Genomic DNA, 143,304 nt, shown 5'->3' on the forward strand with positions numbered 1-143,304 from the left:
CAATGCGATTAAACTGTCCTCACAGACCAAGATCAGGACTCTGCTGTTAAAGTTCTGGATGAATTTTGGTTTTTGCACTAGATATAAATTCACAGCAACTCCTCACCTACAGAGGTTAATCTCTCTATCTCTTCTCCACTCTGGCCTTAAGACATCACAGCTAGCATGCTCTCCTATCCTTAGATGGCTGGCTCCCCTTGCTCTATGCTTAATTAAATAGTGAACAACTTCATCAAAACATCTAGTATATTGGTCAGAACTCAAGTACACAGTGAATATTAATATATTTCCCTTGAAACAATGTCTTCTTTTGATATTAAAAAAAGGTTTCTGTGCTAATTATGGGTTTTAAATGTTTATCCAGATTTTGTGTCAACTTTGAAAAAGAAATTTCATAGACTGGAGGCATTAGAGAAGTTGGAAGGAAACTTAGAAAGCCAGGGCAAGGGCCCATGAGCCAAGTTCAGCCTGTAGATATGTTTTATTTGGCCCCTGTGAATATTTTAAAACTATTTAGATTAGTTGCCAACATTGAAAAATCAGGCAGTTTCACATAAAAATATGGATTTCTGGCTTTTCTTGAAAAAGTGGATAAACCTGGCCATGTCAGGCCCACACTGCAGCATGGCACATATGGGGGCAAGCATGCTCCCGGGTGTCAAGGTCCTCCCTGCCTGACCTGTCTGACCCCAGGAGGCCTTTGAGTCTGTGACTCCTGAGCTAATTCAATTCCCTCCTGAGGTTTGGAGACAGGCTTGGAGATTACTGCTCAAAACTAGTCATCAGCTGATTACTTATCAATTCCTCAATTTGTTTTGACTCAAATGCCAAGAGTATTATTCATAAACAGATAAAATTAGGGAAGAGCTAATTCTTCTAAATGTTCAAAGGATTTTCTTGCTTGAATGGCATCTCTACTGGTGTGTTTAGGCTTTTGAAATATAATTAACTGAGAGAGGAGCTAAAAGGAGCCACAGCTAAACAAAGATCGGACACATCTTAAAACAATAAAATGTGCTTGGAATCATTCTTTTTTAAACCTGTGTCCCACTTTAACTCTGACCTCCTCTTTACAATTTTCTTTCATTTCTCTCCTCTTCTTCTGAACTCGTAAGCTTTACTTATAGACCCGGGTAACAAGTAAGTTAGTACTTAAGCATTCATTCATTTAATAAATATTTATTTGAGCACTTGTGAGATGCCAGGGGCTGGTCTAGGCACTTGGGATGGCACAGAGGACAGAGACAAAAGTCCCTTGTGCAGTTTACAATATATTGGTCATGGCTTATATTTCTTGGGAGTCTTCTACAGCAGACTGCACAGTGTTAGGCACTTAGTGGTACATGAATAAATACTAATCAATTCATTAGCCAATTGATGATTGAGTCAAGGACCCTGGACAGTCTTCTAGGAGCTGGCTGTCAGTAGGAGAGCCTGGTATGGCAGGGCTTAGGTATGCCCTATTTGCAAGAGATAATGTCCCTGGGATAAAACAAGGGGAATAAAGCAAGCATGAGGAGTTCTTCAGTCTTTACCTCTCACATAGGTCATGAGAACTCTGTAATACCTCTATGGAGAAGTGAGCAAACCTGCAACTCAGCCCCTCAAATGTGCAAGGAGACGTTGTAACTGAATGTCATCAGTGTCCATCCTCTTGGGTATAAAAGATAGAAACAGGTCTCTTCCGAGAGGAGAAGCAGTGACCAGGTGGGGCGGGGCTCTAGTGTTTGGCTGTGGACAAGCCTCTTATTGTCTGGCCGTTGGAGGACCGTGGGTAGCAGTTGGTGTGTGTATTGGTGAGGGGGAGGTTGGCCTCTGGAATCTGCTTGGACTATTGAAATAGTTCAGAAATTAAGACAGAAAACTCCCAGTAGAGATCAGAGAAACCAGAGCTGGTCATATCTGATGATTACTAAATCGTATCTTAGTAAAAACTAAAGGGGTTCCACTGAGAACTCCTGGCTGTGGTCTCAAGAGTTCTGAACCTTCCATTCCTTCTATTAGTAAAACTGACAGGGAGAAGGGAATCTTGCCGATCTATGATCCAAAATTCCCCCAAAACAATTATGTAAGTCAATGGTAAATCATGATCCAATATCTCTTTTAAAAATTATATGCAACGGTGAGGAACACATACATGAAAAGAAGTCAATCTGTGCAAGCGTAGTGGAGTCAGAGTGCCTGAGGTTGAATACTGGACACCCCTCTTGACTATGCAACCCTTGGTAAGTTGCTTAACTTCTCTGAACCTTCAGTTTCCTCATCTATTAAATAGGATAATATAGTACCTCCTTTGTAGGGTTGCTAGGTTGACATATAAGCCTCAACTGGCCGACCTACCTTTGGGTCTCATATTTTTATGGAGATCCTGGATTAAGTAATTAAATTTGTTTTTCTCTTCTTAAAAAAAAAGATTCAGTGAAGTTGTACATGTAAAGCTCTTTTTAAAATGTCAGGCACAGAGTGGTCAACAAACATGGACTATTTTTCTTTCTTTATTCCTGCCTTGTAGAACTAAGGCACTTTACATTTGTACTGAATTCGCAGCAACTAACAATGTGGTATGCGAGCTAAGAGACTGGGGGTTGGAGCAGATAAGAAAAAGTGATGCCTTAAAGCAATGGTAATTTCAGTCAGTCTCTTCTACTTCATGGCTGTCTTCATAGTGAGTTTTGCAGAGAAGTGCCTCTTACCCAATTCCCAAATATAGACCTAACTCCACCGAGAATGGCTCTCACTCCTAAATCATTCCAGTCTAGAAAACAAGTCAAGAATTATTTTGCCTCCATTTTTGTTCAATTTTGCCAAACCCATTAATCAATAAACAACATAAATCATCTAGCTCTTCAGAATTCAACTTCTGTTAATAGTCAGCCAACTCTAAGCTCGATTTAAACTGAGGGTGAGAGAGTGATGTGTATTCGTACTATAAGCATATATGGTAGGAGTCTGCATGTGATGACCTGGACTAAGAAAATAATTATACTGACATGATTTAATCCCAAACAGAACAAATCTCCCAAGCCTAAACTGGCTTTTCCTCACTGGGTCTCTCTGGCCTCCCTCAGCTCTAGTAATTCTAAAAAGGGAATGCTAGGCTATGATATGTGTGACCGCATTTTGAAAAAAAAAGTTTTACAGTTATCAGTGGCTTTTAGTTCTCAAGTAACAGAAAAATGGTTGACTATTACACCTAAATATTCTGAATATGTATGTGCCTTTGTTTTGAATTGCTTTTTCTCCAATTATATTGTTTGCTCTTAAACAGTGAACAACTGAAAAATTAATGGATGAAAAGTAATGTTTAATTAACTTGTTTTATCAGACACCAAGTCCACTGCTATATTTAGCAACTGAACTAATAGAAAAAGCTGCTGCAGAATTAGTCAGCACATCAGCCTGTTAAATATCAAAGAGCAGAGGAGGCCTTTTGTCTCAGCATTGAACCAGAGACTGAAAATGCATCTAATTTTAGCATTTCCAGAGGAGGATAAAAAGATGTGAAACACAATAATCAGGAAAAATGTCATGCACAGCCTAAGTATGTGTTTGTCAGAGGAGAAACGCTGGGAGAATGGCAGCATAAAGTAAGAGGTCTGCTCAGAAGCCAGAATTCATCATCACAAGTTAATTCTTTAAAATAATTTACCATTAAGCCAAGACTCCCATCTATACAAGAGATCCTAGGGACTAATACAGAATATTGATTAGGTGGCGCGTTTTTTCTGAAAGCAGTTTCATGTGGTCTACTTTAGCATTTAAGGGCTCCAGGGCATCATCAGTGCAACTGAAGGGAAGGATTAAAGGGATAAAGGAAAAGCTTACTTTTCAGGGTGAGTTTTTATTTTCTATAGAAAAGCTTCTTTTATTTTGAGGGTGTATATCCAGGTACAGGTGGAGGGAGGAGAAAGTGGGTGAGATGGACACTCCAAGAGATCCCAGCAATCCTAATATATTTTAATGTTTTTATTGTATTATGAAGGCAAAGTTCACATTCTTAATGAACAAAGTGGAAAGAAAAAGAAATGTGAGCTTTGATTACTTATGATAATTTTTAAATTATTATTATTTTTAACATCTTTATTGGAGTATAATTGCTTTACAATGTTGTGTTAGTTTCTGCTTTATAACAAAGCCCAGAGGTAAACCCACATACCTATGGTCACCTTATCTTTGATAAAGGAGGCAAGAATATACAATGGAGAAAAGACAGCCTCTTCAATAAGTGGTGCTGGGAAAACCGGACAGCTACATGTAAAAGAATGAAATTAGAACACTCCGTAACACCATACACAAAAATAAACTCAAAATGGATTAAGGACCTAAATGTAAGGCCGGACACTATAAAACTCTTAGAGGAAAACATAGGCAGAACGCTCTATGACATGAATCACAACAAGATCCTTTTTGACCCACCTCCTAGAGAAATGGAAATAAAAACAAAAATAAACACATGGGACCTAATGAAACTTAAAAGCTTTTGCACAGCAAAGGAAAATATAAGACGAAAAGACAACACTCAGTGTGATAATTTCTTAAAATTTATTTCAGTATCCCAAGACTCTGGACCAGTGCTTGGCACATAGTAGGTCTCAATAAATATTTGTTGAATAAATGAATGAACGGTTTCATGTCAAGATGGTGAAGTGAGCATATGCATAATTCTCCCCACACTATTTCAAACACATAGGAATGATCTATAAGGTCTTTAAAGATATATTTAAAAGTACATAATAATCAAATGTGAGAGGAAAATCAGCATGGATCTAAACTCCAGTGGTAAGCCACAAGCAGTCGGGGCCAGGACTTCAAGTCCATGGGAGAATGGGGCCAAACTTGCCCAGTATGTGGTACAGGACTGGAACCAGGATCCCAGTATGAAGCCAGAGTCCAGGACCATGCTTTCTCCCTGCAAGCAGTGGCTGAAAAACCTCTGCCTACCCACAGGGATTGGGCCAGGATCTCCTGCTTGTCTTAGGTGACGGCTAAGGCAGAGAATTCTAACTAACATGAGACTTACACCTGGGCTTGTGCCATGTGGGTATGGGCATTAGGACTGCTAAATCTTGCAGGGAAGAAGCCTTGAGCTGAGCTCCTAGTAACTTGAGGCAGTTGAGAAACCACCGCCACAGGGATAGGCATGCTGAAGAAAATCCCCAAAGAAGATTAGCTCCCAAACAAAACTGTTTAATTTATAAGAAGTTGGACACCATGAAAAGTAGTCAACAGACCCAATAACTGAGGAAACGGAGATAACAGAATGGTCTAAAAAGGACCATTAAGTAAGCTTGTGTAAAATATTCAAAGACTATATTGTGTTTGCATGATGTGAAATACCATTATATAGTATGCTAGCCTTTGTGTAAGAAAGAAAGAGAAATATGTATATATGTATCTGCTAGTATCGGCAAAATATATTTTGCAGGAAGGATAAACCAGAAATTAAGGAAATTGATTGCCTAAAGTAAGTGGATATGAATGGGATGCAAGGGAAGGCAATGGGACTTCTCTGAGGGTATTTTTGTATATTTTGTCTGCTAATTACATTAATATTTTAGATTTTTAAAAAATAAAATTGAATCAGTATGAGAAAAAAACTAAAATTTAATATAAACAAATAAACTAACCTAACTGTATATCACATTGAAAATATAACTACACAGTAGAATAAAAAGGAATTAGTCCAATAACTTTTAACACAGTACTCTCACTGTACACCCTCAGTAGGCTATATTATACAGATAAAAATAGCTGCAAAGCAGTCATGAACATTTTTAGTAGGTTTATTATTGGTAAAATATTGCTATAGCAATTCTGAAGCTATTTTGTATATATCATTGGATTGAGCAAATAAGTAAATATACTGTAAATGAGCAAATACATTGGGAGTCAGGATTCTCACTGTGGGTAAAGGGAAGTACAAACTACATTTTGGGGAAAAGAGAAGAAGAACCATGTGGTGTTAGACTGGCATATAGCTATTAGAATGAACTCGTGATTTTAAAATATATATCTATCTACTAAAAGGGCTTAGAAGCAATGACGTTCCAGTTGTGATGTGCACACAGCACCTTGATCTTGTACTCTAAATACCATATGCCTCGGGTTGAGTTCTCTGCAAACAGACATTGGGATGGAGTTCAAAGTACAAGATACTTACTAGGGATCAATAAATGTATAAAGATGGGGGAGGGGAGGAAGCAGTGTTGAGGAGAGAAGGAAGATTGCAAGCCTGCCAAAGCTTCAGTAAACCCAACAGGGAGCTCTGGAGCTGGTATTTTGCCCCCAAAGAGTGACCCACGTCAAGGTGAAAAGCTGGGTCTTTAGATCCTTGTCTCACTCAGTCACTGGATGTGGGCTCCTCCAGGAGGGCATGCATATAGGTGAAGTGGTTTTGCAGCTGAGGCAGACCCTGAAGGAGCTGGCAGCTGGAGGCTACCCACTGACTACAGTCCCCACAGCTGGGCAGTAAGTCCTTTCCTACAGGGTGATCTGGATGGCACATCTCCACGACAACCACACTGTTCCTCACTAAAAGGAGCTAGATCTCCTTGAAAAGGGGGCTCATTCCATGTCCAGGGCAAGGAAAGAACAAAGTGAGCCTGGAACATCGTGTTATGTGTGAAAGTGAGGAAATGCCCCAAATTTGATAGACTTTTGTAAAAAAAAAAAAAAAGACAGGAGCCAGCTAGAAGGGGCCCCCACTAGCCAAATTTGAGACAATGTGAGCATCAAAATGAATAAGGGCAGGAAAGAATTATAACACATTGAATAATAATAAATAAAGAGCCCATGAGTTCATACTGATACTGAAAAAAAGTTCCAAAAAAAGTGGGAGGAGAAGGGAAAGCTCTTATTTATAGGAGAATTCCAACTAATCAATGTAGAAGAAATGATAGAAAGTCATTTTATAACCACCACACTAACAACTGATTCAGGCAAAAATCATCACTGGGGACTTCCCTGGTGGCACAGTGATTAAGAATCCTCCTGCCAACGCAGGGGACACAGGTTTGAGCCCTGGTCCGGGAAGATCCCACATGCCACGGAGCAACTAAGCCCGGGCGCCACAACTACTGAGCCTGCGCTCTAAAGCCCGTGGGCCACAACTACTGAGTCCACGCACCTAGAGACCGTGCTCTGCAACAAGAGAAGTCACCACAATGAGAAGCCCGCACACCGCAATGAAGAGTAGCCCCCAGTCGACACAACTAGAGAAAGCCTGCGTGCAGCAGCGAAGACCCAACGCAGCCAAAAAAAAAAAAAAATCATCACTGGATGCTAAAACTATCAGGTGAAAGCATGTTGAGGACTAGGACATTCACACTGTCTCAAAATATCACTTCCCAGATCTTACTAATTACAAGGGGGAAAAGGAACCGTTACAATGCGGAAGTCTGGTGGAAACCACCTGAACCAAGTGGTCAAACCTCCCATTACAATAACGGGACAAGCCGACATGCGCCTTCCGATGTGATGCACTAAGGCACTAAGAACACATCACTTATGTTGTATCCCTGCCAAAATGTAAAAAGTCACACAAATCTAAACTGAGGTACATTCTAGAAGAAAAACTGACCTGGACTCTTCAAATTTTCAATATCATGAAAGCCAAAAAATAAAACTGGGAAATCATTCTAGATCAAAGCAGACTAAAGAGACATGACATGCAATGCTGGATTCTTGATTGGATTCTGGATTAAAAACAGCTATAAAGGATGTTATTGGAACAACTGGGGAAATTTGATTATGGGTGCAAATTCAATGATATTACATCAATGTTAAATTTCCCAAGTGTAATAATTGTACTGTGGTTATGTAGGCATATGCCCTAATTTTTAGAAAATGCATGTTGAAGTATTTAGGGGTGAAGTGTCATGTCACATGTAACCACAGCTACCAAATAGTACAGGTAGATAGATAGATAGACAGATAGATACACAGATACATAGATAGACACATAGATAGATGGATATAGACACCCACACACAGATAAAGCAAATGTGGAAAGCTATTAACAGTTGGTGAGTCTAGGTGAGGTATATATGGATTTTCATTATACTGTTCTTGCAACTTTTTGAAAGGTTTGAAATATTTCAAAATAAAGTTGAGAAAAACAAAAAATACAAACAAAATACCCACAAAATTTCCAATGATAAAAAGGGGAAATTAGCATACATAAAATTATAATAATAGATTTTGAAATCAGAACATGCAATTATAAATCAATTGAATAAAGAATAGAAAAACAATAGAACAAAACAAAAAGATGTTTCTTTGAAAATATCAACAGAATTGAAAGCCTTTAGTTAGAATGTCCAAGGGAAAAAAGTAAAGAAGACTCAAATTATTAAAATCAGAAGTGAAAGAAGTTACATTCCTACTGAATTTACAGAAATTAAAAGGATTATAAGTGAGTACTATGAACAGATATATGCCAACAAATTAACCTAGATGAAAAAGAAAAATTCCTAGAAAGACACAAACTACTGAAATTGACTTAAAAAAATAGGAAATCTGAAGAGAGCTATAATAAGTAAAGAGACTGAATTAGTAATTTTAAAATTTCACACAAAGAAAAGCCCAGGACCAAATGTCTTCACTAGTGAATTTTATCAAATATTCAAAAAAGAATTAATATCAATTCTTCACAAACTCTTCTAAAAAGTAGAAGAGGAGGAAACCCATCCTGACTCATTCTATGAGGTGAGTATTACCCTGTTACCAAAGCCAAATGAAGACATCACAAGAAAGAAACTATACACCAGTATCTCTGATGAATATAGACGCAAAAATCCTCAACAAAGTACTAGCAAAATAAAGTCAGCAACATGTAAATATATAAGAAGTATTATACACCTGACCAAGTGGGATTTATCCCAGGAATGCAAGGTTAATTTAACATCGGAAAGGCAATTAACGTAATTCAACAAATCAGTAGAATCAATAGAATTGATATAGAATATCTATATCAGCAGAATAAAGGACATGTGATCATCTCAATACACTCAGAAAAAGCATCCTCAAAATCCAACATCCCTTCATGATAAAAACACTCAACAAACTAGCAAGATAAAGGACCTTCCTCTACAAAAAACCCACCACTAACATAATATTTAATGGTGAAAACCTGAAAGCTTTGGCTCTAAGATCAGGTATAGGACAAGAATGTCCATTCTTATCACTTCTACTCTACATTGTACTGGAGGTTCTAGCCAGTGTAATCAGGCTAGAAAAATAAATAAAAGACGTCCAGATTGGAAAGAAAGAAGTAAATCTATCACTACTTACAGATAACATGATCTTGTATGTGAAAGCGTGTAAAGAGCCCACAAACAAACCTATTAGAACTAATAAATGAGTTCAAGAAAGTTGCAAGGTAGCCGATCAATACGTAAAAATCAATTGTAATTTGATATGCTAGCAATGAACAGTCCAATAGTGAACTTAAGAAAACAATTCCGTTTATAACAACATCAAAAGGATAAAATACTCAGGGATAAATTTAACCAAAAATGTATAAAACCTATATTCTGAAAACTATAAAATACTATTTAAAGTAGGCCCAAATAAATGGAAAGACATCCCATGTTGATGGATTAGAGGACTTAATTTGTGACGATGACAATACTTCCTAAATTGATCTACAAATTCAATGCAATCTCTACCAAAATCCCACCTGGCTTTTTTGCAGAGATTGACAAACATCATTAGTCATCAGGGAAATGCAAATGAAAACCACAGTGAGATACCACTTCACACATACCAGCATGGCTATGCTAAAAAAGACAGGCAATAACAAGTGTTGGTGAGAATGTGGAGAAATTGGAACCTTCATATATTACTGGTGAAATTGTAAAATGGTGCAGCCGCTTTGGAAAACAGTTTGTCAGTTCCCCAAAAGTTTAAACATAGAGTTACCATTTGACTCAGTATTTCCACTCCTAGGTCTATATCCAAGAGAATTGAAAACATATGTCCACACAAAAACTTGTACGCAAATATTCGTAGCAGTTTTATTCATAATAGCTAAAAAGTGGAAACAACTCAAATGTCCTTCAACTGATGTATGGATAAACAAAATGGAATGGACAAACGAAATATCCATGTAGTGGTCTGTTATTCAGCCCTATAAAGGCTGAACCTTGAAAACACTCTGCTAAGTGAAAGAAGCCAGACACAAAAGGCCACATGTTGTGTAATTTCATTTATATGAAACATCCAGAATAGGCAAATGCATGGAGAAAGAAAGTAGATGAGTGGTTGCCAGGAGCTGGGAGGGGAGGGATGGGAAATTGCTAGGGGAGTGACTGCTCACGGGGTTTGTTTTTGGGTCATGAAGAGGTGCTGGCATTAGATAGTGGTGATGGTTGCAACTCTGTGAATATGCTAAAAACCAATGAATTATACACTTTTAAAGGGTGAATTTTATGGTAAGTGAATTATATCTCAATTAAAAAACCAACAGGTGCTAGTTAAGGCTATAATGGCAGTCATATTGTAATATGTAAATGTATCAAGTCAAGATGTTCTACGAAAACAGCAAAACAAAACTTGGAAGTAAAATCATAAACAACAAAAACACAAGAGTTGGAGGTGGAGGTGGGAGAAGTTGTTTGGGAGAAGGATAGAGATACTCATTCCAGTAGGCTAAATGATCTAAATAGAATGTATAACTTCTAAAATGACGGTGGCAGGAAGAGAAGGAGAGGAATAAAGTCATGATGTTGAGTCAAACAGATAAACAAAAATAAGTTGCAGAATGATATATACTAATGGTACCAGTATTATACATCAAACATAAAATCGTAAAATAAAACCAACTCATAAGAGTGGTTGACTCAGGAGAGAGAAGGGAATAGAACTGAAGGCAGTGGCCAGTATTAAATATTAATCTGTACTATTTAATTATCTTATTTCCCAAAAGAGACTTAAAATATAAAGCGTTAACAGCTGTTAATTCTGAGTGGCAGAAGCATGAGTGTTTAGTCTATTACTCTTTGTACATTTTTTTTTTGTACATATTTTTTAAATGTCTGAAAGTTTAAAAAAATATATAGGGAAATGTCAAATTAGATTTTCAGCCCACTTTTATTGATTTCATGTGTAATCTTGAGCAAATCACATAACTTTTTTCTAACATGATTTTTAGACTGTAAAAAAAAGATTTACCAATTGTACTTGTAAAAATGGGCATTTCAAGGTGGAAAGGTGGGGAAGGAATCTAGTATTTGCTGAATATTTGCCGACTGTATGTCTGACATTATGCTCTGCTCTGCATGTGGTATGTAATTTAATTCCATCTTCATATTAAGCCTGTGATTTAGATAATGCCAGTCCCAAATTGCAGATGTGGAAACTGGGATGAGGAAATTAAGTCAAACTAGGTTACGAATATCACTGGGGATACGTGAAGAATTGCCAGGGGTTCATGTGCACATTGAGTTGTAAAGAAATCAACGTCTAGACTTTCAACTTCCTAACATGGATCTGCGGAGAACAGTGAATCTCCCGCGGGTGGGTTCTGCTTTCCCACCTCCTCTTTGTCAACAGCCCTTCTCACATTTTACAAAAGAAAAACAATCCTCTTCCCCCACCCCCCTCCATCGCTAATCTGATTTTGTTAGGACCTCCTGGTACCTAACAAAGGGACCAGCCAAAATAAGGGTGTTGGTGTGGAAAAACGAATGACCCTATTTACTGCTTAACGAGAACTTTTGCAACACAGGTGGATTCTAATGCTTTGTTTTCAACAAAATTGCTGAAGGATTTAATGGAGTTGTCAGTTAATAAAGCATTAAAATTAATTTTTGATGATAGATCACGATGGGATCTTGGGTCCGCAGCTCAGAAGAAATACAAAGAATTGTGTGACAATGCTGTGAGAAAAAATTTCATTTCCTTCTAACTGTTTCTGTGACCAAAGGTTCTTGGTGTTTACGTTTTTAAATAGTAAAAAAAGAATCAAAATAAAATCGATACTGAACCCTATCTCGTTGTAGCATTAAGTCATATTTATCCACAAATGCATGAACTAATTCAGAAACACCTCATCCACCTCTAAGATACATTTCCAAAACATTTTTACATTGTATATTTAAATTATTTTTCAAATTTTATAAAAGAGTTAATTTTTTTGGATCAATTGTTTATTAAGGATAACTATTCAGACAACTTTTTTAAAACACATAGAGCCTTATGGTGATAGGAAATATTAAAAATTCAATTTAATTACTCTGGCGATTGATGGGAATGTAAATTGGTACAGCCACTATGGAAGACAGTATGTACGTTTTCAAAAAATTAAAAATAGAACTACCATATGATCCAGCAATTCCATTTCTGGGTATTTATCCAAAAAAACCAGAAACACTAACTCGAAAAGATAAATGCGGGACTTCCCTGGTGGCCCAGTGGGTGAGACTCCACACTCCCAATGCAGGGGGCCCGGGTTCGATCCATGGTTGGGGAACTAGATCCCACATGCATGCTGCAACTAAGAGTTTGCATGCCGCAACGAAGATCCCGTGTGCCACAACTAAGACCCAGCACAGCCAAATAAATAAATAAATATTTTTTAAAAAGAAAAGATAAATGCACCCCAGGTTCACTGCAGCATTATTTACAATAGCCAAAATATGGAAACAACCTAACTGTCCATCAATGGATGAATGGATAAAGAAAATGTGATTTATATATACAATGGAATATTATTCAGCCATAAAAAGGAATGGAATCTTGCCATTTGCAAAACATGGATGCACCCTGAGGGCATTACACTAAGTGAAATAAGTCAGACAGAGAAAGACAAATACTGTATGATCTCTCTTACATATGGAATCTAAGAAAAAAAACACACAAAAAACAAGCTCATACATAGCACTGATTAGTGGTTGCCAGGGGCAGGGGGATCGAAAGGTAAAAATAAACAAATTAATTTTAATTCATGTTTTTATTTTTGTTGCAGAGAATTATATATAGAGAGCAATCAGAAGCCAACTTATAAGCATAAAATATGTTACATTAGGACAAAATTCTGTGGGAGAAGTGGAATGGAGATATGAGTTTAAGGAGAAAAAAAGGAATGATGTAAAATTTCCAACTGTTAAAGATATTAATCATGTATTTTTAAAATAGCTGATGGTGGGTATGAAATGGCTATTGTATTCAGATTCAATTGGACAGACTCAAAAAGTGATGTAACCATTTTATTTTAGAATGTCAGCATTTACTTTATACCCCCAAATAACTTCCCTTGTAACTATTTAAACATGGGATGAAAAACGTTTAGATATCAACTTCCAATATGTGAGCAGGTAAATAGGTTTTCAAAATTATTTTCGGGAGCATGTGAGTAAAAAATGTTTTACTTAAAATTTTTTTTCTTTGTTTTTAACCTTTTTTTTCTTTTTACTATAGTCACCAGAAGAAAGTTTGAAGACACCTGAGTTTATAATGTGCCCTGGGTCGTACCAGCAAGAGGTGGTCAAGCTCACTAGCTACACAGCAGTGATTACAGCACTTACTTCAAAGAGCTGGAAACTTTATAGGTGAGATAAGCTGTCTTGAGTATATTAAATGCAATCAGAGCAAGAGACATTTATGAAAAATGTTATGAGAAAAGGGAGAGGTTATTTTCAGCTGGGGTATCAGAGAGGAGTCTGAACAGGTTCTGGCATCAGAGAGATGGGTCTTTGTAAAATGGGTACAATTTGGACCAGGGGAGACGTGGGTGAGAGAAGGTATGAAAGATTAACTCACCCATCCATTCATCCAAGAACCATTAACTAGAAACATATCAGCCAAATATAATAAATGAGCCTTGAAAATATCCTGATTGGAATAAACAAACTGTAAAAAACGTTTGGGAGACATCTGGGAAATTCTGAATCCTGACTGGGTATTTGTTGATATAAAGGGATTTTAGTTAATTGCTTTGAGGTGTAACAATGATATTGCACTTATGTTAAAAAAAAAAAAGAAAATCTTTTAGCAACATATACTGAAGTATTTCTGGATGGAATATGATGTGTTGCATTTGCTTTAAAATAGTACAGTAGGGCTTCCCCGGTGGTGCAGTAGTTAAGAATCCACCTGCCGATGCAGGGGACATGGGTTCGAGCCCTGGTCCAGGAAGATCCCACATGCCGCGGAGCAATTAAGCCCGTAAGCCACAGCTACTGAAGCCCGCGCACCTAGAGCCCGTGCTCCACAAAAAGAGAAGCCACCGCAATGAGAAGCCCGCGCACCGCAACGAAGAGCAGCCCCCGCTCGCCGCAACTAGAGAAAGCCCGCGCGCAGCAACGAAGACCCAGCACAGCCAAAAATAATTAATTAAATTGTAAAAATTCCTTTAAAAAAATAAAATAAAATAGAGTGTGTGTGCGTGTTGGAGGAAATGGATAGGGAAATGTAAATGAAATAAATAAAATTGGTGTTGATAATTGTTGAAGATGGATGTTGGGTACATGTTAGTTCATTATACTATTTTCTCTGTTTTGTATATGTTTATATTTTATAATGAAATATTTTTTTTAATGTGAATTTTATTTTAATCTCAATTCCCTTATGCTCTTGCATCTAATTTTTTTCTTTAATTAATAGTAATCTTTTATTTATTTATTTTTATATTTATTTTTGGCTGTGTTGGGTCTTCGTTTCTGTGCGAGGGCTTTCTCTAGTTGCAGCAAGTGGGGGCCACTCTTCATCGCGGTGCGCGGGCCTCTTCACTATCGCGGCCTCTCTTGTTGCGGAGCACGGGCTCCAGACGCGCAGGCTCAGTAGTTGTGGCTCACGGGCCCAGTTGCTCCGCGGCACGTGGGATCTTCCCAGACCAGGGCTCGAACCCGTGTGCCCTGCATTGGCAGGCAGATTCTCAACCACTGCGCCACCAGGGAAGCCCTATAATGAAATGTTTTTAAAAGAAATATTAATTGAATGCCTACCATATTCCAAGTGACTAGAGGTATAAACAGGAAAGACACATTGCCTGCCCTCAAGAAGCCTATGATCTGGTGGGGGAAACAGATCCCTCAAATCAACAGGTCTGTAAATGATCACCTGCTGTACTCACAGTATAAAGCTATTGCTTTGGGAGCAACTAATTCTGACTGACTTGGTCAGGGTTTACTCCGAAGACGAGGTAAGGTTTGACTGTTTCACAAGTAGAATTTACAGGACTTGGAGACCTATTATACATGGAAGAAGGAGGAGAAGGAAATGCAAGTTTACCTTGGGCACCTGGGCGGGGGGCGGCACACCATTAGCGAAGACAGGGAATACAGAAAGGGAAATGGGTCGGGGTAGGGGTAGGCATCAGGGGTATACCTTTGAAATGTACAGATGTTCAGGAAGACGTTGAAACTGTGTTCTAGGCAGAAGTAACAAGGGTTTCCAAGGGGGATGTACAGGGTGCGTTTCAAGACCCTCCTAGACCTCAGGCTGATGGCCCATAGGGTCTGAGAGGGAAGAGGTGGGAGGTAAGGCTGGCCGCAGCGGTAATGTGCTCACTGGGAGTTAAGCTGGACTCCACCATTGCCACCATGTGTGATGATCATGAAATGGTGCAACTGTCAGTAGGCTTGAGGCCCCTTGTGGAAGAATGGGCTTGAACTCTGTGGGTTACATGGATAGAGAAGTCATGAAGATGAAATATTCAGCATCACTTTGTAAAAAGAATCATTTACCAGAAAGAAGCAGCCACTTTGGCTGACCACAGTAAAAGCGATTAACTCTCTTCTCTCATTGTTTTGCAAGTATAGTATACTGATTTGGACTGTGGGCTCTGGACCCATGCTGCGTGGTTTTAAATCCTGGCTCCAAAGTTTCTTAACCTCTTTGAGCCTCAGTTTTCTCACCTGTACAGCGTGGATAATAGTGTCTAATGCAAAGAGTAAATAAAATGAGGAACAAATAAAATGATGCATATAAACTGTCAGGTATGTAATACAGTTTCAATAACTTAGAATCATTGGTCAGAATGCACTTTTTGAAGAGAAGGCAAAGGACTCGACTACTTCATATGCCGATAAATGCTTCATATTTCCTTCCCAGGGTGCTTTAAATTCTGTCGAAATCTAAGACCCTTCTCCTCAGGCCTATTTCATTACTCAAACAGAAATGAAAAAGATCAGATCTGAGATCATACCATCTGATTTCAGTCTGTTTAATTTCTTTTTGCTTCTTGATGCTGAAAACATTACCAGAATGTGGCACACAAGTTCACAAGTTGGGCCGCCTCTTTCCTTTCATCTGTTTTGCTTATTCTGCAACACAGTCTCCCACATATTTTAAGTGGAACATTTTGTTTCCATGACCCACAAAAGTTGAGTTCAAATCCAAGGAGATGAAGTGTTCAGAGGCAGACAGGGCTGGCCTAGGGTGTAGACCAAGCGTGGGCAACGTGGGAGATCTGGGCCTTGCACCTAGTAGGAGCACATCAGGAATATCTAAAGAAGGGAGGAAGGGAGGAAAGAAGGTGGGGGGCGGAGAGGAGGGGGAAGGAAAGATGGAGAAAGGAAGTGGGGAGGAAGAAAAGGATCTTGTGAGGAATGAACCACAACTAACACTGATGAGTGCCAAAGGATGGCCAGAAGGTTCCCTGGGAGAGGGCCCTTCATAGAGCCCTCCATCTTGGACGTGTCTTGGCTGTTTGGGGGCTGGGCGCTGGGCTGGTACTCTATTCCGGGAGTTGCCTGCAGTGGAGCTAATTGTTCAGAACCTTCTTGGCATCAGGGTCGGGCAGATCGACTTCTTTTTCTAGCAAGCCTGAAGCCACAGCCTCTCCTGCCAACCAGAAAGACCAAACGTCAGTGCTTCTGAGGGCTCGTTATGAGAAAAGGGAAGGGCCACGAGCCTGGTGCCAGGGGGAGAGAAGGGAACCTTGCAAGGGCTTAGGCTCTCTCATAAGGGAGGTCAGCGCCCAGTTTGTGCACCCCTGGGGAAAATAGGAGTCATCAGACTGGATTTGCTTGGTCTATACTTACGGCTGGCCACCCTCCACCCAGCCCCCTGATCAGCATCTTTACAGTGGAGAATTCCTTTCAGCAGATGGAGGGCCCGTCCTCCTCGTGGACCCCAGCTCTCATTTCCTCTGGGCTAGGCAGGCTTCTCTCATCAGCAATCCCTCCCTACTGATTATCCCTCCACATGCTCTCATCTCTCAAATGAAAAAGAGAGAAAGGAATCTTCCCTTGTCCCTAATTGTCCCTCCCGTTCCACTCCACTTCTGTTCCCCTTTACAGTGAAATATCTCAAAACAATTGTCTATACTATGCTGTCTCTACTTCAGCTCCAATTTCCTCTCCGAACCTCTTCCATCAAATCCTTCCATTTCCCTTCACAGGCACCACCCTAATCGAAACCACCATCCGCTTTGATAGGGACAACTGGGAAAGCATCTTAACTAGTTTCCCTGTTTCCATCCTCAGTCTCCTCTGAATCTTTCTCCACATGGTAGTCAAGGTAGTCTTTTAAACACATGAAGGAATGCTCAACATCACTAATCATTAGAGAAATGCAAATCAAAACTACAATGCGATATCATCTCACACCGGTCAGAATGGCCATCATCAAAAAATCTACAAACAATAAATGCTGGAGAGGGTGTGGAGAAAAGGGAACCCTCATACACTGTTGGTGGGAATGTAAATTGATACAGCCACTATGGAGAACAGCATGGAGGTTCCTTAAAAAACTAAAAATAGAACTACCATACGACCCAGCAATCCCACTACTGGGCATATACCCTGAGAAAACCATAATTCAAAAAGAGTCATGTACCACAATGTTCATTGCAGCTCTATTTACAATAGCCAGGACATGGAAGCAACCTACATGTCCATCGACAGATGAATGGATAAAGAAGATGTGGCACATATATACAATGGAATGTTACTCAGCCATAAAAGGAAACGAAATTGAGTTATTTGTAGTGAGGTGGATGGATCTAGAGTCTGTCATACAGAGTGAAGTAAGTCAGAAAGAGAAAAACAAATACCATATGCTAACACATATATATGGAATGTAAAAAAAAAAAAAGGTCATGAAGAACCTAGGGGCAAGATGGGAATAAAGACGCAGACCGACTAGAGAATGGACTTGAGAACACGGGGAGGGGGAAGGGTAAGCTGGGACGAAGTGAGAGAGTGGCAGTGTACATATGGACATATATACACTACCAAATGTAAAATAGATAGCTAGTGGGAAGCAGCCGCATAGCACGGGAGATCAGCTCGGTGCTTTGTGACCAGCTAGAAGGGTGGGATAGGGAGGGAGACGCAAGAGGGAAGAGATATTGGGAATATATGTATATGTATAACTGATTCACTTTGTTATACAGCAGAAACTAACACACCATTGTAAAGCAATTATACTCCAATAAAAATGTTAAAAATAAATAAATAAATAAATAAAAATACAAATAGAACCTAGAATACCACTCGACAATAAAAGAGCGCAAACTATGGATACACACAACTTGAATGACTCTCAAGGGAATTAAACTGAGTGAAAAAACCAATCCCCAAAGGTTACAAACTGTATGACTCATTTACATAACATTCTTGACAGGACAACATTGTAGAAATGGAGGACAGATGAATGGTTGCCAATGGCAAGAGACTGGGGGGACTGGGGAGGGGGTTGAGGCTAAAGGAGCAACAGGATGGATTCTTGTAATGATGGAACTATTTTGTATCCTGACTGTGGTGGTGGATACATGAGTCTACGCGTGATAAAGTTGGACAGAATTAAATACACACACGAGTACAAGTAAAACCAGGGAAATAATAAGATTCGTAGATCGTACTAATGTCAATATTCTGGTTATGATCTTGTACTATAGTTTTGCATCGGGGGAAACTGGGTAAGGGGTACATAGGATTTCTCTGTATTATTTCTTACAAACGTATGTGAATCTACAATTATCCCAAAAGAAAAAAGAAATAGGAAAGAAATATAAATCAGGTCATGTCATGCCCCAGGGGTGAAGCCATTCATTCACTAGCCTCCCATTGATTTTGGAATAAAACCGTCTGACTATGGACTAGGATGCAGTCCATGATCGGGTCCGTGCCAGCCTGCCCAGGCTTATGCTACCCTCCTCAGCTCTCCTGGTGCCAATCACAACCACCACCTCTTAGTTCTAAAGCAGCAAGATTTGCCCCCTCCTGGCTTTCATATGTCTGCTCCCTCTTCTTGCAAGGCTTCTCCCTGGCTCTTCCTATGGTTGCTTCTTTCATAACTTTCAGGGCTCAGCTTAGATGCCACCTCCTCCTTTCCTAACCACACAATTTGCACCCTCTCCTTTTGCTGCACGGGCCTAATTCCAAATTTGATTATTTTCTCACTTCTTAATCGTCTGTCTCCCCACTAGATTGCAAGCTCCCAGGGCAGGGTGGAGGGTGTCCTGCTCGACCCTGCCATGTATCCTCAGCGCCTGGCACTGTGCCTGGCACACGGTGAAGGCCCAGTAAACCGAAGGTTGAGTGAATGAATGAGTAGCCACGTGCCGCTTTGCCATCAGTGCTTTTTCGAATGATGCAAAGCCCTCTGTATGGTAGCTTTGGGCTCATGATGGGGCTCCTTTCGCTCCCCCGCGGCCGATTACTAAGGGGAAGGGTCGCCGGTGGGTCCTGCGGCGTCGCCCAGAACCACGGGGCTCCTGCAGTCAGGGGCCGAATCGGGGTGCGCTCCGGACGCGGGCCGCTTTGCAGGGGGTGCGCTGGCTAGAGTAGGCCCCCGGTGAGGCCACCTTCGCCCGACTCTCTTTGTTGCTCCCACCTCCCCAGCGCCGGCCGCGGCTGCCTGCAGTGACTCGTGACTCCCCGCCGGCCTCGAGGGCTGCGGCGCGAGGGGCGGGGGTGCCCCTGGCGCCCCCAGCCCGCCCTCCCCTCGGCCTCCGGGGCGGGAGCCGGCCCTCCAGGAAAGCGCTCGCCCCTATCTCCTCGCAGCCACCTTCCCCGCGCGGCCGCGCCTTGCAGTCAGCGGGCCGCCCCCGAGGCGGGGGCACGTGGCCGCGCGGGGTGCGTGGCGCCCCCGCCCCGTCCCCGGCCGGGCCGGCTCCCGCGCGCGCGCGCCCCGCACAGCAGCCCCCGCAGGCCGAGCCCCGGCTGGCGCACGCCCCGCCCCGCCCCGGGCCAGCCGCGCCCGCCCCCGCCCCCGCGCGCGCGCACCCTCCCTCCCCGCCTCCCCCGCGTGCCCCTCCCCTCGCGCCCCTCCCGCGCCCTAGATCCAACGCCCGGCCGAGGGGGCTCAGTCCGCAGCGCCACCGCCGTCGCCGCGCCTTGGCCTCGGTGCTGGCAGCGGCCGCCGCCGAGACAGCCGCGCGGGCGAGCATCCCCAGGCAGTAAGCCCGCTTTCTCTCCGCGTGTGCGTGCCTGCGTGTGTGCCTCCCGCCCAGCGGGCCCGCGTCCCGGGAGAGAGGCTGCCTCCTGCCCCGCAGCCGCCGGTCGCGGGCTGGCCCCCGGGGCGGGTATCCGGGGCCTCGGGCCTCGGCCGCCCGGCCGGGGGCGGGGGCTGCGGGATGGCCGGCCGCGGGGTCCCCTCCTCTGCCCTCCCGCCGGTGCGTGCCTCAGCCTCCCTCGGGCTCTCGCCGCAGGGGTGGCGGGCGGAGGGGACCGGGAGCGCCTGGAGGTGGGGGAAGCGGGAGGGAGGAGGGGGCTCTCCCTGGTTTCCTCTGCGGAATGGTGGGGAGTGGAGAGAGAGGGAAGGGGGCCCCTGGGCTTTCTGCCCGAGGATGGCGGGCAGTGGGGGGTTGGGGCGAGGTGGGGGGCACCTCTCGGTTTTCTCAACGAGGATAGCCGGCCGGGTGGGGAGAGCGGGTGAAGATGAAGTGGGGGGGCTCCCCTCGGTTTTCTCCTCGAGGACGGGGAGGGAGCGAGGGGGAACCGGCCTCGGTTCGCACGACGAGGCGGGCGGGGGTGGGCGTGGGAGGGAGTGGAGGTGAGGGGCTTCCAAGGTTTGCTCGTCGGGGATGCTGCGGTGGGGAGGAGGAGGGGGAGGTTCCGCGCTGGTTCTTCTCTAAGGGGATGGCGAGGGGTTGGCGAACGGGGGTGGGGAGGGGGGGGGGTTTCAGCTCCAGCGCGAAACCTAGAGAAGCAGGAGGAAGGTTTTGTAACATGGGTTGAGCCTTAGAAGGTGGATTTTCAAAACTGCAGGGTGTGACCTTTCCGTCTCAAAAAGCGTGAAATCCCTACAAGGTGCCGTCTGTTCTAGGCTCTGGGAGAGAGGTTTCTGCTTTCGAAGTTTCTCTTTCTCTTCCATTCCTCGCGGCCTCTTCTCAGGCGTCCAGGACTAGGTGGAGGTTTGGAAATCAGCAAGGAAAGATTGTGTGTGGTTCGTGTTCGGTGCTGTATTATCTTCTGCGTTTGAGACTGTGCGGGATTCTCAGGTTTGTTTTGATTGCCCTTTACAATAAAAACCCTGTACCAGCGAGACCCCTTGGGAAAAGAAGAGAACAAGGTTTATTAAGGAGACTCCAGGTTTGGTTTTTGAATTTCCTGAAGTGCAAGAGATATGTCGTTGTAACATTTTGCTTGGCTTTCAGAAGACGTAGAAATAGAATAAACGTATGTCTTTGCTGGAAGTCCCCTATATTCATTTAAATTATTCCATTGGGATTATCTGAGCCCCCTTTGATTTGAATTTGGAATAGATCCAGTTTTCCTAATTGGAGCCATCATTTTGTAATTGCCTGTAATTCGTTCCTGGGTTATCAAATCTATGGCAAGCTTATAGAGCAGTAGGAATAATTTTTTTTCGTTATCTTGATTGACAGTTTTAATGTAAATTTTATGTTGTTCTTTGGAAATGTGAACATTTGCAGAATAGCATACATTTAAATTATGAGCCCCTTGGAATTTTGCAAAGCCTTTCCCTCCCCAGCTCATCTCCAGGAACAGAACCCTCCCCGTTCTTTACACTGAGGAAGCAAGGGCTTCTGGGATGGTAGCTTTGCCTTTGGAAACTCATGCTCATATTTGCTTAGGAAGAATACATATTGAAAAGGTTTAGGCCTTTAATGTGGTGACGCTATACGTGCTTTCCCATTTTGGTTACATAAGGTTCCAATCTAGTCTTTACCTTCAGTTTTTAAAAATGCTTATTTAACATTTTTCAGAGCAAATATAATCTTTATGCAACAGGAAATTGGTCAGATACGCCATGATTTGTGTGAACCACCTACCAGTAAGTATATAGTCTAAGACTACCATATGGATTCTGTAACCATATATGGTTTTTGAAATTCTAGGCTACCATTCCCATATTGAATTTTTGGAGAAGGAAAGCGTTTTTTTTTGTTTTTTGGGTTTTTTTAACCAAGTCTAGATTTTTGAGTGAAACTTTTAAAAAATGGTGCAAGATTTAAATTGGGAAAATTCTTCATATATGACACCAGGAAATTGAAGCTAATTTAATATGGATCAAACTAATGGACCACTTAAACATGATAATTTATTTGTGTACTGGAAATGATAAACTGGAAACGTTTTAAGTGGAAATAGAGGTTTTGGTCTCAAGGGTGGACGAGAATGCATTTTTTTTAAATAAATTTATTTATTTTATTTATTTATTTTTGGCTGTGTTGGGTCTTAATTGCTGCGCGTGGGCTTCCTCTAGTTGCGGTGAGCGGGGGCTACTCTTCGTTGCGGTGCCCGGGCTTCTCATTGCGGTGGCTTCTCTTGTTGCGGAGCATGGTCTCTAGGCGCGCAGGCTCAGTAGTTGTGGCGCACGGGCTTAGTTGCTCTGCGGCATGTGGGATCTTCCCGGACCAGGGCTCGAACCCGTGTCCCCTGCACTGGCAAGCGGATTCTTAACCACTGTGCCACCAGGGAAGCCCCGAGAATGCATTTAAACACTATTATTTGCACCATTTCTAATGTTAATGTGATACCCGTTCTATATACTGGGCAATGATCTTAAAATAATACTTTAAAAATACAATTTAAATCTGACTGTTTTTTTCTCTTATGAATAGAATGCTGGGAGTGGTGAAATCTTTTGCAGAGAGAAGCATGTGATGGTGGTGGGCCTTAAGTTTCTCTAGACAAAAGGAGTAAATGGAGTGTCTTTTACGCAGCTTTTTAAGAACCTGTTGTTTGCCCCGCGGGACTGGAGAAGGGGAAAAAAAAGATAAGGAAACCTGAAAAATTAACAAAAATATGATCAGATATCTTTCTAAATATTCTTTAAATTTTTGCTCATATCCATTTGAAAAGTAATTTGTAAGTCAAAGCTTTGCGTAAGACATTGACTCTTACCTCTAACGTTTTGAGGTTAAGAAAAAAAACTGTTCACTGAAGGATGGCAGCTAACCTCCTGAGGCTGATCCATCCCTCTTTTCCTGCTTCCCACCTCCCGGTTGCCTGCTTGCCCTCTTGTGCCAGCAACTTTGGCTTTTATAATCTTGTGGGAGTTGAACAAATGTTCGTGCTTGCTTGAACTTTGGGCCTTATCTGTTTGGCTGCTTTCCCCAACTTTTGCCTACAAAATTTTTTTGGTTAATTGAATTTTCCAGTTGTTTAGGTTTGGAGTAAAAGGGAGCAGACTGTAATTATTTTCTCTTAAAAGATCTTTTCTTTCAGCTCCTGTTGGACGAGAGCAAAGAAAGTTTCTTTCTTTTTTTTTTTTGTCAACAGAGTACTTAATTAAGCAGAATATATGACCATTTATTTATTCAACCAACATTTACTGAGTTACCGCCTCTGTTAGAGGCTCTGTGCTAGGTGCCGGGATGTACAGTGGATAAGAAATGGCTCCTGCTTTCTGGTGCAGTTATTAAAATGAAAAGTAGACAGTGAATTCGTTGTGCATAATCAAGAGTTGTCCAGAGTCTTTTGGACTTTAACGTAGCACTTTATGTACAGTAAACATGCTTCAGCCATGCAAACAGGGGAACCGGTTCTTTCCAGGGTATTAGTCACTGCATAAATTCCATCTCACCTTCCCAATGAAGACATACTTTGTCAGTTTGGGTAATAACATGGTTTATAAGTCATCTTAAGGTCAATGGCCTTTTAAAATTTTATGTAAAGTAATTAGGACATAGCAGATTCCTTGATATTAAAGTTCAGCATTTTGTATGACGGTATAGAGTAGCGAAAAGACAACCAGGCCAGCATTCCTTCCTGTGACTTAAAGCAGCTTCTGACAGCAAATTGGGCCAAAAAATTAATTTTTCTATGGTCACCTTTGAATTACAGGTACTAACGAATGATGGAGCCCAGAGGAGTAGATAAGACTAAATGGGAGGGCGAGTAAACCTTTGTCCTCCTGCTGGGTTGCCTACCGAGGTGGTGGAGAATTCCCATCTGCAGATAGTGCTAGACGAGTGGTTTTTAACTGGGGCAGTTTTGTCCCCTAGGAGACATTGAACAATGTCTGGAGACAGTTTTGGCAGTCACAGCTTGGGGTGTGTCTAGTGGGTAGAGGTCAGGCAAGGGGCTTAAACATTCTAGGATGCAAGGGGCAGTCCCCCGCAACAGAGAATCATGTGACCCAAGTTGTCAATAGTGCTAAGGTTGATGTAATTTCCTCTATGAAATGCAGTAGAACTTAACTTCAGGAGAGTAGAGAACACTAACAGTGTCTTGACGTGACTGAGTTGTTGGCTGAGCTTACTTTACTAGTCTTTAAAGTGACTAGTACCTGAACATCGACCCAAATCACGAAGACCAATAAAAGCTACCATTTATGGTATTTAGCTCTGTGCCAGGCACTTGTATACATTGTCTAGTCTCTTCATTTTTTAAATTAAGAACCAGGCTCAGAGAGGTAAAGTAATTTGCCCTCGGTTGCACAGCTGGTCGCGGTTAGGAGACATCAAAATTAAGATGGTCTTACTCCTCAGAAGTTCATGGTTTTGAGCACAACGTCGTACTGTCTCCCTTGTGGTGTGCTCTATTCAAAGTCTTAACAAAATTAAAATTACTACATGTCCTATATACCATTGAGTTTGCTGGAGAGTAATTAAAACCATGAACATTAAACTTGATCATACTTGAAGTAAGTGGCCAGGAGTAGGGGGCGAAAGGGAACTGGTTACTTGAAGGCCTACTATAGTTCTAGAAAATATGTGAGTTGAATTTACACCCATTATGTAATTTGATCCTCAAAGGAACTCTGCAAAGTGGTTATGATGCACATTTCACAGATGAGGTTAGTTAAGTAACTTGTCTAAGATTGCACAACTAATAAGCGGCAGAGTTGGGATTTGAACTTCAGTCCCGTGACTAAGCCACTGTCCCTTGCTGCTTGGTCTGGAGCTTGGGGTTGCTGAAGGCGAGTGAGGCAAGGGGCCTGCTGCAGAGAGGTGGGTGACTGGTCCTGGGTAAAAAGTCACTTCGGAGGTAATGTGTTGTAGACACAGATCACATCCAGGTGGAGAATGGAGAGGTGAACTCTTATACTCTACCTTCCTCAGCTGAGGAGAATTCAGTTGAACATGAAGTTTGTTCTAGAGATCTACCCACACTGAGCCTGCCGTTGTCATTTTGGGGAACTTTATTGTCTATCTTCCTTGAAAATTTTACTTTTTATGGTGGTAAAGCTGGAAGTTACCTAATTGTGTTTATATCCTTTCTGCAGCTTACCTTCAACCTTTTTTGGACTGTCGTATAGAACTTAACAATGATAGCATTTAGTTTTGTAGTCTTTGTACACAATTTAAACATTTGTTTTTGCTGTGGACGTTGTTTTTATAACAAGCGTCGTCAAATTCATATTTGTGTTTTCCATATGGGGGGTGTGTTTTGTTTTGACAGCTAAATATTTATTTTAACTTTTGATGTGTTGTGTTTTAGAGCATAGCAAGAGGGGAAAAAAAAAAAAAAAAACCCAGCCCAATAGCAACCATATTTTGTCTGGAAAGCTTTTTTTTTTTTTTTTTGTGGGTAGAAAAAGTACCTCATGTTTCATTTCATTTACTTTAAACTGGAAAGGAATTTTAACCATGATTCTCAAGGGCCAGGATGCTGGAAAAAATAAAGTTATTTAGATAAAACGTATGTTTTGATTTCCACGTAGGACTGTGAGCCATAGATTCTGATTATAATAATAATGTCCTGATTCTGACTACAGCAGCCAGCCACTTGGGTAATCAACCACTGCGTGCAGACACGCATTGCGATACTGTCTGATTTCGTACCCCCGCCCCATGATTTTAGAGTAGACTTGAGAGATCTGGTAAAACTTGCAAGAATGCACTAATCCTTTTGAAAATCAATTTTTTAAATGATAAGAGTGGTACTTTTTCATTGTAGGGAAATTTAGAAAATACAGACGAGCCTAAAGAAAATAAAAATCAGTTATAATCCACCACCCAGAAGTTAGTGACAATGTTTTGTATTTCTTTTTTAAATGCAGTGATTTTTTTCATGGTGGACTCAAAAGTCCATTGCAGAATCTCCAACTTATAAGTGTAGTCTAAGGTTTTTTAAAAATTTTACCAAAAGATCCTCTGAATTACTGTTGCATCTCTCGATAGAAGTCATGGTCATGAAGAGTGAAATGGGAACGCCACCCGAGAGTTAGAGAATGATCATGTGGCCTCCTCATGTAAGCTCCTTAAAATTCTTCCTCCTCCAACTTGAGTAGTAGAATTTCAGCGCTAGAAGGGACTGTCAAGACCCACCCCCTGCTTTGTTTTAGAGATGAGAAAACTGAGGCTCAAAGGGGCCAAGCACCTGATCCAAGGTCATATGATGTGTTAATGTCAGAGCTCCAATTAGAAGTTTTAGGTCCTCCATACTAGGTAAGTTTTAATTTCCTAATTAAAAACTTCACAGCCAGAACTTTTTGTTGCCTTGTCCCTCAAAAGAACAAGTTATTATGGTGAAAGTATATTAACTATGTACTGAAGGATACCAAAAATGCCAATTTTTTCCTAATTTCAGAAAATCATCAAAACAGTTGTTTGCAGAAATTTATCATATTATGTGCTTTACTGAAATTGAACATTAGTGGTGGGGAACCTCTTTTTTGCATCTAACCTTTGATTTCCTCTGGCCTAGGGAGCAAGTACTAGTACCGAGGCCTATCGAATATGCCTAGAGTCACAGAAATTCAGCAACGACTTCGTAAGAGTCTTTACACATACTAGCCTGAAAGACCCCACTTGGAGCCATCGCTGCATGAAAGTTTTCTTTTCCTTTATAAAATGAAATGTCTGTTAAAATTGTGGTAAAGTTCAAATTGTGGGAAAGAAATGGTAAAGACTGCATTTGCTTCCAGACTCGGGTAGGAAGTTAAGTTGTAGCAAATGCTGGCACAAGCGCATGCGCGCACACCCTCACATGCAATTGTTGTTTTAAATCTGGCGCTGTTAAAAAAATAATACGTTCTTCGGCTTCCCGCCCTTTCTTTCTTCGCCCTCTTTGTTCTTTCTGTAGCTGTGTGGGCCCCTCTCTCTTCGTGTCTCCTTTGCCTGGGTGTCTATTTTACCCTCAGGGTGACCTTTTTTCGGTCCAGTGGACTCTGCCCACTTTTCTTTTTCCAGGCTCCAGAGTCATCATCATGTTTACCTGCCGCTGCGTCTTCCCCTTCCCGCATTTGCCAGTATTACAGTTACCCCAACCTGGGCCAGTTCCGTTTTCCAGCCTAGGATGGTCAGGGAAGCTGCTCTCCAGAACAGGTGTCGGGTGAGATCTGGTGTCCCTTGATACAGAAACGTCACTGTTCGAATAGAATTAAACAAAATACATCTGGAGATTACATAGGCTGTGTACACATGTAAACCTGTGAACGCAAAATCATCCCTTTTCTATGGCCAGGGCCCCAGCAAACACTGAAGCTTCGTGAAATAATGAACATGGATACTCACTGCCAAGGGCTTACTATTTGAACAAATGAGAAAATTGTACCCTTGCCTAGGGGTGTGTTGTGAAGTAGTTTTTGCTCCTGTTCCTCATTATTGCCTGCTAATGAATATGTGCATTGTCAGTGAGCCGCCAGCTCTTCCCAGCTTCCTGCAGTACACTGTATTTCTCTTCTGAAAATGGGTTTTTCTCTGTATTTAAACCAATGGGATTTGCTTGAGCTTCATTTTGGAACTACTATGGGTGTAAAATACACAGATAGAAGATACATGTGTACTGGCTTTGTAAGTGCAGTGAAACCTAGGAAAAGAAAAGAGCAGTCAAAGTAAGTCTTGGTTGCCAGCACTCTACGTTTTGTGGGATTTATATTTTATTCACGCACCTAAAAACTCTGGTTCTAGGGGCAGGACAGGAATAAAGATGCAGACGTAGAGAATGGGCTTGAGGACACGGGGAGGGGGAAGAGTAAGCTGGGACGAAGTGAGAGAGTGGCATGGACATATATACACTACCAAACGTAAAATAGATAGCTAGTGGGAAGCAGCTGCATAGCACAGGGAGATCAGCTTGGTGCTTTGTGACCACATAGAAGGGGGTGGGATAGGGAGGGAGGGAGGGAGACGCAAGAGGGAAGAGATATGGGAACATATGTACATGTATAACTGATTCACTTCGTTATAAAGCAGAAACTAACACACCATTGTAAAGCAATTATACTCCAATAAAGATGTTAAAAAAATAAAATTAAATTAACAAACCAGAAAAAAAAAACAACCCTGGTTCTTACATATATTCAAGGCATAAAATGTTCCATAGACCTTCTAATCACAAGAATTTGCAATATCCACCGAGTTCTAAATGTGCTTTTCAATACTAAGGACGTGATAGATAGGAATGTAGAGATGTTACCGTCAAGGTTGTTTTGACGAGGATGGTACAAAAGTAAATTTCTCTACTCGATTAACAAGTTTTGTTATTCACTTTCAGTTTTAGAGTGCGGATAAGGCTGCTTGGCTCCTGTCAGAATAAAAATGTGTGATTTATTAGGAAGAGGTTAAGGACTGGTTTTTCAGTGAATCTCTGCCGGGTCAGTATTAGACTTTATTCTTGTTTGGGAAGCTGATGGCCAGCATCTGTCTATAAACATAATCAATCATCTGTACTTTCGTGTGACCAGTTGAACTGAAGTAACAGGTGCCCCCCCCCAGGTTTCTTAGAGACTAAAGAGTACACACACACACACACATAAATTCCAAAAATTTGTGTATCACTAAGCCGTAGTAGTTGATTTATTAGACATTTGAATTAACAAAATTTTATGTTTTTCAATAGTTTGTAAGAAACACCCTGTAAATAATGGTAGTTTCACATACTTAAAACAATTTTTATAAAAAGTCCTCAGGCAGATGGCTTCTAGAAGCTAAGGAGACACTTTAAGTTCCCTGTCAAAGATTCGATGTCTCCAGATGCCAGGGTCAGTTCAAATTTTCAAATTCTAGGCCCTTCCCTTCTAGGCCATAAGATGCAGAATTTTCCAATGTAGTAAGCGCACCTAACCACACTAAGGAAAGAAACCAAGCAGCCAAGCTAATAGGAGGTGAAAATGTATACTTGCATCTACAGATAAAGCAGTCGGCCTTTGTTAGAGACACTTTTTAAATATCAACTCCCCCCCAATTTATTAAAGAATAACTAACAGATATAATTGTATATAGTTAAAGTGTATGGCATGGTACAATAAATAAATCTATTTTAAATAAGTTACAGTAGATAGATTAGTTTGGGATGAACAGATACACACTACTGTATACAAAACAGAGGTTCGGCTGAGGGGAGGGCCGCTTCAGGGAGGGGCTCAGCCTCGGTCAGCAGGCTTGTTGCTTTTCTGGTCGCCACTCCCCCGGCCAGCCCGACAAGACGCGCCAGTAGCGGGGCACCGATTCCTCTCGGGCTCGTGGGCACTGCTCTGAGCCCCGTCACCCTTTATACCAGAAAGCTGGAGGGCACCATGGGGAAAACAAAACAAGAAGAAAGTGGAGGAGGTGCTAGAAGAAGAGGAAGAAGAGGAAGTGGTGGAAAAAGTTCTCGACCGTCGAGTGGTAAAGGGCCAAGTGGAGTACCTCCTAAAGTGGAAGGGGTCCTCAGATGAAGACAGCACATGGGAACCAGAAGAAAACCTGGATCCCCCTGGCCTCATTGCTGAGTTCCTGCAGTCACAGAAAACAGCCCACGAGACAGATAAATCAGAGGGAGGCAAGCGCAAAGCTGATTCTGATGCGGAAGATAAGGGGGAGGAGAGCAAACCAAAGAAGAAGAAAGAAGAGTCAGAAAAGCCACGAGGCTTTGCCCGGGGTTTGGAACCAGAGCAGATTATTGGAGCTACAGACTCTAGTGGAGAACTCATGTTCCTGATGAAATGGAAAAACTCTGTGATGAGGCTGACCTGGTCCCTGCCAAGGAAGCCAATGTTAAGCGCCCACAGGTTGTCATATCCTTCTGTGAGGAAAGGCTGACGTGGCATTCCTACCCCTCGGAGGATGATGACAAAAAAGTTGACAAGAATTAACTGTCCTGAGTACCAGCCCCTGTCACATCTGACTGTGGGTTTCAAGTGGGGAAAGAAAGAGTTCTACTTGTCTTGACACCATAGAGGTGGCTTGAGAAGATGTCCTTTGAAGAGCCAGTATAGTTTCTGTGCCCTACAGCAGCCCAAGTGCTTTAAAGCTGCCCCATGCTGTATAGTTTGCACACCCATTCCGGTGGAGGGGAAGGAGGGTCAGTGTTTCAAGGCAACCCGTTCTGAACTTTGCTGAGAAAAGCAAAGGACCTTCTATGAAGGACAAAACTTGCAGAATGGGATGTGGGAGAGCTATAAAGATACTGTAGATCTTCAAAGAGCATCTCTGCAACCCACAGCTTTCTTCCCAATAGTGTTAACTCTGCATTTTTACAGCATAGCATGCATGTAGTTTTTGGCTGTTAACTGGTGTATTCTTTGGGGTGGGAGGGATGGGGGGGAAAGAAGGGAGATGGGTTAGGGTCATTTTTGTTAAAATTTGGGGCCTGATGGGGGAAGTGGTGAAACAAAGGAAAGAACAACTAATGATGATTTGGTTCTGTGTCCAGAATATTTCATCCTTTCAAAAAATGTCATTGGCAACCTAAGTGAGGACTGTGAGAGACTGTTTAAAAGCTGTGAATGCCTGAAACTTAGAAGCCAAGGTGTTCCCTGCCTGAGCTTAATGCTGTTCCCAACAAAGGACCAAGCCAGTTACGAAGTTACCAAAGCTGCCATTTGGGGGATGGAAACTGGTTGAGGAGGAAAAGTCTTACTGGAGTGGACACACAGGCACATCATTCTGTCTTAGAGGTGATAATTCTTGAAATTGACAAGAAGACCCTTTCTTTTCCAATTATGAAGTTATAAATATCAGCTTCTCCATCCAAGCCACTGGCTGAAGTATTTGGGGAAGGGCAGAGGGTGGTATAGGCGGTGGGAGAGTAGGGAAAGACAAGGGCCAGTGCTCTTAGGGTGGAAAACTCTTGGAGCCTCTGTTTTTTGAACTTTGAAACCATTGGTGGCAGGGTTCAGTCACTGACAGCACGAATTCACTGAATCACTTCAGGAGCTGAATGATTTCTGAAGCCCTGGTCTCAGGAGAAGATTAAACTTTCATACTGGGGCAGTGGTTCACTTTAAAACAAAACAATTTTTTTTAATCCTAAGAATTAACTAAAACCCAAAATGCTGTCTTGAATCATGAGATCCATCAGTTCTTGACATCGTCTAGACCTGCATCTAGAACTCCATTGTAAAATCATTTTAGGCATGTGTTAGGTTTCTGTGAAAACTTTTGTTTAACTGTTAAACTTCATACCAACACTGTCAGTTTTTGTCTTAATCAAAGTATAGATTTATTAAAAAAAACACAAAAAACAAAATAGATGAACAACAAGGACCTATTGTATAGCACAGGGAACTATATTCCATATCTTGTAATGGAAAGGCATCTGAAAAAGAATAGATATATTCATATATGGATAAGTGAATCACTTCGCTGTGTACCTGAAACTAACACAACATTGTAAATTAACTATACTTCAATTTAAAAAACGGTTTAAAAAATAACAAGAAAAAAGAAAATGAAGTGTACAATGTGATGATTTGATATACATGTACGTTGTGGAATGATTATCAAGATGATTTAATACCCACTGTATGGAGTATCATTTATGTACAGTAAACTGCATCCAGTTAAGGCACACAGCTTGACGAGTTGCGGCAGCGGCATAGAGCTGTGTGGCGCTCAGTCCCCCCACGCTTCCTCGTGCTCCTTTTGCAGTGCATCTTTCCCCAGGGAACCACTGATCTGCTTTTGTGTGAGAGCTGCTTTCTAAACTTAGATTTGAAAGTTTGTGGATCTTTCTCAATCCAAAGACCAGCTATAAATCCAGAACGCTGTTTTCTTCTCTACATTTAAGATCAAATAATATGACAAGGAGATTCCAGGTTTGACTTCTTAGAACCTTTTCCTGGTGGCCTAAAGACGAGTACTTAAGATTTTGCCTGCAAGTAAACCACAGTCTCTTTATTGAATAGCCTCATTACATACTTGGATTGAAGGGAAATCAGAGCCAAGAGAGAAACAATCCTGATAAAACAGAGAGGCAGCATATGCTCTTCTGAAGTAGATAGGGTGAGATGTCAAATCCCTCAAGGACAGGACAAGTAATGTAATTTGAATTTTGCTTCACACTTATTCATGAATTAAAAATGAAAGCATCAGGATAAATGTTTTACACCTGTAGGTCTATACCTCCAGCTAGTGTGTGTTATGTAATCATTATTCAGGAATAACCCTATCCCTAGAGCCTTCCAAAAGATTTGAAATGGGTTTCAGAGGGAATTTTCAGTGGCTGGAAGGTGTACCATCTTTACACACTTACGTGCAAAGCCGGCTTCTAACATGCTGAATGTTGCTTTCCCATTGATATATTCAGTTGAATGAATGATTAGGCAATTTAAGGGCTAGAGTATTGAGACGCAATTTGTCCCTTCCTCACTCACCCCCTCAAAATAATTCATGTCACCGTCCTTTTATGTCTAGCTGGCTCTCCTTTCCATTGCTGCCGCTCTGTCCTGCATCTAGCGTCCATCTGCCACTCCTGATTTCTACTGTTTCTGCCCTTCCCTGCTTTCCTTTCCCAGTTTTCTTCCTCCTCTTTTCTGTCTCCCGATGCTACTTCTCTTACGCTGCTCTGCTTTCTCATGACAAAGCTGTTTTTATAAACATCTCCAGACCAAGTCATCAGCAGACTAATTCCAACATGTCAGATGTCATCTTGGAGACTGTTTTTCTTACTTTTTGTTTTGTGGTCCAAGAATTTCTTCAGACTCCTTTTTTTGGGGGCCATGCTGGAGGTCTGAGCGTTGTGAATGGTTGGTTTTCACATAATCAAAGTTGAATATGTTTGCAGGGCTATGTTATAGTCAGTCTTTGAAACCATGAATCATTGAAAAGACATGAATGATGTACATTACAGCGTTCCTGTGAAACTTCCCTTTACAAAGCTACAGCAATTAGAATGGTCTTGAGGTAAGGAGATGTATTGTGCCTCAGAATGTACTGGAAAGGTTTTTTTGGTTTGGTGTTTTTTTTGTTTTTGGGTTTTTTTTTTGCCACACCATGCGGCTTGTGGGATCTTAGTTCCCTGACCAGGGATCAAACCCGGGCCCTCGGCAGTGAAAGTGCGGGAGTCTTAACCACTGGGCTGCCAGGAAATTCCTGGAAAGGGTTGGGTTTTTTTGTTTTGTTTTAAAAAACAAAAAAAACTTCAACATTTGTCAAAATCTCTAGAATGCACAGCAGAAAGAATGAACCCTAATGTAAACTATTGACATTAGTTAATAATTATATGTCAGTGATGGCTCATCAACTGTAAAAAAAAAAATACAGTAATGCAGGATATTAAAGATAGAGGAAACTGGGAAGGAGGTATTGTGGAGGTATGTGGAAACTACTTTCTGCTCAATTGTTCTGTAAATCTAAAACTGCTTTTAAAAAATCTATTATAAATATTATTTTTCACTTGGGATTCAGAAATACAATGAATATATCAGTCACTTTTTATTATTAATTTGTAGATAAAAGCACAGTGTTTGTTTTTAAGTACTAGTAACGTAAGAGAAGTGCCTCTTCGTGAATGCTGTAACTTGTACCATCGGTTCCCTGAATAGTGAAAATGTGAGTTCCCGGGAGAGCTGCCTGGCGCCGTTCACTACTGTCCGGTTGCACAAGAGTTACTGAGCAGGTTAGCGTGAGCACTGTGTTGGGGCTTTGTCTGTCTGCCACCACTGGGGCATCGTGCCATCTCTGTGGTGGAGTGGAGCCCTGGGCTTGACAAATCCCGTGCCCTACAACCCAGTGAGCCCTTTTTTGACCCTTGCATTTGTGGTATCCCTAGCAACAGTGACGATCGGTGAGCTCATGCCAACTCTTGCAGCCAATATCCAGGTCAGAGTTTGATTGCTTTCGGCCAGAGGCTGTTGCTTGGCTTGTAGTAGCATGGACCTGAGACCAGAACCTCTGGGCAATTACTCAGCGTGGCCAGTGTGACAGTAAAGCATGTGAAAAGATGAGGTCTTTTAAGGTCTTATTGCCAATGGTTTCTATATACTGGAACTGGGTGATTCTTTTTTTTTTTTTTTGACCTGGGTGATTCTTACGAGCAACTGCAAGTACGTGTTGCTTCCTTGAGTTGGCTGTGTAAACAGAACATTCTCTGTAGGCGTTAGTAGGTGCGGGGGGCCGGTGGGGGGGGTCAGGCCTGAGAATGACATTGAGGCTGAGGGAGACAAGCAGACATTGGGATGGTGTTAAAGTCACTGGAAGAGGAAAAATTGAGAAAGCATCAAGAATTGGAATATAAATGACGGCAGTCACTCAAGGAATCAAGGAATGGATGTCTTGGGGATATGGTTGTTCATGAAATGCGTCCATCAGGTCTGTGATTAGACGCAGGGTCAAAAACTTCATACAGTTAGCTGCAAAAATACTCATGAAGGGGGGAGTTGGTTATGGAGTTCACCTATTTAACTTATTAAATTTTATTGTATATTGGAAGAAAATTTTTAATGTATGGATCTGTTAGGTATACTCATTGTTATACCTGTTATTAGAGAAGCTTTCACGTATTTTTTTTCTTGATTCGCTGCTTGACTGGTCGACTGTACATGCGGTCCTACCTCTGTTGGAAGCAGCAGATTTTAACGGGGGGAAGGGGAAAGAGGGGACAGAGAGAACCTCTCCCTTGAGTCAGAGTCCGCGATGGAGGCTGGGGATTCCAGTTTGGCTGCCGAGATCAAGGGTTACTCTGGGCTGGTGGTGAACCAAACGGTGGCACAGCCGCTGCATTCCTTGTGGTCACCTTCACGATTGACACCAGGTTCTGTGAGCTGACTTGATTGTACAGCAGTTCCTGTCCATTGTAGAGGCGGCAGAACTAACCGTCTGGCCGAAGCACCCTGCGTTTGCCCCACAGGTGTAGACAGGCCCGGTCAGTCAGGAGGCCTGCCCCAGTCAGTCATGCTCCTCTCAGCCACGCTGCTGGAAATAGCTAGAAGGCCTGTGGAGGTGCAGTGGCGATGGCAGGCAGGGCGGGTATGTCACAGCGTCCTCTTGCCCCCTGTTGCTCACCCAGCCACTGCTCGCTGCCCTTTGGCTCCTCTTCATCTCCCTTTCCCTCTATCTCCTGTTTACCCTTGATTCAGTTACTTGTGGATTTTCTGTTAAGGAACAAGGAAGCAGGACCTCAGCACCAAAAAGTCAGGGCCCCTTGGCTGAAGCAGTCAAGCCCAGACTTCCCCCACTGCCGGGCTGTTACAGCTGCGTGGGCCTGTTGGGTGTCAGATGGAACTTGGGGTACTTGTAAAAGTTTCTAACATACAACTTGAAAGTTGATTTGTGTCACCTTATAAACTTATCGTTCCTTCCACTTTTAAAACCCTATAATTTTCCTTTATGTGTGTGTTATTGTCCCTATAGCAGACACTGGCTGCGTGCATGCCGATGTGAAGGGTTTATTCTGCGGCTAATTGATTGGAGCAGGGCTGCCCGGTGGCCAGCATGTAAGGAAACAGTTCATAGGGTACCAAAGGCAGCTTCTAGAGTGTGAGTCCGAACACTTCCTCACATGAAATCAGCAAACGTTTATTGACTGCTTGCTCTATGTGCTAGATGCTGTGGGGAACGTTAAAAGCAAAAAGGATCTCTTCAAGGAAGGAACATCCATTCTAATTGGAGAAGCTGTTAGAGACGCATTAAGGATGTGGTAGAAAGAGTACTGAACTGAGAGGGAGGAGGAGGGAGTCGGGCGTGTTGAATCCCAGCCCGAGTTCTACCAATAACCATCTGATCCCTTGGGCAAAGTACTTCCCCTTAGTACTTAGTTTATAAAAAGGGAATCGGACTGGATAATCCCTAAGACTTTCTATAGATTGGTTCACAAACAAATGGGTTCAAAAGGTAAACAACAGTACAAGGCAGTAATAGGATTTCAGAAGACGGTACCTTCTCTTTTGCCGAATGGAATATGCATATAATAGTTATTATTATGTGTAAATGATGCATATATTTATACTGTATAATTATCCTGACTATAGACCAGTATTTCTCAGAGTCGGGTCCTTGGACCAGCAGCATCAGCATTACCTGGGAGCTCGTTAGAAATGCAGACTCAGGGGCCCCATCCCAGACCTACTGACTCAGAAGCACTGGGAATGCAGCTCAACACTTTGTGTTTTAATAATCCCCACCCCCACCCCCGGAGGCTGTCATGCCCACTAAACTTTGACTGTGGGCTCTAGGAATTCGGGGCGGCGGTTCTCAAACTTGGCTGCACATTATATTCCTCTGGGGGAACACGGGGGGCACCGAGACGTTACTAGTTGCTCTGGCCCCCCAGGTGCAGCCAGTTTGAGAATCACTGGTGTAGGGACGGTGGCGTGCACCCGAGCACCTGTTGCTCAGAGGCACGGAGTCAGCCAGAGCCAGAGCTGAGTGTGGGAGAAGGGGAAAAGCGGGCTTGAGTGTGACTGGAAGGCCTTGAATTTCATGCTAGCAATTTGGCCTTTAGATTACAATGGAGGAAAGTCGGGGGGGGGGGGGAAAGGGAGTGATCCGTTCAAGCGGGTACATTTGAAAGGTTATTCTGGCGGTTCTATGAAGACGGGAGTGCGTCCACAGTCAGGAAGTCTGGTGAAGTAGTCTAGGTGTGAAGTAATCATGCACCAAACTAGGAATGTAGAAATGTGATTATAAGGAAGAAAAAGTATGAAAGCTCTCTTGCAGTACAGATGGCTAGGATTTGGTGATAGCTGTGGGGTGAAGGCACAGTTAGAATGAGTCTTTGGCTCAGGAGTTCCTCTCTTCTGGGACAGCCAGTGCTCTCCAGATGCAGCTTTCAGAATCGTCACGTTTTCTGCATCTGTACTTATCCTTTGTCCCTCATTGCTTTGATTTTGGAGTTCTAATTTGGGGGGTGGGTATTCCCCAGTGACTTATAGAAAGCCACAAATTATAGTCGTCCAGAAAGCTACCCATGGTCATCGGGGCGGGGGGGAAAAATCCTATTTCTCTTGACGAAAGAATGCTTGGAGTTGTGGGAAAGTTGTAAACTTGGCAATGACTAATTCAAGCCTATCAGTCAATTAAGTGAATTTTTATTTTATCATTTGTTTTATTTGGGAACTGTTGTTAATAGTCACTGAAAGAACATCAATCTCCGTATTTTTAAAACAAAACAAAACAAAAATACCATTGAACATTAGGGCAAAGGGCAAGAATTTCGAGGTTTTACCTTTTGACTTTAGCAAATATTTGCTGCTCCATTTTTCTTGCTGGATTTTGCCATTTAATTTGTTTTTGGTTTTCGGGTTTTGGATTTTTTTTTGCATTGTTCCTACTTGTTCCTCATGCCTGATAATTTTAGTTCCCTTTATTCTGTCATTGATGGCTTTTTTATTCCTAAGTATTCTTAATGTTTTATTATTATTTTTTTTTGTTTTTCTCCTTTTCTTTAGTCTTATAAAGCTCATTAGCCAGCAGTTATGTAAAGACATATGCAGAAAATACGTATAGTCTGGGTTTTTTTAACCTTTTGTCCCCTTCACCCATTTCCCCACCCCCTGCCTCTGGCAGCTACCAATCTGTTCTCTGTACCGGTGAGCTTGTTTTTTGTTTTTTAATTTTGAGATGCTGTGTATAAGAGAGATCATGCAGTATTCGTCTTTCTCGGACTAATTGCACTTAACATAATGCCCCGGAGGTCCATCCATGTTGTTGCAAATGGCAAGATTTCCTTCTTTTTATGTCTGAGTAGCATTCCATTGCGTATACATGTACTGCATCTTCTTTATCCATTCGTCCATTGATAGGAACATGGGTTGTTTCCATATCGTGGCTCTTGTAAGTAGTGCTGCAGTGAACATGGGGGTGCAGATATCTTTTTGAGTTAGTTTCTTTGGATAAATACCCAGAAACAGAATTGCTGGATTATATGGTAGTTCTATTTTTAATTTTCAGAGGAACCTCCATACTGTTCTCCATAGTGACTGCACCAATTAACATTCCCACCAACAGTGTAAGAGGGTTCCTTTTTCTCTACATCCTTGTCAACACTTGTTATTTGTGGTGTTTTGATGATAGCCATTGTGACAGGTATGAGATGATATCTCATTGTGGTTTTGATTTGCGTTTCCCTGATGATTAGTGATGTTGAGCATCTTCTCACGTACCTGTTGGCCATGTGTTCGTGTTCTTTGCGAAAATGTCTATTCAGCTCCACTGCCCATTTTTTTAATTGGATTGTTTATTTTGCCATTGAGTTGTATGAGATCTTTGTATATTTTGGATACTAGTTCCTTATCAGATACATGATTTGCAAATATTTTTCTCCCATTCCGTAGGCTGCCTTTTCATTTTGTTCATCATTCCCTTTGCTGTGCAGAAGCTTTTTTATTTTATGTAGTCCCACTTGATTATTTTTGTGTTTGTAGCAAAAGTATTCTTAATGTTTTAGTGTGCCAGTTAAAAAGGAATGCATGTATTTTTATTTCTTATCCCCCCTTTGTGACCACAAATTCTTTAAATTTGCATCCAGAAATGGCCCATCGAAATTGCTCCTTAGAGCTTATTTGGGGCCTGGTGGGCACACTGCTTACCTTTCATCCTTTTGTTAGTTTACAGGTTGTGCCATATCTGGAAGGAAAGACCTTTTCTTACTAGTTGCAAACCTGTAACAGCAAATTTGATATTTTAAAGGGTTCCATATATTCCAATGCAATATTTTAAAATGGTCACCGCTCTAACTTTGGAAAAGTTGTGCACTTTTTAGTTTTCTGAAGGAACTATAAAAATCTAAGGATGAATCTAGAAGGATCACAACTTGAAATGTGTAGTATATCTAGTAGATACCTTTTAAAAATATAACCTCTCTTTTCCCAGACTGAGTAAAGATAAAACCTTTCTCTTTCCAAATTTTGAAGAATATTATAGCATATAAAATAATAAATGTAGAAACTTGTGTGGAATAAATGATCTTCCAGACATAGTATAGAGTATATTATACTCCGTCTAAGGACACAAAATTAGATTTTATTATATTTCTATAACATAATATCTTCTTGGATTTTGTTTATTAAGTTAATGTGCTGGTAAAGACTCGATGATGTTGCAGATCCTGATTATGTTGAAATTATTAAAATGAGGCATCTTTTATCTGAACCATTTATTTATACCAATTAATTATTTTGCCGGATAAGAGCCACTTTATCAGTTCTTCTGCTAAAGGAAAGAAGCCAGTGGCCATCTCGTTTGTATTTCTTATTGCGTGTTATGGTAACATTTCAAATGTGTTTTTGGATGGTGCAAATGCCGATGTCTCTAACGAGCATAGCAGCGTAAGCATTTGAATCGAAGCAGGATAAATGAGAAGTCTAAGCGGCTGCTCAGTACCATCACAACTGTACCTAATTAAGAAGGTATTTGGGGTTCACTGCTCTTTGGTTTCTTAGGTAGGAGAGAATATTCTGAAGGACATGATTAAGGAATGGTTACCATGACAATCGCATTCAAAGAATTTGGAGGAGACAATGAATCTGTGGGGCTCATCCATTTTGATTGATTCAACTGGTCTTTTAGATTCATTCAAACAGCTGCTGTCTCTGGATTTTATTTTCCACGTAATTCACCCAATTGATTGGTGATTTGGGGACCATTTAAGCTTGGCTGTCCATAGTGATAGGATTGCCAGTGTCTGTGACCAAAATACCATTGTTAAACCTGAAGGAGAATGATTGTGTATGTTAAATGTCACTAGAACATAGCTTCTGGCTTCTGGAATAACATAAATGGTTTGTCTAATTTCACTTATTAATTCTGTCAGGGTGGGATAAGATTAACGTGATTTATTTTAAAGCATGACTGACCCCGAAGTGTTTGGGTTTTATTTTGGATTACTTTGCTGTCATCACATTTTACCCAGTGTGTTTGGCTGCTGTTCTGTTTTTACTCTTTGACTTGCGCAATATCATCAACACAATTTGTGTTATGTCTGATCAGAGCCACAGTTACACACTGCAGATTGAAAAGTGTACCCAACTCTACGGCTCTGAGTGCCTTTATCCCCAACTAAATGTTAAGCGGGACACAGTAAAGTGAACTGGACATAGAAATGCTGTTAAAATCTTGCTGTACGTTTTTATCTTTCTTTGTGGGCTAGTTCTTGATGGTGAAACTATGAACCGTGCAACTCAAAACTCCTCTGGCAGGGGCCCAAGTTGGACCCCCATGCGAGAGCTCTGCCTGCTCAGCCTTTGGGCCTTTCTCTCTTCTGCCCTCTGGAGGGCATCAGGGAATATGACATCCAAGGACTTCCTCTGCGAGGGAGAGCCGGCATTTTGGTGCGGTTACTAGATGCCAAGTTCTCTGGCCTCCTCTGGCCCCATCAAAGCCTGAATTTGCAGAGTTAGGGAGCAGACAGAGAGAAGGCAGGGAAGGTACTGGCAGGGTTGGGGTCTCAGGGAGGAAGCTATTCTGGTTCTTTAGAGAACGGGATTCCTTCAAGTAGAGCCCAGCATGTATCAAATCCATCTCTAGGAAAAATTGGTTCTGGAAGGGTGAGTAAAATGGGCTAGTATAATAAGGCTAGAGTGTGATGGATTCAGGTTCAAAGTTTAAGTTGGGTTCGATCTAAGTAGGGGTATATTTGGGGCCAGGTATCTGAGGCAGCATATGAAATGGTTATCCAGTTTTGATAACCTTTTCACTCTGCGCCTGCTGTAATAGTAGTGATAATTATATATCTGATATTCAGTGAGTACCTTGTATGCGTGAGGCCCTGTTAAGTGCTTTATACACACTGCCCTGTGGCCACCTTACAGCCTCTCTGTGAGGTCAGCTAACATGAGGTTCACAGAGGTTGTACAGTTAATATGAGGCGGGGCCAGTATGTGAACCCAGGCAGTCTGACTCTGGCGCCCTTGCTATGAACAGCTGCGCCATGCTGCATTCTCCCCGCAGCTGCATGAAAGGGTGTGGCACCTTCTAGAAACTGAGTTCTGTGTGAGTGGGGTGTGGGTGGTGGGAGAAGAGACTGAGCGAAACCTTTTGTGTGTACATACCATGCTAAGTCCTGGGAGATAGAAGAGAAGTCAGGGATTTCTGTCCCTGTCACCAAGAAACTTAAAGTCCTGTAAGACAAATGAGGTATAATATAAAACCAATGATGAATTATTCATATGATAGAATAAGAAAATATTATCTCTACTTAAGTATAGGTGGGAAGGGGACTAGAAGGTATTCTATTGGAGTCAGTCACTTTCAAGCATTTGCTTTTGAAAGTTAGCTCTTCGTCGCTGGCACAGATTTGCCTTCCTCTGGGCTTTTGATCTGGCGGACAAGACCCCTGTCCCTATAGTCAGCAGACTTGTCCATTTCAAGTTTGGAAGAGTTGTCTTCAACTGTGACAGTTGTCATTAAGGTCTCTAAACAGATGAACCCATTAGCCTACTGAGCTAACTGGACCAGGTACTTATTTTCCCATTCATTAACAGTAAAAAAAAAAAAAAAAAAAATCTCTCACCACTGCTTGTTTGATGATCGGCCTGGAACCGGTTGGTCGGGGCGCGGGGGGCAGTTATGAGCCTGGTTATAATCCTTGGTTTATGTTTGCCTTATTTCATTGGGTGGATGCTTCTTGAGCGCCTCCTGTGTGCCAGGCACTGTTCTGGGTGTGGGAATAGAGCAGTGAACAGAGGAGACGGGGCTCGGGGGTGCCCTCCTCTCTGGGAGCTGTCTTTTCCTCAGATTTCATTTGCTCGTGTACATTTTACAGTTCATATAGAAGTGCCTTTGGTGTGAGTTTCAGGATTTCACACGTTGGGGATGATAACAGTGATCACACTGCCTTGCTCCTCAGCCCCAGCCAGTCCTTTCTGAATGATGGGGGGCGGCTAAGGGGGTGATGCCAGCGTGCCCGTGGGGAGGCCTCGCGGGTGCGGAGAGGGCAGCGTGTCAGGGTATACCGTCTTTGTGTCGTGATGGGAAAAGCACGGGGCACACCTGTTTCCTAGGCATGCCCACCAGCCTACGTCCTAATCCTGTTGTTGATTGGAGATAACTTCAGCGGTCGCAAGGCACCTCATCTCCATGGCAACACCTCTAAATATTCCTCTGGTGACTTGTGCTCTACATTCTTTCTGGATCTGAGCCCTCCTGTGGCAAAATATTCTAGAGCTGTTAAAAGAGGGGGAAAAAAAGGCTCAACTAATAAATCTATTCTAAAAGACTGAGTCATTTGTTTTGATTACCCGGGTGATTGCCAAGTGTTAATTTAAAACTGAAATAGGCCATGAGCTCACTCCGCTAACAATGCTGAGTGTTTGAGCTAATACAGCTTGATAATGAGGGGGCCAGATCCACTGCCGGTGCGAATGTTATATGATAAACAGACATTTGGGGAAATATGCAGAACATCTTGGCAGTTTTCCTTTAGCTCTAAGGGTTGTAAATACAAAGTAGAACGTGTTACCGTGAGCCATTTCAAAGGAAGTTGATTTTTGTTTTTGTTTTTTAGGAACTTCTAACTTTTCTTCTGAAAAGGTAACTTGACCTCTTGATTCTCATTGTTTCCTAACTTAGGTACGTCGGAGGTTGTTGTCAGCTGCGTCCCGCCCTCACTGAATTCATCCCGTTCTGCACACATCCAGTGTGAGGTAAGTTTTCCGAATCGCCACCCATTCTTACCACTGATCTCCACCTCCTGACGTGTGGTGTTAGGCTCATCGTTGTACAGAGATCTCTGTCTGTACCGTAGACTTTAAGGGGGTTTGTTTGAACTGAGCTGAGCGACATCACCGCTCACCCTAGATGCTGGGTCTCTGGGGAATGCCTTTTCAAGGGCAAACACATCTCATTTGCTTTTCATCTGGGGGCATGGAAAGTGAATGTGGCAAGCACAGCAGAACGGTTAGAGGTCTGCTTGAGGGTATAGATCTGCTCGTGTTGCCCGTGAACAGCAGGGAGCAGGAAAGCTGCATGGAGCAGCCCCTGGGCCGGAGCCCGGCAAGGCTGGGCCGCCCGGTCAGCTGTCGGGACTCTCACGCCTGGGGAGAGCCGAGCCTGGGTGTGGAGCTGCCACTGCAGAATCTGGCGCTTTGGAGTGTTTCCAGGGAGCCACATTCACGTGGGCCGCCAGATCTTTTTCTCACTAGGACTAAAGTTCTAAGCGCAGCCGCGTGGGTGTGAGCAGTGGGGTGCGCCAGGCCTTCCATTTAACATGCCCTGGATAGGCATCCTCCGTCCTCTTCCTTTCGCCTCGGCGGCCTCTGGACACTCTGTGATGACGCCGGCTTACTCATTTCTCTCTCTTGAGAGATGGGGGACGTTCACCTTTGGATGTGGAAAGGGAGGGAGTCTGCAAGACGGTTCCTCCAGGTGCAGTGTAAGGGGCCACGGTCTTTCTGCTTTCTGGGCCCCAGTCTCCTTGTGTTTATAAGAGAGGTGGTGACAACTACTGAAGCCCACGCGCCTAGAGCCCGCACTCTGCAACAAGAGAAGCCACCGCAATGAGGAGCCCGTGCACCGCAACGAAGAGTAGCCCGCGCTCGCCGTAACTAGCAAAAGCCCACGCACAGCAACGAAGACCCAACGCGGCCAAAAATAAATAAATAAATTCGTTTAAAAAATAAATAAAATACTGTTTAAAAAAAAAAAATGAGAGAGAGGTGGTGACATTTGCCGCACCGGACCACTCAGGATTTCCACTTGCATCCATCGAAAGGTGGCTGCGTTTTTGCCTTCCCCTCCACCCCACCCCATTCCATGCTCAGTCCCATATTCAATGTAGGGCCTTTTATTTCAGTTAGGGTTGATGCTTCCTCGGAGGTGAGAGTTGCCTTTCTTACATCTACTTGATGCAGGATTCTCCAGAAATTTTAAAATATATATGCAAATATATTAAACCCTAAATACGACTATAAAATATAAACCCTAAAGAGTGAAAAAGTAGGACAGCTTTTTAGAAGTGTTTAATCTGAATTTGATCAATTTCATCCATTACAATGGTAGCTGGCAGTCGTTCACGGGGCCTGGGGCTTTAGACTGGCCCTGTGACAAAAGCTTCGGCAGTTTCTCTCAGCTGTCAGCCTCAGTCGACTCTTCCATCTTCAGATTTAAGCCCTGGCATTACTATCATCCACAGCCTTTACCTAAAAGGGTTGTTTTCAGACTTTTTTTAAAATGATGAAAGCCTGTCTTCAAATAAAAACATGAGGTCTAAAACCCCAGTAGAGAATACCCAGCCAGAACTGCCTGGGCTCAAGTAGGAGGCTGCGACTCTTCTCCTCCAAGGAGCCCTAGGGCAGTTGAAAAGCAGTGCCCTGTTTAAGGAGCAGAGGTTTTCACTCTGTGCCCTTTCACAGCTCTTACCTTTATTTTTCCACAGCAAGAGAGACTAGACTGTTGAAGGACATACACAGATGAGTCAAAAACACCCTCCCATCAGCTGAGTTGGAAATGCTGGCCAGGTGAGGCTTGGCCATTCACACGCATTGTTTGCCCTTAGGAATTCCACAGCAGTCTGCAGCCTTGACAAACTCTGTCAGTAAGAAAACTTTAATAGAAACTATGTGTACAAGACTGTATTCTTAAAATGGAACATTTTAATTTGAAGTCCTTTGAACACATATTTGAAGTGGTTCTGTGATACTAAGAATACCCCAATGACATCTTTAATTTCACCAAAAGTTAGCATCTTTGGGTTTTCTTTTAGAGCAGTGAGTTTCTCAAGCGAGTTAATGAAATAGAATCCATTAAGTTCTGTTTCACCGTGACAGAAGTCTATGGGATTGATGTAAAACAGTTCAACAATCACGATGCAGTGGTATCTTACGATCTTTCTTCCTTTCTTTTATTCATTCATTCGTTCAGCCCTACTGTGGACTAGGCCAGGAATGTAGGAGTGAGCAAAACAAAAAGAATGTGATACATTTTCATCTGATATTCTTCAAGTATAGGAGGACATCCCTAGATTACTCTTCCTTTTGCAGAAGAGGAAACTGAAAATTGATTTTCCTTTTTAAATTAAATTGCCCAGTATTGAGTAGACCAGTACGGGTTCAGGGGTACAAACCAAAGTCCCTGTCTCCAGTCTGCTCCTGGAGCCTGTGAATTATGCCACCTCCATATAAGTGTGTGCGAATAATAAAGGATGCCTTAATTCCTGGGGGTGCAGCTGTGCCTGGGACCCAGAGGCCCCCAAAATGAAAACAAATGTAAACTGTATATTTCACACTCTAGTTTTTTAAAGTTTATTTGGAAAAATTGGACAGTTTAGGAAAACGGACTCTGCAGTTTCCACATGAGGATATATATATTTTTTAATGGTAATGTGTCCCGTTTTATGTTCAGTACAGTATTTATCACAGGTAAACTTTATAATTCAGGAACTTGAAATTGTTCCATTTGGCTGCCCTTTAGGTATGGAATTACTTGGAACAAAAACTTGAACACAACATAATTCTTAATGCGTACTCGAGCTGGGTACTCTACGTATTTGTTTTTGTAGTAGAGACGATAATGAGACATTTATTTCACATCTAGGAAATATTTGTATCATTGACATATGGTCACTTTCATGATTGATTTGGCAGTTTTTAATATTCACAAAACAAAATTTTTAAAAGCAGTAGTCATAGTTATTTGATTTGTACCATTGATCTTTTTTTTTTTTAACTTACTGGGTTGACTTTTTTTTTTAACATCTTTATTGTAGTATAATTGCTTTACAATGTTGTGTTTGTTTCTGCTGTATAACAAAGTGAATCAGCTATACGTATACACATATCCCCATATCCCCTCCCTCCCATCCTCCCTATCCCACCCCTCTAGGTGGTCACAAAGCACCGAGCCGATCTCCCTGTGCTATGTGGCTGCTTCCCACCAGCTATCTATTTGACATTTGGTAGTGTACATATGTCAGTGCCATGTACCATTGATCTTGACGTGACCTCTCTTCTTGGTGCACAGATGGGTCACACAGGCTTAAAGAGTTTGGAAACCGTCCATCTGGAGCCAAGGTCTGAAACTGGTGGGCTGGATCTGGCACACAGAGGGGTTCTTTTAAAATTTTAAGTGAATTGCCAAGCATTTAGGAATTGAGAGATTTCACATTTTTTAAAAAATGCAGATTTTCCTCTTCTCTTGAGATATCAGAAGATCTGGCAGCATGGAGCCTGCATTCCTGTTGGGCAACGCTAGGCTGGAGCCAGTAGCCGCTGGATCTTTAGATAGAGCATGAACTCTGAAACTTGCCACGGTCGCCAGCGCCGTGTTATCTCCTTGACACTAAGGACAAGGGTCAGGTGCCATTATCTGAATGTCTTACTCATTTGTAAGACCTGCTTGGCTCTTACGTGCATGGGACTTTTCGATCCCAGGTGTGGGTGAAATTGCGACTACAAAGTTAGAGCCATCCTTCCTCTCAAAACCTCAGCATGTGAATTTTCAGGTGCATGATACGCTGGGTGATGTTCATTTGAAGGGGGTACCTTAAAAGGGTTGAGGGTAGACATCTGAGGGGAGGGATCCCTTCTGATGGTGCCTGGTTCAGAGCAGGAGCATCGGCAGAGCTGGGGGGAATCCCGTGGTCTGTGTCGGTGCTTTTCAGCCTTTAACATGTAGATTCTGGTGCAGCAGGTCTGGGGGCAGGCCTGAGGTTCTGCAGTTCCAGCAAGCAGCTGCTCATACCACGGCTGCTCTGAGGACTCGCCTCTTTGATTGGCGAAGGGGACTCTACCCTAAAGCAGTCCTAAGAAAGAGCAGTCATGCAGTGGTGGTTCTAAATATCTCTTCCTTTGGCCCGAGAAAGAGAAGGAGATCTTAACCAGGCTCTTTGGGGTTGAATCTTCATTAACAAACCTTCATTAACAAACCAGAAGTGGGTTCACTTCTGGTTGCAGCAGGATAAATTTTTTTTAATTAATTATTTTTAATACAACATAGCCTGTGTAAAAGAGAAATCCAACTTTTATTTTAAATCTTGTTTTAAATTAAGTGCTTCTGATAAAAAAGCTAGATATGTTAAAGGTCAAGAATCATGAAGTAGGAATTTGAGCTTTAAATTGTATAATTATAGGAGAATATATTTATGAGAGACTCCTAGAAACTTATTTAAATAAGACCACAGAAAATAGGATAATAATCAAATCCCTGGAAGTATGATAACCTTGTAACTATAAAATGATATAAGTCAGGGGATTCCCTGGCGGTCCAGAGGTTAGGACTCCGCACTCTCACTGCTGTGGCCCCAGGTTCAACCCCTGGTCGGGGAACTAAGATCCCGTAAGCCACGCGGTGCAGCCGAAAAAGAAATGATAGAAGTCAGAAAGGAAGAGATCAATGGATTCAAATATATAAAAATGTGCTGAGAGAGTAGATCTTAAGTATTCTCACTACACATACACAAAATGGTAACTGTGGGGTAATGGCTGTGTTAACTTGATTGCGGTAATTATTTCACAGTGTATGCATATGTCAAGCCATCACGTTGTATACCTTAAATATGTACAATTGTTGTAATTATACTTCAGTAGAGCTGGGGAAAAAAATACTGAAAAGGAAAACACAAAACAAAAGGAGATGCTCCGTAACTGTTGGCTGAGTGAATTCTCCAGCAGGTAGACGGGTAAAAGACATTCATGTTCTAGCACAGAGTAAATGAATGCATGAAGAAATGTTCAGCCTCACTGGTGTGCAAAGATGAGCGTATTCAAACAGCAGTGAGGTACATTTTCCATCTGTAAAATCAGCAAACACAAAAAGAAAGCCCAATGCTAATATGGTTACCTTGGAGCCAGTAAACACTTACTCATTGCTGGTAACATTGTAAGTTGGTAAAAAGCTTTTTGGAACATTATTTGGCAATATATGGCAAAAGTCACAAAGATTGGTACCCCTTGATCCAGTAATCCTATCTGGGGAAATGTGTTCGAAGAAACAAGCTGTTCTAAGAAAAGAAAAAAGCTGTGTGTTATGGATATTCCTCACAGTGTTATTTGTAAGGACAAAAAATTAGAATTTAAACATCCAACATTAGAGAAATGGTTCATTTATTCAACAGATAGTTTTGGCTAAGTAACTATGATATCTCTATGAAGAGGAATTCCATGAATTTGTTCAAAATTAAAATGTTGATGCCTGCAGAGCAGTATGAAAGAATCTGTATAATACAGCTTTACTAAAAACTGCAGGATGCAAAACGGTATATGTGCTCTGATTATTACCTTGTGAAGTGATGTGTACGTATGGACAAGACCTAGAAGGCACCTGGACAAATGTAAGTAGCACTCTGAGCTTTTGTTCGCATTGTTGTCCTATTGTTTGTACATTTTGGAGGTTGAGAGTCTTCAGCTTTTACCTCCTTAAATCAACGCCACATCACAAGCAGTGATGTTTCCACTGATCACACAGTAGGTGCTTAGTAAATAGCTGTGAAACATGATGAGGACTCCTGCTCAGGGCCTAAACGCTGAGTTCCAATGGTATTGTTCCTTCTTGATTGCTTTGTTCCACCATCCCGAGCCCCCCTTTTGCTTCCTGTGGTCGGTGGAGAGGCATCTTGGTGTCCCACGTGACAAAGTGTACATGTCTGTCTCGGAGCTTCTCATTGACGTGCAGCAGGGCTGGGGCCCGGACCTTCGCGTGCCCGGGTTCCGTGTTTGCTGCAGTAGAGCCTCGGTGGAGCCGCGAGGAAGGGCAACGCCCATTTCAGCTTCTGGTTTCCTTCAGAGAAGCAGCAAAACTCCACCTCAGTGTCCTGAGCCTTCTCCCAGCGCCCCCTCCCCTCCAGTTGTGTTCCCCATGTCCCTGCTCTCAGTATACTTTTCTCCTTTAATTAGGTCAGTTACTTCATGTCTGTTTTTCTTTTTTGACATGGTTTCCTCTGGCTGTAGTGCCACATATTTTCCCCATTTGTCATTGCCTCTGCAGCTTCGTGTTGCAATCGTTTTTCAAGTGGAACAGAGAGCACACTGCTGAGGGGGGCAGCTCTTGACTCTTTGCCTGCCCTTTGCCTGCATGAGTGTTGCTATTTCTTTTGGGCCTAGTTCTGTTTGGTTTTGTAGTCTTCATCGTCAGTTATGTTTGGACTGAAAGATACTTAAGTAAAAATAACGGTAAGTCAGAGAGATGTTTGGCAAAGGTGCAGCACATTTGTTAAGGTTGCTGGTTTATTTATCTCCCCTGTCTCTATGGTGACTAAATCCGGGGCTGGGATTTAATGGACTTAATTTTGACCTCTTGTACATCTCCTGACTTTCCCAGCCTCTGATATAGAAGGAATTCACTTTCACTATAGGAGAGAAATTGCCTCACTTAGAGAAAGGGTCCTAACTGGACTCTGGAAAAGTGGTATCTCCAGAGTCTTCGATTCTTCTGCTGTCTTTGATCAGAGTTTGTGTAGCACTTGTAGAGAAAGCGGAGACGTCTTCTAGATAAATATGCATGCACGCGCGCACACACACGCACATTACCAGTGGCTCCAGTACAGCTCCCAAATGACCATGTGCTCTGCCACAAAGGGAGAAATGAATTCCTAATTTTAGTCACATGGTGTCAGATCATCAGTTCCAAAGGACTAATGGCATATGTTATGGACAACAGCCTTCAGGGGACTCTTTGAGTGGCCCTCACTTGCTTCCAGACACACCACCGTCAGCCTTCCTGGCCAACCCTGGTCCTCTTCGTGAACGGTGTTTTCAACACCAAGTGCTCTCTGTCAGTGAACCATAACTCAGCCTGCCCCCCTGGATAAGAGCAGCATCAGAGTTGGGTATGCCTCTTCTGTAGAGCCGGAAACTTTCTTGCTTTAAATAAAACGCGTACACTTGAATTATGTGAGGCCGCTGCCTGGTTCTGTGCTAGCCCAATTCCTGGAGTTTTAATATTCACGTAGTTGGTTACTGTCAGCAAGCGCCATCCTTTTTTCACCTGAATGAATAGTCTTTCACGTCCTTTAAAGTGATCTCTGGGTGTTTTGTTAATCCTACTATAAGCAGTCTTTTAAGTTACTTGACCTTTTCTTTTTTTTTACTGTTAAGGAAATTGAGGTTCCCCGGGTCTCACATTGAAGAAAATATAGGTATCAATAATATTTCCCAGGGTCATGTCTTTATTGTTTGTTAATGTGGGTGAACTTTCAGTGAGAACTTTTTATAAGAGAATCTTTTCTAAGAATATTAAATCAATGGGAACATTGATTGGATATTACATTTTTTTTTTATTTTTAAAAAGTATCTCCTTTGGGCTTCCCTGGTGGCGCAGTGGTTGAGAATCTGCCTGCCAATGCAGGGGACACGGGTTCGAGCCCTGGTCCGGGAAGATCCCACATGCCGCGGAGCAACTAGGCCCGTGAGCCACAACTACTGAGCCTGCGCGTCTGGAGCCCGTGCTCCGCAGCAAGAGAGGCCGTGATAGTGAGAGGCCCGCGCACCGCGATGAAGAGTGGCCCCCGCTTGCCACAACTAGAGAAAAGCCCTCGCACAGAAACGAAGACCCAACACAGCCAAAAAAATAATAAATAAATAAATAAATAAATAAATAAATAAATAAATAAATAAATAAATAAAAAGTATCTCCTTTATCCATTACAGGATTCTAAGTCTCCATGCATAGAAATGTTTGAACCATATATCAGAGTTCCAGTGTATTAAACTGTGCCCATGGAAGTCCACAGTAAAGGTTAGGTTTGACTAGGATTCGCACGGAAGAAGTCAGGTTTGGACATTGGAATTCAAATCTAGTGTTCTGTCCATACCTAATTGATGTGAAATGAAGACATGGATCTCTGACCTCTAAGGTAGCTAGAGTCAAACCATCTTGAACTTGAGTTGGTTCAAATGATCCTTTAAAACTTTTTCTCCTCTTCCATATGATGCTTTAAGACTCACAAGGACACTCCAGTTTTAGGAAGTTTAATAATATACCCCAAATCGAGTCAGAGTGCTTTATTTAATGCTAGTGTATATTGTGTTAGGTTACTCATGGATAATTTATCTATTTGCAAGTCCTTTCATCCTCTCTAGGAACAAATTCACTTCTGTGAATTTTCTTTAAAACCAAAACAAAGGAGTTAGTAAATGATTAATAAGGATTGTACAAAGACTGAGACAAGAGAAGCGACTTAAGTGCCTTTACATTCTTATTCCTCAATAAAATATTAGAGTTCAGATCTGTCATCAAGTTCAGTTCAAGTCCAATAGGAACTTGTGAATACTCAATGTTTTTATTAAGATTTTGTAACATCGTAAGACCCAGTGGATATGGAAGTTGTTTGAAGATTTTCTCCATCATCAACTCTTCTATTAATAGTACAGAGACTTGAGAAGCCAACACCAGATGCTCACTTGTGAAAGAGATCCATACTTGTGGGACGAATGTTGGATACTCGTTAAGTTCTGGGGTTGAAACCTTGCTCATGTGGCTTATAACCGTGAACTTAGAAAACTTGTGAGATTAGGGCCATAGCTAAATCATATACATTTTATTATGGTAAGTACAATAAGCATAGCTCAGGTCCAAGCTTTTGGAGAAATCAAAACGTTAAGGCCCAAAGCTGTTAACAGTGCTTGAGGAAGAGCAGCAAGCACTTCTGTTCCCATCACTATCATTGTCATCATCATTATCATCATATCAGCCTTGTGTGTTGAAAGCCCAGTGTGGAGAACTGTGCTAATAATAGTTATAATTTATTTCCTCATCTCTTTAATTCTTAATATTTCAGTTTTATTTAAACAGCTCTAGGGATCGAACCAATTTAAATTTAAAAAAGGAGAAAGTATATAAAAATGTACTTGGAATAGTAGCCTCATTCTCCTGTCCTGTCAACCAGATAAGCTTCCCCCTTTGTATAGCATCTCTCACTGAAGGATCTCCATTTACTGGATGAACAGTTAGTTTCTGTAACAGTTCTTCACCGAGGTAGGAAAGCAGTGGTCCTTAGGTAGTTTGGTGAGAACTTGTGGTCTTTGCGGGTCTGTGGATACCTCTTAAACCATGTGACACGTGTGTGTGATATGACCATTTTTATACCTTCTTCAGGGCTATGAATTAATAATTTACTTAAGATATTCCAAGTGTTTCTTTCCCAGAACCAGTGGACTTTTTTCTGTGGATTCTGGTGACGGGTTTGTGTACGTAGTTCTCAGTGTACGTGCCTAGGGGATTCATAATCCATAGTGTCTTTTGCTCACTAAAGTGGTTCAAGTGCTAATCGGAGAGGCTGAGTTCCACCCTTGGCATTGGGCTCACGTGATGGGTTTGAACCTGGAAGCAGTACAACATATTCTGTTATTTGTAGCCTGTCCTTTATGCTCCCAGCTGTGTCCTCTGTATCATCAGTCCTTGTAGACTTTACATAGGATCTTGACCCAACTCCTTTGGTCCTCTCTTGTGCGCTCTTTTTTATTACTAGGACAATCTAAGGCACAAATTGAGTCAAGGATTTGGTTGGGGTTACTGCCCTAAATAGTGCTCTCCTTCCCCAGGAAGCTCCCTGGGAGCAAGAATTACTGATGATTTCTCTGGTGTCCTCCAAGTCATTTATGATTTATGCCAGAGGCATTTACTGGAGATAGTTAATTAAATGAAAGGCATTTTATAAATTACAAACCATAGCATTACCGTAGTATTACATAGGACACTCTTGGGATCTTTCTTTGACTTCCTGTTCCTCTAATATCAGTATTCCTGACATGGTTGGAGCATATTCTTGAATAGAACAGTCCCTCCTGCCTAATCCCTTATAGCATAGCATCACATTTTCCCAGCACTTTGTTATGAAGTTTTTCAGACAGACAGAAAAGTTGAAGTTACACAGTGAACACTCCTTGCCCACCACCCGGATCCTATAGGTAAACATTTTGCTAAATTCGCTTTACTACGTACCCCTCCGTCCGTTGGTCCCTCTTCATTTCTTGGCTGCATTTCAGAGCAGCCTGCGGGCATCCTTACACTTTACCCCTAAACACTGCAGCATGCGTATCATTGTGTGGTTGCAGTTCTGACATTCTTAGACCTGCTGTCAGATTTGCTAAGATTCTGACATTTATTTTGCTGGTGGCTAGGAAAAGATGGTAAGTTGAATGTGAAATAAGCTCCATTTTCAGACCCAGGAGAGTTTTTGTTTCTAACTACCAGCAAGTGAACAAACACTTTGTATCACTGCCCTTTTTCTCCCACTTTACACGGTCACATTATTTGTACTGTTGACATTTGGAAGGCCAGTCTAGGAAATAAAGTTGAGAGTCTGGTTTATATGAGTAAAAGCGGAGAATTGGGGTTGAGGATAGCGGGGCAGGAGGTTACCAGCGTGATACCGCTTACTTATACAAGGTCTCGAGAGGGTTTAGTGGCTGTTTATATCACCCAAGGGTGGTAGATTTAATAAACACTAACAGTACAAATAGAGGGTCCTTCTAACCTATTGGTTATATTCCGTGGAAGCCTAGAACTCATAGAAATGTTTCAGAGGTTTCACCAACATTTAAAAATCTAACATGAATTAGATTTCTTTAGAAGTGTATCGAGCTATTTAGAAAGCACTAATAAAAAACAACAGACATACTCAACCGTGTTTTGTAGTAAATTTTAACATACTGGAGAACACTTACTGAATGACTTTAAAATAAGTAAAGGTTGTTCATGTCAGCTTAAAATAAAATTTTGAATAACACGTGTCATTCATCAAAGTCAGGATAATATTTCTGTTGTGGGAATAAAGACAAAAGGTCTTCAGTGAGACCATTACACTAAAGCCATGGTGTTAGGGCATCATCCTGCAAAAGCTGAAGTTACATTTTGGTTTCCAGTTACAGTGAGCACTTATCCATCTGTTATATTTAGATTTTTTTTTTCTAGTACCTTTAGGAATCTGGAAACAGACAAGTATATGCTTTCAACTTGAAACCACCATAAAAGGGGAGAGGTAGCGAAGAGGCCCGGAGGCTGGTTCCAGTGTCATCCCTCAGATGGGGCTGTGTGAATGGATTAGGGAACCTTTCGAAAGGTCTCTCTCTTGGCCCATAGCTCAAACCGCTCAACACAGGTCTGAAAATGCATGGGTGCAATAGTACGGTTCGTTATGAGATTTTCAGGGCTTCTTTGATTACGCCCGAAAAGCCTTACAATGGCTCTGGCAGATTTCTTTCACTTGGAGGCCGCCGTTCTCACTTTGGTCCCTTTGTTCTGGGTGGTACCACATTCTGTGCCTGTACCTAGGCCAGTACCTGCTTGTTTGTAGCTGCAGTTGATTTTTAAAATGTTTGCTCATCTATATTTTATTTTCTCTTAACATTTTATTATGAAGATTTTCAAAGTTGAAATGATGTTGCAGCGAACACCTGTATCCCCATTAACGGTTTACTCATCAATGCATATGATTTTGGGATGCATTTCAAAGTAAATGTGGTAGATTTCACCAGTCAAATAAGTTCATATATTTTACACACTTTGAGTCTGGCTTTTCGAACATTATACAAATGTGCCTAAATTGGCATCGAGTCCTGTGAAAGAAGCTGTCAAATAAATGCCCCCTTTTCACTGGGAAAAAATTCCGGAGCCTTTTTTAAAAGTCACAGATTTTCTGGGGAACTTCCCTGGCGGTCCAGTGGTTAAGACTCCACGCATTCACTGCAGGGGGCACGGGTTTGATCCTTGGTCAGGGAACTAAGATCCCCGCATGCTGGAGCACGGCCAGAGAAAAAAGTCACAGAGTTTCTGGAATTCTGGCATGGAGTTGGAAAAGAATACTGGCTTATTTTGAAATCTGAACTTTTTTGTGACTCAGACGTTGCTGACCTCTGATAGAGAAGGGGGTTATACTTGTAAATTTTGTTTTCATCCTTGAGACAGGAGCCAGATAACTTCCAGTTCTTATAGAGAGGCAGGAAGGATCATCTTTTAAAGTGTTACAAAATACATCGTGTTGGTCACTCCAACAAAATCTGTTATATTTGGAAAGCAGGGGAGCAGTTAACTAAGGACTAAATTTGGTCTATGCTGGATCCCATCCCAAACCCTGGTGTCAAGGTGTTAAGTGCAAATTATTAAAAAAACACTCTTGTTACAATTGGAACCGTGAGACCGTGATGGAGATGAGAGATTTTAGTGTGTGGCTTTTGCCCCCTTTATGCGGAAAGCACTCCCTCCATCCTTGCAAAGCTGCGTCGTCGTTCCCTTTATTCTCAATCCCCAGAACCTTGTCTAAACACTCTCCCTTGGCCCCGGGGCTTGGCTGGGTGTATTTCCTTCTGGAAGTCTTCCCTCGCACTCCTGAGTTAGCTGGCGGGAGATTCCCTTAAAAGCATTTCCCCCTATAGGGGCTAATCCTGCAGTTTCCACTTCAGTTCCAGCTGCTATTGCCTGGGTAGAAGCAGATCTCTGCGATGCTTCCAATCTCTGGACCTTGCAAGAAAATTTAATGTTTAAGAACAGAAAGTTAGGAGAGAAACTCTTTGGGGCGGGGACTAGGTGGCGGGCTGTGGGTGAAGAACTGGGCGGTTGGATACATCGTAAACGTGTCAGTAGGACATGAATTTAAAAATTACCTATAGGGAGTTGTAAAAGCTTAAGCAGCGCCTTCAGACAGACGCACTACTCTTTAAAACCTGTAAAAAGTCCTTGGCACCGTGGAAGGATAATGCCCTTTGGTCTTGGAAGAGACTGTTAGGTTGCAGAGGTTTCAGTTCCTCTACCACCGACTTGCTCTTAGATCTCAGAATGTGACTGACTTGTTCTGTGATGGTTTCTTTCATAAGCACTGATAATAAAACTGATTTACTGTATATAGTATAATAGGGACATTTAAAACTATATCTAGTTTCCGTTATAGCTCAAGTTTTTGAATGATTAACATTTAGGTATTAACATTACTCCAATTTAATTTTGTTTGAAAATTGTTGTTTTGTATATGAATACATTATATTCTGTCATTCATATGTACAGTACCACCCTTAAGTAAATGATATGTCCACAAATCAGTTTAGAAGGTTCATTTCCTGACCGCAAGACAGATGTCTAAAACACATAGAAATTGATTAGACTCTATACCTGTTGCTGGCAGGAAGGTGGAAAGTTTTCTAGATTTATGATTACGACAGGTGACAGTGTGAGCTTCTATTCTTAGTTTGACCTTGTTCCCCTCTCTTAAGGCAAGACACTTAATCTTCTTAACGTCTCAGTTTATCCATGTGTAACACCTGTACTCTTCTTTCATGAAAACAGTACCTGGTTTATATTTGATAGCATTTGAGGACTTGATATAGAAGGTGGCATCAAGGTTCAAATTACTCTGTAGAAACTATTTGTATGTTGAATAATAATCTTGACAAATTACTAATTACTACATTTAGAAAGTTACAACTCTGGAGGGAATTGATATTTGATATTGTTGTCCTGTGTGTTCTAAGTTACCATCATAACAGTAGGAAAATAAACCCTGTCTTGGCTGTGTTACAAAGGGATAAACTCACTTCTTCAAGTGGTTACTAAATCTCCAGCCCTTTAGACAACAAATAAAAAGTGCTCCTTGTTTTATTTAATTTTTCTGGAAAAAAAAGTCTTCTAACTAACCCTGGCTTAATTTTTTCTTTTGCTGAGAGCTTGCCAAGTTGTTCTCTTTGTAAAGAATGAAGGATAAACCATGTCAGTTACTTAAAGCAGCAAAAATTACCCTCTACAAACGGGCAGGGGAGTATGCTTTTGATTTTCAGATCAAAGCAAAGAACCAAGATTATGTGGAGCTAGCTTATAATACATTTGTACCCAGCTACTTGTGCCTTTGCAAAGAATCAAACGTTAACTAAATAGCAAGAGGATTAAATAGCTAGATGCTGAGTAAAACTAAAATACCCATATGACTATTTTTTAAATTCTATATCCTTGGAAGTTTAGGCTAATGTGAGAGAGATCACCAGTCTTTTCACAATGATCTGCTACTAGATTTTATGGTGTATGGTGTATAACTGTGTATGTGTTTACTGTGAAAATTTTGTAAGTCGTGTGAAAAGTGAAATCCACTCGAAAAATTAGAAGACACTGTCTACTTAGGTACAAAGCCTGATTTTTATATATATTTTTTCTTTTACAGATATTTTATTTTGACATTACTTTTCAGTTCATACAGTACTTGGACACACATGATTTAATTTGGTTCCCAAAACCAAATTAAATCCTATAGGGAGAGCAGGACAGGTATTCATGTCCGCATTTGATCGATGAGGAAGAAAAAATAACTTGGCTTGTGAGTAGGTCAACAGAGTCAGGGATTCTACCTGGGATTTTTGATTCCATATCTGTTGCTCATTCCTTGAGTTACAAAACAGTGAAGCCAACCAAACGTTCACTGTTCTTTTCATTAAATGCCAGCTTAAAATGAATTTAACTTTTATAACGTTGTCTCTGTTTACTTTGACAGAATTAACTTGTAATTGATTTTGCACTTGCTAAAACTTTCAGAATTAAATGTCCTGTTTCACAGCTCCTGAATTCGTCTCTTCTCTGTACACTTCCTTGTCCAATACGATCATTGATGTAGCATGTATTTAGCATGTGTTTCTGACATTAAATGAGTAGACTGTTGGAAGGGAATTGAAATGAATTAGCGGTATAATTTTTATTATACTCCTGGTCCTCCACACTGACCTGCTGCAACACCATGACTGAGGACCCCTATTTTAACACCGAACAAAAACTGCTGGTAGACATACTTTTTAATGATTTACATATATTATGCTGATTTATAAACATGAACCCCTTTTCCCGAAACCCAAAGAGTTAATTTTTTAAATGTTCACTGTGAGATTGGAGTCGGGGTACAAATGACACTTCTGTTTCTTGTTTGTCGGAGAAACAGGGAGGTACAATCTAAGTTGCGAAATCAGTGACACACAGAGCACGAGTCACCTGGCTTCCGTTAGTTATGCGACCTTTTAAAAACCAAGTGCCCGTTTCAGAAAAGAGTGACTTTTGAGACGACAGACATCAAGCTACTCTTCTTGCAGGGTTCATTTAAAGCTCTGATGCAGACAGAGCTGGAAAATCCCTGACAGGTTTCCATAAGGAAGGTGTGCAGTGTTGCCTTCCAGGCAGGCGAGGTGAAGGTCAGCCTCGTGACTCAGCTGCACCAGCTTGGTGCTGAGCATGGGCACCCGTGCCCAGCCCAGCTGGCTCCAGACCCTGGCTGAGAAGCCACCTTTCATTTTGTTCAATAGATAAAGAAGAGAATGTGAACACTTGAAAGTCAAATACCATAGGTACTTTATAGCTTTTCCACCTAAAGACTTGATGAACGCTAAGCGCCTCCTTAATCTCAAGGGGTAACGTCTCCGTTGTCACCAGTGCATCACGGTGCGCCACAGTGAGCACGTGTGTACGTTGTCAGGATAAGCGTTTGACTCAGTTTATTGTCTTATAATTCATTGGCCAAGACTTGTGGTTTGGTGCAAAGAGCACTCAACTTGGAATTAAAAGCCACTTCCTGTCTGTGTGGCTTATTAGCTGAGGGTAACCTTAGCATAGTTGGCATGGGATTTCCAGATGGCGTCTTTTCTGCCTGAACAAAAATAATCTACCACTTCAGTAAGCCTTGGTGGGTGCTGCCTGATCCACTTGAGATCCCTTCATCCTTTTCCTTTCTCTGTCTCTCTTTCCTTGTAAATAAATCACAGCTCTGGTTCTTTGAGTGCAGCTGACCCTTGTCAGGTATTAGGGGAAGGCAATCTGGTCAAACTCACTACAGTACTTTTTTTAGTTGATTCATTCCATCGTTTTAAACTTTGTGTATTTCTTACATCATTGTTTGTAATAACAGGCTGGAAACAACTTAAATGTCTATCAGTAACGAGCTGTAAATTGTGGTCCATCTACACAGTTGAATACTATGTACCTGTTACAAAAGTGGAGGCTCTTGATGTACTAACATGGAAACTCTCTAAAGTATATTGAATAGAAAAGGCAAGCTGTAGAAGAGTATGTATAGTATATCACTGTTACGTTTTTAAAAAAGGAAAAAGAAAAAAGTGTACATGGCCACCTACTTTTCATATGCCCAGTACCTCTGGAAACATAAGACACCGGTATCATTGGTTCCTGATGGAGAGGGGGGAAATAGGTGTCTGGGGCCGGCAGGAGAGGAAGACTTTTCACTACCTTTTCATCAATAGATATTTTAAAAATGCAATAAATCCACGTGCAAAAAAGAATGTTCACAGCAGCATTTTTCATAATAGCTAAAAAGTAGAAACAATTCATGTCCATCAACTGGTGAATGAATAAATGGGGTGTGGTATATCCAGACGATGGAATATCATTCAGCAATAAAAAGGAATGAAGTACTTACACATTTACAACATGCATGAGCCTTGAAAACATGCTAGGTGAAAGAAACCAGCCACAAAGGGTCACACATTGTGTGATTCCATTTGTATGAAAATGTCCAGAATAGGCAGATCCCCAGAGACAGAAAGTAGATTAGTGGTTGCCAGGGGCTGGGGGAGGGGGAATAGGGAGTGACTGCTGATGACTATCGGGTTTGTTTTTTGATGATGAAAATGATCTGTAATTAGATAAGGCTGATGGTTGCACAACTTTATGAATGTACTAAAACCCACTGAAGTGTACACTTTAAAGGGATGAATTTTATGTTGTGTAAATTGTATCACATTAAATAAAATAAAAAACAACTTGGTGAAGTCATGAACATGGAAACTTTAAGAATCACTGTGAGCATATTAAACAAGGAACAACTTTCTTAAGTTTCCACCTAAGAAATCTTTCCGTTGTAAAATATTATACGTAGTATCGCTGATGACGCCGGAAGACTTCGTATCCTTTAGCTACTTTCACTAACACCCACCAGGGATCTTTTTATTTTCTAGGGGAATATTGTTAACCCACATGAAGCCCTGGTTGATTGAATTTTAAGCAAAATAGCCAAAAAAAAGGATTTACAGTTATATGAGATGGAGAGATTGTGGCTGCAGGCCTTCCCCACTCCCTGCCACGAGGAGAGAAGGTTATGGGAGTTCTTAAAGGAGCCTCAGAATCTTTGGAGCAGCTGCCCTTCCTCTCCCCGCAGCTGATGTCAGAGCAACTCCTGCCCCTAGCCTGCCTCGCCAGTGAGCCGCCCCACACCCTTCCTTGGGTTCTCCTGGGTCAAGCTGAGTCTCGGGGTTTGAGGAGCCATTCCTAATAGGAGGGGGTTAGCCTTAGGGCTCTCGGGTGAGATCGGTGGACCTGACTCTGTGACCTCTCTTCCCCTAGTCACGGAGTGTTCACAGGTGCTGGGCCGTTGCCATCATAGCATCGGCCTGTCCGTAGGTTGGTCAGATAACAGTCTTCTGTCAGTCTTCCCAACTCCAGGTGCCTAAACCTGAGCTCATCTTGGGGTTGGGCATGGGGGGTTGAGCACAATGTATCTTTGCTCAGGGGTGGGGTAGACGACGCACATCTCAGTTCTGCCGCCCTGAGACTTTCGGCCTGACTGTGCTCACTCAAGCGAAGTCTCTCCCCAAGCAGCCTTACCTCAGCCGAGCTGCTGAGTTCTCCTTGTAAGTGGCCTAAGAAGATAGCGTCTTCAGATGCGTGTCCTTGGCATTCATTCCGAATGAACTCACGCGATCCAAGACTAACCTGTGTTCTGGCCGGAGCTGTGGCTCCCAGTGATACAGGCAGCCTCTTCTCACTGTTGATCTTCATAGGCCAACTGAAGATCAGAGATGTGAGCCGCAGGGGGCCTACCTCGTTAATTAGCCTCATCGAAGCAAGGCCTTATTCATCGTGTAGGAAGGTCTGATCATCCATTGGGCTCACTGGGCCCTTACTTGTAGGAGGGATGTAGGGAAGATCCCTCCCCAGCCCAAGACTGAGCAGGAGACCTAGACCTAGTGGGTCTTTTATTTTCACTAGAGGATCGAAAGGGCAGAGTTTTGTTCTCCGTAGGTCTCCGTCATGTGTTCATAAACCCTCCTTGTCCATATGGGAGGTACAGCTCTCCCCTCTGGGCTGATTCCTCTGAGTTCCTAGGACTTTCAGAATTGTTCTTGGGTGCCCCAGTCATTCTCAGGCCCGTAATCCTTGCAGCTGGGCTCTGGGCCAAGATCCTGAGCTCTTGTCTCTTTCCACATATCCCCTGTGGATTGGTAAACTTGAGGATAAATTCCTCTTTTGCAGGAATCTGCTTCTTGGGACATCCGTATTTTTAGAGTGAAATTGAATAAATAATAACACGTTGTGCTTACTGTGTGCCAGTCACTGTTCTAAATGTTGCCAGTATTTACTATTTCTCATGACAGCCCTGTTAAGGTAGGTACTCTTGTTATCCCCATTTTAAAGATGAGCAAATTGAGTCACAGCGAAGTTAAGTAATACTTGCTCGCACACAACCACTAAGTGGTGGAGGCAGGAGTCGATTCTAGACATTCTGGCTCCAGAGTCCATGCCCTTAGCCACTATGCTGTATTCCCTTGAAACTTTATAAAACAACCCCATATTAAACCCAGGGCAAATTCTATGTTATTTGTCTTAGAACAATGTTGGTTGCTCAAACAATCTCATATAAAATTAAGACTTGAATTTCTTTCGTGGAAGCCTTCAAAAATAGTCATGGTCCAGTCTAAAGCATTTCGCCTGAGTTCCATTGAATGCAGTGATCACCACCACTGTTCATTGGGTTTCCCTACCTCCGACAATCTGGTCTTGTTTACACTCGGTCCGTAGTCACATGCTTGTTCTCTTTGATTATCACACTGCTGGAAAACCAACAAGAAGCGTTGGAGTTTGAGGTGAACGTGATGTAATCTCTCCGAGCGCGTGACCTGTGGTGGCTTCTGCCACTCCAGCCACAGACTCCTTCTTGGGCTGTGTTTGCTGGACCTCGTGTCCCTGTCGTTCTGTTCGTGTGCTGCCCGCCTGGCACGGTGAGCGTGCTGCTTGACTTCCAGAGCTTTGAAACGACTCGCTCGTGCTTCTGGAGTGCCAGCTGTTCCAGGGAGACCCTCTGCTCCTCCATCGACCGGGCCCTGCTCTCTCGGCCCCGTATCAGCTGCCGCTTCCCACTGAGCTCGGCTGAAGTGTACGGTCACTTTGACTAGACCCTGGCTTTGCGTGAGAGAACCTACGAGGTGTTTTCATCCACAGATCGTAGAGCTGTCCCTTAGTCTCGGTGTCGGTGACTCAGGCACCCAGCCTCTGCCGATGATGACCAGAAGTCAAGGGACCGTGACCCCCATTGAGCATAAATAAACCCGCGTGCAGGTTTTCCGGCGACGTGAGTAGAGCCCTTGCTGGCGGCAGCGTGACGTGCCCGGAGCGGCGCCCTGGGGGGCCCGACACCCGGGTTCCAGACCTGAAGCTGCTGCTAACGCAGTGAGGAAGTCACCGCCCGCCTCTGGGCCTTAGTTTCCCGTCCGTAAGATGAGGCCTCTGCGGTCACTTCCGACTCTGTCATCATGCGGTCTTGATGAAGGTGGAGCCCGTGCCCCCGTGCCGCGTCCTCCCCGTGCACAGACGGACGGGGCAGTAACCTCACGGCAGGGCGCACTGGCCTTTACCCCCGTCTCGCCACTGAGTTTCCCGGTAATAGTGCCTGTCCTCGCCAACAGGGTAGCTCTTCCCGCAGAAAGATCTTCACGTTTGCTCTCCCAGACATGAGTCACCGTGGACCAGCACCCTCCTGGGTCAGGCAGACGAATAATGGCCCTCGGGGAAACTTGGCAGATGGGGACCAAGTGAGGCTTTCAATCCTCCAGAAACCCGATTGGCCCTGCTATCAAACAGTCAACCCTGTTGCCTGACAAAATCTAGACTTCCTGAGTGATGGCCAGATCGCGGCTTGACGCCCTTCCTCCCCCTGTGCTCCCACACCCACTTCTGTGCCCCATGACCAACCCCAGAGAACCACTTGTGTTTCCAACCTCTACCCTGAATTCTGGGGCTTTCCCCTGTTTCGGAGTTGAAAGCACCAGTGCATAATGAGGGGATGTAGTAATTCCAGTCCTTTGGTACATGAGCACAGGTTGTATGTTACTAGTTGAGATCTCACACCCCAAAGCAGGGCTCGTGAGTTATTATGATCACACCTCTGGTCAAGGCAGTCGGTCCCAGGTAGCAGAATTAAGAGTAAGGAGATGGAAGCTTATTTGATTTGCTGTTCTGTCCTGTTATGGATATTAATCAGCTGGCTAAATTATAGACTAGGGTCATGGAATGTTTAGCTCTCAAGCATCTATCAGAGGCTTGAAATGTCCATAACAGGTGGACTTGGTGAATGCCAGGAGTTAGCATGATTGAAAGGGTGTTTTGAGTCATGGCACATGGCAACGTGGAAATAAAACAGATATATCACAAGTGGGTGGTGGTGGTAGAAATAGACTGGAAGAGAATTTTAACACCTAAAATATGACAAAGATTTATCCCTACAAGCTTCTCCGTTTCATGAAATACTCGTTTTCCTCTGATCTGAAATTCTGTATTTGTATTGTGTATTTCCTTCTAAAACTATTTCTGATTTCTGTTTCGTTTCTCTTATCACTTTCTCTTTATTTCCTCTTTTAAGTGCCACTTCAAATATATATTTTTAAATCTGAGATCATCATAGTGGCTAACTTTGAAAGTCATTTGTTCATGTTGTCCTGATGGTGATTTCTGGTTAGAAGCCCACGGAAATATCTCTCGGGTGCGGTTGGTACAGTTCCTACATCTTGGCAAGAGTCTAGGAGCGGTATAGGAAGGGGCAGGCTTTGGGGACAGGAGACATTTAACACTGTTACTAATCATGGAATGACATTTTCAAAAATCAAATGGCAGAGGCCACGGCACGTGTTTAAATGCTTAATCTCTGAGTCTTACACGGAGATTTTCTAAGCCTGGGTGAATTGTGAAATGAACAGGCCTTCACTGGAATGAATTAGCACTTCCAAGGTGCTTGGCCATTTCCAGGGTCTTCTGTTTCATGTATCTTATCTCATTTGTAACAGGTCTTCCCCTTTCATAGCCACCCTTTCTCCTTCGCTCCGAGATTCAGAGGCCCTTTGGGGAGGAAGAATTCCAGGTTTGCTTTCATTCGGGCCTTACCTGATATAATTGCCCCTCGTGTGGTTCGAGGGGGGTCCCCTCGTTTTATTCTTTGACTGGTGGTGACACTGAGTTGTGACACTTAAGCGGTGACTATGCAAAATTTGGCTACTCGGTAAGAAAAAGTACCCTTTCCCACTCTGAAGGTTGACAGGAACATGAGATGGCAGAAGCTGTCCTGGGCTTTTTCTGGCAAGAGCACATAGGACAAGAAATACTCTGGAGTGCTCAGCATGGAATCGCATCGTGTCTCGGTGCATTACTAGGTGCCTTAATCTCGCGGTTGGAGTCGCTCGGGAAAATTGTTGGTGGAGGGACTGGGGAGTCTGACAAAGTTATACTGAGAAAACACTTGCCGTGTGTTAATGCATTAGTAGTAGGCATGGGGAGAAGAGGAAGAAGGGAAGAGAAAAATTCAGATGAAACCACTGATACATCCACAAAGACTCCATTCCAGCTTGTTATCATTCTCTTGCCTCTGGTGGCGACTCACAGCCAGTAAGTGAACCTGAGCAAGTTTTCAGATTTCTTCGGGAGAAGAAAACTACAGTCAGGGGAGAAGGGTGACCACAAGCCAAGCCGTGAGTGAGGAACTCCCAAGATGTGGGCCAACTAGGTCACTGAATTTGTCATGTTTGACTCTTAGGTTGCACCCCTTTGAACTTTGGAAGTTTGATCCTCCCAGTGGTATTTGCGAGGTAGAGATTCTGAGGTTCGATTGCAGGGCAAGAATCCCCACAAACATGATTCCACTGGAACCTCACCCTCATCCCTGTTTCTCTCTTGGCTTGACAACTTGGACCCTATTAAAGGGGCTTAGTTGTTGACATCTCAGAAGAACCTCCTTATAAAGCCCAAAATAAAGTGCCGTTTTTCCCCACACCGGCTCCGCCTCCCACGTCCCCCATCGCTTCCCCGATCACCCAGAATCACGACCTCAGAGGGCTCACGGCTCCTCCCCCTCTGACATACCTAAGCCGTCCTCTTGGTCCTGCCCCACGGTGTCCCTTCCAGCCCTCCTCTCCGTGCCCACTGCCCTGGGTGCCCTCATTCAGGCTGTTGCCCGCGCCATTCCTTGCCAGGCTGTGCTCTCCCCTTGCATGTGGCTGTGTGTGCCACCGTGCTCTCGTCCTGCGCTCCCGCCTGCAGGGGATTGCATCCTGCCTCTGGAGCGGGCCCTGCTCTGCTCGTACCTTTGCTCACACTGTACCCTTTCTTGGAATGGCCCCTGCCCTTCTCTGCGTGCTGCAGTATCCCCCGTTCTTCAGGGCCCAGGGCACGTACCATCCCAGCCATCTAGTCTTGTCCGATCCCCCAAACCCGATGTGATCTCTGCCTGTGATAAATCTCGGCACCACTTTCCATCTGTCTTGTCATACTCACCGTGCTGTGCCTTGTGTGCTAGTCATCTGTAGGTTGATCTTGGTACACTGCAAAGGAAGGACTGTCTCTTATTCTTTGTGACCAGCAAGACATCTTGCACTGCACAGTAGGACATGTGTTCAGCAAGTGTTCTTATAAAATCAACGAATAGGTGGGGTGGTACTATCTACAGGTCGAGCCAAAGGCGGGTTAAATGTAAGTGCAGCGTGGTTGGAGGACAAGAGTGTGTAGATAACCTGAGGCAAGTGGAGTCTCGGGGGTTCTCAGGCGAGAGGGGGCCGAGGAGCTGTGATGCCCGGCGCTCACTCAGAAGTCATCCTGATGTTCGCTGGAGCAGGGGAGGCCGGAAGGCCCGAAATGCGGCCTTCAGACGCTGAAGAGATTTGTTCCTGAAACACCAGCCAGCCCCACCAACAGCATATGAAGGTGCTTTGTAAACAGTACAGTGATTATTAGGGATGCTGGTACACACATAACGTGTGATGTGAAATGAAGGTGGCTCAGACGTTGATGAAACTGGTGCCCGTTCGGGTGTCTGCTGAGGGACCGTCAGAGTTTCTGAACCACTGAGCCCCCGACTCTTCTTGCTGAGAAATTGATTTTCAGCTGACAGAGGGCCTTCGCTGTTTTGGTTTTGTGAAAGTTACAGCTTTGTGACTTGAGGACATGGGCAGTGGGGACAGATGTCAGAGCAGGCGCTGGTCATACCGCATGAAGTTCTTCGGGAGGCCGACTTCACCTGGTTGGTGCAGACTGCAGAGTGAATGCTGTCGTCGTCGTCCGGGCTCCCGGCTCAGCCCGGCTGGTCGGAGTGGCTAACTGATGCATGGTCAGAAAGCAGTCCTCTTGTTTTTGTGTTTTTCCTCGTGTTTCGGGCAAAAGAGATTTCAGTTTATTTGCTCATTTTATATGGCTCTTGGTCTGTCCGTAGTCCGTTGTCACCTTTCACTTCGTGGAGGAGAGCCTTGGGCGCGCTGAGCTTATCGTTCATGGCACGGCGAGAGGGGCGTTTAAAAACACCTCAGCTCTACCTAAAAATACACCTCACTAAAACCGAAAATTTAGTAAAGGTTAATCCTCTAATAAATTAAGAGCGTTTCCTCTGGGTGAAAAGTTTGAGTTTGTTTGAGGGGCGTGGCGTCGTTCAGACTGGCCGGTCTCCCTGCCAGAACGCAATCAGCCGAGATAAGCAAGAGGCTGCGGAGGCGCGCTGGGAGCGCAGTGCCCCTTCCCTTCTTTTCCCAGGCTTTCTCTCCTGTTTTTTTATTTCTATTTTTTTGACATGTAATAAATCTGCCTGTAACGTCCGGGGTTTTACTGTTACATCATTTTCCAGCTAACTAGGAGTTACCGACAGTTTTAGCTATCTTTTAGAATAACTTTTTTTTTTAAGTTGAATGCATACCATACTTTAATAATCCAAGACAGTTCAGCTGTTTCTCTTGAGCATGTTTCATATAACCCGTATATAACAACATTGCTGTGTTTTTAGTCAGTTTTACATTTAAGGGTCCAAAATATATTTAGAATAACTTTTCATTAAACGTTTGAAGAGCATAAGAGCCGTGAAGCTCATTGATTCATTCATCGTGAAGCGTGTATCGCTTACCTGCTGGTTCTGGGAGCAGGAAGCCAAGTAAAGCATGACCCCGGCCCTCAGCCTGGGGGGAAGATGCATGAAGAGGGTGACACCAGTGACAAGCGCTAGGCGAGACGTGGCCTGACCCGGAGCGCAGGTCGTCCCCTTTCCTTGAAGTTCAACGGCTTGAAGCCACTTTTGGGTTCCAGGTGGGACCACGTTTCCGTTTCATATGTGACTTGATTAACACTTTCCACGTCTTTTAATTCATTTTTTCAACATAGAGTTTTTGCGGGGAACAAATTGGGGAAGAGGTAGGGAGAGCGGGGGCGGGGAGCATGTTTGCGATGTTAAACAGGGTGGCCGAAGAAGACGGCACTGCAAAAGCGACTTGGAGCAAAGCCTTGAAGGAAGCAGAGGAGCAGCCGTGAGAGGCTCCGTGCTGAGGGGATGGCCGCCAGGACCCTGAGGTGGGGCGTGTCTGGAGGGCGCAGGGGCCAGCGAGGCATGAGGGCGAGGGGGGCAGGGATGAGGCTAGAGGAGGACCCGGACGGGGGCTGGTTGGGGGGGACTCACAGGCCCTCCTCAGAACCTCGGCTCGCCTGGAGCTCCATCCCGATGACCAGCCTCCGGCCACTGGATGGCCTGTTGAGCCGTTACAGCATGTTAGGGCGCCATGTTTTCGTCCATATTTTTAACATTCATTGTTCCTGACAGTGAAGAGCGAGAGATTTCGTTTGTGGGACAATGTCTCTTCCTTGGTGTACATAGCGGGCGTGTATGTCTCTCCCTCCTGCCCTGCTCTGACACTAAGGAGACACGAGGCTAGGATTGCTGTCTTCGGTATTCTCCTGATCTCTGGTGCAGACCAAGTAGGACAGAGATAATGCCCTTGATCTGTATATTCATAGTGTCTAATCGCTTTTAATTACACTGGTAGCATAAGTCTGTCTCTTGTAGTTACTTTTATCATTAACAGCACAAAAATGAATTCTTCAAAGGACCAAATGCAAGCTCTTTAGGCATATAAAGTGGATTAATGAGGGTGGCTCAGCGTTAAGGTATGCCAGAGCCGAGTCCAAATTTTATTCCGGTACAGGGATCACTTTCTATGTGGCCTCTCTGGCTCTGGAGCTAATTTGGATGCTGAGTAGCCCCACAGGTATTTATATGTAGTGTTTGGTATTTTTACTGGGTCCTATTCTTCTCCCTTGGATCACCTAAAATGGTTAAGAATTTTCTAGTGGGATTAAGGTTGTGATCTCTGGGGAGGGGTGGGCCATCTGCTCTTGGTTATTTTTGTGTTAGCCGCTTCCCCTTAAATGTATGTTCACAACTGAGCCACACAGCCTTATCAGCTGGGCTTGAGGGAAGACTGGTCTAGGTGCTGCTCCTGAACTTGGTCTCTAAGCCATGGCTTCCCATAGACACTCAGGTAAAAGCTTCATATTCTTTATCTTCTAGGAAGCACAATTTTATTTGGGCACTGAATCTTATGATTTGTCTAAAAGATACTTTTCGACAAAATGATTTTAGCCTTGTCTAAATAGTAAATCATAGCTCGTCTCTGTTCTGTCCTTGCCTTCTTCGAATGCTGTTTCCAAGACAAAAGATTATTCTTATTCAAGTAAAATCAGCAGTTTGAGTGCCTTATTTTTTTTTAATGTATAAACATACTACTGTATTGTACATTTTCCAGGACATCTTATGAAGCTGAAAGAGACTGTATGAGGAAGGAGGTTTTCTTTGTTGTTTTAGGCAGTTTTTTATTATTTATAAGATACAAATCTTCATCTTGACAGTGCTATAAATCGAATTTAAAGTGTTTAGAAAAGGTCAATCGAATATGGAGCTGGAAGGAGGAAGATTTATAACTAAGAAAGTCCATACTGACTTAACCACATCTTCTCCTTTTCTCAGAAAAGGAGAAGAACATCTTTTCAATGTTTTTTCTTCCTGAAGAAATTGCTATGATACTTCTGATATGACACGTAGGTTATTAATTGTTCTGATCAGAAAAAGGGGCAAAGGTTCGGAACTTCTAGACCGTCATTACCGTGAGAGTCTTCCTGACATTGAGGAAGCCCCTGGGCCATGGCCAAGACTCCCCCGGGATGGGGACCGAAGGACAGCCAGTTTCCCCAGAAAGCCCGGTTCTCCGGAGTCAGCCTGCTGCCGCTCTCTCCTGCGAAGCCAGGAATGTCGCCGTGGCTCTGCTGCCCTCTGCCTAAGTAACAGTCCCCTTTCGTAGCAACCAGGCACTTCGTCCCATCTCCCAGCTTTCAGATTAAGGGGCAAAGTATTATAATTATCAGCGGCAGTCTTTTGGAAAAATTAATTTTGAAAGCTTGTAACTGCTTGTCAATATATATATATTTTTTGCCTGTCAATACTTAAACAATGGAAATACTTTGAGAAATTTCTCTTTCGTTGTTTTAAAACAAATATGCTGTGATGGAATGCACTGCTTTAATGAATCAGTGTGCAATGTCTTCTCTGTTCCCAAGTGTTCAAGAGCTGTCTGTTTTTCTCCCCACCCCCCAGGAGCCATTTAACAAACATGGCACCACACGCCTGAGATTGTGGTAATCGGCTAACATACATATTCTCTGGGTGTAGACAACAGTCAGCTGTAGCAGTTGTTCCAATGGACCTTGAACTCACGTTAACTCCCCGTTGTATTTACTAATTAAATGACAGAATAGGGAAATGTATCTCAAAGGTGACATATTTATAACACACCCAACCTTGATTTTTAAAGTGCACCAAATCGTGACATTATTCTTATAGTAAATCTGGAGGCTATAACTGTGACTAGACAGATTACTGACACCTTCTAGATGATTTTTAAAATCAGGAACTATCATCTTGTGTTACATTAGGTTCATAGGTCCGTGAAAGCAGTTGAGAAAGAAGTGCTCACAGAAAGAAGCCCCACAGTACCCTGAAATGGACTTTGTGTGGACAAAATAGAGGCTCGGATAATTGGATGGATGAGAACCATTTTTAGGGACCGTCCACATACTTGAGAGGACGTTTCAAGGACAAGAATTGATCCTTTTGTTATTGAACACTTACCATCTGCAGAGTTGTGCAGATTTCATTCCTTTACCCTTTGGCTTTTCAGGTTGAGGACGGGGTGGGTGGGAGGGCAGTGAAGTCACCCAGCATCCTCTCCAGGCAGGGGTGTGACGGGAACGGGTGGGCGAGGGGAGCAGACCCGGTGGACTGACTTCCTGAAATAACTGGAAAGTGGTAGTCGGAAGCCTTGGTCGAGGGTGAAACTGAACGTCTTGTACTTTCAATGACCACCAAACGACCGCCTGCTACTTTGCCACAACTAGAAAAGCTGAAAACACATGTTGTGTTGGCTACCAGGTCAGAAGCCCTTTCTCTGCGGTGCGAGAGGCAGAACGTGCTGCACGTATTGTGTGCGACGTTCAGAAAAGCCCTGTGTCAGGACAGAGTGGCTCTGGCATAGGATCTGCCCGGGGTAAGTTCAGGGGCACGTAATGTTTCGTTTGATCATCTCTATGCAGCCCTCCTGATCCCGGGTGTCATCTAAACCGGGTTACCTGTGACCAGCAAGCCAAAGGAGAGTTGGCGGGGGTTTTCCTAAACGCAGCGTACCGGCGGAGTTGCTAATAACATGGAACTGTTACCTGGTCTGTTTGTAAGGGAAAAACCACTTTCCGATTTTCTGTGCAATTCTCTGAAAGCCCACTTTTCAGTGACTCGTGAGCCCCTCCCTGTCGCAGCTGTGCAGGTGTTTATCCTCCGCGTGGGGCGGCGCCTCCAGGTGCGCAGGCGCGACTGCTGCGCAAGCCTCCCTTTCATCAGCGAAGGCTTCGTTCCGTGTGTTGAATGTTCTCATACGTGGAGTGACTAACGTCCTGGTATGTTGCACTTAGCCATTAACAGACCAGAAATAACCTGCATATTTTCCCATTTGAGTTGCTGTTCATTGTTTATACTGTACATTATACCACTCGGGGAAAGCACATAGTTAGAAAAATGCTACCTAGTCATAATACTCACTTTTTCCCTAAATATTCTTATTTTGAGCCACTTGGGCAGGAGGGGAAAAATGAAGATTAGCAAGAAATCCATGAGAGAATACATATAAAGCAGAAACAAGATTATTAAATACAAATTGGATCTTCTCTAATGAGGTTTATAGTAAAAAAAAAAACAACAGATGTTGCAATGTTATATTTCTTGTATGTGTACATGATTAAATCGGAAGCCAAACTTTTTACTGAGACACTGAGGTTTATATAGGCCCCTCTTAGAACGTTGGATGTACTTCAGGAATTTTCTGAAAGAGGAAGCTTGTTTATTAAGTGAAGAATGATGTGTCTTTTGAAGCAGGCATAGCAAGAAAATCAGGCTACCATCTTGGAATAAATACCTAAAATTTGACACATTTCCAACTGCATTCCAACCAGCTAAGTCTTATAAAGGACTGTCAGTTAGACATCAGCACCTTAGGGTCACAGGCGCTGCCCCCTGATTTTCTAAAACAGAAATCTTTGTTATAAAATGACTAGTCAGAGAGCTTCCCTGGGGCAAACATGTCCTGGACAAAGGCAGGAAGGGAAGTAGTGTCCTACTGGTATGTATCCAGTGTTTCATCTCACGATTGATGACGCCCTTTCCCAGATAACAGCAATAGGTCAAGGCAAACAGATCTGGAAGTTTTGGAAGGTTAAAAGGTTTTGTATTTCATGTACTTACAAATTGCTAAGGGGGTAAAAAATTATTCCCTAAGAGATACACCTAAGTCTATGTCATTCACTAAGATTGAAGAGAGCCCCAAAGAGGACGTGAAAATGCCACCTTCATTTTTTTCCCTCTATTCTTTTATTTCTAACAAGGGGAAAGAAAGGAAAGTGTAGAGCTTTTCTCTCCTCATGAAGTCAGTGCTTAACTGTGACTCATTTGGTGCAGCCCACAAATCAGGGTATTTGCTGTCTTTTAGGAACCTCTGTCAGCGTCGTCATTTATAAGCCGTTTTCTTAGAGTTGTTAACCTCTTAGAGGATAAGTAGTAACGAAATATTTTGCTCTTCTGCACATTGTCCATATTTTATGCAGAGGTCTGATGTGGTAACTATCTCATCAGCAGGAATGTATTACTCCAACTTCTTCCTAAGTACACTGTGCGAAGGTTTGAAATAGTTTTGGACCAAATAATCATAAGGTTAGAAAACCACAAGGTAAGCTCATTCCCGTTGCCCAAAGTTCCACTTACTGGATTTATTGCAAAAAAAAGTACTAAAGTTCATGAATTTGACATCGACATTGTTAACATGCTTTAAGTATTTCCAGCCTGTTTACTTATTAGGCAATAGAGCCTGCATTCCTAGAAGTGCCTATTTTATCTTGACAAATAAGTGTTCGCACACACATGAAAGAGGCTCGAGGCAGCTGTGGAAAGCTGTTCTAAAGGGTGTGCCCTTTGAAATCTGTCACTCATCTGGATACACGCTCTCTGGGTTTAAGTATGCATTGGCGGGGAATATGAGATGACCCTGGGCTTTTCATACTGAAGAAAGAAAAAATAATAATGCCTACAGCTAGGACTCAAAAACACCAAGTGGTGGGACTTTCCTTAGTGGTATTCACTGAATTTCCCTTCTGCTTGGTTTTACGACCCTGCACTGTAGGTGTGATAAAGTGGTGAACAGATTCAGTGACTCCATTTTCAACACTCTCTGGTTCTGCCATGTTCATTGCTGAGCCATGGATTAGTTCATCGTGTGGGTGCCTAGAAACTCTTGGGCGAGTCGTGTTCTAGAACGATGAAAATAACCAATGAAGAACTTGGCGTTGGTAAAATAATAGTTTGAAAGTATGTGGTTTTAAGGTGGGAAAGGCTTGGCAGGTAAGATCTCTCTGGTAGTATGAAACCATAGTGGTTTTCCTTCTCTCCAAAAGCTCTAAATGGAATTCACTGTGTCTTCTGGTAGTTTGTTTTTTTGTATGACATAAATACCTGTATTTTTACCATAAAGCTAGGATTCAGAAATACCATGAGACAGAACCATCCCTTAGGTGGGTCTCTGTATGGTACTCTAGTATAGAAATATTTAGAATCCATTTCTTCTTTGAATGACATCAAAAGAGAGTGATATTAAAATGAGTTGGGTTCAGACTTACTCTAAATAGAGACTTCGGTAAGAGAGGAGGGATTTTCAAATGTGGTCCAAGAAGATAGTCTCTAGCCACGCAGGAAGCCAGCGCTGTCTAATCTTACAAATTCTGACTTCCTGCCAAATGGCATTTAGGACCCACTGATAATTTAATTTCCTGGCACTTACTGTTACCGGAGATTTATTTGGTTTCTCTACACAGCTCTAAACAAGAAAGTAAATCTTCGCTGAGTGCACAATTTCAATATGGAAGAGCTAATAAGACAAGGATTTTATGTGACATGTGAAAGGCCAACAAGAATGAATTAAGGAGAGTGATTTTCAACATTCTATCCCTGTGACAGGCGCTCTTTCCAGTGTACACGGGGGCTAAAGACAGTTTAAAAGCTGCCTTAAGTAAACAGCGCGTAGTTCAAGGAGATAGACCCTGGTTTCATCATGGCTCTACTTTTCCTTTCTAACCCAGTTATGTAAGGGAACACCCCGGTTTTCTTTTGGGGGAAAAGTGCCAGTAAGAACCGTTCTGTAGTCTCAGTAAATCTCTGAGCTGGGACACGACTGTCCCAAGCACCTGTCTTCGCACAAGACTGTCACTCCTTGGCTTCAGTGCTCAGGGGTCTGTGTGCGGGAGCAGGAGCCGGCGGGCCTGGGGGTGCTGCCCACCTGCCCTTGTCGGAGGCCGGTCTGAGTGCGAGTCCGCCGCCTCAGCCCAGCCCCGGCGGTGCTCAGACACAGGGTGTGGTTTCCTTAGCTCACTCTGCTGTTTGGTTGCCTACGGCAACAGGATCCAAACAACTTGGACATGTGTTTGTATTAAAAAAACTGGGAATGGGACCCAAAGTGGGAGTCTGGGGCTGGCCAGTTAGTGGAAGAGCTGTGGTGAGTACCGGGCAACTGCTCGTTTCTTTTCCCTCGTTCTTTCTCTCTAAATTACTCCTGGGGTGTTCGCTTGCACAATAACCACGTTTGTGGGTAGCTGGAGAAATAGTCTCTGTTTTCCTGTTTCCTGGGCAAATTAAATAATTGCTGTCTGTTTACCCGTGTAAGTTTCTTTCTCAGGGAGAGAGGAAGAAATTAGCGTCTGCTTACAGAAGTTGGGAGCTAATAGAAACTCACATTTGGTACCTCTTTGGTGGCAGGATTAACAGAGTGCTTTTTAGTGCCTGTGATTCCGGGGGCGGGGGCGGGGTGGGACGGAGTAGTTCATATGAAGGCGATGGAGGGGGTTCTTGGAATAACCATTTTCCCCCAGATTATACTTTAAAATTGCAAATGTCCTAAATCGTGTAGTTCATTGACTGTATTGACCCTTAGTTGCTTAAACAAAGGGGGATTTGATTTTGGCGCATCACAAAACCGAATGTCACTGTGACAGATAGTTCACATTTGCAAAACTGGCCGGTATGCGTCAAGAGTGCCTTTTAAATAAGTCCTCTCTTGCCTGATTGCTTGGGCCTCAAAAGTCAGTAAACTATCTTGGAAATAATTCTTTAGGATCTTTTCAGGGATTAAAAAGTGCTCTGGCAGATTTAAAATAAAAGCGGACATTTAAAATAAATTAATAAGCATTGCTTACGTGCCTAGCGTGGTCCAGAGTCAGCAGTATGTTTCTGTTCAGATGAACTGCATTTTGCAGGGAGGAGGACAGCCGGGCGTCCGGAGGATGCTCTCCCCGACGAGGAAGTTGTAGGCGGGGGTTCCTGGTTCGGTCTCTAGTGAGGGCCTGGGCACCTCCCTCCCTGCCAGCTGGGCTGCCCGCCTGCAGACTCGGCCCAGAGAGCTGTGTCCTTGTCCTTTGGTGTAGGCTCGGCCTCCCCTCTCCTGCCTGCCCCGTCCCAGCCCTGCCCTCACTCACCCCACCACTTGGGGCCCCGTGCCCACCAGAACCCTTGTCCCCCTCCCCCAGTGTCCTCTGTGAGGCAGCGCTGTGGTGGGATGGCCCAGCGGGACTCTCTCTCCCGGGGCCCCGGGGCCTCACCGCGGGGCGCTTTCATCGCAGGAGTCACGGTGAAGCGCCTGTCACCTGGGTCCCGTGGTGGCCTCCCCAGAGCCCCTCGGGCCACGCTCCGGCCTTCCCGTTGGTCATTTGTCCCACCTGCTCGTCCCCCGCAGGTCCCTCCAGCTACAAGGTGGGCACCATGGCTGAGAAATTCAACTGCCACTACTGCAGGGACGCCCTGCAGGGAAAGAAGTACGTGCAGAAGGACGGCCACCACTGCTGCCTCAAGTGCTTCGACAAGTTCTGCGCCAACACGTGCGTGGAGTGCCGCAAGCCCATCGGCGCCGACGCCAAGGTAGCGGCCGCGGGGGGTGGGCGGGGCCGAGGGTGGACCTGGACGGGGCGCCGGCCCTTCCGCTCGGGCTCTGGTGTGAGGGACCGTGTCATCGTGACGGGAGGCCCCGCTCACGGCGTCCGGCCCCCTGCTTGGTTCCCAGGAGGTGCACTACAAGAACCGCTACTGGCACGACACCTGCTTCCGCTGCGCCAAGTGCCTCCGCTCCTTGGCCAATGAGACCTTCGTGGCCAAGGACAACAAGATCCTGTGCAACAAGTGCACCACTCGGGAGGACTCCCCCAAGTGCAAGGGCTGCTTCAAGCCGATCGTGGCAGGTACCGGCCGCACTCAGCCCCAGGGCAGCCAGGGAGGAGGCCCTGAGGGCAGGCGTGGCGTGGGGTTGCTTGCGGTGATGGGGCTGGTGCTGCTGGGAGCCGCGGCCGGAGTTCAGCGTATATATGCACGCATATATATACACGTATATATGTGTACACATATATGCTCGCACACACGCACACACTCGGCAACTAAAGAACACTGGAGAGAACTGTCTGTGGCAAGAGAAGGAAGTGAAAAGTATGTAGCGCTTTCTCACTTGGGATAGTAAGTGATCGAAGCATGCTTCTTCCTTAGGGTGTAATTCTGGGTCACGTAGTCCCCCGTTGAATCTCGGAGTCCACGAAGGCCATGGGGGTGGGGGGGGTGGGGGTTCAGGCATCTGACCCTAAATCACTACAGCCGGGGTCCCCTCCCTGACAGAGTCTGGGTTGGCATGACCACAGGAGGACGCGGTAGAGAAGCCCCTGCGGGTAGGTGAATGGAAGCGTGAGGCCAAGAACTGCAGGGCCTGCATTTCCTCCCCTCTGGAGGGCCCAGGACGGCGCCAGCGGATGCAGCCCCCTGCAGAGCACTGTCAGTGGGGCTACCCCGTCTCTTCCCCCCGCAGGAGATCAGAACGTGGAGTACAAGGGCACCGTCTGGCACAAAGAGTGCTTCACCTGCAGCAACTGCAAGCAAGTCATCGGGACGGGAAGCTTCTTCCCTAAAGGGGAGGACTTCTACTGCGTGACTTGCCACGAGACCAAGTTTGCCAAGCATTGCGTGAAGTGCAACAAGGTACGTGTCAAGGGAGTTCTGCGCTGACCATTGCTTCTAGAGGCGTTTGACAGTTTGCAGAGCACTTGCACACACACTATCCCATTCCATCCTCACGACAGCCCTGCGACGTAGGAATTACTATTCTCGTTTTACAGATGAGGAGACTGTGGTAGTAGAAAGCCGTGCCCAGGCCAGGGCAGGCTGTCCGTGGGCACACTGGCTCTGGAGGCCGGCCTCCTCCACCCAGTTGCTGTGTAGTAACCTCGCACAGGGGCCTGCCTTCTCTGAACCTCAGTGTCTTCATCTGTAACTGGGGGATAATAATAGCGCCTGCCTCCCATGGCCGTTGTGGCGATTCAATGAGATATTGTAGACCAGAGCGCCCAGCACAGTGCCTGGCACGTAGTAGGCATTCAACAAAATGGTTGTTGAATCTGAATCCGGTGCTACACTCCCTGGTCTAGGCCATCACATCTGGAGGAATCACTTACCAGGATCAGCCCTGGCATGCCGAGTGCTTTGTGTGTGTTACCTGCTCTAAGAAGCTGGCTGGGCAGCGTTTCACCGCTGTGGAGGACCAGTATTACTGCGTGGATTGCTACAAGAACTTTGTGGCCAAGAAGTGTGCTGGATGCAAGAACCCCATCACTGGTAGGCTAAAGAGTCCTTGCTAAGTCTGCCAGGCTAGGTTTTGCGCATGGTAACCATCTCTCATTTTCCTACGTCGTCGGTTTCATCCACAAAGGCCCCAAAGAATGCCCTCTCCCCCTGCCACTGTGGTCCCGAAGGCCCCCAAATAGTTTGGATTCTCCCCCAGGCCAGGTTAGCCTTTGCAACACAGAACACTTCTGACGACTGCCGACTAACTAACGCTGCTGCCGGAGATCACGAGCCTGAGACCCACGGCCACGGGCAGGCACTGCGCGGGGATGCTGGGGGGAGGGGTGGGGGGAGAGGAGCGGGATGGGCTGAGGTGGGGGAGGGGAGGGGAGGGGAGTGGGGGGAGGCCGGAGAGCGAGAAGCTGGGATGAGAACACCCCATAGCGGAAGGCTAGCTCAGAGGTGCCAGTGGGCAGTTCTTTTGCGATCAGGAGCCGAGCTAATCACTTCATTCCTCATCTCGCGGCCGCGGTCCACGTGCCCTGGGCCCTCTCCCCACCTCCAATTTTCCCATCTCCCGGGGAGCCTTGAAATGTACATTTGAGAAGACTTTTGCCATCCTCAGGGAAAAGGACTGTGTCAAGAGTGAGCCACCCAGTCTCTAAAGCTAGGAAGCCCCCAGTGTGCCACGGGAAACGCTTGCCTCTCACCCTGTTTCCCAGCGCCAACCTCCGGGGCAGGCATCCGGGTGGAGAGAGGACTTGTCCCTCGTGGGTGGTGGTTCTTTATAGAAAAAATCGAAGCTTAGCAGCTCCTCGAGGCCCGGTAAGTGCACACCCCACAAACAGCCCAAGTTTGCCTCCTGGTGGCCACTTTGATGCCATGGCCCTGACCTAAATCAAAGAAACTGGTTGTGCTGGGAGGTCGGTGCGCGTCAGTCACAGGGCGATGGCGGTGGCAGGGGATGTGGGTTCTGGAGAGCAGGGGGCCCTCGACTGAGCTCTGGCATCTTCTCAGGTCCCGGCGGCGCGGGGGACGGTGCGCGGTGGAGCGGGGGGCCAGGCGCCGGGCGGACGCTGCCCGCGTGCTTGTCGGCTCCGTGAATGGGCAAGGCGGCGGCCTGGCTGCCACCTGTGTCCACTCAGCTGTCGCTTTTGTTTGCTTTTGTTTCCTCCACAGGGTTTGGTAAAGGCTCCAGTGTGGTGGCCTATGAAGGACAATCCTGGCACGACTACTGCTTCCACTGCAAAAAATGCTCCATGAATCTGGCCAACAAGCGCTTTGTTTTCCATCAGGAGCAAGTGTATTGCCCCGACTGTGCCAAAAAGCTGTAAAGTGACAGGGGCTCCTGTCCTGTAAAATGGAATTTGAGTCTTGTTCCTCGTGTCCTTGCCCTCCGCCCAGCACCACCCATGGGGCGAGAGCGGCCTTTCACCTCTTCAGGGTTGCTCCTTCTGTCTTTCCTCCCATTTTACAGTTACTACTCAAGTAAGGGCACACAGTGATCATATTAGGATTTAGCAAAAAGCAACCCTGCAGCAAAGTTAATTTCTCCATAGCTGCAATTAGCAAATGAACACTTAGCTAGATTGACTCTTCTGCATGTTTATCATAGAGCAGAAAAGTGCTGACCATGTAGCTGCTTAGTGATGTAAGCAAGAAGCCTAAGAGATAAAGCCCCCCACTGAGATGCCTCTTGTGGCTCAGCTGGGACCCACCGTGTCGGTTACGCGACACATCAGAGTTGCAGCGGCTGCTCCAACTCGGCTGCTCACCCTGTTCTGTGAGCAGAAAGAACTTACGAAATGCATGGTTTAACTTCCTCATCAAGACCTTCCTTCTGTTCTTTTGTGCTTTCAAATGACTAACACGGATTTCCAGAAAATTAACAAACAACATTTGAATTTAGCTGTAATTCTCAACTGACCTTTTCCCTGTACTAACTAACGTTTGAGTTCCCCGTGTGGCGTGTTTTCTGAGCGTTCCTACTTTCAAACATGGAACGTGCAGGTGACTTGGAAAGTGTAGGCAGATCTGAGAAAACAAGCCTGTTTCAGAAGAACGTCATCACAGTGAATACTTCTGGAAGCTTAACAAAACTAACCCAGCTGTCCTTTATCTTTTTTTAATTAATAATATTTTCGTTTTAATTAACAGCAATATAGCTTATTGGGTTTGGAGACTTGCATGGAAATATTTTAGCCCCCTCAGACGTTCCTGCAGTTTTGAAAGTCATCCTACAGAAGTAACCATAAAACTCGAGAGGGATAGGTGAGCAGGCGCCAGGACTGTCATTGACACGGATATGACATTTCCCAACAGTGGCAAGTGGAATCCCTTGTAACACAGTACTTGTCTGCTCTGTGTCCGTGTTATTTAATAAACAGGCCCGCCAAGTCCCTTCTCTTGGGATTCTGAGGACTGTTCCTCAAGAGCTTAGCTGGCTCTCTGGGGGCATGCGGAGGCCACTGTCCCCGCAGGCAGAACCGGATTTCCACGTAGCGCTTACCTGAGATGCAGGATCACCTACTTACTGTATTCTAGCTACATTGTTATATTACATAGTATAATGAGACGATATCAAGAGTACACATGTAATGACAGTGCATATTAACATTCTTGTAGGAGTGGTTAGAGAAGCCGATGCCTCATTTCTACATTTTGTCATTAGCTATGATCATCTGACAGTTCAGTGTATCCTTACAGAAATAAAGCAGCATATAAATAACTTGCCTCCTGACTTCTGATTCTGTCCGGTGCAATTGTTCTAAGGTGATGATACTGCTGATCCAGAAACCTGAATACCTTTTCCTTCCTTCGAGGAGATGCTCAGTTCAGTGCGGTTGAGTGCAACTACACGAATTACAGACAAGATAAAACAAACCTGTAACAGCACTTGGATCCAGTTAAAAACAGTAACAAAAAACCCCATTCTGACCCAAAATAACATTTCCCAGATGTTCCATATCCCTTAAAAAGAGCACACTGATTTCCTTTGGCCAGGGGGTTGGGGGTGGGAAGGGAACTGCAGCTGAAGTTTTGTCATCGAGAGGTCATCCCGTCCCTGTTTTGTCGGCAGCCCTTTCCCTGTGGCCCCTGGAGCCCCGAGCCGTGGCGAACGCTGCTGTGCCCTCCACTGCCGCTCCTCCACCGTCGGGCCTTCAGAAGAAGGCGCCCCCCCCACCTTGAGGCTGCCGCTTACTTGGGAGGCTGCTCACCTGGGCCCCTGTATCTCAGGGGTGGGGGGCATGGGGACGGTGTGGGCAGAGGTGGAGGTAGCTTGTAGATCACGGCCACACCCCCGAGGCTCAGGTTCTTCAGGCGTCCAAGCCGTCCACGCCATGTGGTCGTTTCGGGACGGCGTTGGGTGCCCAGCGACACGGGTGTCTGCTGCAGACTCCTCAGGTGGAAGGGTCCCCAGGATACTTCAGCTAAAGGCAGAGGCGGGAGGAGAGGACCTCGTCTTTGAGGAGCCTCATGCCCAGGGTAATCAAAGGACAGAACCCCTTTGGGGCTAACATTTGCTGTGTTTGTTTGTTAGGAGTCAAAACCTGTCTATAGGAAACCGTGAGCATTTCTATGAATGGGGAGAGTGTGAGCGTGTGTATGTGTGTGTGTGAGCGTGTGTGTGCGTGTGTGCGTGTGTGTGTGTGTGTGTGTGTGTCTGGTCATCTCCTGGGGTACCAAGGAAGTGGGGGTGGGGTAGGGAGTTGGGATGGCACCCCTCTGCTTCCCAAGGGAGCTGGGTGACAGGCAGTGGCAAGGGACGGAGCCTCTGCGCGGGCAAGCCCTGGACCTCGGCAGCACCCAGACCTGCCTCTGTGACCTCGTGCCTTCCCTTCCTGGTCCCCATCCTCATCGCACTGAATTTATTACTTCTTCGCTCTCCAGTCCACTGATGGCTCCAACTACCTCTCTCAGCCCCTTCTCCCGCTTTATCTGCCCGAGATTCTACCCTCTATCACTTCCACCATTCTTGGCCCCCTCAATCCTGTCACCCTTTGATTCCCATCCCACTCAGCCTGCAAAACCCTGGCCCACGCCAGGGCCGAAGAGCTCTGTGGAGAAAAAGCTGCACAGCTAGACTCCAGCCCTCAAGCCTGCCTGAGATGGCCTGTATCCCCGAGCCACCACCTTCTTCCCCCAGCAACAGGCCCACCAGCAGTGGGCCTCTAGCTATTGCTTGCCACGAGACACCTGCCCTCAACGCTGAAGTAAGCGCCTTACACAATTATACCTAGTCCTCAAACAGCCAACACGGGCACTATTGCCCCATTTTCCAAGTGAGAAAACTGAAGATCACACAGCAAGTAAGTGACAGAACACCACCCTGGGCACACCTCTAGCCCAAGCTAGAAGGCTTATGACACTGCACTGTCACAGAGCGGGGACGCCGTCTGTTCACCGCATCACAATGAGGAAAGCATCACGCACAGCGCTCAGTAGTCAATTTTAAGAGTGACAACCTAAGACTCAGGAGGGGAAATTTCTAGTTACCAAATTTTCAGCTGAGAACACTTCTCTCCCTCATAATGAAGGGGAATCAGAGTATCACGAACATAATCTACTTTGGGGTAACAGGGTGAGTTCTGGAGCTGTACTACCTGGCTTCAAATCCTGGCTGCACAGCCACTTTCCAGTTATGAGACCTTGGGCAGGTCACCTAACCTCTCTGAGCTGGCTTCCTCGCCTGTAAAATGAGACAGAATTCCTATCTTACAGAATCACATGCACATTGCGTGATAATACAAACGCTTATTTTATTAAACACAGCAACTGACCCAAGAAAAGCGACACCCAAGAAAAGCATTCAATAAACATTAGCAGTTATTTTTATCTCTAGCACCAAAGATAGTATGTTATGTTACCCACCATGCAAGCCACAAGATACTGTTCCCACCCCCAAAGCGATATGGGGTGTGACTTGAGAATCAGACTTGAATTTGAACACCAGGTCTGCCTCTTTCTAGTTGTGTAACCTTGAACAAATGCCAATCTCCACTAATCTGTGTCCTAGGTAAAAATGAATACCCACAGCTCACAGGGTTGTTGTGAGGGTTTAAAATGATACCTATAAAGTACCTGGCACATAGAATGTGTAAACATAACTACGGTTATTACAACACAATTGTTGGGGAAATTATGAGACGAGCCCATCTGGAAACAAACACTGGATGGAACTGGATTGGTGGGGAGGGAGACCGAGGGCAAGGCGGCCTTTCTGGGACCTGCTTCAACTGACCAGGCCTGCAGGGTGTGCGGGGATCAGACTGAGCCCTGATAGGACGGGCCGGGGAGTCTGCCTCCAGCTGTGCATCTTGGCACCAGCTGCTGCTGCAGTTCCACGCCCACCTCCCGACCCTCTAGCTCTCGCCACAGTGAGTTAGCGACTCCTGAGAACTGAGGGCCCTCCGAGATCCTAGCGCAGCGCCCCAGCCCGCTCACCAGACAGGCACGGCTCAGAGGGGCCATGACGGGTGCAGGGTTGCTTGCAGGGCTTGCAGCCCCCTCGGCAGGAATTCGGGTCCTCAGGCCTCCTGTCTAGCATCCTTTCTAGTGTTCTCACCGCGTTTTTCTGGCTGCCGGGGACTGGAGCTGTTGAAAAGCTTCACTGCACACAGGGGCAGTGGGGGGATGCGGATGACACGGGTGTGGGAAATGCGCTATCTCCAGAATCCACCGGGAGAGGCGAGGGGCCTGCCCTCAGCCTACGGTAAGCACGGAGGCTGGGTCAGCGTCCATCACCTCAGGGCTGTCAGCAGGGTGCTCTGACCGTACTTCAGGTTGTCTGCGCACCAGGGAATGTCCTGGATCAACAGCCCCAGTGGATGGCCCGGTACTGAATGCCAAGTGGGGAATGGCTGCCACTGTTCTCAAAGCACCAGGTGCCAAAGATCGGGGATAAACAAGGACCTCACCTTATCAAACACAAAACCTAGTGCAGTGGAACATGTTTCCAGATTAGAAACTAAACATTTATGGGCAGATCAAAACACTGGTTTGGCCACACACCGTAACAGTGATGTCATGAAGGGATGCACATGTTAACAGAGCACAATTACTGCCTGAGCGCACGCTCAGACTTTCAAAAGCAAATGTGTTTTCCTCATGCGCAGCCAGCACCAAATGTGATGTTTAAAAGGGCTTCCCTGGTGGCCCAGTGGTTAAGAATCCGCCTGCCAATGCGGGAGACATGGGTTCGAGCCCTGGTCCGGGAAGATCCCACATGCTGTGGAGCAACTAAGCCCATGCGCCACAACTACTGAGCCTGCGCTCTAGAGCCCACGAGCGACAACTCCTGGAGCCCGTGTGCCACAACTACTGAAGCCCGCGTGCCACAACTACTGAAGCCCGCGTGCCTAGAGCCCGTGCTCCACAACAAGAGAAGCCACCGCAATGAGAAGCCCGCACACCACAACGAAGAGTAGCCCCCACTTGCTGCAACTAGAGAAAGCCCGCGTGCAGCAACAAAGACCCAACACAGCCAAAAATAATAAATAAAATAAATAAATTTATAAAAAAAAAAAGGGCTGTGGGGAGAGGGAATGGGGAGTGACTGTTTAAAGGGTACTGGGTTTCTTTTCAGGATAATGAAAATATTCTGGAACTAGATAGCGGTGATGGTTGTACATTGTAAATGTACTAAATGCCACTTATGTGAATTTTACCACAATAAAAAGAAAGATACTTTAATCACTGGCCTCAAGTATAAGTCAGAGCCGTCACAGGGAAGAGTTAACAAGCATTGAAACAGGTGCAGGAAGAAGACCAGAGTTCAAAATTCACATCTTAATGTCCCACGGTGGAACGCCGCCAAATCACCAAGTGACTGCAGAGTGGCATCAGAGGATTTGATTACTTATCGAACATACCTGTTGCCTGTGTTCATAGCTTGGTTAACAACTGGTGTCACCTTAATACCACCACCAGTACATTTTTTATTATTAAAATAAGAAGAAAACTTGCTTTACCTGCAAAGTTTATTGCATAGAGCACACACATTTATATGAAGGCATAACAGTGTTTCAACATGTGAAATCTGTACAGAAAAATATCAGAATCACATCTGTTAAGATGACTGTCTCTGCCTTTTTTATAAAAGAGCTAGTGTATAAAAAGTTTTTAAATCTAAGGCACCAAGCTCTATTCTATAACAAAGATACAGTACTCTGAATAGCAAAGAACTAGGGAATCAGAAAGAATAACTACTTCCTTTTACTAATCGAAGACTGGTGGCTACAAAGGAACACAGGCCTGCTTCAAACTATTTGTGATTCACCAGAAAACTCATTAGCATTAGGACCACTAATTTGAATTCAAGTTTTAGTCAATGGTTTAAGCAGGATTCAATGGATTTCAGGAAACATATATCCTGTGTACACGTGTGTGCGTGTACACGTGTGCGTGTACATCGTGTATGTCTCTGTGCCTATCAAGGGGGCCGAAGAATAACACTGCTCCTGTACTCACTCGCAGCCAGCCGCTAGAGAAAGGCAAGCAAATTTTGATTCCACATCTCAAGCCTGAGTGTATACTGAAGGGCAGGCCTGGAGAGCACAAGCAGAAAAAGATTATACACAGTAAACATTTAGAGGAATTCAACATACCCCTTGACAACAGCCAAATACTGCCCTATGTACACAATAAAAATAATAACATGTTTTTATAGATAAACCGCAGTATGTACTTCAAAATGAAACACTGACAAAAGCAGGGAAGATGCTGAAGATCACACCTTCTAGGACTCCCAGTATTTGGGGGTATCAGTGCCTGTGTACGGGGCTGGCAGACTATGGCAGAGTTAGAAATATACGTACATAGCGGTAAAATGTGATTTAATATTTTGCAACCTTCTGTATTTGTATATTAAGAACAATCCAAACAAAGCTCTTGTGAGGAATCTTGAGGCCCTCAAATAAGCCATCACGTCCTCTACAAGATCGAATGTGAGTTTTTATTGGTAAATTAAAGTAATTGTTAAATGGAGTAAACGTGATTTTAAGATTTCAAATATATACTGAGAAAAAACTATTCCTCTGGTAGAGATTCTCTTAGAAACTCAAGAGTTAGCATTTTATAAAGACACCCTTGATACACACTCAAACGTGTTGGTAGGAAAACACAAGAACGAGAGACATGAAGATTTTTACAGGCAAACAAAACGACTCTTTACTCAGAACCCTTGCTTATGGGCAAGAGTCAAGATGATATGAGCATCTTCTGAGATAAGTTAAGATGACGTTTTGATGTTTCCCTTTTTTTTTTTTTTTTTTGAGAGTCATTTTCTTTGCCAGGTTCAAGTAGGAGGTGGAGAAATTTTGAGAGATGTGCCTGGAGGTCAAAATCCAGAGTGGAGAATGGATTCTCTTCCAGGCTGGATGAGGTTTACATATCTGACCAGAGGGAAAAAGAAAAGAAAGGTTAGTAGAGAAAATGCTGGTTCCACACCAAGTGGGCCCTGGCTCCCCTCTGAGGTGGGCCTGGGACCCTCAGTAGCACCCCCGGAGTGGCTGACACACTGGTGCTCTTATAAACGTTCCCCAACCCCCAAATGGGCCCAAGCTGCCTCTCAATTTCAGAGAGCTTCTCAAGGAAAGAAAAACACAGGCCTTTTGGTTTTGGAAACACAAGTTGAGAGACTAATTCCAAAAAACTCACTAACCCTCTGCCCTAAATGATTATCTGTGTGCTGTAGAGCAGCCAGAGGATCAGGAGCGCGGAGGAACCTGAGGGGTCTGGGGTTTGAAATGAACCCTACTTTGTATATCTGGCAGGAAATGCAGGACATAAAAATTAGAATCAAGTCATTTACCCTCTCAAAACTAACTTAATGGAGGGCTCTTCGACATCAACCTAGTTTTGGACCAACCACTGTCTTCTCCCTCACCAAGACAACCCTGGAACAGCTGGAAACACAGGAGGGTTCAAGGTCAACTACCTTTCAAATGAAGTGAAGATGGGATGAGGCCTTACCTGATAGAGCAGAAACAGATTTGCTTGTTTTCTTGTTGTCTATAGGCAGCTGGTGACTTAGGCAGGATGTCATGGGACCTTTCAGATGGTGTTTTCGGCTATCAGGAGGGATACTGGACTTAGGTGGTTCTATCTCGCCTGTGATGTCAATAATCTTGTCACAGACCCAATCCTGTGCCTCTGAATGTAAGCTCTTGGAAGGTCCCACGGTGTTGCTGGTTTCTGCCTTTCCGGTTTTGGCTGCTCGGTTGGCTGTTCTTTTGGTGGAGGATCTGGAAAAAGATATTTTAGTTATAATCCGGATTATCCCCAAACCAAGGCTTTGCCTGAAAGAAGCTTTATTATTTAATTCTAAGAAATGCCTTGGACATAAATAAACTTTCAGAATCACAGAATGGGAAGGCTGGATGGAAGGGACCCTGGAGATCACAGAACACACTGGTTTCCAAATTGTGTCCTCCCAGGTCCTAGGGTTCCATGGGAATGCTGAGGGGGACGAGGAGCAGCTAAGCACGCAGGGCTCCGGGGACGCCATCCCTACTTCAGGCACATCCAGGACACGGCCAGTAAGGCGGAGTGAGGACTAATGTGGGTTTACCAGCTCCAGTGCTCTTTCCACGCCATCACTGAGTCTCTTAGCAGATTGTTTCCACAGGCCTTGCAGGTTAATGTCTTTTCAGGCCATCGCCCAAGGAGCCTTCCTTTCCAGGAATCTGGTCCTGTTCTTCTAACCTAACCTCTGACCCTCAGTTTCCCGTATGTACAGTGAAGACTTTAATATCAAACTCAGAGTTGCAGTGAGAATTAAAATAGTTAAAATGCCTGGTATACTGCAGTCACTCAATCAATGTCCCCTTCCCTGACTGTATGAGACAACACTAACCAGCATGAATAAAAGCACAGTTTGGAGTCAGATGTATCTGGGTTTGAATTTGGGCTCTGCCCTTGAACAGTGGGATGCTGGGCAAATAAGGCCCATAATCTCTGCACGCCTGAGTTTCCTCGCCTGTAAAAATAGGGATGCTCATCCTCACTGGGCAAGGCTGCTGTGGGGATTAGTTTGTTTCTATAAGTCGAGTGCTTGACACAGTGTTTGGTACAAACTAAGAGCTCAGTCAATAACCTCATGCATCATTCTAAGAATGCCAATCATAACCCTTCCAAGTGTATTCTGATGAACTCACCTAGAGACTCACCTGGCACTCTTTGTCTGATTCAAAGGGTCTTTCACTCTTTTTTGTCTGAAGGTTTTCATGTCACAATTGAAAAGTGTTTTTGTCTCTTTACGGATGTAGCTAGAAGTCGCATCTAAAAGCACCAGCTTGCGAGTGTTCTTCACGTTTTTAAAATGTGTTTTTGGTTTTGTGGATGACTCCATGCCGTTTATAAAAGCTAGAGGAAAAAAAAAAAAAAAAGAGCAACAAGATTAAAACTGGAGTTTCAACAACAAGACAAGCAAAGTGCCTGCCGGCTCGGGAGGGAGCCTGCCTGAAGGCCGGAGCGGTCTCATGGAAGCACTTCCCGGAGCCACGGCCTGGGCTACTGCCCAGGGCACAAGCCCAGCCGGCCCTCAAAGCACAAAGCACCACCTTTAAGGAACCTGCCCTCTCTCCTTTGCCAGCAAAGAATGACGGCCAGAGGGCAGGATGGCACCACGCTCCTTGCCCCTCCTCCTGATGACCCTCTTATTCTCGCCTCACCTCCGACCTCAGCCTTTCCCAGCGCCCCGAGGTGCTGCGCCTACCGCTCCGTCCTCGTGGATTCTGGCCAAAGTGCTTTTAAGTGCGACCAGCTTGTGGCAGCACCACGGTCTGTTCATGCCTGGCTCCCCATTGGCTGTGGTTCCTCGAGGCCCCAGTAGCCAGCAGAGCGCCCGACTTGTGTGTTTGATGCCCGCTACGGCATAAAGGGTGAACGAATCATGTTTTCTCAAATGCCATTACTGTGGCCATCAAGTGGCTCCTACTCACCAGGGAATGAACGAGACTCAAAAATACACCTTAGGGGCACTCATATCACGACATGATTCTCATTCTCTCTCAGTGAGGCGGGGAGTGGCGTTCTACCTATGGTCAGTCATGAATGCGCCACAAGGTCCTGAACTGCGAGATGCTAGTAAGCCTCACACTGAGCTGAGAAAGAGCTGCCACTTACAGTCTCTCAGCACAACCTGAAACACAGTAACAGCTGCAGCAGCAGCTAATATTTATTGAGAGTTTGCTATGTGTCAGGCACTATTAGCACTGCATGATCTCACTGCAATCTCATGCCCACCCTAGGGAGAGAACAACATTGGCTTCCCCTTTTTCAGACGGGAAAACTGAACACAGAGAGGTTGAGTAACTTGCTAAAATCCACACAGCTCAGAAGTGGAGAAACCTTTGGATGAGCCTAGACAGTCCAGCTTCTAAACAGTGACTAACAGAACTCAGAAGGCAAGCAAACCTGATGGATGCATGTCATCAAAGGAATCACTGTCACTTTCCGACTCGTCCTCATCGTCTGCCTCGTCCTCCTCATATGCATCGTTGCTGAATGTTTCTGTAGCCTACCATGAAAAACGAAAGTCGTGATTACATCTAATATTCAATCATCCTGACTTAGTTATTTCAAAGAAGACAGATTTCAGGGCTTCTCTGGTGGCGCAGTGGTTAAGAATCTGCCTGCCAATGCAGGGGACACGTGTTCAAGCCCTGGCCCGGGAAGATCCCACATGCCGCGGAGCAAGTAAGCTCGTGCTCCACAGCTACTGAGCCTGTGCTCTAGAGCCCGTGCGCCACAACTACTGAAGCCCGTGCGCCTAGAGCCCGTGCTCCACAACAAGAGAAACCACTGCAATGGGAAGCCCACGCGTCGCAAAGAAGAGTAGCCCCCGCTCGCTGCAACTAGAGCCCATGTGCAGCAACAAAGACCCAATGCAGCCAAAAATAAAAATAAATAAAATAAATAAATTTTTTAAAAAAAGACAGATTTCACACCTGGATTGATGGCTAATTTTTGTCATTTCAGTTAAAAGGTAAAAAAAAAAAAAAATCTAACCTCTTTGGCCCACAGAATCTACAGAGGACAGGACAGGTGGCCCGTGTCTTGCAGCTAGGGAAAGCCACTCAAGAATGAAAGACTTCCCTGAGTGGGAGCCAAGGGGCAACAGCTTTGGGCTGGCATGGGGGCTCTGCCAAGGTGGGGCCTTGGCTAAAAAAGTTCTTGGCTGCTGCTTGAGGCAGGGCGTCTCAGGCCAATGGGCTAAATGATCCTTGAGATGGCGACTCCCAGCACTTTTCAGGAATGACATTTCTATTCTAAATTTTCATGATATGAGTGACCACAACTGGGCAACTGTAAATAGGCAAAATATCAGTTTTGTAGCTCAGAGGGTAAAGAACACAGAATCTGGGGGAAAAAGACCTTAGATGCACGCAAACCATCAAAAGACAGGACACTGGGGCCGGGGAGGGAAGGGTGGCGGTAAACAAATACTTATGAGATATACCCTGAAAGCACTAACCATAAAGGAAAGAAACTGCTAAATTTCAGTTCATTAAAATAAGCTTCTGTTTATCAAAAGACATTATGAGAGTGTGAGGCAAACTACTGCACGGGGGCTAATAACTGCAATACAAATGTCCAAAGGGCTCAGAAGCAGAGCAGGTAAAATCTCCTACAGATCAATAGGAAAAAGGCAGGTGACCAAATGGAAACAGGGGCAAAGGACTTGAAAAGGCACTTCACCAAAGTGAATCTCTAAATGGCCAATAAGGCACCCGACTCCATTAGTCATCCAAAAATACTGATAAATTCAGCGATGTGAAAATCAAGAACTTCTATGTAGCAGCAGACAGCAAGAAGAAAAGACAAGCCACAAACTGGGAGAAGATATGTGCAACACATACAAGCAAGAAAGGAGAAGTTTCTAGAACATTTAAAGAACTACCAATGAGTAAGGAAAAGACAAGTCAGCCAGAAAGTTTTGGGCAAAAGACCTAAACAAGCGTTCCACACAAGAAAAAACATGAAAGCTAACTAAAGGTATGAAAACATGCTCAACCTTTTTAATAAGCAGGGAAACGTCAATGTGACATGTTATTTCATTACCACCAGAGATTGGCAAAAATTAAAAAGTCGGCAAGAATGTGAAGCAACAGGAATTCTTATACACTGCTGGTAGGAGCACACAGACTACCTTTGAGGTATTTGAATCTGGCCTTCTTGTCCGCTTCATAATTTCCTCAATTCTCTATTTAAAGGAAAATAAAAATTCAAACATGAAAACAGATTAAAAACAAAACACTAGTCCTGAAGAAGTTGATTATTTCCATGTTCCAGAAGCGGACAATATCAGTGACTGCTCCAACGCCACAGATATAGCCGACGCAAGACCCTGGGCCGGCAGCTGGGTGCCTTCCTTCAAGCCCAGTTTCATGATCATCTAGAAAACACCCTGAGCAGTGACAGGTGTACTTGTTATCCTAACACAGAAATCCAAATGACTTCTCACTCCTGATTTTGCGGACATGGAAGTTTATTACTTAGACTAAGCACATATTATTGCAAACCAATTAGAACTTGTGAACATGATTTTAGTCTGAACAGACCACGAGTGAAGCCGAGTTAATGAAAAGAATGCACCCCAACAATGCGACCCCGTCAGAGGTTTTGTTACTAGAAGGAGCACAGGCAGGAGGGATAAGAGCTCCCTTCTTTCCTGAAGGCGAGGAAAGCTGCAGCTCTCTGGCCTCCTCAGGGTGACTGATCTCCTGACAGAGACGCCGTGAAGTACCTTGGCCTGGTCCAGGGCCTTCCTTGCTCCCAGACAAGCCACGTGGGTTGCACAAAGTGAGGTCCTACCTTACAAACAGCCTGCACCTTGGCCTCTCAGGGAAGCCTCCACCTTCTGCTTCTTCCCACTCAGTTGCTGCAATTTCCAGCCCAGTTTAGAAGAAACTCTAACTTCCACCAACCCCTACCATGACCTGAGTGACTCTGTTCAAAGGAGCTTTGTTCCCAGAGATTTGCTGTATAGAGATATCCCTGTAATGGTCATCAGTGGTCCATGAGGGAGAGGTATGATCAATAAGAGGAGATCATTCTAGGGAGAAGGGATCAGATCCTTGGATAAGAGAGTACAGAGGGAAAACAACCAAGGCTAGCATATCACTTACTTGTCATTTTCAAAAACATGTTTTGATATCATGTGCCCAACATTGTTTTAAACAAAGAATCAAACCCCCCAAACAGAGAGAAGGAGTACCTTTTTTCTTTCTAATCTCTCCTGCAAATTCTGTAACATAATTCTCTCGTGCTCCTTCTTGCGTTTGTCAGCCTCCTCCTGAGCTTTTATTTTGGCATCACTTTTCTAGAAAATTTGTATAAAAATGTCATTTAATCTCAATGTATCTGAGTGACATCAGTCAAACAGTAAGATGTTATCCAGAATAAAATAATGTAACCTTTTGATTGAGAGTACCCACATATATAACATTCATGGATCACCAGTTTTCAAAGCATTAGCAAAAATATACAAAACTAGCCTAACTATTACCACAAGGATTTACAAGCCATGTTAATCCCCTTCAGGACCTCAGGGTTGTCAGACCACGATCGTTTCAAGTATGTATGTGATTGTGTAGTCTTCCACTGACACAGGCATCAGAAGCCAAGTCTTATACTTCTCAAAAGCAGCAAGAGGATTCCTAAAGGTACTTTCTCGAGGAATGCAAATGCATACAATCATTTATGTAACATATTAATTGATTTTGATAAATGATACACTAAAACTGGAATATAAATTAGGCTACAACAATAATTTAAGCTGAGTATAGTCTGAGCTCAGTTTGGGGGTTTATTTACCTGGTGATTTAAATTTACATGGGTGACATTCTCATCGGTGAATCTGATGAGGCATTCATAATTTGTATCTTATCTGTTGTGGCGCAGGTGTTAAGTGTCACCACAGAATGCAGGGCTGGGAAAACTCACACAGGATGTTTAATCTCTGTGAGCGATCTGGATTTCCCGAAACCAAGCTGTAATATTATTTATGGAGACAAACTAAAGGACTGCTCATCTGTAATTTGCTGCTTTCTGCTTTTGTTTCACTTGGAAAACATTCTGGGATTCGGCCAAGGGTGGCTGAGAACAGCTCACAGCGACACTGGTAATAGCGAGGCTGTGATGTGAATGCAACCAGAGCGTGCAGCATCTGCTGGTTTTCTGTCTTGGAGAAATAGACTTTTGCTTTGGGTTTCTACTGAATTTTAGAATCTGGTTCTCATCCCTTGATCAAGTGGGGAGCCGGCAAACCTGGAGTTCTACTTTTTGGTCTTCTTGTTCTTGACTTCCTTTCTTCTTTTTTATCTCCTTTGGTGGCTGCCCATCTCCAAATTTTGAGAACTCCTCTTGTTGGCCTTCATCTGCTTTCTTTGCTATGTCTTTCATTTTCCTGATGACACAGAATAATTAAATAACTCTTATTATGTGCATTTTTATAGTAAAGCTGCTTGTGTACAGTAATACAATTTCTATTTACACCAGATTCACCACTTTTTCTGTGTTGTTACTACACAGGATTTGCATAATTTCATATTTTTTTAATGGGGAAAACTAGCCCTTGGGAGTAGAAAAAGATTTCTATCAAGTAGTGGGCTACTTTGCGTCTTAAAACACAAATGCGTGCGCGCACACACACACACACACACACACACACATATATATAAAATCACTCCTTCTTAACTGTTTTAGACGTATGCTCATACCCAGTCTCACATGGGGGTGTGACAGACGGAATTTAGAGGAGGGTCTGGTGGTGCTCAGAGGAGAAAAGCCCAGTCTACAACGACTGGTATTCAGGGCTTTTAAAATGTTAAACTAGCTCTGTTTACATGAAGCAATGAATAATATTCTTCAAGTTATAGGGGTGTTTTTTCTATTCATAATGTCTCCTCCTCCTTTCTCCCAAACCCATATAAGGTATATAGAAAGCATGTGACTGTGATTCAAAAACACTTAATACTTAAAAACAAAGTCAGGACTGTAGTTATTCTTTGCAGGCAGTGGACAGAGGTTTACATTAGAAGGCCCCAAATCAAATGGGCCTTGAGATCGAAGATCAAGAAACCTTTAGATTGAGGTAGAATGCACACAACTGTACATGACAATGGCAGCCCACAAGTCATTGGAAACCCAGTAAAACACAAGAAGTATCCCTTCCAGGTTTACAATTTTTTTCTTTTTTTGGTAACTTTTTATTTTCAAACTTACAAAAAAGTTTCAAGCAAAGTTGCTTTACCAGTTACTAACTCTATGTGTGTGTATATATTATTTTTTATGAACCGTCTAAGGATTGAATTCTGAACTAAAAAAAACTGTATAAAGAATGTCACTGGGACAAATGGCAAATTGAACTGCTGACTCTGAATTAGAAAATAAAATAATAAATTTCCTGATATTAGTTATTATACTCTGGTTATGTCAGAGAATGCTTTTGTTCTTAGGAAGTATACACGGAAGTATTTCGTAGGAAAGGGTCATGATGTATGCAACTTATTCTTAAACAGGTTTACAAATTCTAAAGTTATAAAGGACCTTTGAAATAAAGAAAGGGGCTGATGCCAGTGAATGGCAACAGAAAGAGTCTTGTGTGATCACTCAGGTGCTCCCACTGAGATCCAGGCCCCTGACATGAGTTCAGGTCTCCATGCATCTTTACAGCACACCTGACGGCACATGACACATAGAGACTAAAAAGGAACATACACTCATCTACACACCAGCGTCCTGTCTGCTTGAAATGCTCCCCACATTTGTTTAGAAGGCGACAAGTCATTTCTGATTCACACTGAAGAAAAAGTCAGTTACTATTTGAGAATTTATAATACATCTAACTTGAGGATAAAGTCTGACTTTCAGAATTCAGGCCCCAGCCAAGATTTACAGTATAGAAAGGATGATTTTGTGCCAACCTTTGTTCCATCTCTTTTTGTAGTCTTTCTTCCTCTTTTTCTTTTTGTTCACGAGCAAGACGTCGTTTCTCTGCCAAAATTTTTGTTGCCTCCTCGGCATTCATAGGCCCTGGTGTGCTTTTATTACCAGACTCTAATTTAAATTAACATGTAAAACAGTTAAGTTTAGGGAACTTACTGCCTCTAAGTCCAACAAAGAGGTACAAGACAACCTGTGATGTTAAAAAAACCAAACAGTATGTTTGTGGTCTAAAATGTATAAATAAACTATAAGTGATTTATGTAACAGCTTTTGTTCAAAAGCCCAACTCCCGCCCCCTCTCACCCCCACCCCACAACAAAAGAAGTAGCATATTGTTGATTTTTAACAACTACCTGTTCCAAAATGAAATAATGTACTCCTGCTTTGGTTTAGTTGTTTTGAGATACCTGACTGAATTGCCTCTATGGGAAAAAACTTAAGATATACTGAATATAGAGGAAGACAAGCTTATGCTCGGTCCAAATGAAGTGTACAGATCTTTTATTTTTTAAGTTATTTTGTCATGCCATGCAGCTTGCAGGATCTTAGTTCCCTGACCAGGGATCAAACCTGGGCCCTGGCAGTAAAAGTGTCAAGTCCTTAACCACTGGACCGCCAGGGAATTCCCTGAAGTGTACAAATCTTAATTACTCGATTAAACAAAAATATATCCAGTGTACATTGTGCATCATCTTTACTAAATAAGTACTGTTTAGCTAACTGTTGATAATCGTATGTTAACATATTTGGTTGATCATAAAGTGGCTAACTGTAGATAACCAAAGAAACCAAGACTATCAGTAAAATAAGGTGACCACATGGACGCATAACATTTTAGTTCATGTGACGAATTTGTTTTAAGTATGACGAATTTGTTTCAAATAAACTACATACAAAAATGAGGATCTAAAAAAGTCAGGAATAAATAATTTGTAATAAAAAGATCGTTTCTGTTACAAAGAATTCACAGTGGAATTCCTTCAAAAAGCAAAATTCATGAGTGTATTTAAAATTAAGTAATGTCAATGGATATTAAGAATGCATTTAATACCAAAAAAGAAAATAACAGGCCAATATCTTTGATGAATATAGATGCAAAAATTCTCAAAAAAATGTTAGCAAACCGAATCCAACAACACACAAAAAAGATCATACACCATGATCAAGTTGGATTCATCACAGGGTCACAGGGATGGTTCAACAAACGCAAAGCAATCCATGTGATACCTCACAACAACAAAAGCAATGACAGAAACCACACGATCATCTCAATAGATGCAGAAAAGCCTTCTGATAAAATTCAGCATCTCTTCATGATAAGCTCTTACCAAAGTTGGTATAGAGGGAACATATCTCAACATAATAAAAGCTTTGACAAACCTACAGCCAATCTAATACTCAAAGGTGAAAAGTTAAAAGCCTTCCTGCTAAAATCTGGAATAAGACAAGGATGCCCACTCTCACCACTTCTATTCAACAACAGTATTGGAAGTCCTAGCCATAGCAATCAGAGAAGAAAAAGAAATAAAAGGTATCCAAATTGGAAGCAAAGAGGAAAATTGTCGTTATATGTAGTTGACACGATATTATATATAGGAAACCCACACAAGACTCCACACAGAAACTACTAGAACTGATAAACAAATTCAGCAAAGTAGCAGGATACAAGATTAACATACAGAAATCTGTTGCATTTCTTTACACTAACAATGAAGTATCAGAAAGGGGAAAAAAATCCCTTTTAAAATTGCATCAAAAACAATAAAACACTTAGGAGTAAACCTGACTAAGGAGATAAAAGAGTTATACGCTGAGAACTATAAAACATTGATAAAGGAAACTGAAGATGATTTAAAGAAATGGAAACATATCCCATGCTCTTGGATTGGAAGAATTAATATTGTTAAAATGGCCACACTACCCAAAGCAATGTACAGATTTAATGTGATCCCTATCAAATTACCTATGACATTTTTCACAGAACCAGAACAAATAATCCTAAAACTTTTATGAAACCATACATAAAAGACTCAGAATATCCAAAGCAATCCTGAGGAAAAAGAACAAAACTAGAGGCATAACCCTCCTAGACCAGACAATACTACAAAGCTACAGTAATCAAAACAGTGTGGTACGGGCACAAAAACAGACATATGGATCAATGGAACAGAATAGAGAGCCCAGAAATAAACCCACGTATCTATGCTCAATTAATCTTTGACAAAGGAGGCAAGAATATACAACAGAGAAGACACGGTCTCTTCTGTAAGTGGTGTTGGGAAAGCTGGACAGCCACATGTAAGTCAATGAAGTCAGAACACTCCCTCACACCATACACAAAAATAAACTCAAAATAGCTTAAAGACTATTAAAATATAAAACAGGACACCATAAAACTCCTAGAAGAGAACATAGGCAAAACATTCTCTGTCATAAATAGTAGCAATGTTTTCTTAGGTCAGTCTCCCAAGGCAATAGGAATAAAAGCAAAAATAAACAAATGGGACCTAATCAAACTTACAAGCTTTTGCACAGCAAAGGAAACCATAAGCAAAACAAAAAGACAACCTATGGACTGGGAGAAAATATTTGCAAATAATGTGACCTACAAGGGCTTAATTTCCAAAATATATAAATAGCTCATACAACTCAGTAACAAAAAACCAAAAGCCCAATCAAAAAATGGACAGAAGAACTAAATAGACATTTCTCTAAAGAAGCCATGTAGATGACCAAAAGGCACACGAAAAGATGCTCAACACCACAAATTATCAGAGAAATGCAAATCAAAACTACAATGAGGTATCACCTCACACCAGTCAGAATGGCCATCATCAAAAAGTCTACAAACAATCAGTGCTGGAGAGGGTGCGGAGAAAAAGGAACCCTCCTACACTGCTAGTGGGAATGTAAATTGGTAGAGCCTCTATGGAGAATAGCATGGAGGTTCCTTAAAAAACTAAAAATAGAGCTACCATATGATCTTGCAATCCCACTCCTGGGCATATATCTGGAGAAAACCATTAATTTGAAAAGATACATGCACCCCATTGTTCACAGCAGCATTATTTACATTAGCCAAGACATGGAAGCAAACCAAATGTCCATCAACAGAGGAGTGGATAAAGAAGATGTGGTACATATATACAATGGAATATTACTCAGCCATAAAAAAGAATGAAATAATGCCATTTGCAGCAACATTATTAGGACCAAGACATTATCATACTAAGTGAAGTAAGCTAGACAGAGAAAGACAAATAACATATGATATCGCTTATATGTGGAATCAAAAAAATGATACAAATGAACTTATTTACAATACAGAAATTGACTCACAGACATAGAAAACAATCTTACGGTTACCAAAGGAGAGGGGCGGGGAGGGATAAATTAGGAGTTTGGGATTAAAATATACACACTACTAAATATAAAACAGAAAACCAACAAGGACCTACTGTATAGCACAGAGAACTATACTCAATATCTTGTAATAACCTATAATGGAAGAGAGTGTAAAAAAAGAATGTGTATATTTATATATATATATGTATAACTGAATCACTTTGCTGTACACCTGAAACTAACACAACATTTTAAGTCAACTGTATTTCAATTAAAATTAAAAAACAAAACAAAACAAAACAGAAACAGACTCACAGACATAGAAAACAAACTTATGGTTACCAAAGGGGAAAGGAGCAGGGGGAGGGATAAATTAGGAGTTTGGGATTAGCAGATATGAACTACTATATATAAAATAGATAAACAATAAGGTCCTACTGTATAGCACTGGAAACTACATTCAATATCTTGCAATAACCTATAATGAAAAAGAATATGAAAAAGAATATATATATAGCTGAATCACTTTGCTGTATACCAGAAACTAACACAACATCGTAAATCAACTGTACTTCAATTAAAAAAAGAATGGCAAAATACCAATATGATACTTTTTGGAACCCACATACTGACCTGACACATGTATGGTCTATGTATGGAAACTGCCCTACAGCTCCTGAAGGAAACCTGCTCAGCCACAAATGGCTGGAGTGCTCTCTCCAAGGATGGAAAGTACCTTAGGGCCATCCACTATCAGAGCTGGAAGGAAATGCAGGGACCACCTAGACCATGGCGCTCATCCAACCCATCCATACTTCCAATATCAGTTCCAAAAACGGGGGTAAGAAGTTCCAGCAAGAAAAAAAAAGCAGTGTGCCAGCGTGACTGGTGAAATTCTCTTTATTTAAAAGAAAGTTCGCTTCCTAAAGTTCTCTGAAATGGGGAATAAAATGACGTTGACAGTTCCCAAACTACCTTAAGATTTTCTGTGTTGCTGAAATGAACTTCTTAGTGAAGGAACTCACCTTCACAGATCATATCCTTTTGGCTTGCAGCCTCAGAGCTGTTAATGGTGTTAGAGATGGCTTCACTTTTCACTCCAATAGTACCTAATGCATTTTGTGCAAATACGGTACGCTGCATAGGAATTGCTCTACAGGAAAAAGAAAACTGTGTCGACTGTTTTGACGTGACGGGTGAAGGTGACGGGGGGCGATTCTTTTGGATTTGCCTGCTGGGAAAAAGTAATAGTTAATAGGGGAAGTCTGGTATGGTTTCGTAATACATATGTGATGATTTTTAGTGTACCATTTCATAAACTATAATGTCTTGACTTTATGATATAATGATATTTTATAACAGACAAAGGTAAATCCATTTTTAAAGGCTTTTCCCTTTATATTTACATTACCATGCATACTACATTATTTATGAAACACTGATGTGAAGTTTATCCTGGTAAAATACGTATCAGGAACAGTGGCAAATAAGCTACTTACCTAGCACTGATGGGAGATGGAGGACACCACCTGCTTGTAGGAGAAGATGACCATCTATAACACGGTATCTGCGATGGTGGTAGGCGCTTCTTCGTAATCAGGTTTGAGGCCTGTTTGTCCGTTTCTGATTTCTGAACAGATCAATACAATCAGATAAGAAATTACTAGCATTACATTTTGCAGCTGGCTTTTCAAGAGAAAACTATTCTGAATAAAATATAATTATAGCTCCTTAAACTCCCAATTTTCCTTTCATGCATGAGAATTAGGTACAGAGATACATTCTTCCAGACTAACAATTTATATTACACAATTCAAGCATGTCATAGAAATAATTTAAAAGAATTCTTTTACTTCAAAACCTACTTTTATTTTTAAATCCTAATTGAGGTTTGCAATAGTTCTCAAAAACATTCCTTCAGAGTTTAGAAACACAGTTCATATAAACTGCTTTATTTTGTCTCTTCTACCAAAAATTAACTAATATTCCAGCTTTGGGGGGGTAAACTCTGCGACAACGAATATCATATAATTTTAAATTATTAAAGTGAATTTATTTTATCACAGAACGCTATAAATAAGGAGTTATGTTGTGAAATCTGACCTATCATAATCTATACAACAAGACATACAGATTTTAATAGAAAATTTCTCAATGAAAGGCACTTGTCAAACCTGTGGAGAGTCTTTCATTTTCACCTTGGAAGACATTCCCATGGTCACCTCAGGGGAGGCCTCGGGGGGCGCCTCCATACTTGCCTCAGAGGGCACTTCTGTGCTCTCCTCTGGGGATGCTTCCACGCTCGCCTCAGGAGATGCTTCCACACTAGCCTCAGATGACGCTTCTGTGCTCACCTCTGGGGACGAGTCCACGCTCACTTCTGGGGATGAGTCCATGCTCACCTCTGGGGACGGATTCACACTCGCCTCAAGGGACAGATCCTCGCTTGCCTCAGGTGATGTTTCCACACTCGTGGGGGGTGTTCCTGCGCTCGCCTCGGGTGATGTTTCCACACTCGTGGGGGGTGTTCCTGCGCTCGCCTCGGGGGGTGCTTCCACGCTCACCTCGGGGGATACATCCAAGCTCGCCTCGGGGGGTGCTTCCATGCTCACCTCCACCAGGGGCACTTCCACACTCGCCTTGGGGGCCGCTTCCACGCTTGTCTTGGAGGGTGTGTCTACTTTCTCCTGGGGAGGTATTATCACTGTTGACTTGTGAGGCACTATGGTACTCTTCAATTCATCACTGCTATGCTTAAGCAGGGGCATGTTTACATACTGGAATATATTGTGGATGCCTGTAGGTAAATGAGGACAGAGAGTGAAATTCCACACAGCCAGAAATTTGATAAGACAGAAATGCACCATGTAACAATATAAAAACAAAAAGAGACTGCGTTTATTAGGAAATGACAGGGATTACACACAACACAGAAATGTTTACTGAAATGGATCACAGACACAGGACAGAAGCATTGCAAAGTTGGTACTTCAGAAGCAGCACCACCACCAAGAGAGGCATTGTGAAAACAACAGTCCACTCCAGATGAAAATAAGATGCTTCTCCAAAGCTGATGTTTGCCGTAAGCCATTTCTATTTTAATCACACTATAGTTCAGAATGATTTTCATAGAAAATTACAAGACCGTCAATGCTTTTTTTTTTTAATTTTTATTTATTTATTTTTGGCTGCGTTGGGTCTTCGTTGCCGCGCGGGCTTTCTCTAGTTGTGGTGAGCGGGGGCTACTCTTCGTTGCGGTGCGTGGGCTTCTCATTGCGGAGCATGGGCTCTAGGTGCGTGGGCTCCAGTAATTGTGGCACGCGGAGTCAGTAGCTGTGGTGCACAGGCTTAGTTGCTCCGCGGCATGTGGGATCTTCCTGGACCAGGGCTCGAACCCGTGTCCCCTGCACTGGCAGGCGGATTCTTATCCACTGCGCCACCAGGGAAGTCCCTCAACGTTTTTTAAAAGTAATCTAAACAACGTCACCAAGGCCAGGGATCTTACCATTACAGGTGATTACATAAGGCATTCTATATATGATTGTTTTAAAATAGAGTATAAAAAAGAGCATTTTCTCACCCATACTAAAAATTGTAATAAGACATTAATCAGAATGGACTGGATCTTCAAGGTCTCTTCCAGCTTTAACAATCTAAATATTTTTAGCCTAACAAATGGACAAAAATTATAATATCTGGTACCAGCTAAGATAGAGGAAAGTGATAATACCAATGTTGGGAACCAGGCAACCTCATGCACTGCTGGTAGAAGTATGGATTGGTATATGCTCCCTGGGAAGCATTTTGGCAATAGTGTATCAAAAGCCATTCTAAAAAGTACACACTCAGGACTTCCCTGGTGGTACAGTGGCTAAGAATCTGCCTTCCAATGCAGGAGACAAGGGTTCGATCCCTGGTTGGGGAACTAAGATCCCACATGCCGCGGGGCACCTAAGCCTGCACGCTCTAGAGCCCACGCGCCACAACTAGAGAGTCTGCATGCCGCAACTACTGAGCCCATGCGTGCACACCAGAGAGAAGCCTGTGCACCACAACGAAGATCCCACATGCCGCAACTAAGACCCGACGCAGCCAAATCAATCAATCAATAAATATTTTTTTAAAATATTAAGTCCACACTCTTTGTTCTTGCAATTTCACTTAGGATATTCTGAAGAAAAAATGAGATAAATAAATGAAAATGTATGTATGAGATTACTTACTACAGCATTGTTTAATAATATAATTTAATAATTATATTTAAATATAACCTATTCAACACAAAATTTGGACTATACTAAGGCAGTCATTAAGAGTAATATACAATTTTTGGACATAGAAAATGGTATATGTTGAGTTTAAACAAAAGCAGGTTATGATCCCATTCTATTAAAAAACATGTAAACGCAAAGAAAAATATTCAGTTATCAGTGGGTATTGGAATAACAGAAAATTATATTTAAAATTTTTCTACACTAAATATTTATTGCTTTATAATAAAGTGAGCTTTTTTTTCTTTTTTGCCGTACCACGTGGCTTGTGGGATCTTAGTTCCCCGACCAGGAATAGAACCCGGGCCCTGGGCAGTGAGAGCATGCAGTCCTAACCACTGGACCACCAGGGAATTCCCTAAAGTAAACATTTTAAGGAAGGTATTTGGTGGTGGCTTTCTAAAGACTTGGTAAATATAAGACTCGGTTATTTTTTAGTCCCTCACTTTTGGTAGAGAAAGCATTTTACTTACATACTTGTATGTGCCTAAACAGTCACTTATTTAACACTGACTGTGCTACAGAAAATATAGTAAGTATAATAACTAGATTTCTAATAGCTACAGAAATTTAAGACAAAATATTGAGGTTTTTGATGGGAGTAATATATTAAAATAAAATGAAAGTAATTAGAATACCTTACAATAGACTGAGGGGAGACTGGTAGAAAATAATCTGACACACATACAACTAGGCATAAACAAAGTTGGGAATTTGAACCAAGAGAAGTAAAGCTGCACTACCACAAAGTCTATGACAGCACTTTGGTTTACTAATCATATGGATATTGACATAAAAATAAGCAAAGGGGGTGGGATATATTCTGGAAAGGAAAAAGTGGAGAAAAAAAGACAAAAAGGATGGGAACAATGCACTAGAGCTCTCCATTACTAAGGACTTACTAGAGGCATGTCTAACATGATACGTAATCTATAAATGAGAAAATCCACATAACCCTGAAGATCTGTTTTATTTTACTAACAATCTTTATGTTCTTAATTAAAAGCTAAAGAGCCACTCAGTGTTATTCTTCCACATTTTAAGAAAAAAAGAAGGGTGGAGTAGGACACTTTCTCCCTTGATATTATTTAAGTTTTTCTATATTTTTAAAATCCAGTACTTTTTACAGTACTGTGATACACTTAAGCACAGGTTAAGAAACCCACAGTTTTACAATTTAACAACCAAAGGTCCCTATCTCATCCTATAAATTACACTGATAACTATTCTACCCTGCTAGAAATCATAAATATGCAACATAAAATGTTGGGTATAATCACTCATTTGCAAAGTATTGATTCAAATTATTTTTATGTCTTACTGTAAAAAATTAAGTGATACAACCTACTTTTTAAGCACAAATACTAACACTTTCAGGCACTCTACTCTGCCTGTTACCTGGAGTACTGCTTCCAGAAATTAATAATGAAGCAGTACTTTTGTTCCTGGCTACTGACGCTTTTGTTGGGATGAACAGGCGACTGATTAAATTATTCTCCCAAAGACTAGTATATAGCTGACAAACTAAATGATGAGAACAAACAGAAAGGATTTGATTTGAGGTCTCACAAATAAATGCAAAGCAAGAAGGAGCAATGTGAACTGCTGCAAATGATAACTTTCCGAGCCTAAAAGCAGAGGCAATGAGAGCCACACATATATAACAGGACTGAAAACTGCCACCTGATGGGACTACACTGTCAGGGAAGAGAATACCTGAATAGAGGGGCAAAGGCGCCAGCATACCACAATAACCCCAAAGCAGGAATCCAGGTAATGTATCTAGCAGAGCCATACCCAATGTACTGGAGTCTCTACAGAGGAACTCACACGTGGAGAAAATAGTTGTACATGACAAAACAACTCTGACATGGATTCCTCCAGATGTATGTCACTGACAGTCATATTGGTCAAGTCAATTGCCAATAGCTCCAAGAGACTGAGTGAATTATTCTGTTAAAAGTAAATCTTGTAAATAGCTTGCTCCAATAAATTTTTATGTTCAAAAAGATCCCTGTGGGGACTTCTCTGGTGGCGCAGTGGTTAAGAATCCACCTGCCAATGCAGGGGACACGGGTTCGAGCCCTGGTCCGGGAAGATCCCACACGCCGCGGAGCAACTAAGCCCGTGCACCACAACTACTGAGCCTGCGCTCTAGAGCCCGCGAGCCACAACTACTGAAGCCTGTGCACCCTAGAACCTGTGCTCCGCAACAAAAGAAGCCACTGCAACGAGAAGCCCACACACCGCGACAAAGAGTAGCCCCTGCTCGCCGCAACCAGAGAAAGCCCGTGCACAGCAATGAAGACCCAACACAGCCAAAAATAAAAATAAATAAATTTATATTAAAAAAAAGATCCCTGTGACAATGACATTTGTTATAACAGGATGTGACCTGAATCAATTAAATGGAGAGTCTTCTGTAAGTGAACAGTTTGTTATGGAAAAAAAGGAAAATCATGTCTAACAGGGAAAACTTAGGGGGGTGTTAGAAACAACCTTACATAAAGAAGTACTTCAGTAATAATTTTGAAATCTTGTGTGTAATCATCAGCAGTGAAAACACGCCCAAAGGATAGATGCGGATTATGCTGTGAAGCAACAAAGCAAAGCTTTGAAGTTCAAAATGTTGCTGATAATTTAGAACTTCAATGTGCGAATTGATGAAACGTTTGAAGGGAATCAAGTGCTTCAGGACAACTCTGTCTATACAAACATTCTGTGATCTAGCTCCTCAGCTCCATTGCAGAATTATATATTTCATTTAAAAAGACTCTTCTGGCTTCAGCCAAATAAGCATGGCACCAAAGTACATTTTTTAGTTAAAGAAGGGAAATTTTGGCTTCCAATGTTTTGGAATGGCTTTTCAAGCAGCTGAATGTTGACATAAATATAACACTTTTAAACCACCATTTAAGATCGGTACATAGAAATAACTAACCAGGTGTTTTTTCTTCCACTTGTTCTGTAGATGAATGCAGTTTGCTACATCTTCTATTCAGAGATGAGCTTCTCCTCTTTTCTGTTGTTTCTGGAGATCAAGGGCAAAGAATATTACCTTTTACAAGCTGTTTATATATATTATTTCAGGGGTGAGCCACCCGTTTCCAAACATTTTTTATCTTATTTAAATTTCAAGTGTTATGTAGAAATTTTACATGCCCAAACTTAAAACTAGTTTACTCTTTAAGTAAGTTATCCGAAGTGAAAGAAAATTATTTAGGAAAGAGTAAAAATTAAGCGGGAAAATCTGATACTGACAACATCAAAGTTCCCAAATTAGGAATATACAACATTTAATTTTGGACACAGTCCATAACGTCTATTACTAAAGTAATTGATAGTTTAGTTTTAACTCGTATTTTTTTTTTTTTGGCTGTGCCACGTGGCTTGTGGGATCTTAGTTCCCTGACCAGGGATTGAACCCAGGCCACGGCAATGAAAGCACCGAGTCCTAACCACTGGACTGCCAGGAAAGTCCCTTAACTAGCATTTTTTAAATAAAAATGATCAACATTTGGTATAGATGTCACAATTTTAGCAACCCAAACCAGTCATATGGGAAAAGACACTTTTGTGTCTTTTCCATTTCACTTGAAATATTATGGCTTTTGTGTAGACACTTTTCCATTTCACTTGAAATATTATGGCTCAGGATACTGATGAAAGTCTTTAAAGAATAACTTCTTTTTTGGGAACCTCTATAAATTAAAGTACATATTGACAATATAGCGTCTTGTGAAAATTCTTGAATTGATAATGTAATTGCACAGCATGAACCACAGAAGTGTAATCAATTCAACCATGTGATGAAATCACCTATCCCTCATTATCACACTGCAAGAAATGACAAAACAGTGTGAACAGTTATTATAAGTCAGCAATGAGCAGAAAAAAAACAGACTATTTGAATCAGTCAAGATTTAAAGCAACGTTATTTAAAATATCACAGGTTAGATTATGAACTTCATTTAAGTTTGAAATGTCCATCTCTCTGGATTGAACAGGTTTTATTTCAATTTGAAGGGATTTTACAAAGGTAAGCCACTGACAATATTGATTTTATTTTTAATAAAATTATTGGAATCATTAATTTAACGGCATTCATCATTTCAGAGTGTGCAATATACTGTAACTTTAAGCAAACTCTTTCATAAAGTATCTTCCACACATACCTTCTTATATTAAAAAATTACTTGGAATTGTTCCTTCAGTGCAATTTAACTAATTATTAACTTGAAAGTCATCACCTGTCCCTTCTCTTTACATGTCTCATTGATACAGCAGGCACACATATTAATGAAAACACACTAGTGTTTGCTCATTATATTAAAAATGTAATAAATGTCTGTGCAAGAAATCTTTGCTAATTCCTCCAAGCAATTAGATAGTAAAACATGGCCAATGCTTATGAAACAATTAAAATAAATTAATGAAAGTATATAAATATAACATTGCAATGAATGTTACCTAATTTTTCTAAAGGATTGAGTTTGTGAATAATAAATTAATTACACGACAAGCAAGGTGCTAGAGAAAATCTTCCCACATTAATCTATGAATGAACCTGGGCTATACATAAAAGTGCTCTGGGAAAGCATATTGAGGGTAAGGGTGGAAAGTGGATCAACTTTTGTTGGACCATTACAAGAGAAAATTAGATGCACCAAGACACAAACAATGAAAGACCTCTCAAGTTCATCGTTGGAAACTGTAAGAGTTCTAAAAGTACAAATATCGTAGGACGAACAAAACAAAAATCCTTTTCAACATATTAAAATTATAATATTTAGACAAAAATGGAAATCTTTCCTACTAAGTTAACCACTGCTACAATTAACTAATTATACTTTAAATGAGGTCCAGAATCTTCTGCTGTAGTGGAATTTTAGAGCAATCAGCATTGCTCAAAAAACTGCCAAGGCACCTAATAATACAAAAGAAACATTTTTAATTCAAACTATAATTATGCCTTTGTCTCAATTCACAAGGTACAAAGGTGGTATTTCTTCTTTTCTTATGGCTAAGTTCGAGGGAATGATGTGGAATATGCCTGCCATGTCTTCTTCCTGCCCAGATCACTTCTGTTTTTTTCTCCGGATGGGTAGGGTTGTCTAATCCATTTCAATTATCAATGAGAAGCACCATGTACTACAAGCCAGAAATGGTCACTGACACACACTCTGGTAAAGATTTTTTTAAAAATAAGGAACTCTAGGGAATTCCCTGGCTGTCCAGTGGTTAGGACTCCGTGCTTTCACTGCGTAGGGTACGAGTTCAATCCCTGGTCGAGGAACTAAGATCCCAAAAGCCGGGCGGCCAAAAGAAAAAAAAAGAAAAAAAGGAACGCTAATTAAAAGTGCAAACACTAGGAGCAAAAGGTATTTGAAGTATCCATAGTAGATAACTTTGTTTTATTTTAAAGAATACTGCATTACCTCTAGGAAGAGTTGTAAAGTGGAGCTTAGCAATACTTCTCTCATTAAACACTGTTACCACTTTATTTGCTTTGGGGGAAAACATGGACTTGCTAGTGGAATGTACAATTTAAATACCATGATCCATCTATCAAATGACCAAAATATAAACCATAAGTAAGTATGGTGGAGTGGAAATCACCGAATTTCTTGGGGTCTTAACTATACAACTAGGAAGGTAATTATACTTGCCTGTCAACTTTCTATATATGTGAAGCAGATCAACCTGTCCACTGCTATATATATGCTATTATTTTACTTAAATGAGGTAATATTCATGAAACTTAATGAAAATTGAATGACTAGTCTAGTCCCTAGAAAAAGTGATTTCATTTATAGGTTAGATAGAATATGAATTAATTCTAAAATAAATTATTGTGCCACCTAATGGCAGTCTTTTGGTCAAAAGATGTTTCATATTTGTTGGGCTACCTAAGCCCAACAAACCCATCTGATATGATTAGTACACAAATCAAGAAACAAAGATTTATACTGATGAAAATACAGGATAGTAATGACCATCTCTACTGTAAAACAAGGTGGTGCTCTTCTGAAATATTTAAATGTCCTACAATCTAAAGAATAAGTGGTACTGTGGAAATACATATAAAGAATTGATTTCATTGGTTTGAAACTCAGTAGAATACATGAAATAACTACTTACTCTTGGCAATAGAATTTTGAGAACTTGCAGATGACATTTGTTTATGTAATCCAGAAGTCCCCTGTTCAAGCTTTTCAGTAGATATAGAATGTTTGTTGGCTGAGAAAAGATATAAGATTTACTGTACTCATATTTAAAAAAAGCATCATTAGCTGAAACAAAATGAGTTCATGATGTACTTCTATGGAGCATAAATGTGTATTAATTAGGTACACAATGCTCACTGTCAGTCATTCCTTACAAACTATATAAATTTAACTTACATTTTATGCAACTGTATAGAATTATGTCCACACATAGGAAAAATTTACAGTACATCAATATTAAACAGGACTATTTTAAAAATATGCACTGGATAAAGCTGTGTAAAGCTTATCAATTATTATTCATTTTTACACTGATTACAAGTTTAAATGGTAAGACTTTGGATATAGTGGATAAAATAAAATTACTGTAAAATTTCACCTGGTTCTTTGGCGATCTCACATGACACAAATTTAAACGCATGCCAAAGAGTAAGTACATAGCAGTGTTTTCACCTAGGATACAAAGCTCAAAACCTTTTGTAGTAAATGCAACCTTATACTAGTAGCCAATATTTACATGTGAAAATGAATGAACTTAAAGTTTAGCAGTTGTATTAATTACCAGTTTTATTCTGAGAGTTTACTGTTGTAGAGCCTTCCCATGACCATCTTTTTTGATGATCCACACGGCTGCTCCGTTCCAGTGTACGATGAAGGACAGCTTTGAATCTCTCCTATTTAAAATAAATGCCAACAAATTTTTACGTATGCATTATATTGGTTAGTATAATTTTGATCTGTTGGTTATAAAATACCCTCACCACCAAATTTTTCAATCAGGCAAATTTTTTTTAATAAAAGAATAGAACTGGAAACATCTCAAGTAAAAAGTTAAAGTTCAATACATCTCGGGTATCAATCCATGTTCTCCCGAATAACTAGGTTTTAATCTTATGGACATGAATCAAGGAACTGACTGTGCTTCCATCTTTGCTTGTATCATTAGGAAATTTAGAACCAAACATGTAGCCTATTCTAGCAACTATACAAAGACTGAGTGGTACACTTTGGTGTATGCTAATCATACCTTATGTTTTATTATTTTCTTACTTTAATTTCCCCCTCTGCTTGATTCCCTCAACCACTTATTTTCTCATCTGGTTGTGGTATGGCTTTTTAAAAATATACCTTAAATTCTTTGCAGAATGAGGCAGGAAAAACAAATCAACTAATACACATATGTGAAATCTATGCCAGATCATCTGTTACACCCACATCTGTAACATCTGAAATTCTGGTGTTAACTAATCAAATTTTTAAAAAGAGGTGTGTTTGTCTTGACCTCAGCTTCAATTTGAACTGGGCAGGATAACAGCTCTACAAATGTAAATGCTACACTGTGGCGAAACAAGGCCACTGCTGGAAATGAGAGGCAGTTTTCTTTTCTCAGCTATTCCTCATCCTGTGCTGTAACACATCATGGACTACACTCAGGTAAGCAAATCAACTCAGGGCCAGAAGGTTTTCTATTCTTCCCTGACAACAATCGTTTCATAGCAACATCATCCTTACGATGTTCCCACCGTTTCTCTGAGGGCAAATAGGGTAAACATACTAGGAAAACAGAGAGTCACCCATATCCTCTGAGGAGAAAAGCAACTGCAATTCTTAAAATAAAACTTATCTAATGGCAATATTTTAAAATTATATTTTCTGACAGAAAGTAAGTTGTTCTAAATTACTTAGACACCTAAAAAGTATAATAAAGACTAAAAACAGAGAATATCCTTGTATTATTAAAACATCTCTGATTCCTAAGCATTCTAACCTGCCGTTTCCAGATGTGCTGACCCGCTGTGCTCCTTCAGGTTCCTTCCCGCACCTGTGGCTCACGGGCAAGCTCCTGTCCTGTCCCCCCTGTAGCCCTGCCCGCACTCACCCCCGCTCAGCACCACCGAGTTTGGGCTTTCCCCTGCTCTACTGAGTCATTCTCTCTCTCCTTCTCCGCACGGCCTCCTCACAGTGTCGAACGGTCCCTGCTCTGTCTGGGACGCCCCCATGCCGGCTCCCTGGGCTCGGTTCTCTTCTGCCCTTTCTCCTTGTCTTCCGGCCTCTTCTCCTGCCCTGTCTCTGGCTCCCGCTCTGTCTACAGTATCATTTTGTTGCTTTTTCTTTCTCTGTGTTCTCTCTCTCAGGTTCCTCTTTCTCTAAGATGGTCTCTTTTTCTCGCAGTCCCCGGGACTCTCTCTCCTCCAGGGACCCTCCCTGACCCTGCACATAGTTTTCTATTTTACTTTCTTTGGTTCTCTCTTTACCTAGTTCAGTCTCTCTGGCCTTCACTCTCTTTACCACAGAGAAGTAAATTGAGATGTTTCACAGAGGAAGACAGAGAGTGACACAAGTTCTGAATGAGAATTCATTAAATACTGGAATGTGCTGAAAAAAAAAGACAGAGAAGGTGCTAGTGGACCATGGACAGGGAAGAAACAGCACAGGAATAGTCCTAGAATAAGGAAGATTCGCCAATGGGGGTAAGGGCTGGGGGGTGAGGCATTTGCAAGAGCCAACTGTGTGCAAAAATTAGGAGGAAAAGCGAGCACCACAGAGAAAGACACAGAGAAGGGGGCTCTTGGGGAGAAATGAAACCAAAGAGAAAAGGAGAGAAAAAAAACATTTAAAAATTGGAGCAACAGAAAAAAAGAGAGGGAGATAAAAAACCCACATACTGAGAGAGGCAGAAACTCTAAAGATGGGGAGAGAAAAGAGGGACAAGCTAAGACAAAGAAAGCAGAAAGAAAAGGGAAGTGCCTCGGGCAGAAAAAGGCCAGAGTCAGTCAGACAGAGAGCCGAAGACAGACCAAGACTCACTCAGGGACACTTGAGAGTCACTGGAACAAAGAAAAGAGAGAATGACAGCAAGGAACAGGACAGAACATGTGAATTCAGAAGGAGCCAAGGACACTCAGAGTAGAGTTGTGGAACAACCTACAGGAGAAAAACTTGGTGCCAGAGAGAATCATACAGATTGAGACAGGCAGCCAGATGCCCACACAACAGTCAAAGACAAACTGAATGAAGAGGGACAGAGGGGGAAAGAGAGGGCACAACAGAGGCAGTGACTCCTACCAACAGAGTGCCAAAGACACCAAAACAGAGTCCAGACAGGAAAAGAGAGAGCAGGGCTACAAAACAACAGAGAGAAAAAAAGGAACAAGAAGGGGAGGGGGGAGAGCGCAAAGGAGAGAGAGCCAGGGCACTGAGGGAGAGCGCAAGGCTCTGGCGTGGCTGGGCCCTGCCACTCACACAATGAGCCGAGTGGTGAGAAGCAGAGCAGAGCAGTGAGAAGCACAGAGGGTCAGGGTCAGACGGGGGCCTCTCAGGGGGCCTGGGACGGTGGGTAGGTGAATATCAGGCAATGGACAACACCTTTTGTAGGAGAGAAAGCCGCTCAGAGCAAAGCCCAGGCCGCAGGCACCCTGCAAGTGGACAGGGTTCTCTCCCTGGACGTGCAAGGCTCGGATCAGGATGGGGCAAGAGGTGCTAATGCTGAAGGAAAGACGAAAGGAGAATTGGGATTGGTTCCCGTAAAAGCAGACAAGGGCTACGAAAAAAGCACTGCAGAACCAGGCAACACGGTGCATCATCTGATTAACAGGCTAGAAGAACATGTACCCTTTCTTCCTGTAACTTTTCGTTTCTCTTTTTTTCTGCAGATATTCTCCGTTGTTCATCCTTTTCTTTCTGTTCCCTCAGCTTTCGCTGCTTTTCTTCCATCTGTTTTTCGTATAGGATCTTAGACTTTCTTTCTTTTTCAAGTAGTTGTGTCTCTTTATTAGCTGAAATATTCCAAATGCAAGGTAAGAGCCAAGAAAATATTTAAGTTTTCCACATTACAGACAGAGAAGGAAAAAGTTTATATTTTATTCTCTTTCTTAAAAATAACATAACCTGTGCTAGTGACTAAAGACTTATTATATAAGTGAACAGAGATGGCCACAAAAGAATCATTTCCACTGGGTGTTCATTTAACTCCTGAGAACTGAATTGGCTTAGATGACTCTCCTCCTGTCCGAACTAAAATTCCAAATTCAGAAGAAATATTTTCTTTCATGTGATGTTTCTGCTGACTTGAGCTGAAGTCAAACCCCATCAGATTAATATGCTATACATTAAAATAAGACGTAAAAAAAACACATGGCCAGAATATACGTTTTTTTCCCTTGTACTAGGAAACTTCTTTTCAAAGGCCTCATCTAGACAGACCATATTAAGCATGCCAGTTTGACCTTCGTGGGCTTTAGGCACATTCCACATTACTGACCAGCATGATGTTTTCCTACGTTCAAATTTCCCCTCACTAAAGCCTGCAGAGCCACCTATGCAGTTGTAAAACACTCTTCTAAAGAGCTACAGGAAGACACAGCTCCTCACCAGAACAAAGACAATTGCTATTTTATTTGAATGAAGCTGAGCACTAGTTTTGCAGTGGATTTACAGAGCCAGATGGGAAAAATACATGGTTGAAAAAGCATTCTCTCAAGGTGTAGAAAGAGTATTCTTCTAGATCCTAATTGATCCAAAGTTACACTTGAAAAGCACAGCAGTCAGTGAAAGATACCGTATCTATGTTAGGATTATTAGCAACTCCATTTTTTGTTTTTTTTGTTTTTTGCTTTTATTTTTGAACCCACCCCCGGCAGTGAAAGCAGACTGCTAACCACTGGACCACCAGGGAATTCCCTCAGTTTTGTTTTTAAGTCATTTTTACTGAAATTTCATTTTGCTTGTTTCTACAAATGTTGAAGAAATTTTCATACCTTAATTTTCAGAAAATTAAAGCTAACAGAAACTACTAGTTCAAAAATAAAACAATTTGGTCAAATATTTTGCATGGACCTTCTTTATCTCATTTAGTATAAGCTTTTAATCCAATATAACACATACTGTAAAATGTGTAACCTATCATATGAACAGATTAAAAAGTAAAACCACTTTGGAAATATATAACCTTAACATAAAATTCATTCATTTTAATTTTTTTTAAAAGTCTAAAATATACCATCATCTTGTCTTTTTTTCTCCTCTCTGCGCTCCTTTGCTAATCTTTGCTTTACATCATTTTTAAGCACAGATCCATCTATTACTAAAAAAAAAGAAAGAATACAGTTAAACATAAGATATCAAACTTTAAGGATATAACACTTTGACATCTATCAAAGCATTCTAGAAATTATACCTGGTTTAAACGCTGATTTTATATTTGAGGGCTGTGATGGAAGAGTGCTAAAGCTGCCCTGACTCCGTCTTTCTTCAGCAATGGCATTAGCAGCAGCAACTAAAATACAGGGAGATAAAGGAAAGGGATTCGATATTAAGAATACAAACAGCGGGACTTCCCTGGTGGCACAATGGTTAGGAGTCCACTTGCCAATGCAGGGGACGCAGGTTCGAGCCCTGGTCCGGGAGGATCCCACAAGCCGCGGAGCAAGTGGGTCCGTGTGCCACAGCTACTGAGCCTGCGCTCTAGAGCCCGGGAACCACAGCTACTGAAGCCCGCGCGCCTGGAGCCCGTGCTCTGAGACAGGGGAGGCCACTGCGGTGAGAAGCCCGCGCACCACAACGACCCAGCTCGCCACAGCTGGAGAAGGCCCGTGTGCAGCAATGAAGACCCAACACAACCATAAATAAATAAATAAATTTAAAAAAAAAAGAAAGAATATGAACAGCTAATCCAGGGGTGGCAAAGCACAGCCAATTGTATCTTCGATGATAAAGGACAGAATCTCTTCTACAAGGCAAAATCATGACAGACTCTGGGTCAGGAAAGACATACTGAGTACCTATGATGTTCAACAATAATCCAACAAAGAATTAACAGTGTTTACCGTAGACATGCCAGCCTATCTGTGCACACAGAGTTGTCAGTAGAAGTAGCAGCACGAGCTGGTGGGTGAGTAAGAGCTAATGATTAATAGCTTTCAAAAATGCCTCAGACAGACATTATAGCAAGTACTAGAAAAACTGAGCTGGCAAGGATTTGGAAAAATGTTTCGCCATAAATTGGGGGAATTTAGAAAAGATTTGGAGTTTATGGATCTGAATTTGGATGCAAAAGTGTCAACGGTGAGAGCCTCAGAGATTGGGCCCAATATAAGGAGTACATTTATAAATTACCTAGATCAGGGGCTTCCAACCCTGGCTCCACAGGAGAGTCACCCAAATTGCTTTTAAAAAAAATTAGCAAAGCCTTCCCCTCCCCGCCTCCACTCTCTGAGAATGGGGCCCAGGCCTTTGCAGTTGCTAAAAGCTCTATTCTGATGCACAGTGAAGGTGGAGAAAACACTCAAGGAATTGCCAATGTGATGGTATTTTTCTAGGTAGGAAAATGTCAAGCAAATAAATATAAATTATATAATATAAATTTACACATCTTGTGTGAACAGGTAGAAAATGGCAAATAAACTTCAATAAGGGTGAAATATAAGAGTATGGGAGCACAATTTGAGGGAAAGTAAGAAAAACTAAAATTCTAAGATGATACAAAAACAAGTTCTTGGGGAATTCCCTGAACTCTAATTCCATATACGGCTGTATCTAAAATGCCCCATAGTACCAGGCATCTTCAGGAAGGAGCTGGAGAATAACACTGAAAACTCTCTTCTACTCTCGTATAAAAGCACAGGAAATATGCCCCTGTGATACTGCATACAATTCTGGGTTCTACAATATCAAGAAAAATATAAAACAGCTGTAGATGGGCAACTATAAAATAAGGGAATAGAGGGATGTGGTCGTACTCAGAACGAATGGACTTTGAGATGTTACTTGCCACTGAGGAAAAATATCTGGGAGCCATTTTATAGAGTAACCTTGAAAGTGACGTCACAATTGTTGCCATAGAGATCGCCATTTCAAAAGGGGAAAAGGATTTATTTTTAAATCTCAGAGACCTAACAGCTCAGATAATCCATGATCTAGCTATCTGAATTGAAGATTAGATTCTTGTCAGCTTCTTCAGTTATTTAACTAGCATCAATTTTGTGGACCACGATTATCCTCTGAATTTGAGTACTAGTGTATTAAGAAAATTCTTAACTATAGTCTATAAGTTAATTAAACCATCCTACACACCCTCCCTTCCACTCACAACATTTCTATGTGAGCATACAGAAAACCACTGTTGCTTCTGCACATTCAGTTTTCCTGCTTAAAAATCCTAAGGAAAGTCCATATTTTGGCATAATTTAGTTGGCCATAAGGACAATTCTTCTCAAAATGTACAATTTTACCAGATTTAAGATCTTATTACTCAGAAGTAACCTTAGAAATAGCTGTGGTGGCAATAATGAACCAAATCATAGAAAGGTTATAATATCAAATCTGATTTTTATTTATTTTTTTAAAATTTTGGCTGTGCCGCACCACTTGCGGGATCTCAGTTCCCCGACCAGGGATTGAACCCGGGCCACGGCAGTGAAAGCACTGAGTCCTAACCACTAGACCACCAGGGAATTCCCCTCAAATCTTATTTTTAGATCTTTACATCCAAATTCCTACTGGCCAGAAATACATTCACCAAAAGAACAGGCTCTAAAAATGTCCACACAATGGGAGAAAGCCTTTATGTCTGGACTTAACAAAATGAACATTTTATTCAACTCCATTCAATGACAGAACTTACTGAATTCACTTTCAAGTAACAGGTGCAATAGAGTACTTCTATAGTTCTTATACTAACTCTAAATCCAAAATTAAAGTTAAAAGTTACCTTTTGCCTGGAGATTATGTAAGAAAACATGTAGAGTTTATTACTAAAACTGAATTATGAATCTTAATCTGTATTTCCAAAAAACTGCCATAACAAATAATGTATACCACCATTTATGAAGTTGTTTTCATTGGTTATTACCTCATTTAATTCTCATAACAATCCTATAAAGTGGATATTATTATTTTCCTCATTTTTTTTTTTAACAGATGAGAAAACTGAGGCTAAACATAACTTTCCCAGATCACACAGGTAGCAACGGGTAAAGCCAGAACTTAATTGTAGATTAAGAAGCAACTTAACTTTGAAACATTACATAATTATCAAGGACCAGACTGTACAAAACACACATCAACCTTTATATGACTTAGTTTAATATTCCCACCTCAGCTACTTCTAAGGTTACTTCTTTTTAAAATACCACAATGAAGGAATTAAGATCTAAATGTATAAAATTTATTCAACAATAAGTAAATGAAATATATGGGCTTTGGTTTAAAATATACTTTGGAAATACAGAATGGAAATATTTTGGAAATGGAAATATTTTAAAATAAAGCATTTACTTTTTTTTTTTTTGTCTCAAGTAAGCACTGTTATGCTGTGGCTAGAAAAAGCCTAAGTTTAGAGAAAATGTGTAAAAGACATTACAAAAAGAAAATCATTCTCCATTCTGTTTTTTTGGCCGCACCTCAGAGGCTTGTGTGATCTTAGTTCCCTGACCAGGGATTGAACCCGGGCCCTCGGCAGTGAGAGTGCAGAGTCCTAACCCCTGGACCACCATGGAATTCCCCCATTCTCCTTCTATTATGGGAAAACAACAAACTCAATCATCCTAGCCATCTAGCCCAATAAAAACCTCAGAATGAAATGAACCAAAAATAGATGCCACTAGGATGCCAAAATTAAAGAATGCTTTACACTTGATTTCTAAAAGATGTCATTGAAATTTTGAGGCCCCTTCTGGACATAAAGCATTTTAGGTCACTACTGACTTCAACTTCTGCTTCTCTCCAGAAACACCACTCCCCCTTCCTCAACACACGCGCGCACGCGCGCACACACACACACACACACACACACACACACACACACACGATCTGTGTCACAAGAGCTCTGCTCCACTAGGGCAAGCTAAATGCAAGAAAGGAAGAAGAACACTTTCCATGACAATTAGTTCAAGAATCTTCCTAAAGCTGCACCCAAGCACAATCACCCCAAAATGCTTAATCCCATGAGATGCCAATGATAAATACTCATCCCAGTATTTATTAGCAATTCTGTATTGTCTGCCTCAGCTGTTGCTCTAGACATCACTCTCAGTCAGAGTTCGACCTAAAATCTGTAGCCCCACCTCTCCATGACCTTTCTTCTGTACTAATTAGAAACATTAGATCACACAAACTAGTAAACTAGTATTTCTCATTAGGTAGCAAAGGGCGTAGATTGCAAAAAAAAAAAAAAAATGATTGAAAGGTTTTTAAAAAACTATTATAAAAAGGGCTACGGTTGAGGCAGACAGCAACCGTACTAGGAAACTAACTGCTACAGATTAGTGGGTACAGTGCTACTCACCATTATTTGGATAACAGAATAAAAAGAAGCAATTGCTACAAAGCCTTATCTTGCACTCCTGCTGGATGTAGCCCTCAAAGTGTAGGCTGGGGGGTGTCTGGCAGCAGACGGTCTTCCAGCAGCCCAGTCCCAGACCCTTCCGCACAGTTGCCGGCCCGGACCTGGATCCACCCTCATTCAAAGCTGAGCAGTTGGGAGTGCAGATCCATTCCGCCCACACCAAGGGTCTCTCTTCACGGCCTTGTTACAGTTTGCATGTCATTAGGCCAGGGAGAGGGTGAGAAAATATTTAGAAAAAAATAGAAAACCAAAAACATTTGCAATCAGGGAACCACAAAAATAAGGCAGATTCAGGGAGCTTTGCCTAAAACAGCAACGAAGTCTACTCACTGTTATTTGGATAACAGAAAAGAAGCAATTGCCATAAAGTGGCAGAATATTTCACTGACTCTTTGTCCCCTTCAGGAAAACGCTGAGACCATGAAGTAAGTTCTTTCTGGTCAAGGTGGTCCTCTGTAAAAGTTTAACATGTGATGTTTTCCATTCCTAATACAAAATGGGCAGCAAGGAGGTCAACTAGGGTTCTCGGTTAAGCCTTTTTTTGCTTAAGTTTTTAGTTTAAAATACTGTGAATTCAAGCAACTGTCCCGTATAAAATTTAAAAATACTTTTCAACATTCAGTATGCAAATACTTTGGGGGGTTATCCAGAAGGCCGGTCAGTTTAAATCAGTGAAATAATTCAATGTCAGAGGACCTTAGGTGTCACTAAGCAATAAAACAATGAATTTATTGCAAACTCTCCCTGTAGGTGAACCATAATAAGCTAGAGACAGAAGAGTTTTTCACCCTGTGCAATAATGAAAGTGTTTTTGCTTCTGACATTATTCTCTGGGGAGTTGATTCAAAACGTTCTGAAGTAACATAAACCCTCCCAATCGCAGCCGGTCTAATTTTTCAACTGCAAATGAAAAAAATCCCTAAGGATTTCAATAAAATCATCAAGGCTGTTTTATTCAAGCTCATATAGGAGGAAACTAGCCCGAGAACTAAAAGCAACCTCCCACAAGCAAGAAATACTGTCTCGCTCAAGTAGTGAAGCAGTCTCCTGGCCTAAGCAATGCCAAATCCTGACAAATTTTATAAAACTAACGATTTTGGGGGGGGGGGAACTTTTTGGCGATGGGACCAGTTTAGAAGAAAGCACTCTGAAGCGCTGAGTCCCGTTCAGTTCAGCCTAGGGTCTGCAAGATGTCCCACGGAAGGTGACATCCTGGCGAAGTCATGTGCTGAGGCAAACCAGGAGGAGCAGGGGGACCAAGTTTCATCCCAAATTTCAAAGCCAGACCCCCAAGGCCCCCTCCTCACCGGACCTTAACCAGACCTTGACCAGGAGGATGCGGGAGAGACCGGGGTTGCGACCGTGGGAGAGGATGAAAGCGCGAGCGCCCCGGGCGGAGGTAAGATTCCAGGGCTGCCCCGAGCCGCGAGGGCCGTCCCGGCGCCCGCACCTCCCGGGCAGCGGCGCGGCCTTTCCGAAGGCTGCGAGGGCGTCCGCCTCTCCCCAACGGCAGGCGGGGCTCGGGACCGTCCGCGGGCTACGGGGTGCCAGGCCCCCGCCCTCCCGCCCCAGCAGCGCCCGTTAGTTCTCTCGCGCCCCGCCCGCCCGCGGGGGTACGGCCGTTGGCGGTGGCAGTTGGGCCGCGGGACTTGGGCCGTTGGTGGCGCGGGCCGGCCGTCTCCCCTCCCGCCCGCGTCCCCTCTCGGCGCCCCGTCCCGTCCCATGGCGCTCCGGCGGGGGTGAGGGGAGCACCCGACGGCGCGCGAGGCGACTCCGGAGTGAAGTTTTCCGGCGCAGGCCGCGCCGCTCCGACAGTCCCCGGGGCCGCGGGAACCCCGCCTCCCGCGCGGGCCCGAGCCCCCCCGGGAGCCGCCGGCCCGCTCACCCATCCGTTCCCGCAGCCCCCTCAGGGATGTGCCAGCACCGGCGCGCTCCGCCATCTTCAGAGCAGCCGAGCGGGGAGCCGCCGCAGGCGCTGGGGCCCCAGTGCGCAGGCTCTGGCGCGACCGCCGCGGGGGCCGGGGCCGTGGCGCCGGGGGGCGGGAAGGGGCGGGGCCCAAAGTGCCGCTGCGACCGCCTCGCTTGGACTAGCGATTGCCGCAGTGCTGCTTTTTGCGCACCACGTGGTGAGCCGCTGGGCGGCGACCACCTGGTGTAAATAAACCCTCTCCTAAGTCTCGCGTTCTCCCCGCACCCTCTATCCTGGATGCCAGCCAATCATCAGCCGGCGTGGCCCTCCAACATTCCTTTTTTCTTTTCATCTCTTTTACCTAGAAACGCAGTAACGTTCTTTCCTTTCTTCATTCGTTCACTTAGGGAGCACTTCCTGAGTGCCTCCTGGGTGCGCTTGCATCAAGAGTTTGCTAGTCTTTGAAACACGACAGAAAGGCCCAAGTTGGGTGAAGAGGCCTAGAGAGGGGTTGGGAGAGAGAGAGGTTCCTGTGAGGTGCTAGGGGTCCTGATCATGAGTAAAGACTTTAAGTCGTTGAGAATAAATCGTGACACTGTTAGGTCTCAAAGTTGTGTGAATTATCTTAGGGTGTTTGTGGGTCTTTAAAGTGAAGGAGAGGACTTATTGGTGTTAATCTCGCCAGATAGATAGATATATAATATTCATAAATGATTAGTATCCAGAATGCATAAAGATTTAAAAATTACTTAAGAAATAGGCAACCCCCCAAAAGTGAGCAAAAGGCATAAAGATGCCTTTCACAGGAAAGAAAACACAAATGGTCAATAAGCATAAGAAAAGATGCTCAAACTCTTAAGCGCTCAAGAGAATACAAATGGAAACCACAGATATCATGTTACACCTACAGATTTGGCAAAAATTAAAGAGTAGAAGATAAGTTGGTTAGGATGTAGTTTAATATTAGTGGAGAAAAATAATACTGTAAATCAACTATACTTCAATTAAAAAAACACTAATGGGGGGAAAAAGTTTGGCATTATATCACCTGAAGCCCTGCTGCTGCATATATACAGACACCAATGCTTTGCATGTTATACATGATGGTAGCTATGATTATTATGACACACATGATTAGGGCACCAGCGAAACACATATACCTACACACAAATTCAGCTTTGATGAATTTATCTGGAACTTCACAAACAGAAAATCTAGAAAAATGCAACATCACCTTTGTAGTTTCTTGCAGAACTGTTGAAAATGTTGACCCCCACTGTTAGATGTTGAACCCATCTAATAATAAGGAAACATTCACCCAAATCCAAACTGTGGCATATTCTGCAAAACAACTGACCTGGATGCTTCAAAATGAAAGATTAAAAACAAACATCAGGGAAGTGTTTCAGGTCAGAGGAGGCTACAGAGACCAAGTGTAATAATGCATGATCCTTGATTAGAACCTAGATTAAAAAAATTTTTTACAGGGCATTCATTATTGGAACAATTGGGAAAATTCAAATATGAACTGTATATTATATATTATTGTATCAAAGTCAAATTTCTTGGGTGTGAGAATGGTATCGTGGTCATGTAGGAAAATGTCCTTTTTCTTAACAAGTAACTGCTGGATAAAGCATCATGTCTGAAACTTACTGTCAAATAGTTCATAGGAACAAACAGAGCAAATATCACGAAATATTAAAAACTCGTGAATCTAGATGGTTACATAGAGGCTCATTTTACTCTTCTTTCAACTTTTAACATGGGTTTGAAATTTTTCAAAATAAGTTGGAGAATTTATTTTAAATCTAGAAAGATTGTCTTCAGCTTATTTCTAAGCATCACCACTTTGAAAAATAAAACTTGATTTGGCATTACGTATACAGGGAGGCACCCTCCATAATCTTTGCAGCATTTAGAACTTCTAAAGGTCTTAATCCTGCCCAGGTGTGTGTTGGGGGGGAGGAGTAGCAATAAGAGGTCTACAAGAAAACAAATACAGGCGGCATAGGCTGGGAGCTGGGTGAGTAATTAAAATGGGTCCCATCAACAAGAACCTACTGTATAGCACAGGGAACTCTACTCAATACTCTGTAATAACCTACAAGGGAAAAGAATCTTAAAAAGAGTGAATATATGCATATGTATAACTGATTCATTTTACTGTACACCTAAAAGTAACACAACATTGTAAACCAACTCTACTCCAATAAAAATTTTTCAAAAAAAAAAAAAAAGGGTCCCAAGAGCTCAGAGGGATGAGAAATCACTCATGGTTGGAGTGATCAGAGAACTCTTTGTGGAAGAATTGGCACTTATTTTAGACCTGAGGACCAAAAGAGAGGTCCTCGGGTAGCTTAGTGAGGCAACGCGCCCGTCTGTGGCTAGATTGCACTATTTCTCAAAATAAGATGCAAACCTAGGTTTTAATGTAAAGTCTCTTTCTAAACAATGACGACAAAGTTAAAAGTTTTGCAAAACAGGGTGCAGGGCAAATAAAATCATCAGATAGCTAATCAATATTTGACTTTCCCAATTATCTCATTTTTTATGTTCAAATGAAAATCCAAACAAGGTCCACACATGGCATTAATTGATATGCCTTTTAGGTCTCTTTTAATCTATAGATAAACCTTTCTTTTTCTCTAACGTCTTTGACAGATCACTGTGAAATTTACAACTCATTCATTCATTCAGTATTGGGGAGAAAGAGACAGGGAAGATCCCCTCAGATGTTTCCTTGAGGCTAGAGCAGCTCCCTAAGGAGCCCCCCACGGGACTGTCTGTACATTTCTCAGAAAAATATTGGAACTGAAGACTGCCAGCTTGGGGAGAATTAGTCTATTCTGGAGCCAACTCAGACTCAGAGCTGGGAAAGAACCCAGGTGACCTGACTCCTCTCTGCCCCTGTTTGGAAAGTCTATGTTCCCCAGTGAGCAAAAAAGAACTGGAATCCTGCTCACTATTTTTTTCCTACTTGGCTATTTTTTCCCTTCAACCTGACACCAGCAGGAAAAAATATTCAGAAACCCCGCAGTCATAATAGGTCTGGGAAGTGTCTCTAAAACATTGAATTCACATGTAATAAACACCCAGTGGACTTATCAAGTCTAACAAATTTGCATTTAAACTGCCACCATCACAGCTCTGTAGTAAGAGTTTTAAGCTTCACAGCCTTGAGATGGCTGTTCCTCTCCATCCTTAACTAGCTGTCGGATTCATCCGTCACACACACAGCAGAGTCAGGGCTCTGGTTTTTCGTTCTCCTCTCATTTCTGACTCTTGACTCGCATCTGTTGCAGCTTGGCTGGGATGCAGGGGGAAGAGTGATGTTTCATTCTGGGCTCATCTCTTGCCAATTCTACTCACATTTTCCTTTCTTTTCCCAAATCTGCACTTTCCTTCTCTCCTCAGTTACAGACTCACCTCAGGCTTTGGTCATTTCTTGTTTGGTTGATGGCAGCTTTCCCAGCTCCGGAATTCCTGCTGCAGCACCTCGCCGCCCCCCCCACCCCCCCCGCTCCCCACAGTGACCCTTCACCACCCCTCCCCCATTCCCCTTCCCCTTCCCCTTCCCTTTGCACTGAGGACCAGGGTGACCTTGCTCTCTTTCCAGGGATAGGGTGGGGGGCTGGGAGCTTCCGAGGAGAGGAAGAAGAGGCACCACTGTCAGTTGGATCACACAGACCTCAGAGGGGAAGAGCACGGTGGCAGCGATGGCAATCTGCTTGGAGCAGTAGGTGCGTCTTGGATACTCACAAGTAAACAGTAAGAGATACGTCGTTTGTCCAGTGCCTACACACTGGCAGGCACAGTGCTTAAGGTTTCACATGGATTGTTTCATATAGTCCTCACCACCGCTTCATTAGATAGCTTCTGTTATCATCCTCATTTTACAGATAAGGAAAGGGTTAACCTCCCCAGGGTTAGCACAGCTAGGAAGTGGCAGAGCCAGAATTCAAAGCCATGTATATGTAGTACTCCTTCCACTGTGTCTCCCAATGTACCAGGTGATGAGCCCTAGTCCACTCAACTCCTAACCCATGTCTTCACTTCTCCATTGATCCAGTCCCCACACTCAGGCCACTCACCTTGTGTCATGTGGGATCTTAGTTCCCGAAGACCAGGGATCAAACCCGTGCCCCCTGCAGTGGAAGCTCGGAGTCTCCACCACTAGGCCACCAGGGAAGTCCCGAGATGCACTTTTTATCAGTGGTAACGTCTTCGTACAGCTACATCTCTTAACCCAAGTATCACTATAGCAGTCTCTTAAGTCTTTACTAGGATTGACTCAAACTATTCCATAAGAAACCATTGAAAAATGGGTGTTTAATATGTCTGGCAGTAAAGATAAATAAGACTCCTCTTAAGCAGCCTTCCTTCTAGAAAGGCTCACAGGGTCCATAAATGCCAAGTACTCAGGACTGACTTCAAAATGCATGTGTAAAGGAAAATGTGCCACATCTAGTGCACTGTTTATCCTGCAATGAATATTTGTTGAATGAATGAAAGAGTACTGAAAGCCTCCACAGTACTGAAGGAGGAATTTTCGATGGCCACTGGGGTGTTGAAAAGGTCTAGACTTAAAATTATTAAAGGGCAAGACAATGTCCTCATTTTTTTTTCTTAACTTCAAATAAAGTAGAGCGAACATGGGCTGTGCCTTCTCATTCTAAATACAGGGCCTATCATATAAAGGAAGCTTCAGGGGATGCCAAAAAGCATAAAATATCAAGGAATGCCCTTTAAAGACACTTTGGAATTTCTAATAGAGCTAAAAATTGGTAAAATCTAGATGGGGGAAAATGAGAAGAAAAGAAGAGTCGGGATGGTTTGTTAAAACGCAGATTGCTCGGCCTCATTCCCAGAGTTTCTGATTCTATAAGTGTTATTAGTTGTATAACTAACATATACCACTAAGGAAATGTACCGAATGTCTACTGTGATGTCAAGTACAGCTGAGTGCTTAATATCATTACACTCTGATGATGATAAACATTTAAAAATTCTAATACAGATCTAGTGTCGTGTACATCCTGACACTTGACATTTGTTTACTAAGGGCAGACAGATACTTTGCCCTAGGTTTCACTGAAAGTCAAGATCTGGCCAAGGCCTTGTGGGTGAGCATCGCAATGGAGGGAGGGGTATCACAGGCAGGGAGCTAGCTGCCTGCAAGGATGCCTGAGAGCATTTTGTACTGCAGCTTCCTGTGAAGCGCAGAGTGCAGTACAACTCACTGCATACACGGTTTTCCTTCTCTTCCCCACTTCCACCTGCACAGGACAGTCCACGCGCATACACACCTACATTTGAAAAGGAATTAACATAGGTACGGGGAAAGTAAAGACATCCAGATCACAGACAGGAAATGAAATGCAGAAGAAACTCCTCTCCTCACGACCCAAGAGGGGAATGTTTCCCAGGGTCAGAATGGCTAAACAATTGTGTCCTTAACTCTGGCTCTTCTTGAGGACCCCTTTGCAAAACTCAATTGTTTGTCGCTGCACTGATACAGTTGCAGAGCAGAAAGCCCGCACTGCAGACCTCATTGTTTGTTCATGGCCAGCTCCCAGATCTATTTAGAGAATGTATACTTTGAGAGACAAAAGGACCCGAGAGGACAAAGGGGAACTGTGTGCACACTCTTCGGGAAACGTGGGTCTGTGGGGATGCACACGTGGGCAGCGGAGAGCTGAAGCAGGCTTCCAGCAGGGCTCTCATCTCTACGCAGCTGGGGTGAAGGACTCAGCAACAACACGGAACAAAACTTCTAAGGGCCAGCCCCACAGCCAGCCCCTCGACAAGAAAACCCTCCAGAGTTTTCAGAGAAGACTCTTGGGGTGGATGGGGGAGAGAAGAGGAAAAGAGGTTATCCCTGAGGCCAAGTGAATAGACCATCTTTCTCTGCTCTCAGGAAAGACACATACCCTTGACTTTGCTTTTCTTTAGCTTCCAGATATTAGTGTCTGTTGAGGACACATCACTGAATGTGAGAGCTGGGAAGGAACGTCAAGGCCACTAAGTTGAGTCCTCTCATTTTCCCCTGAGGCTCAGAGAGGCGTGTTGACTCAAGTCCCCACTGCTGGAACCCAGGTCTCCCTACACCCTATCTAATGCCCTTACCTCTGCCCATAAGTGAAAGGCTGTCCAAACCATCTTTTGGAAGAAGAAAAAAAAAAAAGTGAGAATTGCTGACCCAGTGCTGGGAACCACTATGTAATCCAGCTGGAATTTGACCTATATCCTCCCAATGAAACTGAAACGGACATGGGAGGGAAACAGATGGAGACCCCGCTAAGTTGAGAAAGACACACTTAAAGGATGTTGAACAACCATTATTTTTGCGAAGGAACCAATGAGCTGGTCCCTACCTGCTGCCCCACACAATTCTCATTACTTCCTCTCAGGAACCCTATTCTGCAGCAGCAAGACCAGGCAAACGCCTGGGCTCCAGCTGGCCTCTCGATCTATTCTTCCCCCACCTCACGGAAGTGTGATTCAAGTTCAGGATAATCTGACTCCAGACTTCTCTCGAGCTTTCCAGAGGTCTGAGGAGCCAGGGCAAGAGGGGGCTGCTCAAAACAGTGCCTGGTGGTCTATGCCGGGGCTACAAGCGCGGCCGTATCCAGCTGCTATTTGAATCTAGGAGTGGAGGTGGGGATGGAGGAGATGGCCAAGCCCCAACCGAGCCCGAGAGGCTTCATGGAAGGAACGGCTCTCAAAACCAGGCTTTATAAATGGTGGCTATTTATTGGCTAGTACATTCTTATATGTGTTACCTTCAGAACCCCGCGCAGTGCTCTGTAGAGGGTTTGTGTTCAGTATGTTTTTGTTGTCGATATTATTATGCCTGGAGATAATTCATTCAACTGAAACACACCCAGGAGGAACTGTTCAGAACGTGTGGGTCTTCGTTTCTGTGCGAGGGCTTTCTCTAGTTGCGGCAAGCGGGGGCCACTCTTCATCGCGGTGCGCGGGCCTCTCATTATCGCGGCCTCTCTTGTTGCGGAGCACAGGCTGCAGACGCGCAGGCTCAGTAGCTGTGGCGCACGGGCCCAGCTGCTCCGCGGCATGTGGGATCTTCCCAGACCAGGGCTCGAACCCGTGTCTCCTGCATTGGCAGGCAGACTCTCAACCACTGCGCCACCAGGGAAGCCCACCACCCAGTTCTTTTCTCTCTCTCTTTGGAAGGAGAGTGTATGGCGAATTCTGGTTCCTTCTGGATGCACCTGCCCTGGGAAACTGCCGACGAGGCTGCCTTCAGAAAGAAGTTGTGAGGAATAAAGCACCGATTTCAACTGTAGTTCTGTAGAAATATTTGAGCAGTCTGCTTGGTGGTGTTTTCATGATTAAAAATGACGACCCCGTGCGTGCACTCAACAGGAACATGGGCCACAGCCGGCCTGACATATGCTTTTTCCCATCTCCATATGTTTCATTTATATCTTAATCCCCAGCCTGCTGGGAAAGAGCCGGGTAGGATGACACTTTGGGGACCGCTGTCAGTTGGTCTCAGGCTATTTTCTTAGCCTATGGTTTTCACATATCCTTCACTATGAGCTGGAATCTGGCACCGCGCCTGTGGAATTGCCATAGGGCTGACTGCAGGGGAAAGAAAATTCGAAATGTGAAATGACTTTGTTCACATGTGAGTCGCGGATGTGTTTGCTCTGTTTATAGAAGGAGGAAATGACATTTGAAGAAAATTGGTTCAGGGAGAAATGCTGTCATTATATAAGCATGCGAAATTTAGTGACTGACTGGCATCCTCCTGAAGTTCCCAAACGTGCCCTTTGCCACGGGTTCGAGCCCTGGTCCAGGAAGGTCCCACATGCCGCAGAGCAACTAAGCCCGTGCGCCACAACTACTGAGCCCGCGTGCCACAACTACTGAAGCCCGCACGCCTAGAGCCCGTGCTCCGCAACAAGAGAAGCCACCACAGTGAGAAGCTCGTGCACCGCAACGAAGAGTAGCCCCCGCTCACCGCAACTAGAGAAAGCCTGCGCGCAGCAATGAAGACCCAACGCCGCCAAAACTAAATAAATAAATAATAAAATAAAATAAAATAGTAGTAATAACTATAGCTAATATTTCAGAGGCAGGTACTGTGTGCTGGGTACTGAGTTATGCACTTGTTTTTTTCACGTTGTCCCACTTATTTTGACAATAATGCTGTGAGGTCAGTAGAACTATCCCCTAAAATGCTAGTACTATTAATCGTGGCCATATACCACACAGCTCAGATTGGGATAATCGCATGCTTTCTAATCTTCTTTTTTCTCCCTCATCTGCCCTCACACCTCCCCACCCCCGTCCGCACTGGTTTTCATTTGTGGTCAGAGGGCTGGAGATGTCTCACCAGGTGATAGGGGAATGGAGACAGGAGGCCAAGGGAACAAGCATTTTGCAACCCAAATGCTGGAAGAGGGCTTTGCAGTCAGAGACAAGAGATCAGATTTTCATGCAAAGAATACTAATTGTGTGGAACTATCTAACAAAGAGGCTTGTTTGGGGGGAAACAAACACGAGAGTCATTCAGATACTTGAAATCTTTTTTTAAATCAGAATACTGGAGCTTCACAGAGGCCAGTACCCTTTGTGTTCCTGCTCCCCGCCCCCCTCCCTTCTTAGCTTCCCTCAGCGGCTGGGGGGCGGGGGAGAAGGCCTGTTTCAGAGCGGGACCAGGTAGGGCCTATTCCCTTCAGGTGGCGGCAAAGCCTGAGGTGCAGAGACCCAGCCGCTCCCTCCCCCCGGGCACGTCCCCCTGTGGGGAAGGCACAAGGCGGGAGCAGATACATGGCAGCCACGAGGATGCTTTCAGCCCCCTCATTTCTTACAAACGGAAACGGCCTTGCTGGAAGTTAGCTCTTGCGTTCTCTCTCGAGGGTAAGGCAAAAGCTGAAGCAGCATCAGATGAGAACCTGCCTCAGGAGCTCAGAGTCAGCCTCAGCGGCTTATGGCACAGAGGGAAGCATAGGGGCCTTGAAGGTCTAGAAGGGGTTAACCCAGGTCACGTGGCTGAACACACCGCCCCGCCCACCTCCGAAGGACGGCAGGCACTCGGAAGTGAAGCCCTCCTGCGTGAGAAGCTTATTTAAATGCTAACTGAAAACAGCAGATTCTATTTTCCCTTTGGCCTCCGGGAAGCCACAGCACAGAATTTTGACATTTTTCACTAACACTGTCTGTGCATGGTCCCAAATTCTCTCTGAGTACGTCTCCCCCCTCCCTGCCACTTCTGCCACATTTCTGAGTGTGGTAGAAAAGAAGCGCTTTCAGTCTGGTCCCCAGACTTCATGGAAATATGAAAAGAGAATATTATAACATTTTATATTGTGTCTTGTTTTAAAATCGAAAAGTCCTGTTTTTCTCCAGTGGCGTTTTACATCACACTTCAAGACAACCTGTTGTGAAGGGACACTTTTGGGGTAAGGCCAGGGACAGAAAAACTCAAATTAGGACTTCATAGATAGCTCAAAGACAATTTTGAGAGCTTAGAGATTTACAATTTAGTCAGCTTCCCTCTTCATTTTACAAAGGAAGCAACTTAGAGAGAGTGACTTATCCAGGGTCACACAGTGAGTAAATGGCAGACCCATATATTTTAAAGTCCCATTTTCAAAATGCTGTTATACACAATCCAAAGTATCATCTCAGCAGGGGGCATTTTTGTGTGTAGAAATTGACAAGCTGATGAGTTGTCCAGAGGATTAAGTAACAATAACGTCTGCAAAGTGGCATGCACAGTAGCTAAGCAAAACGAAATTAAAATGTTCTATCCATTACACATTTCCTTTCCTTGATATTTATGTCCACATACATTTTGAGTTTACAGAGTTGTAACATTTGTGTCTATATCACATCTTGATCTCTCTTTTTCACTTAACACAGACCCCATACTTACCATTTTAATGCCGAAAGAACATTCCATCTGGTCCGTAGACTCTACTTTTTTTATACACGCTACCATTATTGAACATTTGGGTGGTTTCCAGTGTTTCACCGTTATATATAGCAGGGCTTGGAACAACCTTACATAGCTTCCCACCCCCCCCCACCCCGTGCTCCTTTTTAGCTGATTTCTTTGGAGAATGTTCTCAAAAATGGAATGAGACATATAAAGAGCTTTCAAAGCAGATTGCTCTCCAGAGAAATACCACCAGTTTACTGTGTTTGTGTGTCATCGGTGATGGGAGACTGTAGCATTGGAGAAAAAAGTGGTTTAACTCTTCCGTCTGGGCATAGAAAAGGAACTTGGGGGTTCTTGACTGAAACTTCCTAGCCTGCCCCTGGTCACCCCACCCTTCAACCCTCAGCAGTGTTAGTGCTTTCCTGGCCTTTTTTTCTAACTTCCCCCTTCTGCACAGAGTCTTGGAGCAGAAGCAACCATGCTAATAGAGAAGAGGATGAACAGTTTTGAATCAATAAGAGGTAAAATCTAACAAAAGCAACACACGGAAGTGTGTCTGTCCCTAGTGCTTCACCAAGTAAAATGTTGGGGATTCACTTGTAAATTTCCATCATGGACAAAAAGGTGATTTTAGTTTCAAAGATCAGTTGATAAGAAAAGCCTGCCAATTCAGAGAGAAAAATCTCACTGTGGATCTATGTATCCACGTGTTTGAATTTGAACATTTGGCCCAGTGGACTTGGGGTGTCTCTTCTGACTTCTGTCACTCACAAACTGTCAATGATTCAATAATAACAAGTTACGTTTTTGAGTGTTAAGGCCCTTTGCTTCCATGCATCATCTCATTTAATCCTCATAACCACCTTTGGAGTGGATACTATGATCATCCCCATTTTACAGATGAGGAAACTGAGGTTTAGAAAGATTAACTTGCCCAGAGTCACACAGCTGGCAAGTGCCAGAGCTGTCATATGAACTCAGGTCTGTTTGATTCTAAGGCCTTTGTGCTTGATCTTGTCCTGCCTCTCATACTTTCTTGGTTTATGTGATGGTGACTTATCTGCCATACTGACTCCAGTGTTGTTTCAAGGATCAAATGAGAGAAAAATCCCAAAGTGCTTTGTAAAGAGTGAACAGAACATTGTATAGATGTGCAGGCATTTTATAAATGTGAGGCATGATCATCACTTGGATTTAATTTAGCTACTGTGATGCTATAGGACTCTACCGGGCCACATTACCTGACCCAGCCCTAGGCTTTCCGGAGAGACTCCGTCATTTCTGTTTTAAGAACAATTTCTGAGAAGTGGGTCCCCAATTATAGTTACACTGTGATATTTGCAAATGCAGTGCTCCCCCCACGATAGAGCTGTTAGGAGAAAGACGAGACACACAGGTGCTGGCGCTCCCGATGGCCTGATCCGTGTTTCAAAAGGGGTCACGTGGACTAGGTGGGGGCGTGGTACTCATCTGGCCCAGGTCTTACTGGAGTGGGTAAGTCATGAAACTGGCAAGTTAGCGAAGGAGCTGCTGCGTCTCATTTCCTCTCCTGAGGGAGAAACCAGGAGTTAGGCACAGTTCACCTTAATACCTGAACCAGAGACCGTTGGGAGGCTGTTAGCCGTGAAAGAGGCCTTAGATAGCCTCTCACCGGACACCCACCCCTCCCATTTCTTATTTCCTGAATAGAGCTTTATTGTTTTTGTTAAAAATGCATGCACTGTTCGTTGACTTTAATGAGCTCTGATGTGGCACGGTTGTTATTTCTATCATTCTCCTCCCACACATAATGTGTTTCATTATTACGGTACTAGAAGGTTTCCCCCATGAGCCTACAGGGGATTTGTCATGACAGCTTTAAAAAAAATTTCTACTTGCAGGGGAGGGGGCTGCAAGATGTCAGAGAGTAAGGGTTGGGAAATAGGAAAGATGTGTTGTTTCTTTGTGAAATTATATGCTACAAAATGAGTGATTATTACATATACAATGTCATATATTAACATGAAAAAAAGTTCAGTTCCCAAGCTTGCAAAAAAATTTACATGAGCTCTCTAGAGTCCATGTTTCTAATGGAATGTAGAGTGGTAAACAGATCTTTTAAAGATAAAGAGAATTTTTAACAGAAAAAAATAACAAGATCAATGGATGAATGTTGTTTGTCATATGCTCAATAAATTATGTTAATTCTTTTTTTAAAAATAAATTTTATTTATTTATTTATTTATTTATTTATTTGGCTGTGTTGGGTCTTTTTTGCTGTGCGCTGGGGCTTTCTCTAGTTGTGGCAAGCAGGGGCTACTCTTCACTGCGGTGCGGGGGCTTCTCATTGCAGTGGCTTCTCTCATTGTGGAGCATGGGCTCTAGGCATGCAGGCTCAGTAGTTGTGGCACATGGACTCAGTAGTTGTGGCTCACGGGCTCAGTAGTTGCGGCTCACGGGCTCTAGAGCACAGACTCAGTAGTTGTGGCGCACAGGCTTAGTTGCTCCACAGCATGTGGGATCCTCCCGGACCAGGGATTGGACCCATGTCCCCTGCATTGGCAGGCGGATTCTCAACCACTGCAGCACCAGGGAAGCCCTATGTTAATTTTTAATTAAAAAAAAATGCTTGCACTGTCCCTATGCAGAAAAGAGAAGGAAAACTGTGTATGTCATGTGTTGTATCAGACTGTGTCATGGGAAATTGTGGAACAACATGCCTTTGGGCATACCTGCGTGTGATGCAGCTGCCTGGGTGACATGCCTGCCTGTCTGTGACACGCCTCCCTGAGTGTGCTCTGCTTCCCAGTCCCCGACATGCCTGGTCTCTAATTCTAGTAAAACCCGATGAGGTAGATGCTATTATTATGCCCATATTACAGACGAGGAACTCAATCTGCCCCAGGGTACACAGCTACTAAATGAAACTATCAGCATATTCACCTCCCAAAAGAAGGAAAGGAGAAGACATGGGGATTGTGACTTAAGAGACCCGAGTTCTAGTTCCCACAGTGCCACTACCTACCTGGGTGACCTTGGCCAACTCACTCCAGTTCTATTCCATCCTCTACAAATTAAAGGCTCCTACTCCCTTATGGCTTTGGTTCTTTCCTGGCTTTACATTCTATGTCTTCTTCTGAAGTCTGTATCATTATTTGCGATTACTTGTAATTGGAATGAAACCTGTTTAGTTGCTCAGGAAAATAGAACTAGAAATACTAAGTGTCAAGGTCTCGAATCCAACATATAGGTGAGGAGGTCATCATAGAAACGACAGTAGAAAGGACACTGTTTCTATTGATATTTGGCAAAGCTGAGTGTTGCTGCCACCTAGTGGGGAAAAGGAGCGTGGCTTCCAGGCAAGGCCTGCTCCTTCTGTGCTGACCTAGGGAAAAGCGAGCAGAAATCATCCAGTTGACCGGTAACATGGGATTTCACAGATACGTTAAATCTTACAAGGTTTCTACAAGCCAATCACTTTCCCTTTGACTAAAATGAAGTTGGGAGAATTGCTTCTCTGGGCATTATTATTAAGTAGATGTGATATTGTGTATACACTGGATCCTTTCCCGAGGTCCTCTGTCTCTCTCAGGTGGAATCCCAGAACCCTAGAAGGTCTGAGCAGGAAGGAAACATCCTCAAAGAATTTCTAGGGCAACCCATTTCATAGTACAGAGGAAAAATGTTTTGGCCAAGGTCACACAGGTAGTTAACATAGGCAGAGGTGACAAGAGACTGGTCCCAGAACTCTGAAAACTGATCTGATAAAATCCACCCCAAATGGACAAGATTAGATATTTGTAAAATCACCTTTTGAGGTGAATATAGCTCCCGGGCCTGGAACAAGATTAGGAGATGTAATCAACGATATTTACATATTTAAAGAAAGCCTGAGGGTGCTGGTGCGAAGGCAGGGGTGGTCAGGCTGGAAACCAGGAGGCGCAGACCCTGAGGGGAGCTTTAAACACTAGAAGGCACTCTCTGTGCAGGGAGGAGGGAAGGGCTCGGTCCCTGGGACTCCTGGAAGCCCCCAGCCAGCGATCTCAATCTTCCTGAGAGGCAGTCCCACCCTTGGGGGAGTGACCATAGCTCCCAGGAGACCAGGCTTTATCTTACCTTTTCCTCTGCCTGTAAGAAAGAATATCAGAAGTGAGAGTGAAAGCAATGGTTATTGCTGGATAACTTGCCTCTGCTAGAATGTATTTAACAAGTCAAAAGCTTTTGCTACTATTATAAGAAATCACTTGCAACAAACTCATAGGCCCTAGTTGAAGTGGCCCACATACTCTTGTAATGATCCTCTGCACAGTCAACCACCTTTAATGATGATGATGATGATGATGGCTGACATCACCAAGGGCATCCACTGAGGCAGGGCCTTTGCCTTTATTATCTCATTTACATCTGACAAAAGCCCAACGAGGTAATAATTACGATCCTCATTTTACAGCAGAGTAAAATGCGCTAATGCCGAGAAGCAGCAAGTGTACACTCTGGCTAGGGGACTTGTACCTTTCCATCTCTAGGACAGGAATCCCTTCTCGCCACGCGGACCCCATTGTAAATGTGCGCAGGTGCATTCTAGTAATCCAGCCTCTCCTCAGGGAACTGATCCAGCAGTTTGGTAGGCTAGTTGCCTGTAGGGGGAGAGATTACCTCGGAAAAACATTTTCCTAATTTGCAACAAATTGTTTGCTGGGCGGAGGTGGAGGGGGATTTAGATGTAGGAAGACAGGTGATTAAGGGGAAGAAGTTTTGATAATCTGTTGTTCAGCTCATCAGAACAATTGCTGCTCGCTCTTAACATGGATTCTTAAGAATTGGCTGTATGGTTAAGTGATTCAAACCTTCCTTCCTCTCTCACACAAAAGTCCCTTCAGTAATCAACAAGCATGCCCAGAATTATTCACTAAAAGGGATGGACTTCCTTCCAGTGTTTGTTGTGAAATATGAGCCTGTCTTCCTCCCATTACATTATCAATTAGGTGAAGAGTTTCCATGAACAAGAATCTATCATCTATTATATATAAATCTATGTAATATGAACAGAATATGCACAATAGTAATTTTACTCTTGCACCACCCCTCCTCGCTTTTGATCTTTTTTTTTTTTTTTGGTTCCTTAGGCTAAGAATACATGCGAAGGCTTATATAGCATTTTATGCTATCTCTCTATGGATTTTTGTTTTTAAGGCAGAGAATAATAAACAAGAGCATTTAGAAAAGGTCAACAGGAAATAGCTGAACACAAACTGAGAATGCTGTTAAAAAAAAAGAGGAAGTGAGTCGGGGACTAAAGACAGCCTTGTGTCGGGAGGGTCATCAAAAAAGAAAAGAGAGGCCTCACCTCGTGCCTAGACTCCACACACCAAGTCTAGACTATCAGCAGAATTTTCCGCTGTTTCCTGAAATAAACCCAAGCTGCCTGTAGACTGACCACAAGTTGCCTCCAGGGGTTGAGATTATGTCTTCTATACTGTTAAAATCCCCCAGATTGCCTACTCTAGTTTTAGTATGTTTTAGATCCTCAATAAATACTTAGTGAGTCAAAATGGACTTTGTAATCAGATTCCAGGCTTCAAGAATCAAGGTGCTTTTTTTGGCGAAACAGCAAAAGAAATGAGAAACTACAGATTTCATTTCAGAGTGTGAAGGGGAGACTGTAAAGGTAGTAAATGTTCTCATCTCATTGTATATGAATCATAACTGTAATAATGCAGCCAGCAGTGCGTATGGGAAGCTTTTCAGTGACTTGTTACAGCCGCCTTCCAATTTAGCTGTTACCTTTACTGAACGATTCAGTGAAATAATTTTTTGATTAAAAAAAAACTCCCTCCAAAAAACTCCCTCCGTGGTGTGCGTGTGTGTGTGTGTGTGTGTGTGTGTGTGTGTTGTTTAATCCAAAGAAGATAATATTGAAAAGCATTTTTAGGATTAGGGCAATTCTTACTACCAGAAGTCTGCGGTCACTTACATGGTGTGGTGTGTGAGAAATTCCCAAAGACAACCCTTTCTCTCCCTAGCTCTCCCATGCTTTTCTCCTCAAAATCCTGAGGGGGTAGGTAAGGTCTTATCTCTTGATGACCTCTGTTAAAATCATGTATTTGGGAAGAAGGGGGTAGAAACCACCTGAAATCTTGGAAGGGAGCAATGATTATGTGCCAGGCATAATGTTGGCAAATATGCACATGAAAAGATGCTCAAACCTCATTAGTCATTAAGGACATGCAAATTAAAGCCACAGTGAGATAACACTGCATACCAATCAGGATGGCTAAAACAAAAAGCAAACCCAAAACTGATACTATCAATTGCTGATGAGGATGCAGAGTATCTGGACCTCTTGCATATTGCTGATGAGATGAGAAATCTTCAAGGAAGCAGGATGAAAATGTGTAATATTTGGTCTCTTGTCTAGAATGGAGCTTTTTTTATTGGGGGCTACAATGAAGTATTGTTATGAGCAGGGGCAGTAGCTAAAAACAGTAGTGGCCAAGTGTTATGTGGCGACTAAGTCATTCCAGAGTGACATGAAGAACCCTAGAGAAAGACTTAAGTTCATTATATCAGCCTGAAGCCTGGTCCAAAGTGGGGAGTTTATTTGACATTCTTTCTATTAAAATTACAGGGTCTCCAGAGGCCAGACTAATTCAGCGCTCCCTCTAATGACTGCGTCATGCTGCCTTTTTTAGTCCTCAGGTTTATGTACAAATTTGCTGTGTCCTGAATTAGTTGCAGCACCCTGAGCTTCCCAGGACTGGTGAGTGTTGGAGAACATCTCCTGATAAGGGGATGCGTGTGGTCACAGGATTTGCTGTACCTTTCACTATCAGTACTGATTACTTCCCCTCATTGATGGCTTCGGCTTTCATTGAGCAAGAGTAGGGCACTTCCCCCGTTCTGTCATTTCCCTGACAACTATGAAGGTTGTCAAGGTTACCTGCTTATCTACACCTGACTCAAATCACCCTCCTGGCCTGGGAGCTAGGGGCAGCTTACTAGACAGATGTTGTCACGGTTGTGTTTGCCTGACTACCTGCCAATTTGGTGAAAGTAGGCAAATAAATACGCTCTCTGCCTTTTACCTCTGGAAGGAACCTGTCTGGAGTTAATTGAAGTAGAGAGCATCAAATAATCTGAATAAATATACATTGTGTTATACAGGGCAACTAAATCAAGCTGAAGAGTAATCTAAAGTGACAACTACTATATATAAGCAAGAGTGTGTGTTGTTATTACATCCCTGGATTGCTCATGTGGAGGTCATTTTTTAGACTAGAGATTGCCATCTGGTTGATTTTATTCCAGTTAGTTTGGCTGAATACCATCGACCAGAAAACAATTCATCTGACTGTGGTCATTTCTAATCTTTCTGATAGAACTGAGGACTTTTTCAGCCATGGAAACAGACTTATTTTTGTATGGCTTTATATTTAGGAATCTGGAGTCCCTTCCCTCTATAAAGGCTTCAAAACTTCCATTCTTTTTCTTAAAATAAAACATACATCTGCCTGAAGGCTGAAAGTTTATAATCTGTTACCTATTATTTGTATAATGAAATCACTAAACACCCTGAAAATGATCTTCCTCTTTACCTCCAGTCTTTCATCATCTTGGGGGTGACTTTAATATCTATATCTCTTCTCCATCTAGAACACTCTATGACTCCCAGCATCTTACAGGGGCCCGTTCAAGTGAGGGGCCCTGACATTCACCCGAAGCTTCATTAGCTTTTTTAGCTTAGTAGACTAAGTTCTGTTAGAACAGGGACCATGTCTAATTTTGCTGATCACTAAATCTTTAGTATTTAGTGTGGTGTCTGGAATAGAACAGGCGCTCGCTAAATATTTCTTTGTCCAGCACAGTGCCTGATGGGACCCGGGGCTGGGCTGAATGAAACAGAGTAGAGAAAAGCCCTATACTTCTCAAAGTTTCTGTAGGCACAATGCCAACCCCTAAATAGCCTGTGTAAATGATAGGATCTGGGCAGATTTATGAATGGGGGAATGAGGAAGGAAGCAAATCACATGCTCACATTGCCCTAGACTAGGAAGCCAGGGGTGTTATGTGAGTGGGGCTACCTACCAGTATCCTTCTGAGCCTCACTGGGGACGAGCTGTTCCCCAGGAGGCTGTTCCCCACAGCCAACAGAAGGGGAAAGGAACAGGGAATCAGAAAGCAGTCAATGAGCATCACTAGAATGGCCTAGCACTAATCATCATAACTGCCATTTGCCAAGTTTCAGGCTCCATGCTCAATATTTTCCCATAGATTATCCCATGTCTTCCTCATAATCAGTCTCTAAGAGAGATCTCACCTCCATTTCATGCTGTGGAAACTAGGCCTCAGGTTGGTCCAGAATTCGGCAGCATTCCCACACAAGTCCAAGGCGCTCTAACCCTGGTCTTTCTGAGTTCAGAGCCAGAACTCCCTTTTAACCACTATTAGCTGGAGGAAGAGTCTAGAATAGCACAGAGCCTCCCCCAAGTGAGGGTCAAAGTAGCTTCCAGGGTACACCTGGGTCAGCTGCTAGAGAACCAGACAAACAGGTTTCTTGCCCATTGGTCAGGGGACCCGTGGGAGCAGGATTTGGTTTGAGCAGTGGCTAGGGCCGGAGGCAGGGTAGGACCAGGGAAGGACAAGGCCAATACAATTAAAGGGAAATATCCAGCACCTAGGAGAGCTCCAGGTTTGCTTCTCAGAGGGGCTGGACCTGGCAATGCTCCTGGCCTTCTCATTTGCTCAAAGAGCTTCCCCAGATCAAGCAATCTGTTCAGTGTGGTGGCTGGGTGGCCTGGGCTTCTGCTGTGTTAAGATGAGACGTGCGCCAGACTTCTAAGCTGTAGCCCAGCTAAGCCCCTGAACCCGGCCCCTGCCCTGAATTCTTGAGCAATGGAAACAGCAGTGACAGCTGTGAAAACACGCAGCCTTGCTCATCTTGGCATTGAGTTATAGGGCACATCATCATTATAGAGGGAATCAGTAACATCTGTCTTTCCTGGCCTTTATTTAACTTATTCGAGTTATGAAACCTCTCCATGTTCCCACTCTGTAACTACTGTAAATGATGCAAAAGAGGAGAGAGAGACTTGAGACAGAAAGAGGGAAGGAGAATTAATTTACCACTGGGTGAAATGAAAATGTACTGAAGTGTAATGGAATTTCATTAACTTCGGAAATGATGATGAATGCTGTCCAAATAATTCTTACTAATGCATAATTCACAGCTGAAAATAGAGCCAAACTCTCCTAAAAAGCACATCCATTTATGCCCCCAAGTTAATTTGGTGTGTTATTCAGGATGGTTGACAGGATAAAAGATCTACTATGAAATGTAATCATCTATTAAGATTGGGAACCTATGAGTCTTTCTAGTTTAGTAGATGATGGTAGCTGATAACAAGTGGCATCTTCAGAGGCAGACACCCACAGTCCTCATTCTCATAATTTGAATCTCCCCAAAGACATCATTTTAGACAGAACCACAGACAAGATAGGATGAGCTTTGAGATCTCCATAGCAACCATGGCCCAAAGCAAACTAAAATCGATTTCAAAAGATTCAAATGGGGTCAGGAAAAGGCCTATACCTTTTCTGACTGGAAATGTTTTTACATTATATGGTTATAGAGTATATAAATTATATAGACCATATATTATGTACATTTACATATAACTACGCAGAAAGATTTAAAAATTCCTTTCCCATTTTGTGTAATACTGTATATCCTATTTCGCAAACTCTCATCGACATTTATCTCTTAACGTTTCAAGATATAATAATCCCTTCATTAAAACTCGCTTATGCTTTTTGTATACTCAGGAGAGTGGTAATGGGAGAGAGACCTTTTCACCTTTAGGTCTAACGGAAACCACCACGTGGTTGGCAGAGTGTAACTATATTAAGTAGGAGGACAGCTATTGGCCCAGCTCCCACCAATGGGAATATGTAGCTTCCGAGGCCAGTTGACACCTCACAGTGGAGGCATCATGGTTTCTCCCCCATGGGACCCTTCAGCCAATTAGAGAGAACCTTGGTAAGACATATGCACAGTAATGTCAGGGATGACTTCTGGGAACCCTCTGAACTCCTTTCCCAGGGTGGATTGCGCTGTGTAGAGGTGGAGGTGTGACAGGAGGAACATTACCTTCCAAGACCGCCCCTATTTGTCTTAATGGCCAGACCTTATGATTTGGGGCACTGGGGTGCTAAACAGCACCTCGGCTGCTGATACAGGATATGTGATTAAGTAGGAGGCAGCCATTGGCCAGCTTCCACCAATGGGAGACCTAGTTTGAGGGGTTATCAATGCCTCACAATGGAGACATCATGGCTCCCCCCACCCACCCCCTGCCGGCCTGTGGGTCCCTCAGCCACTCAGAGAACACCTTGTACTCACACATGAATATTGATGTCAGGGAATGTATCTCTCCCTCTGAACAACTTCCCTTGGGGCAGAAATGCAAATATAGAAGGCAGTTATTTACTAGGAGGTCCCTGAATTCTCCCTTCATCCCTTTTCTTTCCCCTCATCCCCTCGTATCCTCACCCAGTTGCCCTGCTGTTATTCTGTAATGTCATAGTCTGCCTTCCTCACAGGTAACCCTTGGTAAAAACACTTGTCCCTGCTGGTTCCCATACCTAGGAGCACTCACATTGAATCACTCCATTTATCTAATTAAACAATGTATTTTCTGAGTCATATCTACGTTTTCCACACCTCAGAACTTTTGAAAACTGTTGAGTGCTTGAAAAGGAGCCCGGCCCTGCTCCTTACCAGGCATTCAGGACCCTGTATGACTTGTAGCTGTTCCCCCTCCAGCCCCATCCATCTCCCAAGGCTTCTCCCCATCATCTCTGCTCTAGGTATTTTACCTAGAACTAGTGTCAGTATTAGAGCTCGCCCTCGGCCTGAAATGCCTGTTACTTCATCTTCACCCCTACAAAAGCCACTTATCTTTCAAAGTCCAGGTCCATTATCTCCTTTGAAGCCTTCTACCCTCTAGTTTAAATGCTCCTTTTGCTGCTAGTTTGAATTGAGACCCAGTGTCAGAACTGCATCTTTCTCTTGCTCCTGGACTAGCTTACCTGCTTAGTACCTTTAGTCCTTTGCCCTCTATCTTACTTTATTTAAAATTTCTTTAGATGCCTCTATTGAATGAATCCTTATAAGCTGTCTCCAAATCTTTTTGCAGCAAATAGAATAAACAGTCTCTTGGAGAGTTTCACCTTGAAACCATAGCTTGATGACCACTCTGCTGCTTGTTCTATATACCCCATCCACCATCCCTCCCACTACCTTGTTCTTTTTCGGGCAAGCCTGCTGCTTCTGATGGGAATTGATAGATGTCAAGTGCAAGTGTTCTCCTGGTGGGTGGATGGATGTTGGTAATTCTCTGGATGTGAGCCTTGCCACGAAGGTGGGTTTCTGATGTCTTCACCTAGGCTCTTCTCCAGAGTCTGAGCTGTCTCAGGGAGTGAGTCTGTATTTATACCCTGCCCTGCCCAGATTGCACTACTCTGTGCTAATCAACCTACTATGACCTGGCTTGATCTGTGACGTAAGTGGACCAGGACTAGGTTATATATGAATATATTTCAATGATTGAATACTTTTCAAGGTAGAAGAAACATATTTATATATAAGCACAAAGACTAATACAATAACTGTTAACCACAAAATTTTTTCCCAGAATTCTAGACTCACAAACCCACTTCCCCTCTTGTTCATAAAGAGTGTGAACAGGCACTAGGAATACTGCCTTATCTCCATGGCACTCATCAGAGGCCTATTGCTTACTTCAGCCTTTGATTAGACCCCGTAGCCAAGACATATCCCACTTCTTTTAAAACTATAACAGCAGTAGCAAAAGATGGGAAATTTTCAGGGAGTTTAGTTCTAACTAAACTTCATGGATCTCCATGCTGTAAAACCTCTTGCATTAAAAAAAAAATGCTCACCACTTTTTTTTATATATATATTTTTAACATCTTTATTGGAGTATAATTGCTTTACAATGGTGTGTTAGTTTCTGCTGTATAACAAAGCGAATCAGCTATACATATACATATATCCCCATATCTCCTCCCTCTTGTGTCTCCCTCCCACTCTCCCTATCCCACACCTCTTAGTGGTCACAAAGCACTGACCTGATCTCCCTGTGCTATGCAGCTGCTTCCCACTAGCTATTTTACATTTGGTCATGTATATATGTCCATGCCACTCTCTCACTTCGTCCCAGCTTACCCTTCCCCCTCCCCATGTCCTCAAGTCCATTCTCTAGTAGGTCTGTGTCTTTATTCCCGTCTTGCCCCTAGGTTCCTCATGACCTTTTTTTTTTTTAAGATTCCATATATATGTGTTAGCATACGGTATTTGTTTTTCTCTTTCTGACTTACTTTACTCTGTATGACAGACTCTAGGTCCATCCACCTCACTACAAATAACTCAATTTCGTTTCTTTTTATGGCTGAGTAATATTCCATTGTATATATGTGCCACATCTTCTTTATCCATTCATCTGTCGATGGACACTTAGGTTGCTTCCATGTCCTGGCTATTGTAAATAGAGCTGCATTGAACATTGTGGTGCATATCTCTTTTTGAATTATGGTTTTCTCAGGGTATATGTCCAGTAGTGGGATTGCTGGGTCGTATGGTAGTTCTATTTTTAGTTTTTTAAGGAACCTCCATACTGTTCTGCATAGTGGCTGTATCAATTTACATTCCCACCAACAGTGCAAGAGGGTTCCCTTTTCTCCACACCCTCTCCAGCATTTATTGCTTGTAGACTTTTTGATGATGGCCATTCTGACTGGTGTGAGGTGATACCTCATTGTAGTTTTGATTTGCATTTCTCCAATGGTTAGTGATGTTGAGTATCCTTTCATGTGTTTGTTGGCAATCTGTATGTCTTCTTTGGAGAAATGTCTAGTTAGGTCTTCTGTCCATTTTTGGATTGGGTTGTTTGTTTTTTTGATATTGAGCTGCATGAGCCACTTGTATAGTTTGGACATTAATCCTTTGTCAGTTGCTTCATTTGCAACTATTTTCTCCCATTCTGAGGGTTGTCTTTTGGTCTTGTTTATGGTTTCCTTTGCTGTGCAAAAGCTTTTAAGTTTCATTAGGTCCCATTTGTTTATTTTTGTTTTTATTTCCCTTTCTCTAGGAGGTGGGTCAAAAAGCATCTTGCTGTGATTTATGTCATAGAGTGTTCTGCCTATGCTTTCCTCTAAGAGTTTTATAGCATCTGGCCTTACATTTAGGTCTTTAATCCATTTTGAGTTTATTTTTGTGTATGGTGTTAGGAAGTGTTCTAATTTCATTCTTTTACATGTAGTTGTGCAGTTTTCCCAGCACCACTTATTGAAGAGGCTGTCCTTTCTCCACTGTATATTCTTGCCTCCTTTATCAAAGATAAGGTGACCATATGTGCGTGGGTTTATCTCTGGGCTTTCTATCCTGTTCCATTGATCTATATTTCTGTTTTTGTGCCAGTACCATACTGTCTTGATTACTGTAGCTTTGTAGTATAGTCTGAAGTCCAGGAGCCTGATTCCTCCAGCTCCGTTTTTCTTTCTCAAGATTGCTTTGGTTACTCGGGGTCTTTTGTGTTTCCATACAAACTGTGAAATTTTTTGTTCTAGTTCTGTGAAAAATGCCATTGGTAGTTTGATAGGGATTGCACTGAATCTCTAGATTGCTTTGGGTAGTATAGTCATTTTCACAATGTTGATTCTTTCAATCCAAGAACCTTGTATATCTCTCCA

The 143,304-nt window shown here is 43.1% G+C and overlaps 2 protein-coding genes and 1 pseudogene across 11 annotated transcripts; 2 read left to right on the forward strand and 1 right to left on the reverse strand.

Annotated features, from left to right (window-relative positions):
* Positions 1-20,212: 20,212 nt before the first annotated feature.
* Positions 20,213-80,319, forward strand: FHL1 (four and a half LIM domains 1). 4 transcript variants are annotated; one of them, XM_082377961.1, is made up of 8 exons: positions 20,213-20,347; positions 43,016-43,089; positions 75,730-75,911; positions 76,054-76,228; positions 76,840-77,009; positions 77,456-77,642; positions 78,217-78,416; positions 78,771-80,319. In XM_082377961.1, the coding sequence occupies exons 3-8, from the start codon at positions 75,756-75,758 to the stop codon at positions 78,852-78,854; spliced, it is 972 nt and encodes a 323-aa protein (XP_082234087.1). In that variant the 5' UTR covers positions 20,213-20,347; positions 43,016-43,089; positions 75,730-75,755; the 3' UTR covers positions 78,855-80,319. The 4 variants fall into 4 exon arrangements, with proteins under 4 accessions (XP_082234087.1, XP_082234086.1, XP_082234088.1 ...); XM_082377960.1 differs by lacking the exons at positions 20,213-20,347; positions 43,016-43,089 and adding an exon at positions 68,742-68,898; XM_082377962.1 differs by lacking the exons at positions 20,213-20,347; positions 43,016-43,089; positions 78,217-78,416 and adding an exon at positions 68,742-68,898.
* LOC309620170 (chromobox protein homolog 1 pseudogene) lies at positions 27,044-36,838 on the forward strand (annotated as a pseudogene). The gene is made up of 2 exons: positions 27,044-27,077; positions 29,609-36,838. The product of its transcript is annotated as a chromobox protein homolog 1 pseudogene (transcript).
* Positions 80,320-85,734: 5,415 nt separating the features above from the next.
* Positions 85,735-119,756, reverse strand: MAP7D3 (MAP7 domain containing 3). Of its 6 annotated transcripts, none has more exons than XM_082377846.1 (19): positions 119,616-119,756; positions 113,564-113,662; positions 113,387-113,470; positions 112,000-112,163; positions 108,950-109,061; positions 108,302-108,400; positions 105,102-105,191; positions 100,430-100,686; positions 100,292-100,384; positions 99,389-99,519; positions 98,915-99,123; positions 94,523-94,655; positions 92,865-93,003; positions 91,813-91,917; positions 90,745-90,798; positions 89,010-89,112; positions 87,761-87,956; positions 86,565-86,836; positions 85,735-85,984 (listed from the first exon to the last, which is right to left on the reverse strand). In XM_082377846.1, exons 1-19 carry the CDS (start codon positions 119,668-119,670, stop codon positions 85,977-85,979), a joined length of 2,403 nt encoding a protein of 800 aa, XP_082233972.1. In that variant the 5' UTR covers positions 119,671-119,756; the 3' UTR covers positions 85,735-85,976. The 6 variants fall into 6 exon arrangements, with proteins under 6 accessions (XP_082233972.1, XP_082233969.1, XP_082233971.1 ...); XM_082377843.1 differs by having other exon boundaries at positions 100,064-100,384; XM_082377845.1 differs by having other exon boundaries at positions 100,292-100,686.
* Between the last annotated feature and the right edge of the window lie 23,548 nt (positions 119,757-143,304).

This window comes from Balaenoptera borealis (genome assembly GCF_965194805.1).
Source record: "Balaenoptera borealis genome assembly, chromosome: X".
NCBI lineage: Eukaryota > Metazoa > Chordata > Mammalia > Artiodactyla > Balaenopteridae > Balaenoptera > Balaenoptera borealis.

Excerpts from the sequence above, each read along its gene's own strand:
- FHL1 (XM_082377960.1), top strand. The coding sequence starts at position 68,877 with ATGGCTTCCCATAGACACTCAG. Across the intron at positions 77,643-78,216 it reads ATGCAAGAACCCCATCACTG|GGAAAAGGACTGTGTCAAGA; the intron begins GTAGGCTAAAGA and ends TGCCATCCTCAG. Across the intron at positions 78,417-78,770 it reads TAGCAGCTCCTCGAGGCCCG|GGTTTGGTAAAGGCTCCAGT; the intron begins GTAAGTGCACAC and ends TTTCCTCCACAG.
- MAP7D3 (XM_082377841.1), bottom strand. The coding sequence starts at position 119,670 with ATGGCGGAGCGCGCCGGTGCTGGCACATCCCTGAGGGGGCTGCGGGAA. Across the intron at positions 108,401-108,949 it reads AAACTCTCAGAATAAAACTG|CCAACAAACATTCTATATCT; the intron begins GTAATTAATACA and ends ATCTTTTCTCAG. Across the intron at positions 91,918-92,864 it reads ACCAAAAAGTAGAACTCCAG|AAAAGTGATGCCAAAATAAA; the intron begins GTTTGCCGGCTC and ends CAAATTTTCTAG.